Raw genomic sequence first — 144179 nt, 5'->3', positions numbered from 1 at the left:
TTGGGGGCTAAGAATATGCATGCATCATACGTACTAGGGGGAGTACAAATGGGGCAATCTATAGTGGAGAAGGATCTGGGGGTTTTGATAGATCATGAGCTGCTGCCAAGCTCTGGTTTCCAAAGTGAGCAAAGTCCTTTCTTGTAGTGTGTGCACAACAAAAAATGTTGTTTTTTTTGTTTTGTTTCGTCTCGTTCCGTAGATTCGTAAAGATTCTTAATTTTGTAAGACGCAAGTTTTCCTATTCGGACCCATTCGTATTTCGTAAGACGCAAGTTTTCCTATTCGGACCCGTTCGTATTTTCGTAACAGTTTTATTTTTGTTTATACTGAATGATTCGTAATTCTTTCTAATTTATTTTGGTTGATTCAAAATTCGTAATTTTGTTAGATAATCATTTTCTTTTAATGGATTCGTAATTTTGTACTTTCGTAAATACATCGCAGTGCGGTCATTCACAATCTCGTATTTTAGTTTCATTTTCAACACCTAATCTATATTACTTTCACTGTCCAATGTGACTCAGCACAAAAGAGATGAGCTGATTGGCTAAAATATTAAGTAAGATCAAAAATGGGGGAGGTTGGGACTTTATATGAGATGCGATTTTAGCAATATGCAATTAAATATAAACATGGAAAAAAAAGTTACCATGTGGTCAGGCTCAAAGTTGTCAACCAAAAAGCACTAAACCAAATAAATCTGTCTAACTGATGTAAGTAAAAACAGAGGTTTAGTTGCAAGCATTTGCAAATACCTGGGAAGCTGCAGCGCCTGCGACACGGCACTCTGTATAGCTGCAGTCCTAACTGTGAATTTAAGGTCTCCTGAAAGGGAGCCCAGGTGTGCTAATCAATAGGCAGAGGACAGGTGATAACCTAAAGCCCGCCCCTACCTATAGTTGTTGTGGCAAAAGAGAGCACTGGAAAACAAAAGAAAAATAGGAGTGGAGCAAAAACCTTGCCCAACAAACCAATATACCACCAAACCAGAAGCAGACCAACTCAAACTGGGTCTGCCAGTAAAAAAATGACAATGCATAAATAAACTGATCGGTGGTAAATCTGTGCAGGCACTCCATTCCACTCCTAAATAGCATCTCCATCCCTGAATAATGTTCAAAAAGAGGGGGGATAGGGGTGGGACTTTAAATGAGGCATATAGAGATACTACCATAGGCCTCCATCCCTGTAAATAGATCAAAAATGGGGGAGGTTGGGACTTTATATGAGATGTGATTTTAGCAATATGCAATTAAATATAAACATGGAAAAAAATGTTGCCATGTGGTCAGGCTCAAAGTTGTCAACCAAAAAGCACTAAACCAAATAAATCTGTCTAACTGATGTAAGTAAAAACAGAGGTTTAGTTGCAAGCATTTGCAAATACCTGGGAAGCTGCAGCGCCTGCGACACGGCACTCTGTATAGCTGCAGTCCTAACTGTGAATTTAAGGTCTCCTGAAAGGGAGCCCAGGTGTGCTAATCAATAGGCAGAGGACAGGTGATAACCTAAAGCCCGCCCCTACCTATAGTTGTTGTGGCAAAAGAGAGCACTGGAAAACAAAAGAAAAATAGGAGTGGAGCAAAAACCTTGCCCAACAAACCAATATACCACCAAACCAGAAGCAGACCAACTCAAACTGGGTCTGCCAGTAAAAAAATGACAATGCATAAATAAACTGATCGGTGGTAAATCTGTGCAGGCACTCCATTCCACTCCTAAATCGCATCTCCATCCCTGAATAATGTTCAAAAAGATATTAAGATAAGATACATCACTAACTACACTGCCCAGTGCCCATTCGAAAGAACAATATGAGTACACAAATTTACGAACAGACAAAGAAACGGATTTACAAAACACACAAATGAAAATACGAACATACGAATGAAAACACGAACAGACAAAGGATTTAAAATACGGAATGCAAATCGTTCGTTATAGATGTCATTTTCGTTCTTTTGCTGTTTCAGTGTTTCATATTTTAGTAAGATTGTCCAATTGATCCGAATGTACGAATACTAACAAATTTGTACGAAAATCCAATTGTTACGAACAGGAACGCACATGTCTACTTTCTTGTATTAAAAGAAGTATGGACTCCAGAGAGAGAGATATCATTATGCCCCTGTACAAATCATTAGTAAGACCTCATCTGGAATATGCAGTTCAGTTTTGGGCACAAGTTCTCAAAAAGGATATCAGGAAACTGGAGAAAGTGTAGAGAAGGGCAACCAAACTGAAAAAGAGGCATGAAGGAGCTCAGCTATGAGGAAAGATTAGAGGAACTGAATTTATTCACTATTGAGAAGAGGAGATTAAGGGGGGATATGATCAACATGTACAAATACATAAGGGGTCCATATAGTGAACTTGGTGTTAATTTATTCACTTCAAGGTCATCGCTGAGGACAAGGGGACACTCTTCACATCTAGAGGAAAAATGTATCTCCAAATACGGAAAGGTTTCTTCATAGTAAGAGCTGTGAAAATTTGGAATAGACTCCCTCCAGAGGTGGTTCTGGCAAGCTCAGTAGATGTTTTAAAAAAAAAGCCTGGATTCTTTCCTAAATGTATATAATATAACTGGGTACTAACATTTATAGGTAACATTGATCCAGGGAAAATTTGATTACCTCTCGTGGGATCAGGCAGGAATTTTTTCCCCTGCTGTAACAAATTGGAGCATGCTTTGCTGAGGGTTTTTGCCTTCGCCTTGTTTATTTATTTTTTTGGTTGAACTAGATGGTCTTTTTTCAACCTGTCTAGCTATGCAACTATGTAACAATGATACTGCTTCCAATATAAAAACAGGATAGAAAAAAAAAATACCCAAAAAACACGGAAATGTGTATCCTTACTATCATAACTGCCAACCATGCACATTCAAGGGTCATTTATTAAGTATGTTCAAACGTGCAAATATGATGTAACCCATAACAATCAATCATGCTTCTGTTTTGATTGTCAGACTTGCACCAGATCAATCAAAGGTGATTAGTTGCTGCATATTTGCACTTTCCTAAATTATTCCCTTCAACAGCTTAACCTCTCAATGACCGCATTTCTTTGCAATCACAAATGGTTTAACAATGCTATAATGTGCCTTCAAGATTGATCAGGTCAGGTTTTCAATTTAGATGCTTATTAAGACATACAGTTTGTTTGTAGGATATATATATATTTGATATGGTGGAACGTTTTGCTTAAAGCAAAGGTCCCACAATTTTTTTTTAAAGCCATCAGCTACAAATACAGCAGCTGCTGACTTTTAATATATGGACACTTACCTGTCCAGGGTGCCCGCGATGTCGGCAGCAGAAGCCGACCAATCGCTCGGCTCTCAGCTGCCCCCCCCGCCATCCTTGGTGAGGGAATCAGGAAATTAAGTGTTGTGGCTTCACTTCCCAGTTCCCTACTGCGCACGCGCGGGTCGCGATGTGCGTATTCACTAGTCCCAGCTGCGTGTCTCCCAGAAGACAGCGGGGGTACAGGGTAGGTGCCGGAAGTGGCGTAGATCACTGAGGTGATCTATGCCAGGAAGTGGGAGCAGGTATTGCACAGGTATCCGCTCCCCTTAAAGGTGCCAAATGTGACACTGGAGGGGGGGGGGGGGATTTTCCAAAAAGTTGAAATGTCCATCTTTGGGTGGAACTCCACTTTAAAGAAGATATTCCAAAGTATTATTAATGAAACGGAGACAAAGGGCTTATGAGCCTCCTCCTCACAACTTGTTACTTGCACAGAAAAAAATTGATCTTGTTATTAGATCCTTTTTTGTTTCCATCTTCTCTATGTCTAGCTCCTTTGTTAGGGAAGCAGAAATTTCCTATTGGTGGATCCTCTCCAGTGACGAAAACCTGTTTGTTGCAAATTTCTAGACACATGCATTCGTTTTCGTCCGAATGCATTTTCGTCCGAATTTTGGGTATTTTCGTTATCGTTTTAACAAACAAAAATGAACGCGCAGAATCCGAAATCCGAAAGATCCGACATAAAAAAATGCTTTATAGATATAGATAGAGATTTGACATGACGCTAACAATAGCGATCTCTGTCTATCGAACCTGTGGTCGAATGTGCCTAACCTTAACTCTATCAGTCCAAGATTATTCTACATAGAGAGGAAAGATTCAACATTATAGAGACAGTGTTGGAGTAGACCATTCGACATGAACGACAAAGATTCAATTACAGATTCAACATACAAAAGTTGAGTCTGTCATTAAAGGCTTATGTTATGGTGTCCGTCAAAAGTTCTAAGAATATTCGATAAGCAGCTAAACTGTATGACGCTGCAATCGTACATTTCTGGTCAAATGCTCGACCCATAGGCTATTGAAGAATTCTAATGTTGGTTCACTAGTAATAATAATTAATAAATATAATTATTACTAGTCATACAACATTAGAATTCTTCTGTAGTTTGTTGGCGGAACATGTTGATGTTTGATTGCGCATCGTACAGTTTAGCTGCTCTGTCGAATCTTAGAAAATTCGACAGACACCATGAGCCTTCAATGACAGATTCAACCTTAATTAATTTGGATTTTCAGACGAATGCATTTTTAAATGAAACAAAATAAATAAAAACAAATTTCGGGAGCAACTGAAAACATTTATTTTTCGGACAAAAACTAAATTCCGAAACAAAATATTTCAGTGTGCACATGTCTAGTAATCAACTGAATTGCATTTCTCACTGCTCTTCATCCCAGCGCTCTATGCCTCCAAGATGTGTTCAATCTGCCAAACTGCCTTTCCTCCAGTCTCAGCAATGTCCTCTGTATAGTTTGAATACAAGCTGAAGCCACTGTCACTGGGATGGCCACAACACAAAATCCCGACTGGGGAAAAAAGCCAGCGCTACAAATTCAGGTCTGACAAGCTAAATGTCCAGTATAGATAAACTGCAGAAGAAATGTTCAAGGAGGATGTTTGAGTGTGTTGTTTATATTGTCACTGGGATGGTGGGATGCGTAGCCCTAGTGACAGCTCAGCGTGCTGATGCAACACATTTTGCTTGACAGCATTACCAAGCTTTGTCAGGACCAAAATACAGTGTCAATAAACATTTTTTTTTTTACACTTCCTCCACCCTGCTCCACTACTATTTTTCCACAATCCCTTGCTTATTAGCCCAAAAAATGACCATCACTGAGTTCGGTATCTAAACTCAGGTAATGTTTGCCAAACCTGCATTGAACTGAACATTCTGCACTGTTTTGACCTTTAACAATAAAGCTAGTCAGATTACCCTTGTGGGTATTGTTACAATATACATATTGGTTATACTGTTAAACCAGTTGCTGACTACCGAATGATGACATACATCGACACAATGGCACAGGCAGGCAGATAGGCATATATATTCTTTTTTTTCTTGTGAATCTCACTAGTTGTACCTGTAAATTTAGAGCCCAAAATGGCAAATCAAAGGTGCACTAGTAAAGAGGCCTACACATTTCTGAGCATGACAGATAGTGAAGAGGAAGTCACTCATCTGTCATATTCAGGCTCAGAATACGATCCTGTAGACGACAGCGGCTCAATGACAGATAACACTGACAACGAAGTTGAGGCCCCTACCAAAGTCAGGCGTACCCGACCCCATTCTTTTTCCACAATATTTTATTAGTAGAAAAAAGTGTGTAGGGGCCGGATTCAGATACATCGGCGCATATTTCTGCCGGTGTAGCGCATCTCATATGCGCTACGCCGACGTAACACAGAGAGGCAAGCACAGTATTCACAAAGCACTTGCTCCCAACGTTGCACCAGCGTAACGTAAATTCTTCGGCGTAAGCCGGCCCAATTCAAAGTAGGTGGAAGTGGGCGTGATCCATTTAAATGAAGCATGACCCCATGCAAATGATGGGCCGAAAGAACGGCACATGCGCCGTCCCCTGGACGTATCCCAGTGCGCATGCTCAGAATCACATTGAATATACTCCCTAAGATACGACAGCTCAATGCCTACGACGTGAACGTAACCTACGCCCAGCCCTATTCACATACTACTACCTTACCATGACTTAGACCTGCTTTATGAGGCTTAACTATACGCCGGATGTAAGCCTTACGCAAACCGTGTATATGAATGCGCCGGGCGCAAGTACGTTCGTGAATTGGCGTATCTCACTCATTTGCATATTTGCAATGAGGCGGCCAGCGTAAATATGCGCCCAAGATACGTGGTCAGAACAAACGTGAGTATCTAACTATGGCACAGATCAAGTAAAAAAATCAATAAAATAAGTAACAATTACATAGGGTCTGGTTGTTTTGGGTCTGTTAACATTTCGTGCTAGCTATAAAAACAAGCCTTCTGTCTATCTATACAGTGGCTTTGAAATGACAGAGCTCAATTGGTTTAAGATCCGTGGGTGGATGCCATCAGGGCCAGGTGCTTTATCCACCTTTATTCTGTCTAAATATTTCTGGACCATTTGGGGGCCATCTTTAATATGGTTTGGACCCTGGGCAAACATTTTTTTTGCCCCACCCCCAATGCAATTTTGCTCTTCACCCCAGTGTCTCAAAAAAACAGATACACACAATTATCTAAAAAAAAGGGTGAGCAGTGAGGGGTACAGTGTTCTACGGGGTGGGGGCAGAGTGAACAGTGAGCGATACAGTGTTCTATAAGGTGGAGGAAGGGTGTATAGTGAGTGGTGCAGTGATCTGTAGAGTAGATCAGTATAGGGTGAAGGGTTATGTGGGGGGGTAGGGTGTATAGTGAGGGGTACAGTGTTGTACAGGGTGATCAGTATGGGTGGGGGGTTCTATAGATTAGATCAGTATAGGGTGAGGAGTGCAGGGTAGATGGGAGATGCAGGAAGAGGGGAGGGCTCCCACACAGGTTCAGGAGAGGAGTAGAGAGCAGAGGAAAATGTCAGAGGGGACCTCAGATAGCCTGGCAGGGTCAGAGGGACCCATTCATCTGTACTAATCAGCATGGAGGGGCAGCTGGTAGTCACGATTTGGGTAGCCAGCAGCGGAGCCCTGTCTCTTCCAGCAGCACATCAGCTTGGCGGGTGGGTGAGTCGGCACCGTGAGGGAGGGACACGTGGGAGGAATCGACACAGCCATCCATGCTCTGCACTCGCTGCTCCAGGTCAGTCACTGAGAGCTGGGCACCCACACTGAACTGAGCTGGAAAGTCTCAGCGTCTCAGTGAGCCGCTAAGACAGCCTCTCCCCGCCCCTCCACGGCACAGCGCTCCAATGAGCGCTGAGAAGTAGAGCAGAAGCGATGCTGACTGACATTCAGCATTACTCTGCTCAGAGACGAATGAGAACCGAGCCCAGAGCCCTTCCCACTGATCCCACCACCCTTAATGGTCTCACAGTGGATCCCTTTCACATATTGTGCAGTCCTGCAGTCTTGGGCCCGACATGGTGGCAGAAGGCCAGGGCCCAGTCACAAGTGCAACCTTTGCTGGTAGTTCCGCCAGTGGTGACAGTGTGGACTGTGAATGGTATCAGTCAGTAGGGCAGTGGACATGGTCAGTAAAGCAGTGGAAGTGGTCAATAGGGCAGTGGACGTGGTCAATAGGGCAGTGGACGTGGTCAGTAGGGTAGTGGATATTTGGGTGGTAGTTGATGGCAGTATGATGGGAGGGGGGTTAATGGAGGGCAGTAGTTGCGGAGGAGCGATTTGCTCCTAACTTTTGCGGGAGGATGCCCCCATGCTTTGGCATACATATATTTTAGGCACAGGTTGCGCTAAAAAATGTTTTATTTTTTACTATGTTTTTTTTTGTATTTGCTTTGCAGGTATGGTAAGGTCTTACTGTTATACTGTAACGTTAATTTGTTTTTTGTTAACCATCATTTGCTTAGCAGGTATGCCATTCAGTTGCAGCACTGATTTATTTATCTTGACTGCAACAGCGTTTGCTCCCACGATACATAAAGCCTTGACTCCAACGCTGTAGGCGGTGATTTCACCACCACAGTGGTTAGAAGAGTGGGCGATGTGTGACATAAGCTTCTAAATGTTGTACAGTTCAACCTCTCCCCCCAAATGACCCCATTTTGGAAAGTAGATACCCCAAGCTATTTGCTGAGAGGCATGTCGAGTCCATGGAATATTTTATATTTTGACAAGTTGCAGGAAAAATATATATATATTTTTTTGAACAAATTTGACACTAAATGATATATTGTTCAAACATGCCATGGGCATATGTGGAATTCCACCCCAAAATACATTCTGTTGCTTCTCCTGAGTACTGGGATATCACATGTGTGAGACTTTTTGGGAGCCCAGCCGCGTATGGGACCCCAAAAACCAAGCACTGCCTTTAGACTTTCTAAGGGTGTAAATTTTTGATTTCACTCCTCACTGCCTATCACAGCTTCGAAGGCATAGAATTCCCAGATGGCACAACCCCCCCCCCCCAATGACCCCATTTTGGAAAGTAGACATCATAAACTTTTTGCTGAGAGGTATGATGAGTATTTTGCAGATCTCAATTTTTTGTCACAAAGTTTTGAAAATTTAAAAAAGAAAAAAAAATGTTTTTTCTTTTCTTTCTTCTTTTTCAAAAACAAATGAGAGCTGCAAAATACTCACCTTGCCTCTCAGCAAATAGCGTGGGGTGTCTACTTTCCAAAATAGGGTAATTTGGGGGGGGGGGGTGGTGTTGCTATCTTGCCATTTTATGGCCTTCGAAACTGTGATAGGTAGTGAGGAGTGAAATCAAAAATTTGCGCCCTTAGAAATCCTGAAGACGTAATTGTTTTTTGGGGCCCTGTACGCGGCTGTCATATTTAATATTATGTATTTTGCAGTATTATCATTATAAGTTTAACAGTAGTAGTCAATTGTTTTGGTCAGCTACATCTTCTCATAAATACAAATTAAAACCTGTGTATATATATATATATATAGAGATATATATATATATATATATATATATCTCTCTCTATATATATATATATATATATATATATATATATATATATATATATATATATATATATATATATATATATATCTCTGTGATATTCCGCATTAGAAGTTCTATACCTTTATAAGTTGTTGCCCTCTACTGGACATACAAAAGCTTCTGATATTAAACAGCCTGAACTGAAAGAGTTGAAAAGGACAATTCTGTGAAAATATGAATATTAGTTAAAGAATGTGTGAATAATTGCATTAAAGTGCAACTGTTACAGAATATTCAATAGAGTTCAAGTATATGCAATATACTGAATTTGTGTGTGTGTGTTTTAAACACAAAAATATCACTGTGCTCCTCTTAAATACAAAAACTGCATCTAAAAGTACAACTAAAGAGGACTCGCCTGGGCCGAGCTCCGTCGGACCCGGGCATTCTAGGCGGATTACCCAGGGCTATTTGGCACCGTTAGCGGCGATTTTAATGAGCACCCCCGCGGGAATACCTAGTGCATGCCATCCGCTAGGAAGAAGCGGATTTGGCGCACCAGCCACAGCCTCACCAACTTTCTCCTCGACATGGAGCAAAGACACAGCAAGATGTCTCAAAATGACGCCGACCAACACTCAGAGACAGAGGACTGCACAGACTTCCTCTCACCTCTCCCCCATCCATGCCAGCACAACAGTGAGTACGGGCTCCCACTCTCTAAAGCTGATTTAGACGCAAGTTTAACAGCGATATTCAACAAACTGGTGGATAAAATTGAAAAAGAAGTCCATAACTCCACAGCGGCCCTCTCCCATGAGATTGCCAGTATTGGCAGCCGCACAGATCTCCTTGAAACTAAACATGACAAGCTCTCCCTGGCTCACAACAACCTTAGAAAATATTATGAAAACCTGGCTGACAACTTTGCCTTTATGCAAGCACAGGTAGAGGACTTTGACAACAGAAACCGCCGCAATAACATCAGGCTTCGCGGGGTCCCTGAAACAATCACAGATTTAATGCCTGCAGTCTCAAAATTCTTTCATAACCTCTTGCCAGATAAACCCCCATCTTTATCTGTGACAGGATTCACAGATCGCTTCGTCCCAAACCCCCCCTTGACAATCCTCCCAGGGACATTATGTGTATGAGGGACTTCCTGGTTAAGGAGGACATCATGTGCGCCTCCAGAAATACCCCTAACCTCACTATGGAAGGCAAGAGAATCCAGATCTACCCAGATATCTCTCGCGCCACCCTGGACAGAAGACGCAGGATGAAGGAAGTCACTAATGTATTACAAGCTGCCAGAATTAAATACTGCTGGGGATTCCCCTTTAAGCTTACGATCCCACATAATGGATCGACCTATACGGTATATAATGTTATTGAGGGCAAAGAACTGCTGGTGAAAGACCCTCATGTCCGCCCTCCTACCACACCTAGGCCCTCACCGATCTGGTCTACTCCTCCCACCAGACGCAGCCAGAGAGATCAAAGAAGATTGATCCAATCCTTTCAGAATCAACCCTTCTAAAGGCCCTTGTTGACTTCCTGTGAACATGTTCTCCTTTTGTTTTCTTTCTCCCTTTTTCTTTTTTTATTCCCTTCCCCAGATGTTTTTTTTGGCAAGGGACTCCTCAAGATACCCTCCCTCAGATGACCATCCAAGAACTCACTCCAAGAGACTATCCTCAGCTGCCTAGCCCTTCCTGTTGGGGTGCGGTAGGTTCACACACCTATTGAGATTGCATGGGCACACAATCTTGTTATAACACCCGCTAACAATTTCTCGCTCTGCCCCAGCTATATTTGCAGTCACACTTATGTTTTCCGTTCTGGAGGCCTGAATGGTTATTACGAGCTTACCTGACATCATTATCATATGGTTCACAATTAATGCTCCCTATATGTTGATCTTTTGCACCCTTTGCGGTTTTGGTGTTATGAATCCGCTTCATTGCACCACTTACACAGGTTGGGGCTCCTGCCCCTTGCACTTATTACCTTTATAATCAGTTCTGTTTTTCAAAATGCCTGAAACATCCATTGTCGCTAGATTGACCCCACTCCTGTGATCGTGTTCGGCTGCTGCTCCGTTTCTAGATGGAGCATCACTCGCTCGGTTCGTGGGATAAGGACAGATTTGTCCTTTGTTTTGTTCTTTTTTTGTATGAGTGACAGGTTATCCCCTGTCCCCAAAGTTTATTCACTATTTTATATGTTTGTGTTACTCACGCTGGTGGCCTTTAAGGCCCTTTATCTAATATGCATAGATCTTGATAGTCACTGTGTTTTTACTTCCACACTGTTTTGCTGCTTTCACATTGCGTTATCTTTTTGTTTATTGCTTCTCACTAGCTTTGAATATCATGTATATGTACACTTGTGTGGTGGGTCTTGGGCTGGTGTGTCGGGGATACGGCCTGAGCCCAAGGTTTTACGCACCCACTAAATATATTCTGTTGATCCTGCCCACAATATCCACTCATGGGTCTTAGGATTGTTTATCATAACACACAAGGTTTCAACTCACCTCATAAACGCAAAAAAGCATTTCAACATTACAAAAGACTGGGGGCAGATATCATCCTGCTCCAGGAAACTAATTTTGCCACCTCCAAACACCCCACTTTTTTTAACAGATCATATAATCAATATCACTACACAACCTTCACTAACAAGACCCATGGAGTGGCGATATTTATCCGCAACTCTGTTATTTTTGATATTCAAAACATCTATAAGGACCCTGATAGTCGTTTTATTATTCTTAAAGGCACTATTAATAATCACGCGATCACGATCGCATCTGTTTATGCCCCAAATGACTCCCAAACTACATTTTTTACTAAATTCTTCAACATTCTTGATCGCTTTCACTCCCCCCATATAATCCTGGGTGGGGACTTTAACCTGTCTGTTCACCCAGCCTTGGACAGAAGCAGGATCTCCCCCTCTTCCAAGGCATTTTCCAAATCTATTAACAGATACATTAACAAGTTTCAACTTATTGACTCCTGGAGCCCATAACACAGGTGTTAAGTCATATACCCATTACTCCCACCCTCATGACTGCTATGCCAGGCTGGACTACATTTTCTGTACCCCGATTTTATTAGCTAATTCCTCTCAAGCACACATCCATCCATGCCCATGGTCCGACCATGACATCACTTCATTTGACACATCCTACATAGGCCTTTCCCCATTTAATTGGCGCCTCAATGATTCCCTTCTGGCAGACCCTGCTAATAAGAATTCTATCTCAACCCACATTGATAATTACTTTTTGGAGAACATTAATGATGACACACCCCCTACTTCCCTCTTGGTTGCCCACAAAGCAGTCCTGCGAGGACATATTATTAAACTCGCAGCAATTAAAAACAGAGAGAGATTGGCAGAAATTAAATGTCTGACAAATGATTGAAATAATTTATATAACAAACTACAACACTTGGCTTCCCAGGATATCACACAACAGATCCAATCTAAATGTCAGGCCCTTGACCGGATTTTGTCCGCCAAAACACTGAAAGATCGCTTAGGTTTTCAAAGGCCAGACCAAGTCTAAATCATAGGATAAATAGAACTACTAAGGGGAAATAGAAAATCATGTGTCGCCATCAACACCCTGGAACCATGAGTCACAACTACTCGATATTCAATCCACAGGTCATAGAAAGTGTCAAAAAAGAAGATGGAGACTCCAATTAGTTGCCATATTGGCATTTTTTATCATTTTGATAGTTTCAAAATGCATTTTTCTGCAATGAAGCACATTCCTCCGGGAGACAGAGGTGGTGACCATGATAAATTACTCCTCCAAAAAGAGGCAAAATGGATACACCAACTATCCACCTTAAAGTACCCAGGATTGAATGATGCATTTAGTTTTAAGTCTTTCTTATAGGTATAGAACCAGTACATGGGCCTCTCTTTATATATTTTTTATATTTTTCTTTCTTTCTCTTTCTTTGGTGAACAACTGTATATATATATTGTATATTCTCTTTTGTTTGTATTGTATTTATCTATTTTGTATCCTACTTAAACTGATCATCCATTCATAATGTTGTGTTCATAGATAGACAGCCCCAGAACGTTGTTCCATGCTTCACCGGTTGAACCAAAATAATAATAAAAAAAAAATGTCTAATTGGCAACAATAGGGTTTTATCTGAAACAAACCCTTTCTTTTGATCAAAGTGTATTTCTATTTCTAGTTTTGAAATCAAATCGCAAATCAAGACCTATTATGGTCCCTTATTTGTCTGTCATCTCCCTGGGGGCCAGTTTCTCTCCTCTCGTTTCTTATCCGAGTCATAAGAACACCCTGGGAGTGTCACCACCTAAGTGTCCAATCAATCATTCAAGTGGTGACAAGCCCTTCGATATTTGTGTTTTTTCCCTCCTAGGCCATTTAATTTGTCTGCCTTTTATTGCACGCTTATACTTTCTAGTGCGTGGCTTCTATCATCAGGTTCTATTTTCCAGGGTGTTATCCCTCATCCAAGATGGTGGTTGACGCTACGGCGCAAAGGAAGCTGGTTCCATAGGCATGACTGCGCTTGCACTTGATCTCGCTGCCTCCATTGGATGTTATGCAGCCGTTGGGCGGGGTTTCACGCCGCTGTCATGTGTCCGCATCCCGGCAGTGACATCAGACGCCGTCGGGATGGTATTTAAGAGCGCGGCGATGGTCACGATCTCTGGTTTACTGATTGGGGAAGTGGAGAGGTAGATGTGAGCTTTTCCCTCTCACTCTCGATGCCTGGCTTCAGCTTGGAACTCTTTTATACCGGTGCTCAGTCTCTCTGAACGGATTGGAGAACTTTGATTGACCATGGAGTGGGACATTCCGTTTTGGATATTTCCCTTCCTATGGCAGTTCTTTCTCCTCTTTTTTTTATTTTCTTTATAATTATTTACATATATATTTTCTTTTTCTCTACGTTTTTTACAGTGCAGCACTTATTGTGCTTAATGTGGTATTCATCATTTCTGGATTCTTACTGTTCTTTTGAATCTGGGTTGCAGTCTATCATAAATCCACAATTTCATTATTGTGTGTATTGACAATTTATTGATTCAACGGCAGAACATACAAATAAGGTATGTTTCTATATACCAAAGTAGTTGTGACTCATGGTTCCAGGGTGTTGATGGCGACACATGATTTGCTATTTCTCCTCAGTAGTTCTATTTATCCTATGATTTAGACTTGGTCTGGCATGGTAAGTCTGTGCCGGGGTTGTGTACCTTAATCTATATGAACAATGATTTACATACTTATTCCTAAATTGCTATTTTTGTTATTTGTTTGATTTTTTGGATTTCAATACATTGTGTATTTTTTCACTTATTTATGTAGATTTACTAATCTCTGTTCAATCCTATGTATATTCTTCTCTTTATGACATGTAGCATAACCTGTTCAAGCTCCTTGAGAAGCTCAATTCGAGCGAAACATGTTTAGCAACTGAGCAACTCCTGCAACAGGGCCTCAGCTCATGGTTTGAGCTAGATTCATTCTCATTGGCTGGTTTTTATATGCTTAAATTATTATGTCATATTTTGTAAAATGAAAAAATAATATTTTTTACTATATTTGCTTGACTAAATCATTGGCACCATTTAAAGTCCCCAGGGTTTGTTACCCTTTTTCCCTATTCTTTATTTTGTACTCTCATAGGGGATGTAGTGTCTACTTTTGAGTATCTGTAGTCCACAAATTGTTCTATAGTATGAACTTGTAAACAATAGTTTGTACCTTTGACAGAAGTCCATTGCCGCTTTTTAGCAATGAAAAGCTCACCAGCATTCTCCTAGACATGCATGAGAAACTTTTAAAAATGTGGACCCCCTAGATTCAGTATGCCTACCCATGGATGCCTACAGCAGGCTACACGCTGCTATAGACACTGAGGCCCCAGGATTCTGGCTAAGGTGTCCCTGTCCATTCACACATAAAGCCGTGGCTTGGCCCCACTTCCTCTATTCTCATTGGTTCACTGGCTGTGATTAACAGCAGCGGAAGTCAATGCTTCAACTGATGCCTCAGCCAATGAGGTGGTAGAGTGCCAAGAGAACTGAGGCGCTTGTGCACATTGCTGGATGAGATGGGGCTAAGGTAAGTACTAAGGGGGGCTGGAGGGGATGCTGTACAGAGAAGAATGCATGAATGTAAAAACCTTGAGCCTTTAGAACCACTTTCATGTGTACTGTCTTCAATATGCTTATTGTTCTGCTTTCATCCTCCTTTTTATTCGATGTTTCGATGGATACTGTTTTGTATTTCATCTGATTCAATGACTTTGCATAAATATCTGCTTGAGGTTACATTCTGTATCCTTTAAAATCTTTAATAAAAAAATATTGAAAGATAAGAAAACAAATAATAAGTAAACTTTCAACCACAGTTTCAGTATATCCTTTTTTTTGTTTACTAGAATCCTAACACTCAATGATGTCTAACAAACTCTTTGAAGTGCTTTATTGAATGTTAAAATAGTGTCACAACTTGGTATTAAACTTTGGTTAAATCAACATATTCTTTTAGCCGCAAGGCTCAATTTAACCAAACCTTGGAAGTCCCCCCACCCCACTACAATCTCACTATAGACATGATCCAAACTCATTGCTCCTACAAATTGATTATGGCATGAAGTGCAGGTCTACATGCCCAGGCAGTCCTCCTTTGGCAACCTTGGTCACAAGGTTAAACCTTGGTCACAGAGTAAAGGGTTCTGTGTAGACAGAACCCTTTACTCTGGCCTTTTGTGTTCTGTACCAAGCTCCCCTCCCAACAATGGCACCTTCTACTTGTCTTTGATGATCTATGAACACCTTAGCACTTGCATATTTAACCAATCTCACCTTATTACTTGTATTTGTTATTTGCATGTAACATGGTAATGCTGTGTATATAGCATATTTCTTGGTGTAATGAAAATTGAAGCTTATTTCTATTGTTTTATTTGTTATATGATATTTTAATAATTATTAAACGTATTGAAGAAAAAACAAATTCCGTTAAATCTATAAACAAAAATCTGCAAGCGCATAACAGAACTATTAGGCCTTGTACACACGATAGGTTAACCAGAGGACAACGGTCTGATGGACGTGTGTGGGCCCCATCGGTTATTTAACCATCGGTTAAAAAAAAGCCAACTTGCTTTAAATTTTAACCGATGGATTCCTAACCGATAGGTCAAAACCGATTGTTAGTAGGTACGAACCATCGGTTAAAAATCCATGCATACTCAGACTAAATTAGGGGACGGGAGCGCTCGTTCTTGTAAAACTAGCGTTCGTTTTGGAGATGTCACATTCTACATTTTTAAAATTAGTGCCTTGTTTATTGCAGCGCATTTTTTTCTTCGTTCTATTGCTAGAATAAACACGTTGTTTTGCTGATGCTATTTAGACAGAGTTCTCCCATACTGACTTATTTTATTTTTTGCTTGTGATCTCATGTTTTTTTTTATTTTTTTATTTTTAGAAAGCCAGATCTCCAAAATTATTTTTTGTACTCCACATAATTTTTGAGAAATGTCATTTTTGTTTCTCAGGTTATCACAACACTGTTTTTTTTTTGGAGAAATTACATTTTTTTTTCTCAAATTATCACAACAATGTTTCCCCCCCCCCCAATGAGGTTGTGTCCTTTGTTAATTACACATTGTATTTCGGAAATGTTTGATGGCTATTCACCAGAAAAACACAATAGACAAGTATTTAACTTAAATTAAATCTCCATTTATTCTGGTTAAAATAACATGAAAGGCAACAATTGCACAATCAGCCAAATATATGTAGACTTTGGACACCAAAGGCACATTTCACCATGATCAACAACAAAATCAATAACATCAGGAGTCCCTCTAATTTGGGGAACAATGTGCTCCCCAAATCCCAGAAATCAGAAGCAGCAGCAGATGTCATACATGACACCAAGCTGTGGTACTACAACAACCTCAGTTTTATTCCAAATCAGCTTGAAGCCAGGGAATCACTTTCTGGTCTTCCTTACAGCCTTCCTTCCACAGCTCCCTCCACGGCCCCTTGCAGGTGGTGAAAATGTGGCAGCAGGAGGAGACGACTGGGCCGGGCCCCGTTGTTGCTGCTCCATTTCTTGCAGTTCGTGTGAAATGTATGAGCCAAAGCTCTCAACAGGGTTAAGGGGGGCCCTCATGATTTCTGCTGCCTCCTTAAATACCCGCAGTGACTCCATCTCCAGCTGGGTCATGCGCCTGTTTTTTTTTGGTGGGCGCATCTGGAGGGGAGGCACCTGTGATACAGTGCTGCCACTGGGCCTGGGCACCTGCTGACTGCCACTCGGCCCAGCCTCCTCCTGGCTGCCACTCACCCCTTCCTCCTCCTGGCTGACACATTCCAGAGCCTCCTCCTCCTCTTGGCTGATCTCTTCCTGTGTCTAAAAAAGGGACATGTTTTTTTTTGGCTTCATCAAGCACACACATTTCAAAGCTCATGACTGTTGCATTTTTTGTTTGTTTTTTTAGTAAATTGAACAGACTCTCATTCTGACCCCTGCAGTTGGCATCCCTGTCACTATTTTTTCTGCCCACAACTTTTGTTTGGGTTTTCAAGCTTTCATTTTGGTTCAAAAAACACCTCGTTAACCGAAAAAAATTTAAGGCCAATAAATATGTTGTAAACTACTATACCTGACTGTAGATGTTCAGATCTGGCTACTCAATCTCAGCCAGCTCCGTGGCACCCTCTGCAGGGGTGGGGGGAACAGTGGAAGGAACGCTGGAGGGAACCGTGGAGGAAAGGGTGGAAGGAAGACTGGAAGGTGATTATCTGGCCTCGATCTAATCGTCCAGAAAACAGAGGTGTTTATAGTACCACAGCTTGGGCTCCTGTACTTCATCTGCTGCTGCTCCTGACCTCTGAGAAGCACGGACCTGTATCACACGCTTCTTGTAAGCATTCCTCATGTTATTGATGTTATTGCTTATCATGGTGGAAGTTAGCTCTGGTATCCAGGTCTGCATATAAGTGACCAATTGGTCAATTGTTGCCCTTCGTACATTCTTGTTAGAATAGGATGGATTTCCCACAGATTTTTAAAAGTTAAATATTTGTCGATGAATCGCATCATATTCTCGGGGTAAAAAATCCTCTGCCAGGGCCCGTTGTCACTCATCCATTTTTTGCAGCTGGTCAGCAAGGCAGGTGCTGTAGCCCTCAACAGGGTTAAGGAGGCCCTCATGATGGAAGCTGCCTCCCTATTGACCTGCAGACACTCTTCCTCCAGCTGGGACATGCGCCTCAGTCTTTTTTTTTTGGTTTGTTTACAAAGAAATATGGTCTGGCATAGCAATGGCCCCCCTACCAGTGAAGTTTTCTACGTATAGATCAAGGGCATCTCGAGCAGTTCAGGGGGCCAATCCAGTACGACCAGTGTCCAGGCCAGTCAGGTTCTCAGATGATTGTCTGGCCTCAGGCCAAATGTTTGAAAGGTAGGTCTCTGAATGCCTGCGCAAATAATTATGAAAAATGCAACAGGAAAATTGACAGTGTTCAGTTTATAGTCCGCCATGTGGATGGCTGTCTGGAACAGGCAGAATAGTCTGGCCATTATCCCAAAGGCATTCTCGACAACCCTCCGGGCTCTGGCCAGCCGGTAATTCCAATCCCTCCTCTCCGGGGTGAGAGTCCTCTGGGGAAACAGCATCATGAGGTGTGGTCCAAGCGAAAGCGACATCTGCGACAAAAAACACAAAAGAGAGTGCCTCCACATTGTCTTCATCCCGTGGCAGGGCCAGACCACCAGTCTGGAGACGATGGGCAAACTCCATCTGCGCAAAGACTCCACCATCGGCCATTCGGCCGTTCTTCCCCACGTCCACATACAAAAACTCGTACTGTGCCGACACCATCAACACAATACTATGAAAACCTTTGTAGTTGAAATGGTATGACCCCGAACGGGGTGGCGGCACTATGCGGACGTGTTTCCCATCTATTGCCTCTCCACAGTTAGAGAAGTCCTACCGCTGGGCCAATTGGGAAGCCACAGTCTGCCATTCCTGTGGTGTAGAAGAAAACTGTGGAGTCAAACAAAAATAAAAATTGTTACTTTGGCACAAAAACAATGCAATCACAATACAAAAGACATCCTTGTCCAACATCAGTATAACATTTATTAGTGGAGTGCTAATTTCATGCCAGAACTAAAATAGACCCAATTATCAGACTCTTCACCTCTCTGATGGGCCATTAAGCATTTTAAGGGGAGGTGTTTCTAGCTGAGTTTGGGCCCAGAAAAATAAACCTTCTAGCACTTTGCCAAAATGGAATGAGAAAAAAAAAACATTGGGACACATTTTAAGGGGGGGGGCAGAACTACAATGGAACAGACAAAAAAAAAGTAGGAAACAGACTAGGCTAGGTGTGTTTGGGCCTAGGATAGCATGCTGGACAGGTTAGTGAAGGTAAATATGCATGTAGGCCAAAAAAGGAGCATTCAAAACGTATAACATGCATGGGGACAAAGGGGACATTCACAGCATATTACAATCATGGTAATTAGGGAATGATGCAAGAAATACAAGACATTAGCATACATTTAAGACATATATAGATTGTGATGTGAAAGGAGACAACTTACCTTAATATAGACCTTCTGTATCACTTGTATGATGGAAGAACACTTAAAGCACAAAGCAACCAAGTACAGCAAGGCCTGAAAGGAACAAACTGAAAAACAGAAATTGAGCGGACAGGAACGCACTGCAAAACAGATACGACCTGACTGCAAGCACTGAAAAACAGATACAAACCCACAAGCACAAACTGAACCAGAGAAAACGATCTGCAAAGCACAGAGACTGAAAAGTGCGAATGGGCTTGAACCAAACTTTTACTAACACGCTGTAACACGGAATCAGCAAGAGCAGCCCCAAGGGTGGCGCCATTGCATATGACCTTCCCCTTTATAGTGCCGTTGTACATGGTTTACGTGACCGCGTTCTGACACAATCGGTTATTTAACCGATGGTGTGTGGGTGCGACAGACCATCAGTCAGCTTCATCGGTTAACCGATGACAACGGTCCATCAGACTGTTCTCATTGGATGGACTGATCGTGTGTACGAGGCTTTAGTAACTCAACACTTTACAATATAAAGGGAGACAGTACAGTGATAATACAATTCAAGACGAGGTTTAGGGGGGGTCCTACCCATGAAAGATTATAATCCAATAGGGAGGGGAATGGTTACAAGAGGTAATAACTGTTTGGGGATGAGTTAATGAAGAAAGAAAAGTTAGAGGTGCAATGAGTATTCAGGGATCATCTAAAGGTCCACAAATTAGGTACTGTAATTAGATACTGTACCCGGACAGATTTAGACAGAGCATTCCAAAGGATGGGAGAGCCTCTGAAGAAGTCTTAAATGTGAGCATAGGAGGAGGAGACAAGAAACCCAAGAACACTATTCCTTTTAATAGAAATTACATCTTACATATTATTTAGAATAAGAGCAGCCTAATACAACATCTTTATTATTTTCTAAAAAAACAGATGCAGCTGCATCTTTGAGCAACTGCTATTTAGATGATTAGAAATTAACCACCTTGTTTCACATCATAGTTTGTGAAGACCAGGAGTTGAATATAGTTTGAATATAGTTAGGATAAAATGCATTAACAGAACTTATACATGTTTGCAACCCCAGATAAAACGATATGATCAAATAGTGTGTCTGAGCATACCGAATGTCAGTCCCTTGAAGTACAGAAATATTTCTAAATATGCTAAAGCTAACAGCTAAATACTGTGAGATTAAACATATTGGAGAATGCATGCTTATAGATCAATTTTTGTTCAGTATCCACATGCTTTGAAAGTAAATCTGCTAGCTAATTTTGGTCTATTATTAGAAAAACTGTCTGCATAAACAAACAGACAATAATACAAGTTGAAGCTTTGTTAACATTAGAAGTGCATCTTAGAAGGCAGTGCTGGTTATGTAAAGGAAGACTAAATCTACAAATGTCAAAATAAATTACATGTAAAATTGCAAACAACGTGAACCAAATGTACAGATTAAAACAGTATAAAGTTAATGAGGTAATGACTTAGAAGTATGAAGTGGTGTAAAGGAGTGGAAAATAGTAACAACCAAAGTAATTGAGTTGGACATTAGAAAAGCCGACCACGTTTTCAAGCGTTACAGGTTTAGAAGTACTATGGTGTTAAAAACTGAATCAGAGGGAATAAACCCTGTGTTACTTTGGACTTTGAAAACTGCCCTAAATACAGTAGCTTAATAATAAACATTTACAATAATCCTTGTATTCAGAATAAACTAATTGTTAAGCTTAAATCATTGTATCTACAAAAGTTAATTTGCTGTGCACTGATAAAACTGTGTTCACTAAACAATATTTATGTCATGTGGTCATATTCCCTTGGTGGCCAATGTGTTCATAATATCAAAAGAAGTTGACATACAAAGCATGATCTGACATTTTGTGTTAAAAAAAAGTGATTTACTCCTGTAAGTTTACAGCCCTGTACTTTTTCAAACATTTTAGGTTTTTAGAAAATGCACATTTTTGTAAATTGTGAAATTGTGTATTCAATGAAAAACATGTAGTGTAAGGAGAAGATAAGAAAGTGGTGTAAAGGAGTGGAGAATAGTGACAACCAAAGTAATTCAGTTGGACATTAGGAAAGCCGACTCAGGCTTAAAAAGGAAATACTCAGGCGCTCAGCTCCAGCCATGTACAATGGTGCCCACAGCTCATAGCACGGCAAATGGTTTGCACCCAAAATTGCCAGGCAGGCACATAGAGAGACCGGGAATACCCCCTCCATGTCCAAACCCTGACTTAGGAGGGAATTAAAGCTGCAATTTGAGTCTGTGGTCAAGGCTGGAAAATCCAACATGGCCACCGCAGCACAGCTTCCAGCCTCCAGCGCGCTCTGCCTTACAGAACACAGGCAGGTAATCTCCTCAGTGGCTCTAAACTTTACCTCAGGACCCCGGGCAGAGCTCTCACAGGCACTTTCCCCCTCACCAGCCTCCACTGAGCCCCTTATTTGCCACACAGCACCTGACTGTACCCACTCCTCCTTAGGGCATAATTTTACAGCTCAGACCATCTCGATTCTCTCAGAAACTCATCCCAGAGACTAGGCCTTTCAGATGGCGGACCTATTTTAGAAATTTTCAGAACTGTTGGACAGGGGTCTAACTCAAACAGCTACCAAAATTACTGGGGACCTGAAAACTGACTTCCAGAATCTTGGACTAAGAATAGATACAATAGAACATAAACTGGAAGAAACAGTGGCTGCTTCAAATCAAACTGCAAAGCATTTATCCACGGTTCAAAAGCAACTTGATTATGCCATCTCCAGAATTCATGACCTGGAGAACAGGTCTCACAGGTACAACATCAGGATCAGGATCATTGGCAGTCCAGGAACTGATTAAAACAATGCTACCTAATGTCCCCCAGCACTGTCTTGAGCTAGACAGAGTTCACAGAGCCCTAGGTCCCCCCATAAAAGATGGGAAACCGAGAGATATTATTGCCAAGCCTCATTTGTATTCTGAGAAGGAAGAGGTCATGAAACAAGCCAGATCTGCTCCCCAGGTGATTTGCCAAGGACACCCGACCCAGGTTTTCACTGATCTCTCCCTCTCCAAAATTCAACATCGGAGGACACTAAAACCATTATTACTGGTCCTGACTCAGAAAGAAATCAAATATAGATGGGCCTTTCCTTTTGCGGTGAAGTTCTCTGATAAAGAAAAATCATACTCCTTCTACAGCCTCCAGCAAGGAGAACGCATACTGCTACAACTCAAGCTCATTTCCAACGAGGCTGATATGGATACCTCCACAACCAGTACTGGCTCAACCAAAAGACCCACTCCGACAAGTCCACAATATCCCCTTTGGAACAAAGATGAAGAAAATTAAAGACAATTTGACTGAGATCCTTCTATCACTTCATAACCATTTTTCTATTTCGGACCTAGAGTCTGACCACAGACCTGTCTGTGACCATTGTTTTAGGATAATTTCCTCTTAACTGCAGTTTGTTCTCTGTGTCTGCTCTACAGTTATTTGCAGTTCTATGGACTTATTTTCTTTAGTTTTGTTTATCCATACTATGTTCATCTGAACTATTAAAATGGCCAGACCCCCGGATACTATATTAGGGGTCATGCCATCACAAAGAAGTCCAAAAAAGATATGCTTTGCTAATAAAAATGTTTATTTTTGTTATGGGCGTCCTGTACAGGGGTGGTCTACATGTGCATCCACCTACCTCTTGAAAACCCATGGGTCTCTGAGGGTTGGGTTGTCTGATCTACACAGATCAGACTCCTTTTTTTCGTATTGAAAGGCTTTAGGGGGCGTCTCCCCCCCTGAATTTTAGTTCTACATGTTGGGAGACTTTTCTCTTACCTTTCTTCTTCTTCCTTACTCTTCTCTCCGTTATGTTGTTTTACTTTTCCCTTCGTGCCTAACCTCCTTGTATATTGCAGAACTTCGAACCCTCAGATCAACGTTGAACATCACACGCCCCACCTACTTGTTGGGGGAAATTTCAAATGGAATTTCACGCAGGATTCACATCCTCACAACTCATACGCAAGAATAGACCATATTCTTTCCCCTACACCTCTACTCCCATTTATAGTTAGCACTCATATTAAAGATACAACCCTTTCAGACCACTCAATAGTAATTATATCTTTATGCTTCAGTATATTAGGTAGAAAACAGGGTTATTGGAAACTTAATGAGTCTATTCTCTCAAATCTAGCTTCAATTGAGATAATCAATTAGGCACTCCAGGAATATTTTTCTCTCAATGACACGGGGGACACCTCTACTGAGACGCTTTGGGTGGCTCATAAGGCTTTCATTTGGTGCAAAATCATTCAAATGTCTACCCAAACCAAATGGGATCGCAGAGCTGATATAGAACGTCTAGAAAAAGAATACACAGCTCTAAGAGCGTGTCATAAACAAGATCCCTCTAAGGTCTCCATAGCCCTAATAAATAGAGCCAAATTGGATATTAATCTGGCTCTTACTACGCAGGCAGAAAAAGCGATCTGATGGAGTGATAATACATTTTATACACACGCAAACAAAATGGGGTCATTACTTGCTGCAAAAATCCCTCCCAGAGTCAGGATTCATGCTATGCCTAACATCAGGATATCAGGCCAACCCCCCATGGCCAACCCAGTCAAAATTCTGTAAGCATTTCAAGATTTTTATTCTGACCTCTATAACTCTCATTCTCAGCCTGACAAGGACTCAATCTATAGGTACTTAGATGATCTTCTCATCCCAACCTGTAATGGCTCTGGTGAACGGAGTGAACCATAACTGCGGTTAGCAAGGATTTCAATGCATGTGCCTATGTTATGTGAGAATTCAGTATTGGACCCCAGGCGTCACTCCACACAAATAGGAGTTTGGGGGTTCTCTACATCATCTCTCTCTCACATAAAGAAAGGCGTTGATCGGGGGCGTGGCTACCGGGCTTCTGCATGGACGTCTAGGCAGAGAGCTCCGTGCCAATCGTAGGGAAATCAATGCACCGAGGCACCGACAACGACCCTAACCCACCAGGAAAGCTACACCGGATCGCCCAGTCTCCCGGGATGGCCCGCAAACGAAAAACCTCGCGGCAGGTACAGAAACTTTCCCATTTCTTTCCTCCGACCCCACGCGGCCCGGCCGAAGATGGCGCCGACGGCGCCTCGCCGTCCTCCTCCTCCAGCGGCTCCAGCTCTGCCCCGACAAGCCCTAACCTACAGCCGGGAGAGGCGCACAGGTCCCCGGAGGCTTCCACACCGCTGGTGCGCAGCCCAGCCAAGTCTAAGCCGTGGCTTTCCCCAGAGTGCTCCGGCGGGAAGCTAGTAATTACACAGGACTCCCTGAACGACACCAGGGAGCTTGCGGAGGCCATTAACTCTTTCCCCACCACTGATAAGCCTCTATCAGACACCCTGCTGAAAGACATGTTGGTGTCCCTCCGCAGCTCCCTCCACACCGACATGATGGAGTGTATGAGAGGCTTCAAAGCTGATGTTCAGGAGCTGGGGGGCAGGGTGGATCATGTGGAAAATAAGATGGGGGAATTTGCCTCCTCTTACAACTCCCTGGTGGATGCCCACAATGACCAAGCTGATGAACTGACATGGCTCAAGGCAAAGGTCTCTGACCTGGAGGACAGATCCAGGAGGAATAACGTCAAGATCCGTGGTGTCCCTGAATCTGTCCTCCCTCAACAATTGCAGCAATATGCCCAGGACCTCATGAGGTCGCTTGTCCCTGAAATGTCGGACGCAGATCTAGCAATTGACAGAATACACCGCCTGCCCAAGCCATCACATCTCCCTGATACCATCCCCAGGGATGTTCTGATGCGGGTTCATTTTTTTCAAATAAAGGAACGCTTTATGATGTCTTTCAGGAAAAACAAAAATCCGCCCGCTCAGTATGCTTCTATCCAATTATTTGCTGACCTCTCCCAATTTACAATGCAGAGACGCAGGTCCCTTCTGCCAGTTACTAAGGCCCTGCGCAACCACGACATCGTGTACAGATGGGGCTACCCTGCCAAACTTACTGTCACAAGAGAGAACCACTCCTCCGTGATCAACAACCTCTCCGAGGGCCTTGCCCTCCTTCGTTCCTGGAACATTGTCCCGGAGCAGGTGGAGGGTGATCCGTCCTCGACCTCCAAAGTCACCACGCAGTATTCATGGCACCTGGTGTCCCATAAGAAAAAGGGCAAAAAAAGGTCCCCCTAAGTGCCTCGGTTACGATTTCAACAATGTGCTACCAAGTACCTACTGACTTTGATGTTTCCCCCTCTGTGTTAAATGAGCAGCACTCCTGCTCTCGGATTCAACGTTGAATCTCCCTTTTTACTACTTATGATTGTTTCAATCGAACTGTTTTGTTGCTTGAACGCCACAGGTTCCAGTGGCTATGTTTATTTTCACTTTTTATTTATCTTTTTGTTTTTCTCCACCCCTTACCGAGAGATGGACTTCACCCCACTGTCCGGGATGTGGCAAGACCTCTGCCCCCAGAAACGACACCTTGGATTTCATCTATCCTACGCCAGCCTCTCCACCCTGAGGTACTGTTTCTTCATTACCCCCCCCTACCATGGTGCTTAACGTAATTTCCTTTAATGTCCACGGGTTGAATCACCCTGCTAAGAGATCGACATTGTGGAAGGAGGCCCAGAAGCTTCAGGCGGACATCTTGTGTGTACAAGAATCCCATTTTCTCGCATCCAAACCCCCTTGCTTCAAACATAGGAACTTCCCCCATATGTTTTTCGCTTCTGCCCCAAATAGGAAGCATAGGGGGGTCATCACGATCATCAGAGACTCAGTGACTTTCAAGCTTGGAGAAGTGATATCTGACCCAGCTGGTAGATTTGTGATCCTTGTGGGGGAATTTAATAACCGCACTTACACATTCGTAAATCTCTATGCCCCAAATGTCAACCAGGTCAGGTTTGTTAACAAGGTCTTTAAAAAGCTGATGACTGTTAAAAAGGGTAATGTCATTATATGTGGTGATTATAATATGACGGTTGATTATAATGTTGACACTACTTCTAAGTCCAAACGCCCTCTTCCCTCACTGCATCCTGCCCTCATAAGGGAGGACTATTATGATGTTTGGAGGTGTCAGCACTCTAGTGAACGAGATTATTTCTTCCACTCTACCAGGCACAACTCTTACTCCCGCATTGACATGATACTGGTTGACGGGGCACTGCTCCGGGCGGTCACCTCCTCCACTATTCACGACATCTCGTGGTCAGACCATGCACCTGTCTCTATCTCGATGGTGGAGGAGTTGACCCCCAGCCCTGCTTACATATGGAGGGCCAATGCTGGAGTATTTCAGACGCAGGCCCAGGTGAAAAACATCACAAAGCATCTGAAAGAATTCTTTGAGTTGAACACTGGATCGGTATTCGATCCGTCGGTCCTGTGGTGTGCCCACAAGGCCTGTATCAGGGGCATTCTACTACAAATTAGCTCAAATTTAAAACGCCAGAGAACCTTAAAGATTGACCTTCTCCTGAAAGAGATTAGATCTCTGGAAGTGCAGAACAAGGCCTCACCTGCTCTGGATCTGTCCAACAAATTGGTTAGTCTCAGATGTGAACTAAGGCGCCTACTCTTAGAATCCCATAGCAAATTTGTCAATGCCCTGAAGCTGACGTACTACTCCTCTGGAAATAAGGCGGGCAAATTTCTGGCACGTCGACTAAAGGACCAGAGGACACGTACAAAAATACCCTTTATCCGTAGCCCAACTAATAATAATAAGATGTACGACCCGAGAGACATTGCCAATTCCTTTGCTGACTACTACTCGGCCCTATACAACATAAAAGATGATAGCAACACCCCGCAGCCCTCAGATCATGACATTCAGAAATTTCTGGCGGATCTAAACCTCCCTACCCTGTCACCTACTCAACTACAAGCCCTAAACGCCCCCATTACAGATGCAGAAATTCAAAAAATGATCTCCAAGATGCCCTTGGGGAATTCGCCCGGTCCCGATGGCCTACCAAACGACTATTATAGAACGTTTAGTGGGATCCTTGCCCCTACATTGAACTCAGTGTTCTCACAGGCCATGTCCTCTGCAAACTTCCCACCTGAGATGTTAACCGCCTATATTGTAACTATCCCCAAACCTGGCAAACCTCCTGATGTGCCCTCCAACTTCCGCCCTATATCCCTTTTAAACACGGACGTTAAACTTTATGCCAAACTCTTAGCCCATAGACTCCTAACTGTCATACCATCATTAATCAATCCGGACCAATCCGGCTTCACTGCGGGTAGGCAGGCGTCAGACGCCACTCGCAGGATAATTGGGGTGGTGCAGCATGCTTGGGCCTCTCGGACGCCTTCTCTGCTCCTCTCTTTGGACGCGGAGAAGGCGTTCGACAGGGTCCACTGGACCTATATGTCCCACACTCTAACTAAATTTGGGTTCCAGGGTCCTATTATGTCAGCCATTCTGGCCCTCTACTCCAACCCCTCGGCCCAGGTCTTTACTTCTAACTGCCTCTCCCGACCTTTTAGTATCTCCAATGGGACACGCCAGGGGTGCCCCCTCTCCCCCTCCATCTTCAATCTTCTGATTGAACCACTGGCCGAAAAGATTAGAGCCCATCCCCTTAAAACAGGTTTCCCTATCCACGATGCACATCACAAGATTAATTTGTTTGCTGATGACATCATTCTATCCATTACATCCCCGTCTAACTCGCTCCCCCACGTCCAGGAAGTTCTACAGTCTTTTAGTAATATCTCCTACTATAAAGTCAACTCCTCCAAGTCAACCATTCTGCCTATGCACCTCCCAACCTCCGCCCAGGTCTATCTGGAAGGCGCATTCCCCTATACATGGACTAAGAAAAGCATTTCTTATCTAGGTCTCCAGATCACAGCAGACCCCTATGGATTAGCGGACGCCAATTACTCAATACTTATAGAGAAACTTACTAAGGAGGCATCTCGCCTGTCCAAAGCAGAACTCTCCTGGTCTGGCCGTCTTGCTGCCTTTAAGATGCTGTTGCTGCCTCAGATTCTATATGTTTTTCGCACACTCCCTATCCCTATAAAACCTCCCTATCTTAGATCTTTAAATTCTATACTCAGGACCTATGTGTGGAGCTCCCGTAAACCCAGGTGTTCCAAGACATTGCTAACCAGACACAGATCGGTGGGTGGGATGGGTCTCACGGACATACGTGACTACTACCGAGCATCCCTCTTAAACCAAATTAGGTCATGGTTTACAGACCCTCCAGTGGTCCCCTGGTGCAGTATTGAAAAGTCACTGAGCCCCACTAGGGACCTGGTCTCCCTGCTGTACTTGGACAGGATGAGACTCCTTCCTTTGCACCAGCTTCCTTTATCCATTCGGGCCTCCTTGGAGGTCTGGAGGGATCTTGGCAGCATTTCCGACCCCCGGGATGTGATGGTTGAGGTGCCAGTCCCCATTGAAACCCTAGCGAGTGCGATTCCCAATATTAGTCTTAGAGACTGGAAGAACAAGGGTATTACTCATGTATCTCACCTATTTGGTGAAGGCCGGCTGTCTTCTTTCCAGTCCCTCCAATTTACATATAACCTCTCCTCGGCAGATGTGTATAAATTCCGCCAAGTATCACATTTCCTAAAATCTGTCAATAATCACAAGATTTATCTCCCAGACCCTGTTTGGAGGTTTTTCACCTCCTCTAGACCCCCCACCAAAGGGATTCCCCTTTTCTACAACCCACTCCAGCACAGACGCACCTTTGTCAAGTCCCCCCCGTTCCTAAAATGGGAAGAGGACCTGGGCAGTACCTTTACGGATTCACAGTGGCAAGTCGCTCTTAATTCTGTCTATAGAGCCTCCAAATGCACCAACCACTGGGAACTTGCCCAGAAGATTTCCTTACGGTGGTACCTTACGCCATACAGGATGTCCAAATTCTCACAAGATAATTCTCCTCTTTGCTGGAGGGGTTGTGGAGAAGTGGGTAACATCATGCACGTGTTTTGGAGGTGTAAACACTTAACAAGCTTCTGGAACAGTGTATTCAGGTGTATCTCCTCAATTACAGGCTTCCTTACTCGGCCGGGGCCTGCATTGGCCCTTCTGGGTTTGAATATTGATTCTTTTCCTCCACAGTTCCGTACTGTAGTGACACATTTGTTGCTAGCAGCGAGATCACTTATCACCCGGAACTGGAGGTCCAATGCAGTCCCTAACCTGTCGGACGTAATCATTTTTACCCGCAATAATTATGTCTACGAATCTCTAATAGCTTCCAGAACGGGCCAAAGGAGAAGTTTTGATAAAAAATGGCAGATTTGGAGTGAGTGGAACAAGGAGTGAGCTTATATTTTTGATTGACTAATGTATTAATGATAACTTTGTGCTAGCAGGGGTCCCCGCCACGCCCTGACTCTGTTAATACTTCATATCTTGCTCAGAACTAGAGGTCCATCTCGTCCCTGTTCTTATCCCCATTCCCCTTTTACTTTAGCCCCCCCTACTTACTTACTACTTATTATTTGATACCTAATTTTTCTCTGTTGCAAGTCGTCATCTGTTTATTTTATCCCTCTCCACGAATATATGTGAAGAAAATGGCAGAGTCAGTTGCTAGAAATGATCGCGATACGCCAGACAGTACTTTATGTCTTACTATGCAACTTAAATTTTTTTTTTTTTTTTCTACGCTGTGGTGTAAATGTAGTCTTATGCCTGTATTATCATACATTCATGCAATGTCCCTATTTTCTCTGTTGATGAACGACTCTTTTTTTATGTATATGTTTATGAAAAACTTTTCAATAAAAACTTAATTGGAAAAAAAGAAAGGCGTTGATCTACTAAGGTTGGACGCATTTCAACATGCGACCAGAGCGGGAAAGCAATTTGTCTGCCACTGGTGACGATTTTCAGGAAAGTTGGTTTGCCAGAATCTTTCTGTTGTCATTGAGAAGGCTAATGGAGCACCAATTCTCAATCAGGAAGGATCCTTGCCCTTTGATAACAAAATAACAACAGACTGCCTCATGGAGCAAGGGAGCAAACCGTCTTGCAGACATAAGATACCTCTACTACCACAGTCTGTCCCTTCCTAACAGGCACTGTTAGTTTGCCTAAAACCTACTCTCTACATTCTGCTGAAATTCATTAGTGTTCCCGGTTGGTCTTCCCCCAGAGTTTATTGGAAACTGTCTTTGCCTTACTTCAATACAAGTTCTTTATATTACACCTGGATTGTGTGTGTTATTGCTGCAGCACCATGCTGCACTCACCTTTGCTATCTTCCAGCTTTAGTAATAACAATGGGGCAGTTTCACAGAGCAAGGTAGCCTGTCCAATTGTATGTGAATCTGCCCCAATGAGCTTACTTAACCACTTAAGACCGGGACCATTATGCAGGTAAAGGTCCTGGCCACTTTTTGAGATTGGGCACTGCGTCGCTTTAACTGACATTTGCGCGGTTGTGCAATGTGGCTCCCAAACAAAATTGGCGTAATTTTTTCCCACAAAAAGAGCTTTCTTTGGTGGTATTTGATCACCTCTGCGGTTTTTATTTTTTGTGCTGTAAACAAAAATAGAGCGACAATTTTGAAAAAAAAAACAATGGGCCGGATTCAGAAAAGAGATACGCCGGCGTATGTCCTGATACGCCGTCGTATCTCTGAGTCTGGCCGTCGTATCTATGCGCCTGATTCATAGAATCAGGTTACGCATAGATATGCCTAAGATCCGACAGGTGTAAGTGTCTTACACCGTCGGATCTTAGGCTGCAATTTCACGCTGGCCGCTAGGTGGCGCTTCCGTTTGTTTACGCGAGGAATATGCAAATTAGTATTTACGTAGATTCAGAAACGAACGACCGCCCGGCGCTTTTTTTTTACGTCGTTTGCGTTTGGCTTTTTCCGGCATATAGTTACCCCTGCTATATGAGGGGTATGTGCAGCGTATCCTATGTTAAGTATGGCCATCGTTCCCGCGCCGAGTTTTAAAATGTTTACGTCGTTTGCGTAAGTCGTTTGCGAATACGGCTGGAGGTAATTTACGTTCACAACGAAAGCATGACGAGTTGCCAACGTCATAGCTTGCTGCGGCGTAACATAAATGAGTTACGTTACGCCAGCAGAAAGATCCGCTGATCTTTCTGAATCTGGCCCAATATTTTTTACTTTTTGCTATAAAAAATACCCCCCAAAAAGAACTAAAAAAACATTTATTTTTCTCAGTTTAGGCCGATACGTATTCTTCTACCTATTTTTGGTAAAAAAAAATCGCAATAAGCGTTTATCGATTGGTTTGCGCAAAATTTATAGTGTTTACAAAATGTTTTATTGCATTTTTATTAATATTTTTTTTTTACTACTAATGGCGGCGATTAGCGATTTTTTTCGTGACCGCGACATTATGGCGGACACATCGGACAATGTTGACACATTTTTGGGACCATTGTCATTTTCACAGAAAAAAGTGCTATAAAAATGCATTGTTTACTGTGAAAATTACAATTTCAGTTTTGGAGTTAACCACTAGGGGGGGCTGAAGGGGTTAATTGTGACCTCATATGTGTTTATAACTGTAGGGGGGCGGGGCTGGACTTGTGACATCATTGATCGTGTTTCCCTATATCAGGGAACAGACGATCAATGACAGTGCCACTGTGAAGAACGGGGAAGGTGTGTTTACACACACCTCTCCCCGTTCTTCAGCTCCGGAGGACCGATCGTGGGACACCGGCGGCGATCGCGTCCGCGGATCCCGCGGGCGCGGTCACGGAGCTTCGGACCGGGTCGCGACCCCACGGCTAGGCTCAAAGGGCCACGAACAGGTACGTGGATGTGCCCAGCCGTGCCATTCTGCCGAGGTATATCGGCGTGAAGGGGTCCTTAAGTGGTTAAAGTGATTGTAAAGGCTAATTTTTTCCCTTTAAAAATAACAAACTTGTTATACTTACCTGCTCTGTTGGAGTGGATTTGCACAGAGCAGCCTGGATCCTCCTCTTCTCGGGTCCCTCTTCTGTGATTCTGGCCCCTCACTCCTGTTCAGTGTCCCCATAGCAAGCAGCTTGCTATGGGGCACCCGAGCTGAGTCACAGCTCCCTGTGTCCATTCGGACACGGAACCCTGACCCGGCCCCGCCCCCTCTCTTTAATGACTAACTAGCTGACTTTGACAGCAGCAGGAGCCAATGATGCCGCTGCTGTGTCTCAACCAATCAGGAAGGAGAATCTCAGATGGCTGAGACAGTCGTGGACATCGCTGGACAGAGAGGGATCTCAGGCAAGTGTTAAGAAGGCTGAGGGGTGCTGCTGCACACAGAATGCATTAGGATAAAAAAAATCTTCTGCCTTTACAACCACTTTAACCGCCTGTTTATCATGCCATTTATAAATGTACCTTAGTAGACAAGTTGTTAAAATATGTTTATATTAAGGATGTCCCGATACCGATACTAGTATCGGTATTGGTACCGATACCGAGCATTTCCCAGAGTACAAGTACTCCGATGCTTCACCCGATACCTGGGCAGTCAAGGTGATCGGTGCGGCAGGGGAGTTGCAAGCACCGATCTGCCCCCTTTTTAGCTGTTTTGGTTAGTCATACAGCAGTAATCAGTGCTTGTAACTCCCCCCAAAGCCACACCTATCACCGCTAACTGTCCCCCTCCATGCTGTCCCCCTCCGTGCTGTCTTCCCCCCTCCGTTCTCCATGCTGTCTTCCCCCTCCTTGCTGTCTTTCCCCCTCCGTGCATCGTGTTGTCTTCCCCCTCCGTGCTGTCTTCCCACCTCCGTGCTCCATGCTGTCTTCCCCGCTCAGTGCTATCTTCCCCCCTCCGTCCTGTCTTCTCCCCTCCGTGCTGTCTTCCTCACTCTGTGCTGCTTTCTCCTTTCCCCCCTCCATGCTGCTCTACCCCCTCAATTTGTCAGGATGGAGAGAGGAGGTAGGAGCCGCTAAACCCGACTCCTACCTTTTCCGAATGAACAGAGTCAGTGACCACTGACTCTGTCCATTCACATAACTGAGTATCGTAACCTGTGTTTACGATGCTTCAGTTTATGAATGGAGAGGAGCTTCTCTCCATTCATTTTAGCTGAGGCTGCAGAGAAAGGGACTGGGGAATCTGTGTCCCATGTCCCTTTCTCTGTCTTAAAGGGGAGATGTCTGGTCTAGACAGTGCTGCTAAGTAACAGTTCACTCTGCATTATCTTACTCGTAGACATGAGATTACGGCTCACCCATTCCTAATTTTAGGTATGACAATCTAATTTATATGGTGCCTAGATGCCTGCGTCTCCTCTATGCATTGTGATTTCTTTCCTTTGACCCCCTACACTACTGATGAGTCATATGCTGACCTATGAATCACAAGATGCAACCACAGTATGCAGCGGGTGAATATAGGCATCCTACCAAGCATGTTTTGAATGCCAAAGAGTCTGAGGCCCCGTACACACGTCCGAGGAACTCGACGGGCAAAACTCATTGTTTTGCTCGTCGAGTTCTGTGTGAAGCCGCCGAGGATCTCGGCGAGCCAACTTTCCTCATTGAACAACCAGGAAATAGAGAACATGTTCTCTATTTGGCTCAACGAGGAACTCGTCGGCTTCCTCGCCCGAAAGTGTACACACGCCGGGTTTCTCGGCAGAATTCAGCTCCGATCGAGTTTCTGGCTGAATTCTGCCGAGAAACTCGGTCGTGTGTACGGGGCCTTATGGTTGCTGCTAAACTGGAAATCTAAGAGACATGGAGCACTAATGCACTGAGTAAAGTGGCTCTTCTTTTGAATGGATCCCCAGGTTTTATTAAATAAAAAAAGCTAACTTGACTTTCAGTATTCTATACGCTTGTGTAACATCACCCAGCTACACATCCAGCACACAGTGTTGAAAATGCCCTGCCTAGTTTTCAATTTAATGGAATTGAAAGATTGCATGCATTCCTTGTGCCTGAGCTATCTGACTTTAGAATCCAAACAGCAATACAGGTGGATAAACCAGCAGATGGAGCTGTGAGGCCTCTTGTACACTGCTGCTGGTAAATGAACGTTTAGGGCATTTTTTCAGCTGCCCCTGAACTCTCCTTTATGTTATCTTATTAGTACATGTACACAGGATCGTTTATAGTTATTTCTTGGCAGTTGAGTTTAGAAGCATTTTTTGTAAAGCATTTGAAACAGCAAATACCTGTAACAGCTTGTTAATGCTTCTAAATGCGCTAACATGTGTTAAGCAGTGTTTCGTTGATGTATTGTTTTTTTTAAACGCTTCTAGACGCAAACGCAGCTAAACGCGGCTAAACATGGCATGTAAACGAGGCTAAGTTGATGTTTTTAGACGTCGGATTATAGTTGTCAAGTTAAATTGTTCAGGAGAGGTTAAACAACGTCCTGTGTACATGAAGCCTTAGGCCCCTTTCACACATTCGGATCCGTTTTCATGGACTCCACTTGCTCAGCAGGTATTGTTCTGCTGATCCCCGCTGAGCTGGCAGATGACAGGTCCGTCTCTGCTCACTGTGCACATACAGTCACTTTGTCTTGATAAATGTTGCATCTGTTCATGGCTATGTAATTATGCACAAATAAAGGAACCCAGTTTTTAAAGGAGGAGGTGCGCCATCCATTGGTCACTACAGAACGCTACACACAAGGTTTAGTACTACTTTGGTCTGCAATGATATTTTAATGATGTAAGGGGTGCTTCATTAGCACAGACCCATTAAACAGGGATAGATTTTGTAGTTTTATATTGTCAGCTCAAAGCAGCTGAAGTGAAGAAACAGTAGAGTACACATCAGCAGCTTAGACTGAAGCAGGTGGCAGACAGACAAATAACAGGAATCAAAAGAACAGCTGGGGTCGTAACCAGAGCAATATTTAGAATTCACAAGATCAATGCCAAAGCCTGCAAGGACCAGCAAGAACCTTTTGCTCAGATTCTGACACTGAACTGAATTTGTTCTTGCTGCTTGATATCATCACAGGCATGCTGGAATGTGCCTAAGCAACAGTTCCTTATTTAAACCAGTGATGGTGTGGTTGTATGGCTAATAAGAGCACACTCAGCCTAACGGGAAAGACACCAGCATGAGGCATGGGTGCAAGACTGATGGCTACCAACTGGACATAAGTAGGAGCTGCTGTTTTATTTACATAGATTTTTTTCATTGTGCCAAAGAAATGTCCTATTAGCCTTTTAAAGGCAGTGTTAAAAATAAACTGCTTTTTATTCAACATAAGGAAAAAAATACGGTAATGGGCTGTGGACTGAATAAAGAAGCCATCAGATAATTAAGGCTGGATGAAAGCCAAAAAGCATTCATGTATTTGTAGGAAAGTGGTTCACCTTGGACCTGCGTATTTTAAAAAGATTATTCATTCTCATCACTCCTCATTAAAACTGCATTTCGTGTATATTCATTGGAACTAGAAGAGAAGTCAGAGATGGCAAACTGAGTTTTCAGCACTCATCAGTTGTGGATTTTTTTAAAGTATATCTACTTGCACTTTTTATATTACTGGTTGTTTTTTGTAGATATTTTATTGTGTATTGTTTTAAAAAAAAAAAAATGGTTTTCTAAATAACTGTTAAATCAGTTCTCTAAGTAACAACCAAGTAACTTCACCCATAATTATTAGCTGTATTTTATTTATTTTTTTAATAGATGGTAATGAAATGAGATTGAGTGTAAAATGAAACATCTCTTCAGATGCTTTGTTTAAGATGTATTTAAAATACTTTATCTTGGGGGGCGGAGCTAGCCGGAGACCGGAATGGCCGCGCTGTAACAGAGCTCCGGATCCAGCGGACCTAAAGCGGCCTAAAGCAGCTTATCCAGCGGGGTTTTCAACACCCTATAGCGGCGTTCTACCTCCCAGAGAGCCGAGGAAGCCACCTTAGCCATGGTGAGACGGAAGACGGAGGGGAATCGTCCCCTTAAGCTCACTGAATTCTTCTCAGTGGGGCCTAAACAAGATGGCGCCGACGCGTCCTCCACACCGCTGCCCAGGGATTCACAGGCCTCGTCCAGATCGGGGAAACCTGCTAAACGAAGCAGCCCTCCAAGACATCTGAACTCCCCACCTGCCACCCCGTCCTCGGGAAGCCCGGAAAAGGCAAGATTCAGACTGGATGCAGCGGATGCCAGCCATGAGGTGAGCTCACACATGGAATCGGGAGATGACACTAGGGAGCTGCCTGACTCCATAGACTTATTCCCCACTAACAACAAGCCAGTATTAGATACTGTGCTGAAGGAAATGCTAGTGTCCCTCAGAAGCTCCCTCCACTCTGATATGGTCTCATGTGTACATAAATTCAGCTCTGACCTGCGACATGTGGCTGACAGGGTCACTCATGTGGAGACCAAGATGGGAGAATATGCCTCCACCATTAATGCCCTGGTAGATGCTAATGAAAATAATGAGGACAATATAGAGTCACTCAAGGCCAAAATAGCAGAAATGGAGGACAGATCAAGGAGGAACAATTTAAAAATAAGGGGGATCCCTGAGTCTGTGAGACAACAAGATCTGCGCCACTATGTAGCTCAACTGTTCACAGATGCATTGCCTGACATGTCTGAACTAGACTTCACAGTAGACAGGATTCACAGACTTCCTAAACCTTCCTATCTGTCGGATAACATCCCGAGGGATGTGATCCTCAGGCTTCACTTCTACCACACCAAGGAGAAGCTTATGGCAGCCTCGCGCCAAGCAGAAGGGATACCAACACAGTATGCTAACCTCCAATTCTATGCAGACCTATCACAGCACACACTGCAAAAGCGCAGAAACCTTGCTACGGTCACAAAGGCCCTCAGAAATCATAAACTGACATACAAGTGGGGCTTCCCGACGAAACTGATTGTAACCAAAGATGACAGGGAATACGTGATGGACTCCCTCGAGAAAGGATTGACCATGCTCCAGGCCTGGGGCATAGTTCCGGATTTGCAACAGCCTCCACGTCAGCGTATCAGCAAAGGAGACCAAGATCAAGAATGGCGTACAGTAGACCGCAGGAATGCTCGCTCTCATAATTAGCCTGGATTAAGCCAGACCATTAGACAGTTCCGCTGGAGAGATGGTTCTTTTTTGTTGCTGTTTATTTTTCCGTCTCTCCCAGCTCCAATAACTTTATACCCCCTACTTACCTTCTGAGTGACCGTGAGTCACACCCTCTGCATTTTTCACTTTGGCCTTTGGCCTTTACTGTTTTGTTATGTTTTCCTTGTTTAGATTTTTTTTTATGCCTTGCTGACCAGGCCCACCAAGATGCTCATCGCACTCCAGAGATCAAGCACCGATCTGCCTTCGCCTCCACCACAACCAGATCCTTCATCCAGGCACACCGCCCTGGGGACTCGGACTACTTGCTACGTAAGTGCTCTATTACATATCTACACTTTTAAGCATTCCTTGTACCTACCCCCATGGCGGTGAACTTTCTTACCCTGAACACTAAGGGTCTTAACCACCCAGCCAAGAGAAGATCTCTCTGGAAAGACGCTCTGCAGAACAGGTGTGATATATTGTGTATCCAGGAGACGCATTTTGCTCTCCACTCGCACCCTAAATGCGCACACCCTAACTTCCCTCACTTGTACATGGCGAATGCTACAGTTAAAAAGAGAGGGGTGATGGTAGCGGTGAGGGACTCTGTAGCTTTTCACCTCCATGACATGATTTCTGATCCACAGGGCCGCTACCTTATATTGGTATGTGAAATCAACTCCACCATGTATACAGTGGCAAATGTGTATGCCCCAAATATTCGACAAACTAGATTTTTTCATAGAGTTATGAAAAAAGTGAGAGCGATACAGAAGGGTTTGTTGGTGGTGTGCGGAGACTTCAATATAACGTCCGACCCCTCGGTGGACATGACCTCCTCTCCTAAGAGGATCCCGCCTTCTCTGAGGGCTTCTATACAAACTCATGAGATGTATGATGTATGGCGTTGCCTGAATGCAAACGAGAGAGATTTTACCTTTTATTCTACTGCACATAGATCTTATAGCAGAATTGATATGTTTCTCGTAGACAGATCACTACTTTTCAAATGTAAAAAAGCCAAGATAGGTAGCATCACGTGGTCGGACCATGCCTCGGTAGGATTGACTGTAGAGGATTCTTCTTCTCATAGCCCCACCTATTTGTGGAGAGCCAACCCTGGCCTGCTGAGGGAAGGTCCGTCCAGGTCGTGCATTGAAAAAAAGCTAGAGGAATTTTTTGATCTGAATCAGGGGACGGTAGAGGATCCGTTCGTATTATGGAATGCCCACAAGGCGTTTATAAGAGGTATTATGATACAACAGGGGGCGAGACTGAAGAGGGAAAGGCGGCAGCAGACCGAGCAACTTATCTCCCAAATAGACGCGTTAGACAGACAAAATATGGAACACCCATCTCATTCCCTAGCGAACCAAATTTCCCACCTACGCACTGAGCTCAGAATTAAGTTCCTTGAGGACTTTGAGAGGGCCTCAAGGAGACTAAAACTCTCCTACTACACCAGTGGTAACAAAGCTGGGAAACTTTTGGCTTATAAACTGAAAGGACATAGAATTAAATCCCAGATATCCCACATACTTCAACCCCATACCTCAATTAAACAAACCCACCCACAAGCGATAGCTGATTCTTTCAGCCAATACTACAGTTCGCTGTACAATCTTAAAGAAGATCAAACAGTCCCACAACCCACGGAGGGCGCAATAAAGGCCTTCCTAGAAAAAATTGACCTTCCGCAATTAACGCAAGTCCAACTCGAACATCTTAACACACCCATCACTGAACTAGAGGTAAAAGGAATCATTAACTCTCTTCCACTCAATAAATCGCCAGGCCCGGATGGGTACACTGGGGAATATTACAGGGCATTTAGGGACATTCTGTGTCCGCATCTGGTAGGAGTGTTCGGTTCTGCTGCTGCGTCTTCCTCATTCCCCCAAGAGATGCTCAAGGCAACAATTATAGCTCTCCCGAAGCCAGGGAAGTCCCCGGACGTCCCACAGAACTTTAGGCCGATTTCACTGTTAAATAATGATGTTAAGATATATGCCAAGCTCTTAGCTACTAGATTGATGACTATACTGCCGGGAATCGTGGATATTGACCAGACAGGGTTCACTAGGGGCAGACAGACAGCGGATGCTACCAGACGCCTAGTCAACCTGATGCATATCGCTAAACGTAGGGGAACGCCTTCTCTGCTCCTATCTTTGGACGCAGAGAAGGCGTTCGATAGGATCCACTGGGGATTTCTGGCGGAGGTCCTACGAAAGTTTGGCTTTAGGGGATGGATGTTCTCGGCCATTATGGCGCTATACACAAGCCCATCGGCTCAGGTTTATGTAGCTGGTACACTCTCAACACCATTTCAGATATCAAATGGCACACGCCAGGGGTGTCCCCTATCCCCACTTATTTTCAATTTAATGATGGAACCCCTGGCCGCCCAAATAAGGTCGCACCCTCGAATTTCTGGTATAATAGTGGGCCCAAAAAAGCATGTCATAAGCCTATTTGCTGACGACATCATCTTAATTTTATCTAAAGTAGAGGAATCCTTGACAGCAGTCCAAGACACACTTCAGTCCTTCTCTTCCATATCATACTACAAAGTGAATGAGGCGAAATCCCACGTGCTGAATATGGGTGTTGGCGAAGAGCTGAAAGAGGCCTTACAAAGTAAATTCCCTTATGTGTGGCAAGAGGAGGGTATAATATACCTGGGGATAAAACTTACCTCCAATCCTGAGGATTTAGTACCTGCTAATTATACTCCCCTTTTGAACTCCCTCAAATCAAAGCTTCAAAAACTAGCCATATCTGAGTTGTCGTGGTTGGGAAGGTTGGCAGCCTTCAAGATGGTTGTCTTACCTCAAATTTTGTATATATTTAGAACCCTCCCTATCTCCCTGCCCAATATCTATTTTAAATCTATACAAGCCATCTTAAACAACTATTTGTGGCAGGGCAAGAGAGCTAGGTGCGCTTTTGGTAGGATAATTAAGAGTAGATCAGCGGGGGGAGTAGGTCATGTCCACCTACAGGACTACTACTTTGCGTCTATTCTAGCTCAACTAGCTCACTGGTTCAACCCCGATTCTGAAGTACAGTGGAAAGACCTAGAACAGAGACAGATTCCAAGGGGAAGCCTCAGTGAGTTTTTACTCTCAGCTCATCTTACTAAATCCTTAGACAAAAGATACGCCCCTCCGATTTTAGCATCACTGAGAGCTTGGGCCCATCTACGTACAGCTTACAGATGGACTGGTCCCACAGAGTCGTTTAAATTCCCCATAACAGCCATTCATAACCTAATCACGGACATCAATCTCACTTCTTGGAGGGACAAAGGTATAACTCACCTAGAAGATACAATAGAGGGCCCTAACATGATGTCCTTTGAAGCTCTGCAACAGAGGTTCAGCCTTCCAGCTAGTGAAAGATACAGGTACATCCAGATTTCCCAAATGCTCAAAAAATCTCCTCAGATTTTTACCCACATTCCAGTCCAGATGACAAAGTTCTTTCTCCATCCGTCCACTAAACCCAAGGGCATATCTATCTTATACAAGGGCCTACAGGAGAAAGACACATTAGTCAAAGAACATAATATTATAGCTTGGGAGCGAGACTTTGGGGTAAGTTACTCAGTTCAATCCTGGGCAAAATCCATAAGGATTCTGACGGCCTCCACCAGGAGCACCAATCTCCTTGAGATGCACCAGAAACTGTTACTTCGTTGGTACCTCAGCCCCCATCGCTTGGCCAAGATGTTCCCAAACGCCAATGCAACTTGTTGGAGGCAGTGTGGAGAGAGGGGTACACTTTTCCACATAATGTGGGAATGCCCGAACATCAGGGCACTATGGTCACAGGTAGAGGGCGTTCTGGCTGGGGTCTCGGACTCCTTCCCACCACTTCATCCTGCCATGGCTATACTATCCATGGGCATTGATGCAATCCCTAAATCCCAGACAATGGTAGTTTCACACATTCTATTAGCCACCCGCCTAGTAATTCTTAGACATTGGAAGAATATAAATCCCCCCACAATGGCAGAAATTATAAACACAGTGCACACTCACAGCACCTACGAAATCCTCCATGCTTCGGCTTTGGGAAAGTATGAAAAGATCAACAACTTATGGGCTCCATGGCACATTAGACACAGCAGCAATTAGGTAGTTGGAATGCACTATAACAATAATATGAAACACAGGTGGGTCATGGTCAGCTAGGGCGTACAACAATGTTGGTAGTGTCAATGTTAATGGACAACAGCCTTTCTGTCCTGTTTTTGATACACTACTCTGATATTTCATTCTTTACTTTTCTCTTCTCTTTATCTTTTTGTTCTATGCTTACTCTTCCTTTGTTCTCCTCGAATTTATGAATACAAGCATATCTTTTGTCACAGTCATATCACTCAAAAATCTGCCACAGCGGGAGAGACTTGGGGGGTGAGAGTGGGGGTACGAACCATACTTCCTATATAAGGAGCTGGCCTCCGCGACCATGGAGAGGGATCGCAAGGGGCTAGCTATGGCTACCTACCCTAGGAAAGCCTCCCGGGGTCTCCACACAATTTTGGGACACATGACACTGCAAAAGAATATGAACATGATACGCCGCAGAATGTGTTAATGTGTATTGATACCTATCGTTCCAATGATTTGTGATACTGTACTTATCTAAATCTTATGTATATGTCTACTTCTTCGTTCTGTAATGCATATACTACTTTCTAATGAAAAATTTAATAAAAATTATTGAAACTAAAATACTTTATCTTTTTTCTATCATCCATGCTAATCCAGTTGCAATCACTTATTCCTTCACTCTGGGTTCATCTGGGGGTAAAGGGCAAATGCAAGGGTGTGGCATCGGATGAGGATTTGTATGTACCTTTAAAAGTTCTAAATAATGTGGTTGTAAAAAAAATGAAATTTGTTTTCTATTATGTTATAGTCTGCACTGTCTTTCCTGTGTTATGCCTTGTACACACATACAGGTTTTCCGGCTGACTTTTTTTTGCCAGGAAACCCGAGGGGAAAGCCGAGAACCTGCTCGGCAGCTTTTTCCCCCTTCACATTGCTGGTTTTCCTGGCAGGAAAACTGCCATGAGAGCTTTGGCTGGGAAACCTGGCCATGTATATGCTCCACCGCAGTGTTTCCCATAGGGAAACTTCCGAAAAAAACACAGCCGGGAATCGCGGCAGGAAAAAAAAGAACATGTTCTCATTTCTTCCTGTCGGAGAAACTGCCATGGAGCATACACACGACAAAGCTGTCGATGGGAAAAGGCATGACATATGTATACTGTTTTCCAGGTAGAACAGAGGAGGAGGAGGACGTTTTTGGGTCATGTGGATGGGACCAAGCACTTGCACCTACACCTTCGCATCACAGGTGGTAACAGCATGCACAGAGATGTGTGTTTTTTAGGTACAGTATAATCCACATCTTCTAATTCAGAGAAAAGAGATTTCTGACACAAACCTAAAACCAAACGAACATCTGGACTAAGGAAATGCATACCTCCCAACTTTAGAACTTGAGAATGAGGGACACTTGAGGGAAAAAAGTACCTGCAGCATGCATAGCGCACTGTGTCAATAAATGGATGTGGCCCAGTTACACTCAAATATGGGGCGTTGCTTAACAGAATCTGAACCTAAAGTAGTACAGTATACACCAAACATTCATGTTAGATACCCTGTACTTACAAAATACTCCATAACTTTGGCACAAAGAGAGTTGTACAGACAGAAATATCCCTCAAAGCAAAGGATCACCCTTTTTTTTACTGAAATTCTTTGATTACACATGCCTTTTTTCTGAACATTTTAAAGGCAGACGGCTAATACTTTTAGGATGATGTACTAAGACTGGAGTACTAAATTTGGTGCAGCTGTGCACGGTAGTCAATCATCTTCCAACTCCAACTTGTTCAATTAAATTTGAAAAGAAAAACCTGATTGGTTTCTTTTTTTTTTTCAATCAAGTTTAATTTTATATTGAAAATGTAGATGGTACATCAGATATTATACAACAAAAATATCATTACATTGTATTACAGAAAGACATATTTTAGTAGTATATTTTTTTCTAACAATACTTAGGTTCAAATTAAGGAACCACTCTATAGTCAGAGATAAAGAAAACAAAAAAAAAAAACATGTTTCTGTAAATCACTCCAACGGAGATCGAGTAATTGCCCGTATTTGCCTATCTCCAATCTTCCCCTAAGTATTATTCAAATTCATTGTAACCATTAGTATGTGTTAAATCATAAGTAATATTATTCGATCCTATGAATATAATTAATTTTAAACAACCTACCCACAACCTTTATAACATATCAGGGTCGAGTTGTTTCAATGAATGCATAGCTTCTCCTCCATCTATTTCACCCCCCATTACCAAAGCATTCTCATGTGGTGAATTAGAAGGGATAAAATTAAAAAATAAAGATTGAGAAAACAACCATAAACTTTGGTATACTGTTATTTCCGGATTAGTGAAAGAATATTTTGATATCATAAAATATCATCAAACAATTAAATCAAGAATTTATCCGAGGAAATGACTCCACCTCCAATATACTCTCCACAGATTCTATGAGTCAAAAGATACCATTTGCAGAAAGTATACCCAAATTGACTAAGGAATGTATCCAAATGGATAAATTAAAATGATATATGAGAAAGAAAAGAACCTAGTCATAAATAACACATTCATGTATAGAAATTCCCCCGTGTTATCTATAAAAAAAAATAAAAAAAAAATAAAGAAATTGGACCAAAAGAAAAATAGGAAGAAAGAAAAAGGAAGAATAGGTGAGGACTAAAGATCAGAGAGAAAGAAGAGTAGATAGCCTACCTGCCAAATGTATACAACAGTATGCGGTGAATTGCCATATTAAATTCATATGGTATTTAACCAGTTAAGCCCCGGACCAATATGCAGCCTAAAGACCCAAGGTGTTTTTACAGTTCGGGACTGCGTCGCTTTAACAGACAATTGCGCGGTCGTGCGACGTGGCTCCCAAACAAAATTGGCGTCCTTTTTCCCCCCACAAATAGAGCTTTCTTTTGGTGGTATTTGATCACATCTGCGGTTTTTAGTTTTTGCGCTATAAACAAAAATAGAGCGACAATTTTGAAAAAAATGCAATATTTTTTACTTTTTGCTGTAATAAATATCCCCCAAAACCATATATAAAAACATTTGTTTTCCTCAGTTTAGGCCGATACGTATTCTTCTACCTATTTTTAGTAAAAAAAAATCGCAATAAGCGTTTATCGATTGGTTTGCACAAAATTTATAGCGTTTACAAAATAGGGGATAGTTTTATTGCATTTTTATAAAAAAAAATTTTTTTACTACTAATGGCGGCGATCAGCAATTTTTTTCGTGACTGCGACATTATGGCGGACACTTCGGACAATTTTGACACATTTTTGGGACCATTGTAATTTTCACAGCAAAAAATGCATTTAAATTGCATTCTTTATTGTGAAAATGACAGTTGCAGTTTGGGAGTTAACCACAGGTGGCGCTGTAGGAGTTAGGGTGCACCTAGTATGTGTTTACAACTGTAGGGGGGTGTGGCTGTAGGAATGACGTCATCGATCGTGTCTTCCCTATAAAGGGAATGACGCGATCGATGCGCCGCCATAGTGAAGCACGGGGAAGCCGTGTTTACACACGGCTCTCCCCGTTCTTCAGCTCCGGGGAGCGATCGCGACGGAGCGGCTATAAACAAATAGCCGCGCCGTTGTCCCGGATCGCTCCCCGAGCGGACCCGACCTCCGCATGTAGCGGGGGGGGGGTCCCGATCGGACCCCCCACCCGCTAATAGGCAAGGACGTACATGTACGCCCATGTGCCTGTACGTGCCATTCTGTGGACGTATATGTACATGCGGGGGTCGGGAACTGGTTAAGATACCCAAGTATTTCAACCATGGTTCCCAAATCTCATTAAACTGGTTATCTGAATCTAACAGTAAGCCCATCCTTTTCTCTTGCTCCATTATCCAAGTCACTTTCCTTTTCATATATAATATCGAAACCATCGTTTTTTTCCAAGCAGCTGCTATAGAAATCCTAGCTCCTACGAGGATAAATAATATCAGTCTCCTGGTAGACTTATGAGCATGCGGTACAAGTCCGTTCAACAAAGCAATCGCTGGAGACAGATGTATATTACAGCCAGTTATACGTCTTATAATATGAAATACCGTATTCCAGAATCTGCATATTTTTGGGCATTCTACCTGATTGGTTTCTATGCAGGGCTTCACCAGTTTTTGCACTCTCCAGTTTTAGTAAATAAGTTATTTTGTCTGATCCTACCATAAAAAAAAAAGCTTTATTAAAAAAAGAGTTGGGACTACATACATACATGGTTAGTCTGGTTGAAAAAAGACACAAATCTAGCTCAACCCATAGAGAAAAAAAACCAACATAAACATACAAAAAGAAAACTTCCATATACACAAGCATATACTGTACCTAAAGTTACATAGTAGGTGAGTTTGAAAAAAGACACAAGTCCATCAAGTCCAACCTATGTGTGTGATTATATGTCAGTATTACCTTGTATATCCCTGTATGTTGTGGTTGTTCAGGTGCTTATCTAATAGTTTCTTGAAACAATAGATGCCCCCACTGAGACCACCGCCTGTGGAAGGGAATTCCACAACCTTGCAGTACAGTAAAGTAACCCTATACGTAGTTTAAGGTAAACCTCTTTTCTTCTCATTTTAATGAGTGGCCCTGTGTCTTGTTAAACTCCCTTCCGCGAAAAAGTTTTATCCATATTGTGGGGTCACCAGTATGGTATTTGTAAATTTAAATCATATCTCCTCTCAAGCATCTCTTCTCCAGAGAGAATAAGTTCAGTGCTCGTAACCTTTCCTCATAACTAATATCCTCCAGACCCTTTATCAGCTTTGTTGCCCTTCTTTGTATTCACTTCATTTCCAGTATATCCTTCCTGAGGACTGATGCCCAGAACTGGACAGCATACTCCAGGTGCGGCCGGACCAGAGTCTTGTAGAGCGGAAGAATTATTGTTTTATCTCTGGAGTTAATCCCCTTTTTAATGCATGCCACTATGCTGTTTGCTTTGTTAGCAGCAGCTTGGCATTGCATACCATTGCTGAGCCTAACATTTACTGGGACCCCCAGGTCATTTCCCATCCTAGATTCCCCTAGAGGTTCTCCCCCCAGTTTATAGATTGCATTCATATTTTTGCCACACAAATGCATTTTTTTAAATTTCTCTACATTGAACCTCATTTGCCATGTTTAGGAAGACAGACATACCAGACATTAACCTGCAGGACAGCCTAGGTGCACAATCTGAAGTCTGGATAATCATCACTCAGCAGGAGTAAAAGTGCATCTACAAATCCCGGATACTAAGCGAGTCCTAGGAGCCTGCAGACCCTGCGATCAGAAGGATCAATCGCTCAAATTCACCAGTGTATATATATATATGGAATACACCTGTAGGGGTGATAGTAGCTGGTGAGTGGAGACCTATGAGGGGGAGCACAAAAGTCACCTGCTAAATACTTGTCACTGCGAGCCCCATTCACTTTGGAACTTTCTGGTTGATCATTTTATATAATGCAAATTGCCTGCCTGTGGATTTTTCTGTAGTAAGACTGCATGAACAGCTTATTGGACTTTTTTCGATCACCTCTCTTTAATCACTTTGTGTGGTTTTGATTATTATTTTTACTTATTTCTACATATTGTTCACTGATTCATTATACTTTTGCTTATTAGTAAGCTGTTAATAGCTTTTTTTAGGAGAATTGATCTCCCCACTGTTTCACATTGCGCTTTCTGGAGGAGTGGATCCCCTAATTATTATTTATTGTTTATATTGGTGTAGCGTGCTGCTCTTGTTGAACATGCGCTGCTTTAAATTTAATGGGGGTCTGAGCTGTTATTTGGCTCAGACCAGAGTGATTAAGGGCAATTTAGCCTTTGTTCCAGCCATGGCTGTGCTGAGAGTATCCACCATTGATCGCCTGGGGGTGTTACTACCACCCCAGGCCAAGGGTGGCAGCAGCAAGGTCAAGGTGTATTGAGGGTCCCCCTCGGCAGCAAATCAGTGGGAGTGGTTGCCCTCTGTGCATGCTGGGGAGGGGTACTTAAGGGACAGATGCCATTGGTGCAGGGTCTGTCCATCCGCGCCTCGTGGCCCGCCTGGTCAGGGGTGCACGATGTGAATCCTAGCTCTGGGACCATGTTGGCCCGGGGCTGCGGCTTTGTCTGGTGGGCCCAGTTGTCTGGCTGGGGCCTGTACTGCAAAGGTGATCCTGTGCTGTCCGTCATGCGGGAGGAGGCCACTTGATGAAGGAAGCCAGGGGAGCACCTATCCTGGAGAGGGCAATGCAAGAGGCTGGTACCTTGGGAGAAGGCCTGGAAACTTCATCGAAGGATGCACCATACACCGAGAGACTTGACAGTGTCTCCTGTCGGATCTAAAAGTTCTAAAGAAACAAAGCTAAAGAGATCCGGGTGCTGAATCCTATGGCAGAGGATTCCGGACCAAAGTGTCTCATCAAGAAAGGAAGGTCTGTGGCAGAGACTGTACTTTACTTTGTGCACCATTCCAGCTGCTAGGCCAGTGAGAGGAACCTATCCGGGTGAGCAATACCCACTCTGGCTAGAGTGGCGAAAAGAACTGTTTGCTGGAAACAGGAGTGTTTCCTTATTTGTGACTGTGCACCTGAACCTACCTACCCTTCCACCCCTCATCCTTCTTTTCTACTAAAGTTCTGCAAAATAAATCCAAGAAAAAGAAGTGCATTGTGTGGACATTGAAATTCTTCAGACTCTCCTTTCACCCTGGACAGCGAGAAAATATAACCAGCAGCTCCTGCGGGGGTAGTGCTACATTGTTTTTTCATCATATTTCATATTTCACTTGTGCTTGTATCACGGAACTACATAGATTTATCACTGCACAGGGGATTTTGTTTTTATTCTTACATAGGTGGACCACATTCACTGGATTTAAATGATTAGCTAGGGGGATATACTGTTACTGCTTGGAATTTTTATTTGTTCTAAGTATATGACCCCGCATAGCTTGTTTCACACAGCCATATAAATAGAGACCTGATAGATCAATCTTCAGGCCAGAGGTAGCACCACCAACCTCAAACATTTCTTTTTTCATTTGCCATGTAGTGTCCCACCCCATTAATTTGTTCAGATCTTTTTGCAAGGTTTCCACGCCCTGCGGAGAATTTTTTAGCTTAGCTTAGTATGTCCGCAAATACAGAGGTTGCACTGCTTACCCCATCCTCCAGGTCGTTTATGAACAAATTAAACAGGATTGGTCCAGCACAGAACCATGGGGTACCTCACTAACCCCCCCCCCCCAAACATTTTGAATACTTCCCATTTATCACCACCCTCCAATCTTGCTCTTGTAGTCAGTTTTCAATACATGTACTCACCCTATGGTCTATGCCAACGGACCTAATTTTGTACAGTAAACGTTTATGGGGAAGTGTCAAATGCTTTTACAAAATCCAGATACACCATGTCTATGGGGCTTCCTTTATCTAGATGGCAACTCACTTTGTCATAGAAGGTTAATAGATTGGTTTGGCAAGACTATTCTTCATGAATCCATGCTGATTATTGCTAATGATACAGTTGTCATTACTAAAATCTTGTATATAGTCCCTTATCATCCCCTCAAATGATATCATCAGTTGATCCAGAGGAAGAAAAAAAAAAAAGCATGGATCCAATTTGATTCAAAGGGGGAAAAAATCCTCCTTGAACCCCAAAAGAGACAATCTGATATTCCCTGAATCAGCTTTACCTATAAAAATTACCTACAGTATAAATATTAGTTTGCAGTTATATCTGGTGCATTTAGGAAAGAATCCAGGCCTTTTTTTTAAAAAACAATCTACTGAACCATGTTACTGTGAAGAAGCCTTTCTGTATTTTAAGAATACATCTCTTTTCCTCCAAGAGTGCCCCATTGTCCTCTGTGATGACCTAAAGCAGTTGTGTACCCTTATTTACCTGTAGGTACTGTAAAATGAATATCTCCTAACAGGCCCGTTGCTACAGAACAGGCAAAACAAACAATTGCTTGGGGCCCGAGCTGGCCTGGGGCCCCCAACTTCCCCTTCCCAGGCTGTAGCGTGGCCGAGCTCCTCTTCCTTCCTTCTGGAGTCCTGTCAGTCCGGCAGGGTACCGCGCTTGGTACAGGAGATTCAGTTTGCTGTTCCCAGCCGGACTGACAGGAAGTGCATACTGAGTGCTCACTTTCTTTCTGTCCGGCCGGGAACACAGGAAACTGAGTCTCCTGTACCGTGCGGTACCCGGCCCCGCCTGGCCCGGGCACTATCTGTTAGGGGACTGGGGACCCATAATGATAGAACACCGGACTGACAGGAGGAAGAGGAGCTTGGCCACACTACAGCGGCAGCCTACAGGGAAGAAGGGGAGGTGAGAATAGAAAAATCTAGGGACTAGGGAGGAGGGGAGGAGTAAGAACATGGGTGTAAAAAATTTGTGTATCGCTAACGTAGGCTTTGGGTTGGGGGGAGGGGGGTGCTTGGGGGCCCCCATTTTGCTTGCGGCCCCCAAATTCCTTCAAACGGCCCTGTCTCCTAAACCTGTATGGTTTAGGAGATATTCACTTTGCATGCAGCCACTGAGGTCAGCAGCGCATGCGCTGTGAATGCTCAGCATTGGCGGGAGTGACATTGCGGCTCCGGCCACTCACATCACTGGAGCCGCGAACCTGAAAGAAACGCAGAGGGCAAAATGTCAGATCTTTCAGCATGGACCAGGCTGCGATATGGGGACCTTGTTCTAAGGTAAGTATTTCATATGCGGTGCATACTAGCTCATTATGCCTTTGCCTTACAGGGTTTTTTTTTTTTTTTTAAATGTGCGGGTATACAACTGCTTTAAAGTGAATAATTCATCACAAAGTTCACTATATGGACCACTGTATTTGTACATATTGATCATATCCCCCCTTGAGCTCCTCTTTTCTAGAGAGAATCAATTCAGATCCACTAATCTTTCCTCATAGCTGAGCTCCTCCATGCCACTTATCAGTTTGGTTGGCCTTCTCTGCACCTTCTCCAGTTTCCGATATCCTTTTTGAGAACTGGTGCCCAAAACCGAACTGCATATTCCAGATGAGGTCTTACTAATGATTTGTACAGGGGCAAAATGATATTGGTCTTTCCCTGGAGTCTATACCTCTTTTAATACAAGAAAGGATTTTGCTTGCTTTGGAAATCTCAGATTGGCATTGCATGCTATTATTAAGCTTATGCTCTACCAGAACACACAGATCCTTCTACACCATTGATTCCCCCAGTTGTACTGCCCCTAGTATGTATGATGCATGCATATTGTTACCCCCTAAGTGCATAACGACATAGCAAATGGGTCAGGTTATTCAGTATACATCACAGCTTAAAGAGTGCAGCCATCAGAACTACCGTATACAGGGGTGTCAAACTCAATTTCATTGCGGGCCCCATCAGTCAAGGTACCCATTAAAGTAGTAGTAAACCAAGCATACTAGCACATTATGAAATACTTACCTTAGAACCTAAGCCCGGCAGCAGCACCTGGTTACTGTTGCTGAGGGAGCTGACATGTTCGTGCTGCGTTTCTTCCAGGATCGCTGGATCCTGCGTTGTGAGTGGCCAGAGCCACAATGGCGTTATCCCAGCGCATGCTCTGGCAGGATATGCAAGACCTGCAGAGCGCATGCGCGGCTTTTGTCTTTTTACCTACAGGTAAGCCTTATTTTTAACCACTTAAAAAATTATGGACAGTCTTGAAGCACCCTTAAAAATTATAGAAAGTCTTGAGACACCCCATTATAAAATGTAAAAGCTATTATAATAGTTTTACATAATGAAGTAACATCCACAAGTAGGACACCCAACATTAGAGGTGATTTATTCTTCCAAAGAAAATACACTTTTGCAAACTAGTACTGACTAGTAATCCAATGTTTCTCTTTTCCCTCAGTTTTTATCCATAATTCAGCTAATGCGGCCCCACTGCTGATGGAGAGGTGCGGGGTGGGGGGGGGGGGGGTCAAACAAGGATGCTATTTATCTTCCTCATTAACTGATTATTTCATTGGTCATTAAGACTTCAGCAGCTAGAAGGTTGTAATTGTGCACAATGAAAACCTGTAACTAAAAGGCAGCCTTCATCCACATGCTGGCTTGTATACAATTCTTGGGCAATTTTTAGGCATTTTGCCAAGGCACCCCTGCATAAACCTCAAGGCACCCCAGGGTAAAAAAAATCTGTTCTAGACAGCATCCATTTGTTTTAATATAAAAAAGCAACTGATAGAAGGCAGTAGAAAATCCACTTTTCTATCAGACTCATTTTCTGGAGTTATGCCTTGTACACACGACCGGTTTTCACAGACGATTAAACTGCCATTTTTTATATTGGTTGAGAAAACTGGTCGTGTGTATGCTCCCTAGCAGTTTTCTCAACGAAAAAACTGCCCGCAAAAAATTGAAACCAGCTCTATTTTTTCTCGTCATGTTTCCCGTCAGTCTTTTTCTCGTCGTGAAAAACTGTCGTGTGTATGCTTTTCCGAGGGGAAAAAAATGCAAAATGCTCAGAATCAAGTATGCAGCCCAAAAGCAGCCCAAAAGGTGGCGCCATTTGAAAGGAACTTCCCCTTTATAGTCCCATCGTACGTGTTGTACGTCACCGCGCATTGGTCAGACGTTTTTTTTCATGAACGTGTGTATGCAAGTCAGGCTGGAGAGGAATCACGTTGTGAAAAACAACAGCTTTTTGAACATCAGGAAAAACGATGGTGTGTACGCGGCATTACTCATTAGGTCTAGTTTACACAGGCAGCCAAGATGTGGTAAAAACAGGCCCTGGAGCTCTTTTTTTAAGTGCATACTACAGTCCTCATGAACAAGTTTCCTCTCACAAAATGGTTCAAAGGCTGTATCATGCTATCTTAGTTTACAAGTATGATCACTGTGATTGGTCACCACAAGCATATGACACAGGGCAAATTTCACTAGCCCTGTACCCCTGTCTCGAATTTGCTGTGTCCAAGGGACACAATGATCACCGAACGTGCCCCTGCATGCACATGGGAGGTCATATAAATATAGATATATATACACCCTCTTGCATCGACAAATCTCCAATGTAGCTGTTTATGTATAGTAGCCGTTAGAGAAGCGGTTAAATGCAAAAAAAAATTATACTACTATGTGCAAACCAAATAAACATAATTCTTCTTGCGGCATTGGAAATACTGAAAATATTTACAGAGGTTTATCTGTGATACTGATAATTCTGATTTTAATACCTTTTTTATTTTACAGGTCTTCCTGTTCATTTATTATACTAAAGGAAAGAGAAAACAATTATAATGCAAAGTGATGTCTGCACAACATAGTGTCACAGTCACTTATCTTCCAGCACTCCGGTGCTGACACCTCTACTACCACCCGCAGCCATGGACACTTTCAGGTATTACATAGAGTGCCACAGTACACATCACATGACCAGGAAGTCTTTTTAAACTTGATGTGATAAATGACGTGATAAATGCTGTCCTTGCTCAAATTTGTTTCTTAATACCTTCTATTATAAGGTGACCAGATTTTTAAAATGAAATCCGGGAACATATTTTTTCTTTACTAGTAATGGCAACAATCAGCGATTCTCTGCCCGTCACCACCCACCTCACAGCCTCTCAAGTCTTACTCTTCGGGCCCTGGCTACTATTGGATGGGGAGCGGAGGAAGATCACTCCGCCAGGGAAGGCAAGGAGTTAGGCTGGTGGCTGGCCAGGATTTAAGCCAAGGCAGAAGAACATGCGAGCGAAGCTGAATGGGAAAAATACAACCCCCCTATGCTAATAGGCACGGCGGAGCGAGGGTGTATAATTTTAATTTTTTTATTTAAATTCTGCACTGATTGTCTTTGAAATTGCCCCTGCTCCCTATTAAATCCAATCTGGGGACAAAACCAGGGACAGTCTTGGTCCGGGGACAGTGTCCTCAATCAGGGGACTGTCCCCTGAAACTGGGGATGTCATTATATTCTATTAGTGCACCTGATTTCTCCCTGGAGTAATGGTCAATATCTTTCCATCTACTACCAGTCTGGCTGCTACAGACACCACCAGTCAGTCTGCCAGTTTCAGTCACTACCAGTCCACTTGCTTTTGTCTGCCTTTTATGGTAACTAGCAGTCCACCCGATACAGTCTGCTACCAGTCTGCATTCTACAGTCCCTATCAGTCAGTCCAATATAGCTTGCTTCCAGTCTGCCTGTTACAGCCACTACCAGTCAGTCTGCTACCAGTCTGCCTACTACAGTCACTTCCAGTCAGCCCTGCTATAGTCTGCAACTAGTCAATTATTTACAGTATTCTACTCTACCTGTCAGTCTAGCTACAGGCTGCTACAAGTTTGTCTCCTTCCGGAACAACCTAGCTACCTGTGCAACCAACTATCTGCCCTACACAGCCACCTCTCAGATTCTACAGGCACTTATTAATCTCTGAATCTATGAGTACAGGTTGGATGACCTAGGCTAGGAGGTCAAGGAAGACAGTCCTAGCCCTGTTTCCGTGCTTCATGTCAACTTGAAGTAGAGGGCAACACCTGCACATGTAAAACTAGTACAATTGTTCGAATGGTCTAAAGCATGTTCATGTAAATGAAGAGTTATATAATAAAGGGTTTTTCTAATTTGCTTAATTTTTTTATCCCAGCTTTTTGCTTTGTAGTAGAAGCAATTTGACTTGCACCCCATCACTTTCACCTGCTCCCCCCCCCCCCCCCCGAGATTCCGGTGAGCCTGAAGCATCCAAAACCATGTTCAGGATGAAGAGTGCCTGGAAACTAAGGAATGTATTTTCCATGATCTCCCCCATGAGGTATGAACCTTGAAGTTTTCAACACTGAGCTCTTTCAGGTTCAGCTATGTGGCCAGCTATGGTTGGGAAAGGAGCAGGTTAGGACACTCTGTCCTCGGTGTGCTTTGGCTGAGTGCAGAGGAGATATCAGGGGTCCATAAAGAGGACCAAAGCAAGAAATAACTATTGCATGGGGGGGATAACCCTCTTGTGACAGTATTAAACCCAAAAGCAAACATTTATTATAATACAGCTTAACAATTCTTAGATGTGAGGGCTGTGTTAGTTACCTTTTAATGCTTTCTTTCTTCTATTTTCTTCTGGTGATCCAGCCAGCAAGTCAGTTTTTTTCTCAAGCGCAAGCTATCCCGCAGAATGTATCAGTTTACATAAATGAGACAAACCACTTAAAGCGGTTGTAAACCGCATATATACTGTATATATATATATATATATTTTTACCTGCAAGGCAAAATGCATAATCAGCTAGTATGCACCGCATAATAGCTGATTATGAAATACTTACCTCAAAACGAGGTGAACAACACTTACCTGGTTCACGCCGAGCGAGATGTCATCTTGCTCCGGCGTGTCTTCCGGGTATCGCCACTCCAGCGCTGTGATTGGCTGGAGCGGCGATGACGTCACTCCCGCGAGGGAGATTTAAAATCGGCAAGGTCCGGCGGCTGCCGGATCTTTCGCCTTGGATTCCCCCCTGCGCATGCGCCACCCGCATTGCGAGGGGAATATCTCCTAAACCGTACAGGTTTAGGAGATATTCTTTATACCTACAGTTAAGCCTTGTTATAGGCTTACCTGTAGGTAAAAGTCAAAAATAAAGGTTTACAACCGCTTTAACACTGCCAGGGGTGATTAAAATGATTAGCTTTTATTTATTCATGCTATTTTTTTTATTCCAAAGGGAAAAAAACTGTGTGCTTTAACTGATTGTAAAGTGTGAGATGGAGTTTGATGTCCATTTAATTGTGTAATTAAGTCTGCTATTACATTTTAACACTATCCAAAGCCCTCAGTACACACAATGTCCCCAGTTACTCACAGTCCTCAGTACTCACAATCTTCTAGTCCAATCTTCCCTAAAACTTGCCTTACCCCCTCTCGATCTAGCGATGTTGCACAACTGCTCCTTCCTCCTGGTTGGCTGAGACACAGCAGCAGCGCCATTGGCTCCCGCTGCTGTCAATCAAAGTCAGTCAGCCAATAATGATAGAGAGGGAGCAGGGCCGAACTGCAGTTCCATGTCTGAATGGATGCACGGAGCTGCGGCTCAGTTTGGGTGCCCCCATAGCAAGCTGTGGGGGCACTCAACAGGAGGGAGGGTCTAGAGCACCAAAAAGGGACCCGAGAAGAAGAGGATCTGGGCTGCTCTGTGCAAAACTATTTCACAGAGCAGGTAAGTATACAAAATAAGTATAAAACATAGACGTTATAATCACTTTAAGATTTTGCTTGATTATATCAATTCTGGCTAACTATCTATGTCAAGAGAATTCTGGTCTTCTGGTTAGAGGAACAGGATTGACTATTTTGCTTCCCCCTCTAGAGAATCAATTGCCAGCTTTGTCTGTTGAGTGGGTGGGATCCCATATGATTGGATCAGGTGATGTCAAATAAAAGAGAACCTGTCTTTAAAATATTTGTAGCTGTGTACACACAATCGGTTTGTCTGATGAAAACGAATCGATGGACCGTTTTCATTGGACAAACCGATCGTGTGTGGGCCCCATCGGTTTGTTTTTCATCAGTGAAAAAAATAGAACATGTTTTAAAATCTTCCTATGGATAAAAAAACGATGGAAAAAACGATAGTCTGTGTAGAAGTCCGTTGGTTAAAAATCCACGCATGCTTAGAATCAAGTCGACGCATGCTCGGAAGTATTGAACTTAATTTTTCTCAGCACGTCGTAGTGTTTTACGTCACCGCGTTTGGACACGGCCGGATTTTTGACCAATGGTGTGTAGGCAAGACCGATGAAAGTTAGCTTCATCGGATATCTGACGAAAAAATCCATCAGATTAGATTCCATCAGATATCTGATCGTGTGTGGCTTATGTGTTATAAGTAAAGTTTTAGTGAAAGTAAAAAAAATAAAGGTATACCAAAGCATGTAAAGCCCCCCCCCCCCCCCCCCCAAAAAAAAACAGTTCCTAGTGATTAGGAACAGCGATCTCTCTGTACTCCGTCAGTCCACTTCCCCTCAACAGTTAGAAACACCTCCCAGAGAACACATTTAACCCCTTGATCACTCCCTAGTTTTAACACCTTCCCTGCCAGTGTAATTTATACAGTAATCAGTGCATTTTTATCACACTGATTGCTGTATAAATTTCACTGATCCCAAAAAAGTGTCCAATCTGTCTTCCGCAATGTCGCAGTCTTGCTAAAAATCACTTATCACCATCATTACTTGTAACATAAAAAAAATTATAAAAATGCCATAAATCTATCCCATATTTTGTAGATACTATAACTTTTGCGCAAACCAATCAATATACGCTTATTGCGATTTTTTTTTTTACCAAACATATGTAGAAGAATTAAAAAAATGGGTGAGTACGCTAATAGCTATTAAATAAAAATAATAACTATAATCAAAAATAAATTAATAAATGAATGAACACAAGTGAAACACCAGCCTACCTAATATAACCTAAATATCTAAAAAAAACATGTTAACATCTAGTCCCCATCGTGACAGGTGCCTAATAGATAAAATTGATAATTGGTGATCATTAAGTGAAAAATAAATGGATATAATAGCAATATTCCATAAATAATCACAATAACATAAATTCAATAGATTCATGTGCTGCTATGAGTCCATAGAACTGTAGTGTACTGCAAGATCCACAACAATTGCCACGAACATCCAGTGAAATAATATCCAGTGATAAAAGCTGTTAATGGTCCACCTTCACCGACTCTAATAAGGACACCCACAAAAGTGCTCAAAAGGTGGCAGCTTACCACAAGTAGTTGACCCTTTTACTAAAAAAAGTGGTTAAATGTGCTTCATAGAAAGTTGGCATTTGCTATTAACAGATGAAATAAGCAGATGATGGAACAGACTCTTAACCCATGGATACTCAGGATGGTATATGCAAATAAGAAAATAAGGTCCGAAATAGTGTAATCCCGTTTATTAAACTTAAACATTTTCAAATAAAAAGCCAAATGGCTGCTTACTTTAGAAGTGCCCAAGGCCCGGCACTGAGGCTGGATGGCATAGAAACAAATTGTTGGAGATGGTCCCGACTCGTGTGCGCTGGCGTGCGTTCCACCCTGCATCACGGTAACAGTAAACATGTTTGCCACAAACCAACAAACACGGTATTTCAGAAAAGAACCTCATAACAACTGTGAAACATAGTGGTTGAAATGTTATGATAATAGCGAACTATGGAGGACTGTCTTTCGATCAGCAGGGGATCCACTCACAGATCCCCTGCTTATCAGAGCAGAAGGGGTGGATGACAGTTTATGCTGAGCGGACACAGACAAATTCTGCTCTGCTCTATAGGCGGCCGGGTGTAAACGGACTCCACTGTCCGTATACACCTGACTACCTCCGATCTGATCCACCTACATGGAGAACAGATTCCCTTCCGTTTGTTTTTAGTGCACCAGATCGGATCAGAGGTAGGCAGGTGTAAATGAACACAAGGATTAATAAACCATCCAATCAGGTCCACCTGAAAAACTGACAGATGGACCTGATCTGAACAGTTGTGTGAAAGGGGCCTAAGGGTTGCTTTGCTGCTTCAAGGCCTGAGCAGTTCACAGTGATTAAGTCCACTATACATTCTGCATCATATCAAAGATGAATAAGAATTTGAAGCCATCTAATTAAAAGCTGAAGTTGGAAGAGATAATGGTTTGAAGTACAGTAGAAAATATACCAAGGAATGGCTAAAAAGAAGAAATAGAGGATAATAGACTGTGCTAATCAAAGCATTGGTCTGATTTCCATTGACATTTTGTAGGGGAATTTAAATGGGTAGTTTATGCAACAAATCTCACAAGCATCTTGCAATTCAAGACATTTTGCATTGAGAGGACATAATCTAATAAACTAAACACAATGCATACAATAAATCATTTTTGTTTTAGGGGCATTAAAAGCTTTTGATGTTTCAGATTTGTGTTGAATAAATGATTAAAAAGGCATTTCCTTTCTCAGCTACAGTATGCCACTTTATTTGTAGGCACCACAGGAAGGGATGTCAGGTGCAGACAGGAAGTTACGGGTGAGAGGTGAGTCGGGAGGAAGTAGAGAGAAGACATTACTGGAATAAAGAAGCAGCAGAGGAGGAAACTTATCAGTGAGAACTGCTTGGGTTGGCGATACCATCCAAAGGATTCCATTTGTCTAATGCTGTCTTTGATCTCCTATAATTTAGAGATCAATTTTTTCTGGTAAGAGTCAGTGTGTGATCGTGGTGGAGGTGCTTATGTCATCACTGTTTCTGGACCGTCTGTGGATTAATTTCTCACTGGGGATATTACTGAATGTCAACACCTGTGTATATTGGACTCTTTTCTTATTGATTGTGGTTCTTCCACAACTGTGTTATTTATTCATTATTTAACTTGGTCACAGCAAATTTATTCATATCAGTGGTTTGATTGATTTGTTTTCAATGGTTCTAGCAGATCATTTTGGCATTTTGTTTACTATAATTAGAGCAACTTCCCTTTTTCTGTATGTTGCTGTTTATGTTGTATAACATTTTTGAGTCACAGCTTCCACTTTATTTAATTTCTTAGAGTATGCGCAGTATTTTTTCTATTTCTATTTGAATAAATGTTTGCCTGTTCTAAATTATGAAAAGGTAAACTGCTGTGGCTCATCTGGCTTCGCTTCTCCTCCTCTGACACTCTGGCGAACATGTTGTCATCCCAGACATGATCGCTTTTGTATATTTCATTGCCCTGGGACAAGTTGGGTCTCCCTCTCTCCGAACACCCTATATTATCTCCTCCGACTGATCTATCAGCAACTCAAACTCTTTAATCTGATCCCTCCCTAGCTTTCTTCTCTTTTTTCTTTCCTCTTCCCCCCTCTTCTTCTTTCTCTCTACCCCCTTCTTTTCCTACCTTCTAACACCCTAGATTCTTGATCTCCCATTTTCATTTCGGTTTTTGTCCTGTTTGTCATTTTTTTTTTTTTGGTCTTATTGTTCCCCTACTAGAAATTCCGGTTGTAATCCTGCCAACTACGATGGGGCCCTTGTGGTCGCATCTAATTGTTGTTTCATGTTGAAGTCATTACTGTTCTTATTGTGTTACACGGTGGTAAGAACCCCGCTGTGGGCGATAGCCATTTGGCTGACTCTTTACCCCAGCACACTTGTGACTGTTCTTGGATTGTGACACCTCATGTTGTTTGTTTCATTTGTTAAAATACCAATAAACATATTTTCAACTCTAAATTATGAAAAGGTCAACCATTTCAATAGGATATATTTCAATTTAACATGACTGTAAACATCTATAGAGAGAGAGAGTTGGAGAGGAGAGGACTGGCTCAAGTTTAGTTAGTCCTCGTTTTGGACCTGGAGGTTGGAGACTCAGAAAGACTTTGGGTAGGAAGAGGCTCCAAAACCTGATTACAGGGACTTTGGTCCCAAAAGGATTAATCCAGCTGCAAGGGCTGCCTTGATTTGTGTGCTGCCTCTGACCATGTACACTGACTCTTTAAGTGTGCATTCACACCTGAGCATTTTGTAGCCTGAAGCATGAAGCTCCAAAATGCTAGAGGGGAAAAAATCCATTATTCTCAATGGAGATGGTTCACATTTCCACTCCAAAATGTCTGAAGCCGAACGCCTGAAGCTTAAACAAGTTCTGGACCCTTTTTTTGTCGCTCGAATCGGGCTGATTTGGGTGATTTTGAACGTTTGTATTCCCATAGAAACTAATGGAAACGCTCGATTCAGACGTTTAGCGCGACAACGAGAGTTTCTACGGACGTTTTGTCGCTTTAATCTGATTTGTGAAATAGAATATTCACCCAGGAAGAAGATAAAAAAAATCTAAAAACATAGCAACAAATGATGAAAGAGATGATCATTTTTCCTATTGGCTAAAATAAAAAACAACAAAGTTCAAAAACGTCGGACAACGCTGTATGCAAACGTGTGAATACAAAATATATATATATATATATATATATATATATATATATATATATATATATATATATATATATATATATATATATATATATATATATATACTAAATCCCATGCTGTGAAAAAAATCAGTGTGCTATTGATCTAAATAATTGTGTTTCTAAAAAAATTGATACATTTGTGTGTGAAATATATAAATGCTGTGAATGCCACCTTATTATGAGCTGCTGCTGAGACAAGGCAGTCAATTGCCCTATAATGAAATTTATATATACACAGTTCTTGGTTATATATGGACTTTAATTTTTTAAATCAGAAAAGTTTTTATTGCTCACATAACATACATAAAAAGAAAGTCAGTATGACATAGCAGCCACAGCATATGTAGTACACTTCACATAAGTCTCTCCATCCAGCGTCTAGCACATTCTAACAATATCCATCATTATGCCCTCTAATCCCACCGCCCCTTGACTAGCGAATCTAAGTACCACCCAGCAGCCTCCCCTGAACCAGTTCCATAGGGCTCAAGCCAGGTGTGGCCAGCCATGCATCCCAAAGCCTGTCAAATTTGCCTGCATTTCCCCTATGTTGGTATATGTATTTCTCCATGACTAGCATCCTACCCATATGCATCACCCAAGATTTGAGCGTGGGAGGGTTCTCCAGCTTCCAGTTCAGGAGAATGGCCCTCCTGGCCTGGAACAGTGCCCTGTTCAGTGCCATCTGAGTCAATTCCTCTGTTACCACTCCCTCCAATACTCCAAGCAGGCAATAAATCGGTTCCAAGGGTATAGCTACCTGGAACACCGAGTTAAGTGTATCCACAACTCCCCTCCAGAACCTGTGGAGTTTGGGGCAGCGCCAGAGCAAGTGTATCAGATCTCCAGACATTACTTTGCACCTGTTGCACATCGGGTCTGCAACCCCGCCCATTTTAAAGAGTTTTACTGGGGTATAGTGAACCCTCAGCAAAATGTATAGCTATGATATTTTCTGCGCTACATTGAGCTAACAGCTGTTAACTGCCTGCAATGCTTCCTCCCACATATCACCTGTCATCGGCCTACGTCCGCCTCCCACTGGTCCGCTACTTTCATGGGATGTGCCTCTAAGAACATGTCTAGCAACATGTTGTAACATTGTGAGATAATACCTTTGGTCTCAGTTGTGGCCCTTAAGACGCGGAATACTGGAGTGGGGGACTAGTTGTAAATAGTAAAAAAACGGGAGTGCAAATCTGGACTGAAGGGTGTCAAATGGGAGTAGTGTACCACTCCGAAATATCTGTTTAAGGAGCGTTATGCCCTGAAGGCGCCATCTAGGACCCTGATCTAGTTTGGCCAGTTCAGTGTATGTATTGTTCTCCCAGATTGGGCTGAATTCAGTGAACCCTGTGACCCCCTGAAGCTGCATCGCCTTATTCCAAACCTTCTGGATAAGCGCAAAGGTGGGCATTTTTTTGTTAGGTTTCTGAAACTGCTGGGCCTCAAGTCCTTCCGGTATTGACACAGCCCCCGAGCCAAGCAGTAAAAGCCTGGCCGAGGAGCCAGCCGGGACCGGAGACATGGCACCGATCAGGTGCTGCAGCTGCGTGGCTAGGTAGTAGATCCACGGGTTAGGTAGAGCCAGCCCCCCTCCCTCCTTGGGGCGCTGCAATTGTTCCAGCTTTATCCTAGGGGCTTTAGTGTGCCAGAGCAGTTGCCTAAATAGCGAGTTGACCACTCTAAACGTCTTGAGGGTGATGACTACCGGGGAATTGTGGAGTAGGTAAAGTAGCTGCGGCATCAGAATCATCTTAATGAGATTAGTTTTGCCCGCTAGGGACATTTTTAGCCTGTTCCATATGTGGATCTTGTCTCTGAACCTGGTCAGTAAGGGGAAGATGTTCAGGCTACTGTAGTCGGTCACCTTGGGGGAGACATGGACCCCCAGGTATTTGAAGGAGGTTACTACGGGGACAGGGCATGTGGGACTCCCACCAGACGGGGGAGGCCCATCTAGAAACATTAGGGCTGACTTAGTCCAGTTGATGGTGAGGCCGGAGAAATGGCCGAACCCCGCCACCAAGGACATTACTCTGTTCAAGGAGTCTTCCGCATCCTCCAAAAACAGGAGCATGTCGTCGGCGTACAGCATGATTTTTTCGTGCATGTCACCATAACGGAAGCCCCTGACCTCGGGAGAGTCCCGCACCAGGGCCGCCAGTGGCTCAATTGCCAGAGCAAAGAGCAGAGGGGACAGGGGACAACCCTGCCTGGTCCCCCTGCCCAGAGCAAAGGTCTGGGACATCCTATCTGATAAGCGTATGGCAGCCTGTGGCGCATCATACAGCAGTCTCACCCACCCAAGGAACCTGGGGCCGAAGCCAAACTTGGCCAACACAGCCCACAGGTACTGCCAGCCGACACTGTCGAAAGCCTTATTAGCATCAAGTGACAACAGTGCCCTGTGACCAGAGGGCATCCTAGGGAGTTTGAAAATTAAGGTATAGGCGCCTAAGGTTGGTCGCGGTGGAGCTACGAGGCATGAACCCTGCCTGGTCAGGATGTATTAAGGATAGAATGACCTTGTTCACTCTGATGGCTAGCGCTTTTGCAAGGATTTTAACATCACTTTGGAGCAAGGAAATGGGCCTGTATGAGCCTGGATCGAGGGGGTCTTTGCCCGGTTTCAATAGGAGGATGATGTTTGCCCTTGCCATAGATGGAGGGAGCCTCCCCAGGTCAAACGAGGCATTAAAAACCCTCAGCAGCCTGGGAAGGATCTCCCCCCGTACTGGGTGTAAACTTCCATGGGAATCCCATCATCTCCCGGGGCTTTGCAGGTAGGGAAGGAGGCAGCCGCCTCCATCAACTCAGTAAGGGTCAGGGGAGCGTCCATCTCAGCCCGAGCCCGCCCGCTCAAAGTCGGGAGGGCCACAGTATCCATGTACGCCTGCAACTCCCCATCGGAATAGCCATCCCGGGATCCATACAGATCTGAGTAGAAGGCTGCCAGCACAGCAACAATCTGCTCGGGGTCATTCCCTGGGGGTCACGGATTGCTCCGATAGCTGGGGACGCCTGTTGGGACCTAGCAATCCTGGCCAAAAGCCTGCCTGTCTTCTCCCCCTCCTCATAGTAGGCCTGTTTTGTGAAGAAGCGTTTCTTTTCCGCGGTGGAGGCCCTCAACCGGTCCAGAGAGTCCTGGCCCGATATCCACGCCTCCCTCGCGGAGTCTGAGGGGTCTGTTACAAATTGCAGCTCCAACCTCTGTACCTGATCCTCCACTTGCTCTAAAAGGGCTGCGGAGTTGCGCTTAATAGAGGTAATTTCAGCTATAAATGTGCCCCTAAGGCACGCCTTAAACGCGTCCCATCCCTCCACAGTGACACCTCTCAGCCCATTTTCCACAAAATATTGTTCTATCTGTCGTCCTATTCGCTCATGAGAAGTAAAACGTTTTAGCCAGAAGGCATTTAATTTCCAGGGGGCCCTGGGCAAGGTGGAAGCCAGGCGGGTGGTCAAGTGCGCCACTAGGGGGGAATGGTCAGACACCCCTCTGGGGTGATAGTCTAGCTTGGGCACCATATGAAATATTTGAGAGGACCCTACGCACAAGTCAATGCGGGATAATGACTCGTGGGTCTTTAAGCATGAAAATTGTTTGGTGGCAGGGTTCCTGGCCCTCCATACATCTATCCAGCCCACCTCCGCTAGGAGGCGGCTCAAAATGGTGCCTCTTCCCCCCAGGGGCGGTAAAACTGGTGGGTGCCTATCTAGTCTAGGATCAAGACAACCGTTAAAGTCCCCCATAATCATAACAGGCACATCTGGCTTATTGGCTAGGTAAGATAAAAGATATTGTACAACCTCTCTAGAGAATGGGGGAGGTATATAGACAAATGCAAGTATCAATGTCACAGTAAAAATTTTGCAGTAAAGAAAAACATATCTCCCATGCGAATCTACAACCGAGTCAATTTCCTGGTAAGCCAAGGATTTGTGTACCAACACACTCACCCCCCAAGAATAGGAGGTGTGAGTGGAGTGGTAGGCCTTGCCCACCCAGGAAAAACCCAGGCAGCCCAGTGTGTCTCTTGTGAGGTGCGTCTCCTGAAGGCCCACAATGGCCGGGTGGAACTTTTTTAGGCAGGAGCCGATCATGGTGCGCTTCAGGGGATCATGCACTCCGCGGACATTCCATGTCACTATTAGTGTTGAGCAGAATATGCCATATTCGATTTCGCGATATATCTCGAATATATATTCGAATATTCGAGATATATTCGCTAAATTCGAATATTCGTGATATTTTATCGAAATTAAATGATTGCGATTTTTCGCTATTGCGAATGCGAAAATAATTGCGATTTTTTGATAACTGCGGTAGGAGCACTCTGATTGGCTCAGAATATTCGTGATATTTTATCGAAATATCGCAACATGCGAATGCGATATTTATTGCGCAATTTCGACAAATGCTGTAGGAGCACTCTGATTGGCTCAGAATATTCGTGATATTTTACAATACAAAATAATTGCGAATATTCGGCAAATGCGGAAGGAGCACTCTGATTGGCTCAGAATATTCTTGATATTCTACAATACAAAATAATTGCGAATATTCGGCAAATGCAGAAGGAGCACTCTGATTGGCTCAGAATATTCTTGATATTCTACAATACAAAATAATTGCGAATATTCGGCAAATGCAGAAGGAGCACTCTGATTGGCTCAGAATATTCTTGATATTTTACAATACAAAATAATTGCGAATATTCGGCAAATGCGGAAGGAGCACTCTGATTGGCTCAGAATATTCGTGATATTTTACAATAGAAAATAAAAAGTGTTTTGCATTGGTGGTGATTCTTTACTCTATCCATCTGTCACAGCCATTTGTCAATCAAACACCTTGAAGATTGAACACGTTCATGCTGCATGCTTTGGACTTTTTTTCACTTCACATATCAAAGACATTTTTATGAAAGATTATTTTTCTATTATTGGGACTATATTTCTTTATATATTTGTTTCACTGTGTATTTCACAAGTTATTTGCGCTTGCTTATTTTATAATTTGCCCACATGTCTTGTCACTAGACATATTTTTTATTCTTGTAGAGCGACTCCATTTTCTGTCTTGTATTAATTTATGTTGTATAACATTTTTGAGTTGCTGCTGTATTCTCCCCTTTTTAAGGTATGCGCAATTTTTTCCTTCTTACAAAAAATAATAATATCAAACATACAAATATTCATAACATACACATACACAAAGCCCCCCCCCTTTTGCATCAGAGACAATCAGAATTCTCCTACCACAGTTATCGAAAATTCGCAATCATTTTCGCATTCGCAATAGCGAAAAATCGCAATTTTTTTTTTTTCAATTTGGCAACATAAAAGGATCGCCTCAGCTTAGCTACTCGGCCCAGGGTCTCTAATCATACCAGCAATGCTTTTAGACGTCGATAGGATGTGATCTGTTTTAAAAATAAAATTGAAAAAATTCGAATATTCGGAATTGCGAATATTCACCGCGAAATTCGAAATATAGCGCGATTTCTCGAATATGCTATATTCGAGTCGAATATTCGCAATGCGAATATTCGTGAGCAACACTAGTCACTATTGGCGTAGTTGCCATGGCAAGTGGAGAAAAGCGGTGAAGCCGCAGGCAGTATGCCCCTGTGACACGGTCCTGGGCCAAGTTGGTGGTATGGGTCGCCTCTTTTGAGCACAGAGGTCAGATGAGGTTTTCACATTTCTGTATGGGTCTGTCCACGTGTGGGGTGGGTGGGGAAGCAAAAACACATGGGGGGGGGAGAGAGAGGTAGCAAAGTGTGTACTGAGGTGAGCAAAAAACGAAAAAATAAAAACAAAAAAACACAGTCTCTGTAACTCCGTGCCAACTGGGCACCAAACAGTCCACTCCTTCAAGCGGAATCGGTCTCGAATTTGCGCGGCGCAGTGGGGGAGCCTCCTCCACGGCCGCTCAGAATCCATCACAGGGAAATAGCAACTTTCGAAGCACTGAGCCAGTGCTAACCCGATAAAAAAACAAGAAAACAAATAGAACAAATACAACCCGCTTTACAGGTGGTGGATAGAGACACCATCTTCAGCAAATGTCATACCTTTACCCCACCGTTTGTGGTTCTGGACTTCAGTCTCCCTCGTCCGCATCGCGTCTCCTTCTCAGGTCTTGTTCATTGCGATCCAGCCAGTCAGCAGCTTCCGCAGCGGTTTTAAAAAATGTTGCTTGGCCCCTTGCGGTGACCCGTAGCTTGGCCGGGTACAGCATGGCGTAGGTTACTTGTAGCCTCTGTAGGCGCTTCTTCATATTGGCAAATTTGGCTCTCCTGCGCTGTACCTCTGCCGAGAAGTCCGGGTAAAACGAGACCCTTGCGTCGTTGTAATGCACTGTTCCCTTTTCCCGTGCCAGGCGAAGTATGATCTCCCTGTCCCTGTAGTTCAGGAGCCTGGCAAGCATAGGTCTAGGCGGGTTACCTGGCGGGAGGGGTCTAGGCGGTGTGCGGTGGGCCCTCTCAACCGCGAACAGCGTGGTGAACGCATCCGCGCCAAAGATCTCCTGGAGCCACGACTCCACGAAGGTCGTGGGGTCCCTGCCCTCCACCTTCTCTGGGAGCCCCACTATGCGCACATTATTCCTCCGTAAACTATTTTCGATGTCGTCCGTTTTTGCGTTCGCCTGGGCCGCCTGTTGTAGCGCAGATCTTGTGTCTCTGGCGAGGGGGGGTATCTGGTCTTCCACCTCACTGATGCGCCCCTCAACCGCCGTGGTTCGCTCCCTGATTTTTTTGAATATCATGTCTAATGAAGGAAACAGTTTCTGTCAGTGCTCCAAACTGCATTTTTAGGCCATCCACGGACGCCGTGACTGAAGTTGTGCAGCGCTGCACTGCCTGCAGGATCTCACTCAGAGTAGGCTGTGGGGCATCCGCTGGCCTTTCAAGCAGGTCAGTGATCCGATCCTGGTCCTGGGACACCTCCAGAGGCAGCGTGTCATCTAGGGAGGCGGCGCCATCTTGTCCCCCAGCCTCGTGTAGTGGAGCTGGCAGCCGTGGGGGAGGGGAGCTGCTAGGGCCCTGCAGATTCTGGGCATAGTATAGCACAGGGATATGCAATTAGCGGACCTCCAGCTGTTGCAAAACTACAAGTCCCATAATGCCTCTGCCTCTGGGTATCATGCTTGTGGCTGTAAGAGTCTTGCTATGCCTCATGGGACTTGTAGTTCTGCAACAGCTGGAGGTCCGCTATTTGCATATCCCTGGTATAGCATGTCCTTGGGCTGCTCCCTTCCCTGCTGTTTCTGGGCCTTATTGGACTTACTTGAGTCGTGGGGCTTCTCCCAGCCGCGCGGAGCTCTCTGTGTGAGGATGGGGCCGGCGCCATCTTGGATGTGCAGGGCCGCCGCCGCTGTCGGATCTTTATCGCCTTTACGGGACATACCGGGAGCCAGGAATGGTTCACGAGCGTTACCTCTGCTCCGGGGAAGGTAGGGAGAGTCTTCCGGTGGGTTGTTATGAGACAGGATCACTGCGGGAAGGATCGTTGGAGGATCGATAGCGGGAGCTCCGTGCTATGCGACCGCTCACATGCCTGTCCAGGCCACGCCCATATATGGACTTTTATTGATATACTGTATGCTTTTGTGTATGAGAAGGATTTGGGTATTGAGCAGTAGGGATGGCCTATCTGTTCGGCTCGAACATTGCCTGTTCGCCAGTTCGCCAAACAGTGAACAATTTGTGGTGTTTGCGGCAAATTCGAAAAGCCGCGGAACACCCTACAAAAGTCTATGGGAGAAATCAAAAGTGCTCATTTTAAAGGTTAATATGCAAGTTATTGTCATAGAAAGTGTTTGGGGACCTGGGTCCTGCCCCAAGGCACATGTTTCAATGCAACAAAAAGTTTTAAAAACAACCGTTAATGCTTAAAGTGAAACAATAAAAGTGAAATATTCCTTTAAAATCTGTACCTGGGGATATCTATAGTATGCCTGTAAAGTAGTGCATTTCTCCCGTGCTTAGAAAAGTCCCTGCACAAAATGACTTTTCTAAAGGAAAAAAAGGAATTTAAACCTACTCGCGCCTATAATGAATTGTCAGGTCCCGGCAATACAGATAAAAGTCATTGAAAAGAAAAGCATGGCTTCCCCCTTAATCCATTACCAGGCCCTTTGGTTCTGGTATGAATATTAAGGGGAACCCCGAACCAAAATTGTATTAAAAAAGTGTGGGGTCCCCCCCAAATTCCATTTCAGGCCCTTCAGGTCTGGTATTGATATTAAGGGGAACCCTGCGTCATTTAAAAAAATGGCGTGGAGTTCCCCCAAAAATCCATACCAGATCCTTCAGGTCTGGTATGGATTTTAAGGAAAACCCAGCGCCAAAATAAAAAAAAATGGCGTGGGGTTCCCCCAAAAATCCATACCAGACCCTTATCCGAGCACGCAACCTGGCAGGCCGCAGGAAAAGAGAGCGCCCCCCTCCTGAACCATACCAAGCCCTCTACATGGGGAGGATGTCCCCTTGTTGATGGAGACAAGGACCTCATCTCCACAACCCTTGCCCGATGGTTGTGCGGGTCTGCGGCCGGGAGGGGCTTATCAGAATCTGAAAGCCCCCTTTAACAAAGGGGAACTCCAGATGCAGATTCATATATACACACATATATATATATATATATATATATATATATATATATATATATATATATAATACAAATTCATCCAAAGTTACTAATTATTAAAAATAAAGAATGCCACATCTAAATGAATGGAACGTAACAATCTAATAATAATAATAAAAAATGTTTTATTACTATTAATGTCTTCTATTCCATTTGTTTAGATTTGACATTCATTTATTTTGGATAATTCGTAACTTCAGATACATTTTTGTATTCGTTACTTTTACTAACAGCCAAATTTGAAAGGAAATTCCAATACCTATAATTTAACAGTTAATATTAGTCCTTATTTTTAATTTTCCTATTTTTCAGATTTTTGAATTTTCGGATTTTCGAAAAATTCAAAAGATTCAAAAAGTCGAAAATCTGAAATTCGAAAAATTCCAAATTCAAAAATCCGAAATTTGAAAATAAAAAAATTCAGTATTCCAAAATTTAGAAATTCGAAAATCTGAAAATTTTGATTTCCAAATTTTCCGAACTTTCGAACTTCCGCATTTCCGAATTCCGAATTTTAGAATTTCCGAATTCAGAATTTTTGGAGGAAATTGGAAATATTAAAGTAGGTGATGGGAGGTGGGATGAGAGGAAGCTATAGCTAGCAGTGAGCGAACATCAGAGGATGCTATTGGGGGAAATATTGTCAGTGTAACTAGAATCCAATTGCTGCCTCAGAATAAACAATTAGGATATAATGTGCCCAAGAGCAAAACTAAAAAGGCATGTGCACAAATGCTAGAAGTCTAGCCAATAAAAAAAAGAACTAGAACTGCTTATACATGAGGAGGATTTTGACTTTGTGGGAATATAAGAAACTTGGTTTGACAGCTTGCATGACTGATTTGCAACTGTTCAGGGGTACTCCTTGTATCAGAGGGATAGAAAGGGTAGAAGAGGGGGAGGGGTGTGCCTGAATGTCAACAATGATTTTCTAGTGAACACAAAGAATGGCATTGCTAATGGGGCAAGAGGGAGGTGGAATCCTTGTGCTTGGAGCTTAAAAAGGGAAGAAACAAATGAGAAATTAATAGTGGTGTATGCTAAAGCTCCCCTAACCTGAAGGATGAGTAGAAGACTGACATTCTGTCACAGAAAGGAATGGCGGTGAGGCAGGTCAATGTCATTAAAAAGGGGGACTTCAATTATCCAGATATCGACTGAACAAGTGGAACTGTTCAATCATTTCAGGCTTGTCATTAATGAAATGTTTCAAAGGACAACTGCATGTGCCAATTGGTGGATGTCCTAACTAGAAATAATTCTCTGTAAGATCTATTAATTACAAATAACACAGACCTGATTGCAGATGTGGATTTCATGGATAACGTAGAAAACCGTAATCACAGAGTGATTGCATTCAATGTAAATCATAGAAAAAGGAGGCACGAGGATAGTGCAAGAAAAGTACATTTCTAAACTGTGTTCCATACTACAAGATATTAAATGGGATCAAATTCTAGAAACAATGAACACTGAGAAAAAATGGGAGTTCTTTAAGAAAAAAAAAAAAAGCATTAACCAGTGTATTCCAATGAGAAAGAAATATAAAAGATCTAAGGTTAAACATGGGTGGCTAAACTTTATTGTAAAAAGGCAAATAAAAGAGAAAAAAAATGGCATTTAACCGCTTCAGCCCTGAAAGATTTTACCCCTTCCTGACCAGAGCACTTTTTACAATTTGGCACTGCGTTACTTTAACTGACAATTGTACAGTCGTGCGACACTGGACCCAAACATAATTTGTGTCCTTTTTTCCCCACAAATAGAGCTTTCTTTTGGTGGTATTTGATCACCTTTGTGGTTTTTATTTTTTGCGCTATAAACAAAAGAACAGCGACAATTTTGAAAAAAACACAATGGGCTAGATTCAGATAGCCCTGCGTAATGTTGTTACCGATACGTTACGCCGCCGTAGATTTGGGCGCAAGTTCCGTATTCAGAAAATTGTGCCCTAAGTTAAGCCTGCCTAATTCAAATTTGGATGATGCGGGCGTGTTTTATATAAATTTACTGTGACCCCACGTATTTGACGTATGTGCCGTTCGTGAAAGAATCCCAGTGCGCATGCTCGAAATTACATCGCAAATCGTCAATGCTTTAGACGTGAACGTAAGTTACGTACAGCCCTATTCGCGAACGACTTACGCAAACGACGTAAAAATTTAAAAATTTGACACGGGAACGACGTCCATACTTAACATTGCGTACGCCTCATATAGCAGGAGTAACCTTATGCCGGAAAAAGCCTAACGTAAACAACGTAAAAAAATGCGCCGGGCGTAGTACATTTGTGAATTGGCGTATCTACCTAATTAGCATATTCCTTGCATAAATCGACGGAAGCGCCACCTAGCGGCCAGCGTAAATATGCAACTAAGATACGACGGCGTAAGAGACTTACGCCAGTCGGATCTTGGCCAAATTTCGGCGTATCTTGCTTTCTAAATACAGAAAGAATATACGCCGGCGCAGATTTGAATTTACGCAGTGTATCAATAGATACGCCGGCGTAAATTCTTTCTGAATCTAGCCCAATATCTTTTACTTTTTGGTATAATAAATAACCATTTTTTTTCCCCCCCCAATTTTTTTTTCCCTAGTTTAGGCGGATATGTATTCTGTTAGATATTTTTGGTAAAAAAAACCCGCAATAAACGTATTTTGATTGTTTTGCACAAAAGTTATAGCATCTTCAAAATAGGACATAGAATTATTGACTCATTAGGTGTATACCTGTTTGAGTTCAATCTCTCTTGTAAGCTTTCGGATTTTCTTGTGGTGGATCATCTATGAGCAAGTTTTTTGGCACATTTCTTTGTCTTCAATTTACACTGATGTTCAGTCTACTTTTGATAATTTTGAATCATGTTTTGGACACTTTCATTAATATATTGTTCATTTGATGGAACGCCTTCATTGACTGTTTTGTATATCATTGTATTGACCTCTTGGACATTATTTTTGGACACCATTATCATTGTTCACAATTTTCAAATTCACATACACTTTCCAGTCTCTGTTTACTCTGAGACCTCTCATTAGCGCTGCATTTATTTACTTATTTTCACATTCCCCAGCTATACACACACAAGGAACTTTATGATATTTTGAGGACATTACCTCTACTTTATCTATCACTAAGTGCTATAAAAAGGCACTGATTACTGTAAAAATTACACTGGCAGCGAAGGGGTTAACCACTAGGTGGTGATGCAGGGGTTGAGTGTTCCCTAGGAAGTGATTATTTCTGTTAGGGGGGCGTGGATACATGTTACACATCACTGATGACCATTCCCGATCACGGGGAATGGTCATCAGTGACATCAGTGACAGTGTCACCAGGCAGAAAAGGGGAATGCCTTGTTTACAAAGGCATTCCCCTGTTCTGCCCTTGCCGACCGCAATCGCAGGCCTCCCAAGAACATCGAGCTCCCGGGATTTAAAGGGACATACCTGTACGCCAATCTGCCTGCCCATGCCATGTTGTCGACGTACATAGTCGTGCGGCGGTCGGCAAGTGGTTAAAGGCCTTGTGTCATTGGTACACTTGTGCAGATGATAGCACAGATTTTTAAATCATAATGGCAACATAAAATACCCAAATTACCCTGATCAAAATTTTACATAATCCAGTTCTTAATACTGTGTATTGCCCCCTTTTACACACATGATAGCTTAAAGTCTTTTGTGGTATTTGTGGATAAGGCTCTTTATCGTCTCATATGGTAAAGCTGCCCATTTCTCTTGGTAAAAAGCCTCCAGTTCCTGTAAATTCTTGGGCTGTCTTGCATGAACTGCACATTTGAGATCTCCCCAGAGTGGGTCAATGATATTGATGTCAGGAGACTGAGATGGCCACTCCAGAACCTTCACTTTATTCTGCTGTAGCCAATGACAGGTCAACTTGGCCTTGTGTTTTGGATCATTGTCATATTGGAATGTCCAAGTACGTCCCATGCGCAGCTTCCTGGCTGATGAATTACAAATGTTCCTCCAGTATTTTTTGATAACATACTGCATTCAATTTGCCAACAACTTTGACCAGATTTCCTGTGCCTTTGTAGCTCCGTGTTTCACAGTAGGAATGGTTTACCTTTCATCATAGGCCTTGTAGTGTTTATGGTTGTGGCCAAAATGCTAAATTTTGGTCTCTTTACTCCAAATGACTTTGTGCCAGAAGGTTTGTGGCTTGTCTCTGTGCTGTTTGGCGTATGGTAAGTGGATACTTTGTAGCATTTGCGTAGTAATGACTTTCTTCTGGCAACTTGACCATGCAGCCCATCTTTCTTCAAGTGCCTACTTATTGTGCATCTTGAAACAGCCACACCACATGTTTTCAGTGAGTCCTGTATTTCACCCAACAGTCCTATTTGCATACCAAACAATTTTCCTGGCAGTTGTGGCTGAAATTTTAGTTGGTCTACCTGACCGTGGTTTGGTTTCAACGGAACCCCTAATTTTCCACTTCTTGATTAGAGTTTGAACACTGCTGATTGGCATTCTTAATTCCTTGGATATCTTTTTAGATCCCTTTCCTGTTTTATATAGTTCAACTACCTTTTCCCGTGGATCCTTTGGCGATTATTTTCTTTCCCAATGACTCCAAAAACGTCAGTGCAGCACTGGATGAAAGATGCAAAGGTTTGTCAGGAGTCCAGGAACTCATTGACCTTTTATACACGCACACTAATTACAAACAAACAGATCACAGATGAGGATGGTTACCAGTAATAGCCATTCAAGCCCCTTTGTGTCAACTTGTGTGCATGTTAACAGGCCAAAATCACCAGGGTATGTAAACTTTTTTTATCAGAGTCATTTGGGTAGTTTCTGTTGACATTATGATCTCTGAAAAATGGCAAAGAAATCATAAATTCTGCTAGGGTATGTAAACGTATGAGCACAACTGCATGTATATATACCTTCTCATTCAAAGAGTTTTCTTTGTTTTCATGACTATGAAAATTGTAGATTCACACTGAAGGCATCAAAACTATGAATGTGTGAAACAACTGAAAATATATTTCATATTCTAGGTTCTTCAAAGTAGCCACCTTTTGCTTTGATTACTGCTTGGCACACTCTTGGCATTCTCTTGATGAGCTTCAAGAGGTAGTCACCTGGCGCGGCACCCTATCACTCTGCTTCTTGGTCAAATAGCCCTTACACAGCCTGGAGGTGTGTTTGGGGTCATTGTCCTGTTGAAAAATAAATGATGGTCCAACTAAACGCAAACCGGATGGAATAGCATGTCGCTGCAAGATGCTGTGGTAGCCATGCAGGTTCAGTATGCCTTCAATTTTGATTAAATCCCCAACAGTGTCACCAGCAAAGCACCCCCACACCATCACACCTCCTCCTCCATGCATCACGGTGGGAACCAGGCATGTAGAGTCCATCCGTTCACCTTTTCTGCGTCGCACAAAGACACGGGGGTTGGAACCAAAGATCTCAAGTTTGGACTCATCAGACCAAAGCACAGATTTTCACTGGTTTAATGTCCATTCCTTGTGTTCTTTAGCCCAAACAAGTCTCTTCTGCTTGTTGCCTTTCATTAGCAGTGGTTTCCTAGCAGATATTCTACCATGAAGGCATGATTCACACAGTCTCCTCTTAACAGTTCTAGAGATGTGTCTGCTGCAAAAGGTGGCTACTTTGAAGAACCTAGAATATGAAATATATTTTCAGTTGTTTCGCACTTTTTTGTTATGTATAATTCCACATGTGTTAATTCATAGTTTTGATGCCTTCAGTGTGAATCTACAATTTTCATAGTCATGAAAATAAAGATTTTGGAGAGAAAGACACATTAATTGCACAGATGTGTCTTGGGCTTTTTAGTTTTGACCTGACATGGCTCAGTGCCCCACCCAACAGACAGAAAGTCTGTTCCTGGGAATCAGGTGGATTCCCAATCCCTCTGAGAGGAGTCAGAGACGCTGCATGGTTGCAGCTAGAACATGCATGTCTGCAGGAGGCATATGTCATTTGGTGATTGAACAGCAAGACGCTTATCAGGAGAAAGCTAGGTTTGAGCTTATCCCTAGGAAACTGTTTGTTCTGAGGAACAGAAATTAGGCCTAGGCTAAAGGCCTGAAACAGCCGGATGGCAAGTATGAAAGCCAGGAGGCTAAACTGTTGGTTATGCAAGATGCAGAAATACTGTTGCATTTGTGAACTTTTGTGCTTTTAAATAAAAGTGTGCTACCAGGCCCTTAAAAACTCAGTTCTGGACTGACGTACTCACTGGAAAACGCACCTACCGCTGGAGTCTGATTCCCCCAATCTTACAATATATATATATATATATATATATATATATATATATATATATATATATATATACACACAGACACTTTATTTTTTTAATAATATTTATTATAGTTTTAAGAAGTACAAAAAAAAGAAACAATACAAACACAAAAATCAAAAACATCAATCAGATAGTGCCAATGAAAGAGAAAAAAAAACAAGAAACACTGGGCCAGATTCACGTAGAATCGTGGCGGTGTAACGTATCGTATATACGTTACACCGCCGCTAGTTTTCATCACAAGTGCCTGATTCACCAAGCACTTGCGTGAAAATTCAAAGGGGCGTGTGCCATTTAAATTAGGCGCACTCCCGCGCCAGACCTACTGCGCATGCTCCGTTTTGAAATTCCCGCCGTGCTTTGCGCAAAGTGACGTCGTTTTTTTCGAACGGCGACGTGCGTAGCGTACTTTCGTATTCCCGGACGTCTTCCACAAGAAAAAAAAATTGAAATTCGATGCGGGAACGACGGCCATACTTTAACATGGGCTGTGTAAAGTTAGGGCAGGTAAAACGACGACTAACTTTGCGACGGGAAACTATACTAGCGACGACGTACCGAACGCGAAAAACCGGCGTGGATCGGCGTAAAACCTCATTTGCATACCCAACGCTGGAATACGATGCGAACTCCACCCAACGGCGGCCGCGGTATTGCATCCTAAGATCCGACGGTGTAAGACAATTACACCTGTCGGATCTAAGGGCTATCTATGCGTAACTGATTCTATGAATCAGTCGCATAGATACTCTGAGGCCCCGTACACACGGCCGAGGAACTCGACGTGCAAAGCACGTCGAGTTCCTCGTCGAGTTTTGGGATGAAGCCGCCGAGGAGCTCGGCGGGCCGCCTTCTCCCATAGAACAACGAGAAAATAGAGAACATGTTCTCTATTTTCTCGTCGAGCTCCTCGGCGGCTCCATCGAGCCAAAACTGTACAGACGACAGAGTTTCTCGGCAGAATCCGGGTTTTGACCGAGTTTCTCGGTGAATTCTGCCGAGAAACTCTGTCGTGTGTACGGGGCCTCAGAGATACAACGGAGTATCAGAGATACTCCATCGTATCTCTAATGTGAATCTGGCCCACTGTCACCAAAAATATCGGACAATGGGATCACGTGTGACACAAAAAGTTAAAGACAGTAAATGACTCGAAAACAACATATTAGGAAGTCATACCAGATACTGTAAAACCATAGAAATTGTTAGAGGATTGAATATCTATTAAGGCTAATGTTACAAGAACAAAAAAGAGATACAGATAGTTCCAAAAGTGAAATATATACAGTATTTCACTTAGTGGATTTTAAGCTTGCCTATGGAGTTAGACAAGTCTGCTTTTAACTATCGGTTTTTATAGCGAAAGGAAGACATCAAGGTTGTTATTTCTGGAGGTGGGAGGGTCCATTCAATGAAAGATTTCTAACTACAAAAGAAGGCCCTGGTGGGAGAGTAATTTTGCAGTTTGAAATCCAGTTCCTCCTTGAATAATAAGTTGGTGAGATCTCTTTTAACCATAACAATTGTCGGAGAAGGAACTGTACAGACTTTCAAAATAGCCCTGCGGGTGGCTAGTGGGCAGAGATGGATCCACAGAGTTAAAGCTAGTGATTGTACGATTTCTCAAACCATGAGAAACATTTTTGTCATAGCTGAACAAAAGTAAGAGGGGAGTTTTATGTATTTGTATCCCAAGATAAAAATGACAATATTTGATCCCAGAAGATCGAGGTTGTATCACAAAGCATAGGGCTTTGTGATAATAAGGCCACAGTGAAGGCGCACTGCAGCCTGAGAAGTGGATTTGGAGAAAAACTGAACAAAAGTCCTGTGCATTCATTTAAGTTGTGACTTCTGCCAGGTTTTTGTGATCATATACCGTATTTTCCGGCGTATAAGACGACTTTCTGGATGCAAAAAAATGCATCCAAAGTCGGGGGTCGTCTTATACGCCGGGTACAGTCTAAGTACTCACTTTTTTCCCCAGCGCTGACAGTGTCCCATGCTGCGATCGCGATCGAGAATGATTTCAAAGCCGCGCCTTCACTGCAGAGTGTTCTGTGATAGGATGAACAAAAATCTTCCCAGCAGCGCCTCTGTTCTTTGATCCTCCTATCACAGATGCCTTCTCATCCTCGGACGAGATGAGAAGACGTCCGTGATAGGCGGGAAACATAACAGAGGCGCTGCTGGGAAGATTTTTGTTCATCCTATCACAGAACACTCTGCAGTGAAGGCGCGGCTTTGAAATCATTCACGATCGCGATCGCAGCATGGGACACTGTCAGCGCTGGGGAAAAAAAGTGAGTGTTATTGCACTGGGGGGGGCAACAAGTTCAGGCACAGTGGGGGCAAGTGATGGCAATGTGGGGGCATGTAATGGCACAATGGCAATGTGGGGGCATGTAATTGCACAGTGGCACAGTCTGGGCATGTAATGTAATGGCACAGTCTGGGCATGTAATGTAATGGCACAGTGAGTAATGTAATGGCACAGTCTGGGCATGTAATGTAATGGCACAGTGAGTAATGTAATGGCACAGTCTGGGCATGTAATGTAATGGCACAGTGAGGAATGTAATGTAATGGCACAGTGAGATTTGAAAAAGCCTGTTTCTGTCAGCGGTTCTGGCTCCCCCTCAGCTTCCAGAAAGACAGTAAGAAGGGGGTAGTCTTATACAGTGAGTATATCCCAAAATCAAAATTTTTCCTGGAAAATTAGGGGGTCGTCTTATACGCCAGGTCGTCTTATACGCCGGAAAATACGGTATTTGCAAATTCTCTTGTAACCCTCCAGTATCTCACATCTATTTCATCAAGGTCTTGTTCCAAGTTTTCAGAAAGGTGGTACACTACACAAATTTTTATTAAAACAAGTCAGCTGGTTATAGACTTCTGAAATGGAGTAAGACATAGTTTGTAGGAGACGGTCGATCAAGGAGAATTTGAACAGGCTAGACCTATATGAACAAGCTTTAGTGTAGGCGATTACTTGGTGGCAGTATAGAAGATGTGAGGCTGGAAGATGAAATTCCTCCACAAGAGCTCTGAAAGGGTTAGTGGTAGGTGGATCCAGTTGGAAAAATGAAGTCACCAGTTGCAAACCTTTGGTGCGCCAGTCTGTATATGTTGCATGTTCCAGGCTCTAAAGGAACATAGGATTGTCAGGAATGGGTAGGTATTTAGAAACACAAGGGAACAATTAAAGGAACACTTTTTAATCAGAGTATAGCATCAAGTCAGTTAAACTCCTGGGATATTGATCTGGTCAGTTAAGTAGCAGAGGGGATTGTTAATCAGTTTCAGCTACTTTGGTGTTAATGAAATTAACAACAGGTGCACTCGATGGGCAACAATGAGATGACCTCCAAAACAGGAATGGTGGAGGCCACTGATAGTTTTTTTCCCTACTCACCCTACTTATCTTTTTCACTAGTTTTTCATTTGGCTATGGTCAGTGTCACTACTGGTAGCATGAAGTGATACCTGCACCCTATAGAGGTTGCACAGGCAGTCCAACTCCTCCAGAAGGGCACCTTAATAGGTGCCATTGCCAGAAGGTTTGCTGTGTCTCCCAGCACAGTCTCAAGAGCATGGAGGAGATTCCAGGAGACAGTCTGTTACTGGACAGAGCTGGACAGGGCCGTAGAAGGTCCTTAACTCATAAACAGGACTGGTATCTGCACCTTTGTGCAAGGAGGAACAGGATGAGCACTGTTAGATCCCTACAAAATTACCTCCAGCGAACACTGGTGTGAATGTCTCTGACCAAACAATCAGAAACAGACTTCATGAGAGTAACCTGAGGGCCCAACGTCCTTTAGTGGACCCTGTTCTCACTGCCCGGCACTGAGGAGCTCGACTGGCATTTGCCATTGAACACTATAATGGGCAGGTACGCCACTGGCGAGCGTATGCAGCCAATTCTTGTAGGATGAAGGAATTGATACCAATGTGCCTGACCTAAATCCAATACAACACCTCTGGGACATTATGCTCTGGTCCATCCAATGCTGCAAGGTTGCACCTCAGTCTTTTCAGGGGCTCAGTGATGCCCTGGTCCAGATCAGGGAGGAAATATCCCAGGACACCATCCATCATCTCATTGGGAGAATGCCCCACTATTGTCAGGCATGCATTTAAGCACGTGGGGGCCATACAAACTACTGAGTACAACTTTGAGTTGCTGCAATGAAATTTCAGCAAAATAGACAAGCTTGCTGCATTATTTTTTGTATATTTGAATTCAGCCCTCTGTTGGTAGATAATTGTAATTTGCATCGAATGATTTGGCATTCTTTCATACCTGACACATTACCCAGTCCATATCAGTATAGATATCCAGCATATTTTTCCCCCTTTGAAATCTGATGTATTTTCAAAGTGTTCCTTTTTTTGAGCAGTGTATATGGATATACCAGTGCATATTCCAACATATAGTTAGAGTAAACAGAGGATTGGGATAGCCAATCCAAACCATATCGCAGTAAAAAGGCTAATTTATAGACTCTGATGTCACGAAAGCCAACACCACCATCATTCTTTGGGCGATACAGTTTGGATAAGGCAATACAGATTTTTTTTATGCACCATAAAAATGATATGAAGGCTTTATTAAAGGGTCACTAAAGGAAAAAAATGTTTTGCTGAAATGACTGTTTACAGGGTATAGAGACATAAAAGTTAACTGATTCCTTTTAAAAATGATTACAAATGGATAAAAATCAATCATATAATGTGCCTGCAGGTTAGTTTCACTTTTAAACTGGTTTCATGTTCCTGTGAACTAGAGAGACACACAGAACAAAAACAAACAAATCCAGGGCAGTGTTTTGTTTTTAAAATGAATCTGATTGGTTCTGTTAAGTTTCAGACACACAGTAATGACAGCTTAGACCACCGTGAAAAGCTCCCAGTACTGTGGTTATAAGGAGCCAGACAAGCAGGAAGTGTGGAGATCACAGCAGAATTACAGCAACTTCAAAGCAAAAACGAACAATATGGACATGAAACCAGTACTGCAGTAAGGTAAAGGAAGCTATTTAGCTAAAAAAAAAATCCTTTAGTGATCCTTTAAGCATTTGAACATCTTTATGTTTTACAAGAAGGGGTATGGTCTGCAATGGATACAATAAATGGTAAAAGCTGACCATTTTTATCAAATGACAACTCCCAAAAAAACTAGAGTGGAAAGGACATCCAAGCCTCTCAATCCTTTAACATTTTAGTAAAAAAAGGAGAGTAGGTGAGAGAGTGCAGGGAGGTAGGCTCTTTCCCTATCTTAATGACATATCTTAATCCAAAAAAAAAATCCTAGTGTTAATCAAATACCACCAAAAGAAAGCTCTATTTGTGGGGGGAAAAAGGACATACATTTTGTTTGGGTACAGTGTTACATGACTGCACAATTACCAGTTTAAAAAGCAATAGCGCAGTGCCAAACTGCAAAAAATGCTCTGGTCAGTAAGGAGGTAAAACCTTCCGGAGGTTAAGTGGTTAATGCACAAAAAATTACACATTTGATGTTCAATAAAGATTTAATTGGCATTGTAAAACAGTTGTTTGATACTTATAATGCAATTTAAATGTGTTTGCAACTCCAAACACATTACTCTATCTGCTACTTGGTCATAATGCAATTAACCACATATGAGAACAAAGATGCGTGGGCACATGTAGCACCAAAAAATAGGTATCAGAGGGAAAGGAGATTCATGAAAGAGAAAAGGTGTGAAAACAGAGAAAAACAGTTGAATAACATTTGAATGAATGTGACCACGAAAGTGGTGTATAGATACTATGAAGGGGATGCTAGCTCCGCTTTGTATCTGCTATGACAATCCGTTTAAGGTTTCCAGGTCTTCCTACTAACTGTAGAATAGTTATAATAGGCTGCAAACATTCTTTCGTACGAGATATGAAGATTAGTAGTTCTAATCTTATCTGCCAGTATAGGGAGATCTACACTTTTCCAACGTCTCACCAGTTCCAACCTTGTACTCAATAGGATATGGGTAACTATGCGCCTATAGGGAAGAGGGAATGAATCTACTCCTAGTGACAAGATAGCCAAGCCAGCATTAAAGAAGACCTGGGAATTAGTTATTCGGCTTATAAAACAAAAATTGCAGATCAGTAGGTATGCAGTAATGGACAGTTCTCGAGGATATGTATTAGAGAACCTCTGTGACCGCATTGTCTCCAACAGAGTGGCAAAACCTGTGTATTAACACCGGCTAGCCTAGTGGGAGTGAGATACCACCTCAGGAGAATTTTTTGGTGTAGTTCCCACAAATTCACACTTCTAGTGGCTTTGTAAACTGACTCAACAGCAGCTTTCCATTTGGTAAGCTCAAATTGAGACTTAAGATCCAAGTCTCAAGTTCTCATAGAGGGGGTTTTGGTAAATAAAACAAACAAATCCAGGGCAGTGTTTTGTTTTTAAATCTGATTGGCAGTAAATTGTAAAACAGAGATATGCCTCTGATAGATGTACTTGGATTGGTAAAATACAAGTATACCCTCCAAAGTAGACTAGTGGACATCACTGTGGTAGTAGCTAAGAAATGAGCCAACTGGTTATAAGTATATTGGTCTTTAGGGTCTAGATTAAATTCGATCTGGAGAGACCGAAAAGATTTAGTGGCCGGGCCTACAAAAATATCTGCAGTAGTTAGGATGCCTTTAGATAACCAATGTTTGATGCTCAGGTTGGGAATTAATATTTGTAAACTAGAGATTGGGAAATGAAGGGTTTGAGTGGTGGCCTCTGCCAAAGGCTGTGACACACCCAATTCTACACCTTCAGTCCTATCAGTGGAGGCTTCATAGAGGACTGAGGGTATAGTGGGGTTGGAGCAGGCCCGGACTGGGACAAAAAATAGGCCCGGGCATTTTAGACTGAGCAGCCCGGGGGGGGGGGGAGGCACGCGGCGGGGGTTAATGATGGGATGCCCGCACAGAGCGAGAAATCACTCCACATTGTTGGAACAGGGAGAAATCGTTGGACATTTCCCATTGTTGTACTGAAGTCAGTTGATAGATCTGAGTCTGTATAACCAGTCTGCACATTGATAGATTGAAATTTCTGCTGAACTGGCAGAATTTCAATCTATTTATGATGGCCTAAGTCCACCAGTCTCTGAGTTTAATAATATCCTCAAATCTTCTGAAAGGGGTTCTCAACTTAGGTTTAGAAATTCACTTTGAACTCCACCTTATTTCCAGAACTCTCATTATGTATTAGATGTGCAAAGAATAAGGTGAGAGAACATCTAATACCTATAAAGAGTAGTGAAAATAAGGTGGAGTACAAAGTGAAATATCTGGAGGGACTGGCTGAGGTTAAAACAGGCAGGGAGGAAATTAGGTATCACCTCCTTACTGTCTGTCAAATGCCTCTGAAAAGTGACATGAGAATTGATAACTTTTCAGTGGAGTATCTGTGAGTGCAAGCCTTTTGGCTCACACTGGTGCTCAACATTTTTTTGGGGGGAAGCAATCAAACTGAACAAAAACATCAAATGCAGCCACTGTGCCCCATTATATGCAGCCACTGTGCCCCATCAAATGCAGCCACTGTGCCCCATCAAATGCAGCCACTGTGCCCCATCAAATGCAGCCACTGTGCCCCATTATATGCAGCCACTGTGCCCCATTAAATGCAGCCACTGTGCCCATCAAATGCAGCCACTTTGTCCCATCAAATGCAGCCATTGTGCCCCATCAAATGCAGCCACTGTGCCCCATCAAATGCAGCCACTGTGCCCCATCAAATGCAGCCACTGTGCCCCATCAAATGCAGCCACTTTGTCCCATCAAAGGCAGCCACTGTGCCCCATCAAATGCAGCCACTGTGCCCCATCAAATGCAGCCACTGTGCCCCATCAAATGCAGCCACTGTGCCCCATCAAATGCAGCCACTGTGCCCCATCAAATGCAGCCACTGTGCCCCATCAAATGCAGCCACTTTGTCCCATCAAATGCAGGCCAGCAGGCCATTTGGGCATTTTTTTCAACTGCCCCTGAACACATTTAATGTTATCCTATGTGTCCATGCACACATTCGTTTTTTTTTGCGTTTTAAAGCAGTTGGGTTTAGGCTTGTTTTTTCAGAAGCAAAATTTTGGGTTCAGACGCAAAAGTTTTCGCGTTTCAGACGCAAATCGCGGCAAAACGCTGCTAAACGCGGCAAAAAGCGGTACCGGCGTTTTTCCGCGATTTCGTTTATAGACGTTTTTAAAGGTGACCTATTTTTTTACATTAGAAATCTCAAAAATGATGGCAAATTATGAAAAACCATAAAAAAAACATTAAAAAATGTAATTGCTTGCATTGCATTGTGGACAATCCACAACTTGTGGCAGGTGACGTAGCCAGGTGATTTGGCAAGTGGATAATCCACTTGTGGCAGGTGACGTGACAAGTGGACAATCCACAACTTGTGACTGGTGTCGTGGTCCGGTGACGTGGCAAGTGGACAATCCACAACTTGTGGCAGGTGACATGGCCAGTTGACGTGGCCAGGTGACATGGCAAGTGGACAATCCACAACTTGTGGCAGGTGACGTGGCCAGGTGACGTGGCCAGTGGACAATCCACAACTTGTGGCAGGTGACGTGGCCAGGTGATTTGGCAAGTGGATAATCCACTTGTGGCAGGTGACGTGACAAGTGGACAATCCACAACTTGTGACTGGTGTCGTGGTCAGGTGACGTGGCAAGTGGACAATCCACAACTTGTGGCAGGTGACATGGCCAGTTGACGTGGCAGGTGACGTGGCCAGGTGATGTGGCAGGTGACGTGGCAGGTGACGTGGCCAGGTGACATGGCAAGTGGACAATCCACAACTTGTGGCAGGTGACATGGCCAGGTGACGTGGCCAGTGGACAATCCACAACTTGTGGCAGGTGGCGTGGCCAGGTGACATGGCAGATGACGTGGCAAGTGGACAATACACAACTTGAGGCAGGTGACGTGGCAAGTGGACAATCCACAACTTGTGGCAGGTGACGTGGCCAGTTGACATGGCAGGTGACGTGGCCAGTGGACATTCCACAACTTGTGGCAGGTGACGTGGCCAGGTGATGTGGCAGGTGACGTGGCCAGGTGACGTGGCAGGTGACGTGGCCAGGTGACATGGCAAGTGGACAATCCACAACTTGTGGCAGGTGACGTGGCCAGGTGACGTGGCCAGTGGACAATCCACAACTTGTGACAGGTGGCGTGGCCAGGTGACATGGCAGATGATGTGGCAAGTGGACAATACACAACTTGAGGCAGGTGGCGTGGCAAGTGGACAATCCACAACTTGTGGCAGGTGACGTGGCCAGTTGACGTGGCAGGTGACGTGGCCAGTGGACATTCCACAACTTGTGGCAGGTGACGTGGCCAGGTGATGTGGCAGGTGACGTGGCCAGGTGACGTGGCAGGTGACGTGGCCAGGTGACGTGGCCAGTGGACAATCCACAACTTGTGGCTGGTGACGTGGCCAGGTGACGTGGCCAGTGGACAATCCACAACTTGAAGCAGGTGACGTGGCAAGTGGACAATCCACAACTTGTGGTATGTGACGTGGCCAGGTGATGTGGCAGGTGACGTGGCCAGTGGACATTCCACAACTTGTGGCAGGTGACGTGGCCAGGTGATGTGGCAGGTGATGTGGCAGGTGACATGGCCAGTGGACAATTCGCAACTTGTGGCTGGTGACGTGGCCAGGTGACGTGGCCAGTGGACAATCCACAACTTGAAGCAGGTGACGTGGCAAGTGGACAATCCACAACTTGTGGTATGTGACGTGGCCAGGTGATGTGGCAGGTGACGTGGCCAGGTCACGTGGCCAGTGGACAATCCACAACTTGTGGCAATTGAGGTGGCCAGTTGACGTGGCAGGTGACGTGGCCAGTGGACAATCCACAACTTGTGGCAGGTGACGTGGCCAGGTGACGTGGCAGGTGATGTGGCCAGGTGACGTGGCAGGTGACGTGGCCAGGTGACATGGCAAGTGGACAATCCACAACTTGTGGCAGGTAACGTGGCCAGGTGACATGGCAGGTGACGTGGCCAGGTGACGTGGCCAGTGGACAATCCACAACTTGTGGCAGGTGATGTGGCCAGGTGATTTGGCAAGTGCATAATCCACGTGTGGCAGGTGACGTGGCAAGTGGACAATCCACAACTTGTGGCAGGTGTCGTGGTCAGGTGACGTGGCAAGTGGACAATCCATAACTTGTGGCAGGTGACGTGGCCAGTTGACGTGGCAGGTGACGTGGCCAGTGGACAATCCACAACTTGTGGCAGGTGATGTGGCAGGTGATGTGGCAGGTGATGTGGCCAGGTGACGTGGCAGGTGACGTGGCCAGGTGACATGGCAGGTGACGTGGCCAGTGGACAATCCACAACTTGTGGCAGTTGGCGCACTCGGCCAGCTCAGTGGTCTTTTTGCAGGACATTAGAGCAGCCCAGGGGGCAAATGCATTCTTGCAACCCAGCCCAGTCCGCCCCAAGGGCCTTGGCACACCTCTGGGTAGAAGTGACATGCGGGCCGCCGAGGGCCATTCGCGGGCCGCGATCGGCCCGCGGGCCGCCAAGGGCCATTCGCGGGCCGCTACCGACCCGCAGGCCGCCGCGGCCCACCGGGCATATGCCCGGTATGCCCTATGGCCAGTCCGGGCCTGGGTTGGAGATCCCAGCTGATGAGGAGCAAGGGGAGGTCCGCTTTGTTCTTTGGTGTGGGTCTTTGAGATACGCTTGCCAACGAACTGCATGGCAGGTCGACATATGTCTGGTCAAACATGTGGTGCCCAATCGGGTGATGTTTTGGCCACGCGAGATACGCTTGAGATATATTTTGCAAACAGCAGCGGTGCGATCTGATGCACTCGTCTCAAAAAAGGCCCACACCAAAGAATTTTTGGAATAACGCTGAGAGACAGCAGCGCCCTACATATGCGTAGCTCTGCGTTGTGATGCAGTCGGTGTGCTGCCCTTAAGCTGACCCCTGGAGGGCATCCTGCCTCGTTGGAGATGTGCCTGTGCCTCCTCCTCCTCCTCTCTCCTATCAGGCACCCACGTAGAGTCGGTGACCTCATCATCCCCTCCCTTCTCATCACTGTAGAAAACCTGGCAGTATGCTGCAGCTGGGGGAACATGACTGCCAGTTTGCTGTCCTTCTTGGGCACCTCCTCTCTCTGGGCTCACGTTACTGCCTTTCTCTAGCTGTGTACCATAATCGGAGCCTTCAAAACGCTGCGCATCCTCATGCAGCATGTACCCAACACTTCAAACAGTTCAGGGGACTCCTCAGGAGGACATGGTGGGGCTAGAGAAGGATTGACTGATGCCATTGAGCAGAGGGAAGAGGACGCCTTGGCAGCTGCTTTGCCAGACCAAATACCCTGAGCCTGGGTGAGAGAGGATGAGGACGGCTTGGTCATCCACTCTACCAAGTCTTCGGCATGTTACGGCTCAATGCGGCCAGCTGCCGAAAACAAGGATGAGCGTGTCCAATGGCCATGTGCTGATGAGGATGCACCACGACCACGACCAGCACTATTGCCTCTAGACGCAGAGCCTGCTTGCCCTTGTGACTCTCTGCCTCTCTGTGTTGTCCTTCCAGACATACTAATGGCCTGCAGAGGACAAAGGCAGTACACACACCTCATAGCTTTAGGTGCAAACTGCAGAGGACACGGGCAGTACACGCCAAGTAGCTTTAGGTGCAAACTGCAGAGGACAAAGGCAGTACACACTACGTAGCTTTAGGTGCAATCTGCAGAGGACACGGGCAGTACACACCAAGTAGCTTTAGGTGCAAACTGCAGAGGACAAAGGCAGTGCACACTACGTAGCTTTAGGAGCAATCTGCAGAGGACACGGGCAGAACACACCATGTAGCTTTAGGTGCAAACTGCAGAGGACACAGGCAGGACACACCACGTAGCTTTAGGTGCAAACTGCAGAGGACACGGGCAGCACACACCACGTAGCTTTAGGTGCAAACTGCAAAGGACACATGCAGTACACACCACGTAGCTTTAGGTGCAAACTGCAGAGGACACGGGCAGTACACACCACGTAGCTTTAGGTGCACACTGCAGCAGACACAGGCAGTACACACCACGTAGCTTTAGGTGCAAACTGCAGAGAACAGAGGCAGCACACACACCACGTAGCTTTAGGTGCAAACTGCAGAGGACACGGGCAGTACACACCACATAGCTTTAGGTGCAAACTGCAGAGGACACGGGCAGTACACACCACGTGTTGTCCTTCCAGACATACTAATGGCCTGCAGAGGACAAAGGCAGTACACACACCTCGTAGCTTTAGGTGCAAACTGCAGAGGACACGGGCAGTACACGCCAAGTAGCTTTAGGTGCAAACTGCAGAGGACAAAGGCAGTATACACTACGTAGCTTTAGGAGCAATCTGCAGAGGACACGGGCAGTACACACCATGTAGCTTTAGGTGCAAACTGCAGAGGACACAGGCAGGACACACCACGTAGCTTTAGGTGCAAACTGCAGAGGACATGGGCAGTACACACCACGTAGCTTTAGGTGCAAACTGTAGAGGACACGGGCAGTACACACCACGTAGCTTTAGGTGCAAACTGAAGAGGACACGGGCAGTACACACCACGTAGCTTTAGGTGCAAACTGCAGAGAACAGAGGCAGTACACACCACTTAGCTTTAGGTGCAAAATGCAGAGGACATGGGCAGTACACACCAAGTAGCTTTAGGTGCACACTGCAGAGGACACAGACAGTACACTATGTGAGAATCCTGCAACTAGCACAATCACCTGCCTGACAGTAAATTAGGAAGAGCAGATCTAGCTATACTATACAGTGTATAAATATATACAGTATACAACACCTGGGATGCATATATATCCTCTACACACTGTAACTTTAACTGACTAGCCTGCCTGCTCTATCTACCTAAAAAAATATGACACTCTCTCTCTCGGTCTTCTCTCTCTTAACCTCCACAACACAGTACACAAGGCCGACCTGCAGGCGGCCTTTTATAGTGTGGGGCTTTGGCCAATTATGGCTCTCCGTTTTTTGCAAGCTGTGATTGGCCAATCATGCGGGTCATAGTGCATGCTTGGCCAATCATCAGCCAGCAATGCCCTGCGATGCCGCAGTGAATTATGGGCCGTGACACGCCACTCGAATTTGGCGCGATTGGCCCATAACGTTCGTTATTCGACGAATGATCGAACATACGATGTTCGAGTCGAACATGGGTTTGACTCGAACACAAAGTTCATCCCTAGTAATAATGTTATTATTCATTATATGGTTAGTTGAACCACTAATAGAACATATTAATTCCTGTGAAAAAGTTGTTGACCACAAACTCTCAAAAATTCCAAAAAATTCTTAAACATTTTTCACAAATTTTTTCCCATTTTATTCTTAGTATTTCCTAGTATTACTATTATTTTTAACATATCAAATTTTTATTGAGATGTAAAAGTAAAAATACAGGGCCAGATCCACGTACATCGGCGCATATATAGACCGGCGTAGCGCATCTCATGTACGTTATGCCGGCTCAACTTAGAGAGGCAAGTGCCGTATCCTCATAGTATTTGCGCCCAAATTTGCGGTGGCGCAACGTAAATTCCGAGGCGTAAGCCTGCGCAATTCAAAGTGGGAAGGACGTGGGCGTGTTCCATTGAAATGAGCCGTGACCCCATGAAAATGAAGGTCCGGCCGGACTTTGCATGCGCATGGCGCCGACTATGGTCAGAGCCTCTCTGCGCATGCTCAGAACTCGGCCCGGTGCAATCAGTGAGATAGGAACTAGGCCCGGCGTACTTAGTGAGATACGCCCAGTGCATAAATAGGCCCAGACATACGCCCTTCCATTTCAAAAGTACATCCATTTGTTTCCCTTCCAGAAGCAAGGTGCTTTTGTTCCGTTGTCTGTGGCTGTTTGTTGGTTTGTGTCGTTTCGTGTCGGTGTGGTTTTTGGGGAGTGTTTTGGAGAGTGTTTTGGAAAGATGACTGAGAGGAAGAGGAAGTTAAACTACTCCTTGCGGGAGAAGGATATCATTGTGAGGGCCATTACCCGATTTGATCGTTTGCTGCATGGCCCTGAGAGTGCCAACACCACCCTGGCCAGGAGGAGGCAGATACTGCAGGACATCACAGACGATGTCAATGCTTTGGGTGGTGAGACCCGGACCCGCAATGAGATACAAAAAAAGATCAATGATCTCAGGTGTGTGGTCCGTGGGAAGCTGGCAAAGATGGTGGCTCATGCCAGGGGCACTGGAGGGGGACCAACATGCACTATTAGGCTGACTGCTGAGGTGTTTCCACAGTGCTTCCACAGGCAGCAAGTGGAGGGGCTGCCTGGCTTTGACTCCATTGAGGAGGCCGTGAGGACAGGTAAGTGTTTTTTTTTCTATCTGGTGAGTAGCATGTGTGGGGGGAAGGGAATATGTGACAAGTGTGTGGATCCTCCAACCTGTGTATGTTTTGTGTCATCCACAGATGTGCAGGAGGGTGCTGGGCCATCTGGCCAGTCCGCAGCCTCCCCCGGACATGAGTCTGGGGAAGACCCCCAGGCAAGCCCGGAGTCCTCTGAGGAGGTTGAGGAGGTGGAGGTTGAGGAGGAGGAGGTTGAGGGGGAGGAGGTTGAGGTTGAGGAGGAGGAGGTGCTAAGTGCCAATGAGGTACTTCTCCATTTGGAGGAGGCTCCCCCTAGGGCTGGCAGCAGTCAGACCTCCATCAGGGGTAGCCCCTCCCACTCCTCCCCCAACAGTGCTTCCCCCCAGGGGTCTCCCCTACTCCCAGGCCACAAGCCTCATCTGGAGGCAGGAAGGCGACCCGCAAGACCAGGGGGGTGGCAGAGGTTCTGCCGGAAAATCTGAGGAGGGACCAGGCCCGTCAGACCCGCCATCTGGGTCAGGTCACCCAGACTTTGGGCCGGATGGAGGAGAGCCTGGCCTCCATCAAGGAGTCAGTTGTGGACATGTCTTGCAACTCACTGGCTCTCATAACATGTCTCAACAACCTGCAGACTGCCACAGCAGGCGTGGGTCAGGAGGTGCGTGCCCTGACCCAGGCTGTCCAGGCCAACACGGCAACCCTCAATGTGGGCCTCACCAGAATAGCCGTGGCCTTGGAGGGCAGGCCGCCAGGTGGGCAGAGACCAGGGGATGCTCCTCCTTCCCCTGATCCCCCCCCCCATGATTCTCCCCTGCGGAGCCGGGCCGTGGCTGTGGCCGGCCCAGGTGTGGGTCACGCCAGCGGCGTTAAGTTTTTGTCTTTTGTTTTTTTTACTGTGATTATGATTTGTTTTATGTTTGTGAATGATGTTTGATTGTGGGGGTGACATTCCTGCTGGAAAAGGGGTGTCACCCTCGGTTGTGGTGGAGAAGTGATCCCCAGGTCCGTGTGAATGGTGTATGAATGTACAGTGACATAATTGGAGCCTTGGCGTGGCGTTGCTGCTCCCAAGTCCTGCATGGTGGGCTTGTGCTAATCCAATTTGATGAGGATGTGATGTGTCTGTGCTAGGGACCACAGTGGAGTGCATGCATGCATTCTCATTGTGCCATGATTAATGTGTGGGTTTAACGTGCAAAGATGCCTAATGCGAGGCGTCTCCTGGCTGCTCTTCCCTCAGAAGACGGGGGACCCTCGGTTAGGGGGGGATTGTCTGATTTGGGGGTCAGGTCATCACGTATGTCAATCTCCAGGCCCCTTCTCACTGCGAAGTTGTGCAGCATGCAACATGCCCCGATGATCTGGCACACAAAGTTTGGGGAATACAACGGGGTACCCCCAGAATTATCCAGGCATCGGAAATGGGACTTCAGGAGGCCAAAGGTGCGTTCCACCACTGCACGGGTATGTATGTGTGCAGCATTGTATCTTTGCTCTCCTGGGGTTTGGGGATTCTGGAATGGAGTCATGAGATGGGGTCCAAGTGCATATGCAGAGTCACCTAGAAGGGAAAAGACAGGAGGATGTTAGTCATGCATGTGCCCCTCGTGATGTCTGCATCAGGGGGGGGACAGTCATGCCTGACACCCATGTCACTCACCAACCAGCCAGCTGTCCCCATACATGTTCTGTTTGAATTCCATTGGGATGGGGCTTTGACGGTATATGTAGCTGTCATGGCTGGATCCTGGGTGTTTGGCACGGATGTGCCATATGAGGCATTGGGCATCGACTATCACCTGTACATTGATGGAATGCCAATGCTTTCGATTGCGGTATAGGTGCTCTGTCTCACAGGGGGGCTGTAGTGCCACATGTGTGCAATCAATGGCCCCGATGGTGTGTGGGAATTCTGCAATTCTGTAGAAATCATGCATTGCCTTCACCCGCAGGTCCTCCTGGGTGGGTCTGATGATTTGGTTGGACATGCATCTGAGGATTGCGGGGATAACCTGGCGCACACATCTGCTAATGGAGGATTGTGCCATCCCAGCCACCACTCCACTTGTACGCTGAAACGAGCCACTGGCAAGGAAATGGAGTGTTGCCAGTACCTTGACCAGTGGCTGCACTGCATGTGAGCGGTGTGTTGGGCTGGTGATGTCATCTTTCAGGGTTGTGGTTAATTCCATGATGGCAGTAGGGGTGAATCTGAGGATGCGATACACCTCAGAATCACACATGCCAAAGACGTCTATGCGTGTGCGGTATATCCTCTCCCGTGCCCTCCTCCATTCCCTCCTCCTTCTGCGCGCATCTAAAGCCAGTAGTATAGCTATGACCATGGATGCCCCTGGCATGTTGGCATACAGATTGTTGTCCTGCAAGTGTGGCTGCTCAGCTCATCCCTAACGGTGTTGCTTTAGCTGACACGCACACGTCTGGTGCAAAGTTAAAGCTGCTTTTATGAGGGGTAACTTTAGATCGGACGTACTTTTGTGGATCGCCGTATCTCCCTAATTTGCATATTTGCATAGCAAAACAATGGTGCGTCTAGCGTATTTTTGCGCCCACGATGCGCTGGTGTAAAAAGATTACGTTGGTCGGAAAAATCTGGTTTTCAGGCGTATCTCGTTTTGGGGATACGGCGCATAGATACGCCGGCGCAAATTTACACTTACGCCGCGCATCTCGAGATACACCGGCGTAAGTGCTTTGTGGATCTCGCCCACAGGGCTTATTCTTTAGTATGTATTTTATAGTATGTATGCAAGTATATGGACTTGCATACATACATACCGTATTTATCGGCGTATACCGCGCACTTTTTTGCCCTGAAAATCAGGGCAAAATCGTGGGTGCGCGATATACGCCGATACCCTCTTTCCCGCGCCGAGTTTGAATACTGCGTATACCGAGCGCAGTGCACTCGTCTATAGTCGGGCAGTCTCGGCTCCTCTCGCGCTGACGTCCTGGACGTACAGGACGTGAGCGCGAGAGTAGCCGAGCCTGCCCGACTATACACGAGTGTACTGCGCTCGGTATATGCCGGCGCAGTATTCAAGCTCAGCGCGGGAAACAAGCGGGGAGGACGCCGCAGAAGGACGCTGGACCCGATGAGGCCGCCGATGGACGCCGCGCAAGACACCAAAACTGTAAGTACAAAAATCTTTTTTCCACAGAAATTTCGGGGCAACTTTAGGGGTGCGCGCTATACCCCAATAAATACGGTACATACATACATACATAACATGGTAGTGATGATGGTTGTCCATTTCTCTCTTTTTATCTCCTTTTTTTTCAATCCTTTTATAATTTTCCCTTTTCTTTCCCCCATTTTTATCATTTGAGTCATATATATATATTTTACATATATCAGTTTTTTTTTATATATAGTTGATATTTGCATTAATAGTTATTTATTTGTACTTTAGTATTTTTGTATTTTTGTCCGTTATGGCCATTTCTTGGTATTTTGAGTTGTTGCTCTTTAAGTGTTTGTAATGCAAGGCTCAGTATGTTTCCTTTCTTTCTTTTTGTTTTAATTACTGCCCATTATCATTGCTTTCCAGCCCCATCTCGTTCTACAGAGCATATATAAATATGCCAGTCTCCTCCTCCCATTAGATCTGATGAAAATGCGGAAGCATTGAAATGTGTCATCACTATGAGCCCCTGTCTGATGTCACTTCCTGTCGCCGAGAGCCGTGTGCGCTCCAGGCTGAAACGCATGCCGCCAAACAGGTACTTCCGGGATTTGCTGTTCCTGCAGTGCTATGCGTCAAATTCGAGTTACGTTTCACAGACCATAATTCACTGCGGCATCGCTGGTTGATGATTGGCCAAGCATGCTTGGCCAATCACAGCTTGCAAAAAACAGAGAGCCATAATTGGCCAAAGCCAGGGTGGCCTTGGCCAATTACGGCTCAGGGGGTTTAGTACACGCCCCACACTATAAAAGGCCGCCTGCAGGTCGGCCTTGTGTAGTGTGTTGTGGTGGTTAAGAGAGGACAGAGAGAGTGTCATTTTTGCAGGTAGATAGAGCAGGCAGGCAGGCTAGTCAGTTAATGTTACAGTGTGTAGAGGATATATATACATCCCAGGTGTTGTACATATATTTATACACTGTATAGTTTAGCTAGATCAGTTCTTCCTAATTTACTGGCAGGCAGGTGATTGTGCTAGCTGCAGTATTCTTACGTGGTTTATTGCCTGTGTCCTCTGTAGTTTGCACCTAAAGCTACTTGGTGTGTACTGGCCGTGTGCTCTGTAGTTTGCACCTAAAGCTACTTGGTGTGTACTGGCTGTGCTCTGTAGTTTGCACCTAAAGATTCAGGAGCAGTGATTTTAATGATGCTTAAAAAAAAAAAAAAATTAAAAATTTAAAATTCCTTTAAATATTGTACTTGCTGGGTGGCTATAGTATGCCTGTGAAAACGTATTTGAGAACCCGGGTCTTGCCCGAGGGAACATGTATCAATGGAAAAAAAGGTTTAAAAACGGTTGTTTTTTCAGGAGTCCTGAAAAAAAACGAAGATTTTTAAAACTTTTTTTCCATTGATACATGTTCCCTGGGGCAAGACCCGGGTTCTCAAAGATGTTTTCACAGGCATACTATAGACACCCAGCAGGTACAATATTTAAAAGAATTTTTAATTGTTTTTATTTTTTTTATTTAAGCTTTATTAAAATCACTGCTCCTGAAAAAACGACCGTTTCTAAAACTTTTTTCCATTGATACATGTTCCCTGGGGCAAGACCCGGGTTCTCAAAGATGTTTTACAACAATAACTTGCATATCAGGCCCCATACACACGAGAGGATTTATCCACAGATACGGTCCAGCGGACCGTATCCGCGGATAAATCCTCTCGAGGATTTCAGAGGATTTCTATGCGATGGCGTGTACACACCATCGCATTGAAATCCGCGCTGAAATCCTCTGCCGATGACGTGTCGCGCCGTCGCCTCTATTATGACGCGGCGACGGGCGCGACGCTGTCATATAAGGAATTCCACGCATGCGTCAAATCATTACGACGCGTGCGGGGAATCCCTTTAGACGGATGGATCCGGTAAGTCTTTACAGACGAGCGGATCCATCCGTTGGAATGGATTCCAGCAGATGGATTTGTTGAGCATGTCAGCAAATATCCATCTGCTGGAAATCCATCCCAGGGGAGATTTATCCGCGGATAAATATCCGTTGGCGTGTACACACCATAGGATCTATCCGCAGAAACCCATTTGATGGGATTTATCTGCGGATAGATTCTATGGTGTGTATGGGGCCTCAGGCTTTAAAATTAGCACTTTTGAATTTGAACGTTCGAGTCCCATAGACGTCAATGGGGTTCTAAATGTTCGCACGAACGTTCGGTCCATTCGAAAGTTCTGGTACGAACCGAACGGGGGGGGTATTCGGCTCATCCCTAGTTACTGGCATAGAGGCCAGTGCAGATGTTGGAAAGGGGCCTTCATTTGAGGGATCAGTGACAGACAATGATGTTTTTTGGCCAGAGGAGTTTTACTGTGTGAGTTTATTGGTGATGAGGCCTTCCTCTTACCTCTATCTGTTGTGCTGCTGCATGTATCTGTGTCTGGTTGAGGAGAGGCTGTCCATCTCCTCTAGATCGCTCATCCCAGGAAGGTCTGATTGTGGTAGCTGCGATCGTTGCTGACCTTGTGGTATGGCTGAGGAGGACGAGCAGTCGGTGCCATCTTTGGAGGAGGTGTTGGTGGATTCTGCCTCCTTAAAACGCTGGGGGATGTCCCACTGCTCTCCCCTCACAGATCGAAGGGTTAGGGTGGAGATGGTCGCTGGTGGTTGTGGTAAATTACTGCCTTAAAGCGGAGCACAGGTCTCAAGCAGCCATCCCGGTCTGTGTCTAGCTATGCCCCCTAGATCTGGTCTTTTTCTTGCATTATAGTACTATTCCACCCACTATCACCAATGATTCCATTGAAATAAAAGATAGGGCATAATTGCTCCCACAAACACCAACTTGTGGGCACCATCCTTAAACTGATACAAATTATGGTGCTTGATTCCTCTGATTGAACCCAACAATGGGGCAAAAATCCTCCCACTGACACCAATGATGGGTTAATATTCCTTCCACTGACACCAATGATGGGTTAATATTCCTTCCACTGACACCAATGGTGGAATATTGTTTCCCCTCTTGTTGACCACGGAAAGTCTTTTTTTCTCCCTCGCTGACCCCCCTAAAATCTGAAGCACAATGAACTGGATCTTTGATAAGTATGAGGACTACTGTCTTAGATGATCTTACAATAGCATTAGAAGGCACAAGACACTGGAGTGCCTACAGCAAGAAAACAGAAAATAGTGTCAGCAGAGGTGCCTGATTGTGAAAGAGAAGCTGAGAAGTGGATTTTTCATACATTTTGATATTTATTGCACATTTGTTTCACTCAATTTTTAATAGAAGCATAAGCTAGAAGGGAAATGTCATTTGCTGGCAGTTTAAAACCATTTTCCTCTATAAATATCGGTGCTTTCACAAATCATGGTATACACAGGATTGGCAGGTGAAAATAAAGGAAAAAAAATGCTGTCACCACATCTAATGCCGCGTACACACGACCGTTTTTCGGGTTCTAAAAAACAAAGTTTTTAAGGGTCTAGAAAAAACAATGTTTTTTTCAACCCAATCATTAAAACGGCCTTGCCTACACACGATCGTGAAAAAAAAATGCTCTAGCAAAGCGTGGTGACGGCAACACGTACGACGGCACTATAAAGGGGAAGTTCCATTCTATTGGCGCCACCCTTTGGGCTGCTTTAGCTGATTTCGTGTTAGTAAAAGACGATTCGCGCTTTTCTGTCTGTTACAGCGTGATGAATGTGCTTACTCCATTACGAACGGTAGTTTTACCAGAAGGAGCGCTCCCATCTCATAATTTGCTTCTGAGCATGCGCGTTGAAGCCCACACATGACCATTTTTTACAACCTTAAAAAAGTTGAGAAAAAATAGAGCATCTTCGAAAAAACGTAATTTTTTAGAACCCGAAAAATGGTCGTGTGTACGCGGCATAAGGACTGGAAAGCTACAAAATATCACAATTGTGGTTTAGATATGCTTGAGTGTTTGATGTCCAGAGCAAAAAATGTAATTGTTAAAGGTGAGCTGAAGTTAAATACAGTTGGCCAATTTTCAATTCAGCTTTTGTTCTATGTTCATTAGAAATCTTTTTAATTACAATGTAAAACATTGTATGTTCTGGTTAAAGCTCTAATAAAATCCATCATGGGTGTAAGAATAACATTTCAAGATTACAACTGGTTAATAAACCTGATAAGATTACTGACTGGTGCAATGCATCAGCTTCTTTGCTGAATTATGCATTCTATCTTTATTTTAATACCAAATGATAATGAAAACAGAGAGAGGAATAATAGACTTCACTTCCGCCACATTCTTGTAATGAAGATTATAACAAGAATACACAAGGGCATTACGGGAATTAATTCTTTATCGAAACAGGATTCCCTTGAAGAACTTAATCCATCTAGTTACCATTTTAAGGCAGTAATCTCTAGTTCCTTTTTATATGATTGAGTTAAATGGCAAGAACTGTAGTTGGGAGACAAAACTGGAAAGTAATCTTTTTTCTATAAAATGGCATCCCTAAGATGATTTATACAGTATTTCAAGCACACATCTAGCTCGACTGTGAAAATCTGCATGCAGTAGGATACTGCAGATACCTCTAACACAATTTCTGGTAATAATAAAGCAGAATAATTATTAGAAAATAGAAAAATATTCCATATCCTCATTTAATTATGCAACAGACGTTAAATCACCTTAATAGACTAACAATATATCTGTTCAAAAATGAAAGGAATGTACATGTATTTCCTGGGCAATCATGCAAAACATGCAGCAGCAAAGACAATGGAACAATGAATATAAAACATTAAATATGAGTAATAATATGTCAAGATATGTGCCTGCTTTACAGTGATTCATTTTAAAGTTGAACTTGTTGCAGATATAAAATACACATAATATTGCAACCCTATATCCATTAATACATCTTTACATGTAAACAGTATAAAGTAAATGCCTAAATTTGACTTGGTATCAGCCTCCTGCAGTTCGCTGTACAGCGGAGTGCAGACAGACAAAAGCAGCTCAAGGAGCCAATCAGTTGCATTGTAATAGAGAGAGTCAACTGACCAAGAGTTTGGCTGATCAGTTTGCTCCTTTCACTGAATAGGCAAAAATACAAATCCTTTGGCTGGTAAAACAATGTCATAAATGTATTTTTTTTTGTTTATTGACCACTTACTGCCCAGCCTATAGTCATATGATGGCTGGGGGCGGGATCTCATTGGTTACGGTAGGACGTCATATGATGTCCCCCTAGTTGTTCGATCTGTCACCTGCTGTGTCCACTGGATACAGCAAAAAGACAGATCAGTGTACTGGACTGGCCCCTGAAACCATGTGATTTCTATAACCAATCACAGCACTCACATAACAGATGTACACAAAGAATGGCTTTTATTCATAGCCCCTCATTGTGTTGTATTGTGATTAGTCACAGTGATTAGTTTACAGGGTACAGACAGGGCCAATTACAGTGCAGTGTACCATGTGATAGCTCTGGCCTGTCACAGCTATTCCAATAGTACACAATGGCTATGAGTTGATGCTATTCTTAAAAAATATTGCTTATAACAGTTATCATCACTTTTATGCCCTGTACACACAATAGGTTAGTCTGATGAAAACAGTCTGATGGATTTTTCCATCAGTTATCCGATGAAGCTGACTGATCAGTCGTGCCTACACACCATCAGTTAAAAAAACGATCGTGTCAGAATGCGGTGACGTAAAACACAATGACGTGCTGAAGAAAACAAAGTTCAATGCTTCCAAGCATGCGTCGACTTGATTCTGAGCATGCATGGATTTTTAACCGATGGACGTGCCCACAGACGATGTTTTTTTTCTATAGATTTTTTTATCCATCAGATAATTTTAAAACAAGTTCCTATTTTTTTAACCTATGGATAAATAACCGATGGGGCCCACACACAATTGGTTCGGTCTGATGAAAACGGTCCTTCAGACCGTTTTCATCTGACTAACCTATTTGTGTGTACGCAGCATTTGAAGCAAACATAGTGTTAAAAAAAAATCATGAACAACCTCCTGAGACTAGCACAGTGTCAATATTAGAAAACTGAACTGCTCTGGTTACAGTACATACAAACAAACAAAAATTGAAAAATAAAGGAAAAAATTTTAAAAAAATGTTAGTTATTTTATTTTTATTTTTTGTTGTTTATATAGAAAAAACAACAACCACCCAGTGATGATTAAATATCACAGAAAGAAAGCTCTATACATCTCAAACAAATTATATTTTTCTTTTCATTTGGGAACAGGGTTACATGACTGAGTAATTGGCATTCAAAATGTGACAGTGCTGATATTGAAGTGGTTAAAGTGGTTGTAAAGTCTCCACAACAAAAGCCTATGATAGGTTCTCTTATGGGGAAATCAGTAATATAATCTCTAAATACCTTGTCCCAACAGTGCTTCTGTGCAGGCATGTGGTTTTCTTAGGTCTTACTCCCTAGTAGAGGCACTCCAGTGGGAGGGACTCACATCCCTCTGCTGGTTTAGTTTCAGCTTCATGAGAGGAGGGCAGGGCTAGGGAGAGGAGGGGCTTCAAACAGACCATGTAAATGACAGGAAGGGAAGGGAGATACAGTTGCTGCAAAATCTATTTACTGCCAACAACACAGGAATCGGCAGGATCAACCAGGTATAATGCTATATGGAAAAGGATAAATAACATTGCAAAAAATTATCCGCACAAAAATAATGAAGGAAGGATCAAAGATAGAAAGGGACAAGGAAAAACGCATATATTGAGAGTCCAAGGGCCGCACACCCCAAAATGTTGTAGAGACAAAAATGGAGAAATTCCCCCCGGGGGCTTTTAAGCGACATATTGTGTAAGGTATATTAAATTCAAAGACATGGAAATATATAAAAAAATTCTTTACTAGGTTTCTGTATCACGAGTAATGAAGATGCAGATAGTTGTAATATAAAATACATTCAGGTTACAGACAGTTGGAGACCTATCTCAACAACAATTAAATGTTAAATGATACAATGGAATAATATATAGTGCCATTGATGAAGTAGCTTCCATAAGAATACTCCGACGCGTTTCGACCACAATTTGGTCTTCTTCAGGGGGATTTGTATTCTGGAAAGATGTCAAAAAAAGTATGTTAGGATACTAACATTCAAGTAAAATGCTGGCACCCATAGTACAGATAGTGAGGATATATTTACCGCTCGAAGCATATAGAAGGTGACATGTAACCAGAGATGATGGCCGTGGTGCAGACAAAGGATCCCAATATCCCCATGATGAACGTCCCCCATCACTCCAGGCGGGAGTCAACCAAACACAGGCTTGCAGGGAGTCTCGGGTGTGAACCTGCGAGAAGGGGGGAGGGGGGCTAGGAAAAACAGACAACACCCATAATGATTCAATATGTATTTGTAATAAGAGTATAAAGTCATTGTGTACTAACAAGTGTACTAAAAGATAAAAAATTAAAATAAAAAAAGCGGCAATATGTGTAGTGAAAATTGAAAAAACAAGAAAAATCCAGCGAATCAGGTGACATGAGCAGAAAGTAAAAAATGTAGGAAGTAAAAGAAAGTATGTGTGAATGGTGAAGGTCAGTGTGATAGTATGTCCCAGTGCTGGTAGTTGTAAATACGTGTAGATGTATGCATTTTAAGGCAGTAATGATATTGCTAAATGACTAAAAAGTGTAGTATAGTGTGCAAAAATAATATAAATATATGTAGTATGCTGGATCAAGTACTCACATGGGCTCACATCCTATCAGTGTGTGGAGGGAGCTCTTCTGGGATCATTACCAAACCCAGGAAAATAAGGCACATTAAATAGGGTCTAAAGATAGAAAGGAAGGATCCATCGAAACGAGAAAGGATCAATTGATCCAAGGAAGGATTGGTTGAAGCAAGGATCAATCGGTCAATCGCAGGAAGGAGCAAAGTAAGAAAGGCTCGGATGATCAATTGCAGGAAGGATCAGGTGGTCAATCGCAGGAAGGATCAAAATAAGGAAGGATTGTTTGAACTTGCTTCAGAGGGGGCGGGGTCACCCGTACATGTCATTGGGTAACCCTGCCGTTTCCCCATTGCATTAGAGGGGGCTGTTTTTTTTCCAATGGCTTTTATCTGTATTGCCGGGACCTGACAATTCATTATAGCCACGAGTAGTTTTAAACATGGTAAACATGTGCTACTTTACAGACATACTATAGACACCCCCCCAGGTACGAAATTTAAAGGAATATTTTACTTTTACAGTCATATGCACAAGTTTAAGAACCCCTGAAAATTTCCAAGATTATCATTAATAAATATTTGGGTGTTTGGATCAGCAATTTCATTTTGATCTATCAAATAACTGAAGGTCACAGTAATATTTCAGTAGTGAAATTAGGTTTATTGGATTAACAGAAAATGCTCAATATGCATCAAAATGAAATTAGACAGGTGCATAAATTTGGGCAACCTTGTCATTTTGTTGATTTGAATACCTGTAACTACTTAGCACTGATTAATTGGAACACACAATTGGTTTGGTGAGCTAATTTAGCCCTGAACTTCATAGACAGGTGCATCCAATCATGAGAAAAGGTATTTAAGGTGGCCAATTGCAAGTTGATGTTCTCTTTGACTCTCCTTTGAAGAGTGGCAACATGGAGGCCTTAAAGCAACTCTCAAATGACCTAAAAAAAAGATTGTTCTACATTATGGTTTAGGGGAAGGCTACAAAAAGTTATCGCAGAGATATAAGCTGTCAGTGTCCACTGTAAGGAACATAGTGAGGAAATGGAAGACCACAGGCACAGTTCTTGTTAAGGCCAGAAGTGGCAGACCACATAAAATATTGGATAGGCAAAGGTGAAGGATGGTGAGCATGGTCAAAAACAGCCCATGGACCACCTCCAAAGACCTACATCAACTTGCTGCAGATGGTGTCACTGTGTATCTTTCAATGATTCCACGCACTTTGCACAGGGAGAAGCAGTATGGGAGAATGATGAGAAAGAAGCCTTTTCTGCACACACGCCACAAACAGAGCTTGAGGTATGCAAATGCATATTTGGACAAGCCAGCTTCATTTTGGAATAAGGTGCTGTGCACTGATGAAACCAAGATTAAGCTATTTGGTCATAACAAGGGGAGTTATGTATGGCGGCAAAAGAACACAGCATTCCAAGAAAAACACTTGCTACCCAAAGTAAAATTTGGTGGAGATTCCATCATGCTGTGGGGCTGTGTGGCCAGTGCCAATTAGGGATGAGTTTGACTCGAACATTGCCTGTTCGCCTGTTAGGCGAACAACAAACAATTTGGGGTGTTCGCGGCAAATTCGAAAAGCCGCGGAACACCCTTTTAAAGTCTATGGGAGAAATTTAAAGTGCTAATTTTAAAGGCTAATATGCAAGTTATTGTCCTAAAAAGTGTTTGGGGACCTGGGTCTTGCCCCAGGGGACATGTATCAATGCAAAAAAAAAGTTTTAAAATTGGCAGTTTTTCGGGAGCAGTGAATTTAATAATGCTTAGAGTGAAACAATAAAAGTGAAATATTCCTTTAAATTTTGTACCTAGGGGGGGTGTAAAGTAAGCATGTGAAATAGCGCATTTTTCCTGTACTTAGAACTGTCTCTGCACAAAGTGTAATTTCGGAACGAAAAAAAAGTCATTTAAAACCGGACTCGCGGCGATAATGAATTGTCGCCTCCCCAGGCAATTCAGAGAATTCATTCATAAAAAATAAAATTAAAGCGTGGGGGTCCCCCCAAATTCAATTACCAGGCCCTTCAGGTCTGGTATGGATATTAAGGGGAACTCCACCTCAAATTTTTTTTTAAATGGCGTGGAGTTCTCCCAAAAATCCACACCAGACCCCTTATCCGAACACGTTAACCTGGCAGGCTGCAGAAAAGAGGGGGGGACAGAGTGCAGCCCCCCCTCTCCTGAACCGTACCAGGTCACATGCCCTCAACATGGGGAGGATGTCCCCATGTTGATGGGTCAAGGGCCTTATCCCCACAACCCTGGCCAGTGGTTGTGGGGGTCTGCGGGCGGGGGGCTTATCAGAATCTGGAAGACCCCTTTAACAAAGGGGACCCCCAGATCATGCCCCCCCTATGTGAATTGGTAATGGGGTACATTGTAGTTGTAAAACACACACACACACCGTAGAAAAAAACCTTTATTAATAAAAAATAAAATAAAAATACAGTGGTGGTATTCCACTCGGTCCCGGCTCCCTGCTCCTATGTTGTCAGTATCCAGCGACAGGTGATCTCATCTCCGGTCCAGCAATGAGAAGATCATCCGGGATCCAGAGCGCAGCATCGCCGGCCGCCTCTCTCCACCGGAAACAGCCCGGCGAATGACGCAGCTGAAGCTGTGACATTTATTTTATTGGTGAGGCGGGCCACCCGTCACATGACCCCGCCCCCTCTGACACAAGGGGGATGCCATGCTTCCCCAGTGACGTAGCAGAGGGTGCATCAGAGGGGGACGGGGTCACGTGACGGGTGGCCCCGCCTCACCAATAAAAGAAATGTCACAGCTTCAGCCGCGTCATTCGCCGGGCTGTTTTCGGGGGAGGGAGGTGGCAGGCGATGCTGCGCTCTGGATCACGGACGATCTTCTCATCGCTGGACCGGAGATGAGATCACCTGTCGCTGGATACTGACAACATAAAAGCAGGGAGCCGGGACCGAGTGGATTACCACCGCTGTATTTTTATTTTATTTTTTATTAATAAAGGACTTTTTTCTACGGTGTGTGTGTGTTTTTTACAACTATTTACACTTCCTTCGTGAAATGGTAGGGGTAAAATGTACCCCATTACCAATTCACATAGGGGGGGCCAGGATCTGGGGGTCCCCTTTGTTAAAGTGGTCTTCCAGATTCTGATAAGCCCCCTGCCCGCAGACCCCCACAACCACCGGCCAGGGTTGTGGGGATGAGGGCATGTGGCCTGGTACGGGTCAGGAGAGGGGGGGCCGCACTCTGTCCCCCCTCTTTTCTGCGGCCGGCCAGGTTAACGTGCTCGGATAAGGGGTCTGGTGTGGATTTTTGGGGGAACTCCACGCCATTTTTTTAAAAACTTTGGGGTGGAGTTCCCCTTAAAATCCACACCAGACCTGAAGGGTCTAGAATGGATATTTGGGGGGAACCCCACGTAATTTAATTTTTTAAAGTGACGGCGGGGTTCCCCTTAATATCCATACCAGACCTGAAGGGCCTGGTAATTGAATTTGGGGGGACCGCCATGCTTTTTTTTATTTTTTATGAATGAATTCTCTCTGAATTGCCGGGAGCCGACAATTTATTATAGCCGCGAGTCCGGTTTTAAATTACTTTTTGTCTTTCAGAAATGACACTTTGTGCAGTGACAGTTCTAAGAACAGGAAAAATGTGCTATTTCACATGCTTACTTTACACCCCCCCCCCCCAGGTATGAAATTTAAAGGAATATTTCACTTTTATTGTTTCACTTTTAGCATTATTAAATTCACTGCTCCCGAAAAAAACTTTTTTTTGCATTGATACATGTCCCCTGGGGAAGGACCCAGGTCCCCAAACACTTTTTAGGACAATAACTTGCATATTAGCCTTTAAAATTAGCACTTTAGATTTCAAATGTTCGAGTCCCATAGACTTTAACAGGGTTCTAAAGTTCACACAAACATTTGGTGTGTTCGCAGGTTCTGGTGCGAACCGAACAGGGGGGTGTTCGGCTCATCCCTAGTGCCGATATTGGGAAACTGGTTAAAGTTGAGGGTCACATAGATTCCACTCAATATCAGCAGATTCTTGAGAATAATGTTGAGGAATCAGTCACAAAGTTTAAGTTACACTGGAGCTGGATATTTCAACAAGACAACAACCCAAAACACTGGTCAAAATCTACTCTGGCATTTATGCAGAGGAACAAGTACAATGTTCTGGAATTCCAATCCCCAGACCTGAATATCATTGAACATCTGTGGGGTGATTTGAAGCGGGCTGACCATGCTCGGCAACCATCAAACCTAACTGAACTGGAGATTTTTTGTAAGGAGGAATGGTCCAAAATACATTCATCCAGAATCCAGACACTCATTGCAGGCTATATGAAGCATCTAGAGGCTGTTATTTTGGCTCTACTAAATATTGATGTGATTTTTCTGTTGGGGTGCCCAAATTTATGAACCTGTCTAATTTCGTTATGATGCATATTGCACATTTTCTGTTAATCCAATAAACCTAATTTCACTACTATTTTTTTGATAGATCAAAATGAAATTGCTGATCCAAATATTTATAAATGATAATCTTGGAAATTGTCAGGGGTTCTTAAACTTTTGCATACGACTGTATTGTTTCACTTTAAGCATTATTAGCATTATTAAAATCCCTGCTCCCGAAAAAAACGGGCAAATAGCCAATGTTTGAGTGGAACTCATGTTCGACCCGAACATAAAACTCATCTCTACTAGTAACCTGTAAAGGCTTTTAAAGCGTTGCTAATATACATTTTTGGGTACCGTAGTTTGCCGCCATTCCACGAGCGAACACAATTTTAAAGCATGCCATGTTTGGGTATCTATTTATCCAACATAATATAATATTTATATTTTATACAAAAATTGGCTATTATATAGTGTTTGTGTTCAAAATAAATCATTAACCACCTGAATACTAGGCACTTTTTCCCCCTTCATGCCCAGGCGTACTCAGTCATGCTAATTTGTACCCAAATGAAATGTTTATAATTTTTTTCACACAAATTGAGCTTTTCTTTGGTGGTATCTATTTACCACTGGGTTTTTTATGTTTTGCCATATAAGTGAAAATAAGTGAACATTTGAAAAATATATATTTCTACTTTCTGTTTTTTTTTAAATCCAATAATAACAAATGTAATAAATTTAGGCCAGAATGTATTCTGCTACATGTCTTTGGTAAAAAAATTAAATACAATTTAAGTGTATAATAATTGGTTTGTGTGAAATCTATAGAAGACAGTCCAAGGTATTTAGTTAGTGACAATTTATTCCCCCAACTATTGTTGGGAAAAAAAAAAATCCAATAAGTTGTCATATTAACAAGTTATTTCTTATGCTGCTCAGCTTCATCGAATAACTGATGGAAAAATCCATCAGACCGTTTTCATCAGACTAACCTATCGTGTGTACAGGGCATTACACATAACATACATACCAAGAATTACACCCCAAAATACATTCTGCTACTTCTCCTGAGCATGGCGTTACCACATGTGGGAGACTTTTCCACAGCTTGGCCACATACATAGGCCCAAGCCCAACATCCAAGTAGCACCTTCAGGCGTTCTAGAGGCATAAATTACACATCTAGGTTCCTGGCTACACTGTACATATGACATTTTTGAAGGCCCTGGAGCACCAGGTAAATGGAATTGCCCACAAAATAACCCCATTTTGGAAAGCAAACACCCTATTGTATATTCTATGAGGCATAATGAGTCTTTTTTTTAACACGAAAACATTATTTTTTTTACACAAAGTTGCAAATATTTAAAAAATGTCTAAAACATAGCATGTACATGCAAATAATTATACCTTTAAACACATTCTGCTACTCCTCCTGAGTAGTGTTGAGCAGAATATGCCATATTCGATATATCTCGAATATATATTCGAGATATATTCGCTAAATTCGAATATTCGTGATATTTTATCGAAATTAAATGATTGCGATTTTTCGGTATTGCGAATGCGAAAATAATTGCGATTTTTTTTGATAACTGCGGTAGGAGCACTCTGATTGGCTCAGAATATTCTTGATATTTTTCGAAATTTCGCAAAATGCGAATGCGATATTGATGGCGAAATTTCGACAACAGCGCTAGGAGCACTCTGATTGGCTCAGAATATTCGTGATATTTTACAATACAAAATAATTGCGAATATTCGGCAAATGCGGAAGGAGCACTCTGATTGGCTCAGAATATTCTTGATATTTTATCGAAATTTCGCAAAATGCGAATGCGATATTTATTGCGCAATTTCGACAAATGCTGGAGGAGCGCTCTGATTGGCTCAGAATATTCGTGATATTTTAATCGAAATTTCGCAAAATGCGAATGCGATATTTATTGCACAATTTCGACAAATGCTGTAGGAGCACTCTGGCTCAGAATATTCGTTATATTTTATCGAAATTTCGCAATGTTGCGAATGCGATGATTATTGCGGAATTTCCCCAAATGCTGTAGGAGCGCTCTGATTGGCTCATTCAGAAATCGAATATTCGAGATATTTTAGCGCAATTTCACAAAATGCGAATGCGAAATTGTTTGCAGATATTTCGAAAACTGCTGTAGGAGCACTCTGAAATCGAATATTTGTGATATTTTAGCAAAAAATATTGCGATTGCGATTTTTCGATCGCGCATGCACAATCGCGCGAACAACACGCGCCCAACACGCGACCATTTCCTGGACCCTTGCCAGTTTCCAACTTTATGATCGCATCGCAATCGCAGAGCAGAATGGTTGGAAGTAATTTCACTCGATCTGAGGAAAAGATGCTGATTTGTGTAAGTATTTTGACCACTGTTATTTCATTATCTTCAACTGCATTTTAGTCTAGTTTAAAAGTTAGTATATATGATCAGATATTAGTATTTCACAAACAATGTGTCTCCTGCTTTTACAAAACTACAACTCCCAGCATGCCTGGACAGCTGCAGACACCCTGGTTGCTAAATGTGTATTTAGGCACTTTTCCTTGTTATTTAGCATAATGAATTTAACATTTTTTTGGACATAGGACGTATGCGAACGTCCTGACTTCAGGGTCCTCAAGGCCCAAGGACGTTCGAATACATATTGCCCTTTAGATGTTGCAGAACTACAACTTCCAGCATGCCTGGGAATGCTGGCACTTCTAGTATTGTAAGTTCTGCAGGCCCACATTTTTCAGGCCTTTATGCACGGGTCTCTAAACTGTGGCACCCTAGATGCAGCAAAAGTAAAATTCTTAGCATGCACTGACAGACCGCGGCTGATGCGAGTAGTAGTTTTGCAACAGCTGGAGGTGGACTGGTCTTGAAACCCTGAGTTAGGTAACAAACCCGTAGTGTTTTGCAACCATTCTGCCTCCAGCTGTTTTTTTTCTGTTGAAAAGCCTGTGGCGTGCAAAACACAACCCAAAAACTCCACCCGGTGCAGGGAAAAATGTGCACACACCTAAAGAGTGACATCACAAAAAACTGCGACGGGTGCATACGTCAGTGGTCCTCCGAAAAGGTCCCGTCTCTGATCCCCCGGGGCGTTAGGCTCCTGACAGGGAAAAGAGTTACTGTGGTCTATACAGCCGAAGCCATATGGACCCATCTTGGTCCAAGCAGCCGAAGCCACAAGGACCCAACATCCTCGGAGGGACTGCCGAAACAGAACCCTCCTCGGTGAGGCTCCCCCGAAGGGAGACCCCATGAGAGCCGGTGAACCTAACCAGAAGGCCGAGTCTACCAACTCCCAAGACTTTCAGAGACCGGCCCGAGGACCAGCACCCTACTCGCCACACATAAAGTGCAAGCACCAAAACAAAAAGAGTGACAAACAAAACAGAACACGGGGAAAAATAATAAAAGAAAGTGGGAAAAAGGAAGATGGGAGAGTGAGGAAAGTGACCAATGTGAAATAATTCTGCCTCCAGCTGTTGCAAAACTAAAACTCCCTGCATGCAACTGGCTGCAATTACCCCCCCCCTCTCACCCAATGTGAATGTACAGGGTACATTCACATGGGCTGTGGCTTACAGTGTGCTTCTAGCTGAAGCAAATTCGGCGCTGCAGCTCAAACCCTCAGCGGGAAACTACTGTGAACCCCATGCCTCCCCGTTATTACCGGACAGCCATTAACTGTCCAGGCATGCTGAGAGTTAAAGTATAATTGTTGTACAGCTGGTGACGGATGAGCTACATGGTGTATCAGAGCATGCTGGTAGTTGTTAAATAACATCAACTCCATTATTTATTCAAAATGAATTAATCAAAAAGTCAAAAGAAACAAACATATTATTGTTCCTATATAAAGATAGGGATGAAAAAAAAAATCTATTGTACAGGCCCATTATCAGTGTCCAAAAAAGATTATAGCGGTCAGATGAATAGCAACGCATATCTCCCCTATACATGTATCCTGTGTTGTTAATCATATATACATAATTATGCAAATCATAATGGCTGCTATATTTATGCAAAAAAGGTGGCGACCGAAATGGCAGGATATAAAATCTGTCATGTTACCCCTGTCATTGATTAATAAGGCGAGAATGCTTCCAATTGTTGAATACCATACATTTACGTCATATATCCATAAGGCTGTAAACAAAAGTATTACAATATACTTTGTTCTTCATCTTGCAGAAGTTCCTGGAAACAGGGTATGATGAGCTGAAGAGGCAGCAAGAAAAACAGGCTGGGGGCGTGGCTTAGCTGGGGATGTAGACGGTCGCACGTCCTGTGAGCTCCGCCGATCATCCGCTCGATTATCCTGCTGACAAGCCGTTCTTGGCTTTACTTTGGTCCCGCTACTTACCTGGACTCCCCTGGCTGCTACAGCGACCCTCGACGGTACCGGATCGGGCGTAGAAAGGATGTCCCGGCGCAATGCACAAGGCCGCACGGCCCCGGACCACGCGATCCAAGATGGCGGCGCCGCACAGTCGGCGAAAGAGAAATATAAAGCCGCGGCTCAGAAGTTGTTCTCCCCGATCAGCACACGCGAGCTCCTGGAGGTCCCTGGGGATGGCGGAGACAACCGGAGCGGGTCCCAATCCGACGCTGACGACACTGTGCCCCTGGAGGACCCATCCGCACCAGTGCTGCCGTGGAACACAGTGAGTACATCACCGGGGTCCCATGTGCTGGATGCGGTGGAGGCCTCAGGCCCGGACGGGCCTGAGCCCACACTAAGGGACATCTTTGCAGCAATTACGGCCTGTAATGCCTCAGTGACACATCTGGCATCAGAACTTAAGGGGGTAAAGGCAGAAATGACATACATGCGCCAGGACATGCAGAAGCTGCGGGACCGCACTACTGATGTTGAGGGCCGTGTTAGTGTATTGGAGGATGATATAGCCCCTATGCAGAGGGAGGCACATGCACAACAACTGATGGTCGCTAAACATGCGGCAAAAATTGACGAACTCGAAAATAGAATGCGCCGCAATAATGTTAGAGCCATTGGAATACCAGAAAGAATGGAGGGAAAGAATCCGGTAGCATTCATAGAGCAATGGCTGACAGAGAAATTCGGAAAAGACTCTTTTTCACAAATGTTTGCGGTGGAACGCGCACACCGTGTCCCCCTGAGGCCTTTACCCCCGGGGAACCCGCCCAGGGCCTTTCTATTTAAACTGTTACACTATAGGGACAGGGATGTCATCCTGTCTAAGGCACGCACCCTGGGGGAGGCTCTAGTTATAGATAACTCCAAGATATCCTTATTTCCGGACTTTTCAGCAGAGGTGCAAAAGCAGCGCGCCCAATTCAATGATGTCAAGAAGCGGTTGCGATTCCTGGAATTACAGTATGCCATGCTTTATCCTGCTAAGCTCCGTGTGGTAGCTAGAAATGAAGTGCACTTCTTTGAGAGACCTGCCCAAGCCATGCAATGGATGGATAGAGAGGAGCGCTCTCTGCGTGAAGATTTGGGGAGAAGACGCAGGAATGAGTGACCGCCACATGCTTTACTCACAAGCACCAACATTATTACCTAACAGCGGGACAGGAATGATGTCCTATTTCAACCTCCTTCCAAGGCGGAGAACTGTTTCCACAGGAGGTGTTCGCACAGTTTAAACATGTTTTGTTCTACACTGAAAAAAGATCCGCTGGAGGCGGATACCCTTAAGCTGGCTAGTGAACTTTGCCCACTAGAACTGAGTCCCTCGTGGACAAGAAGTCTCATCGACGGTTTTTCATTATTTCTGGTTCCTTTGCTAAACTTTTTGAGCTTGATAATGGTTCTCTTGAATGATATGTCTACAGTCTGCTTGACATCTGTTTCCACAGGTTGTGCCCAATGCGCCTGGACTGAGACATTGGGGAGACCTCACCCTGTGTTTTATGCTCCCCATAACATTAGAAATGTGATTCTCTCCTCCCCACCTGGTCACTCTCGCTACTATCATTTTTTTGTGTTCTGTCCCGACCGAGATGGAATAGTGTTTATTCTATTATTTGTAAGATGGTCCTGGTCTATTGACTTGAAATGCATTTATGTGGTGTTCGCTGCAGATGATTCTATACTTAAGACATGGCAGTACAGATTGTGTTAACTAGCTGGAATGTTAGAGGGCTGGGTGACAAAGTGAAACGCATGGCAGTAGGTCATGTGCTTAAACGTTTGGGCTCCTCAGTGGTGTGCCTGCAGGAGACACATATTCTACCAGGTCAGGAATCTCCATTTTCCTCTAGGCTGTATAGCAACCAGTACCACTCTGCTTTTTCATCGTATGCCAGAGGGGTCAGTACACTTATTGGCATAACTGTACCGTATACGTTTATCTCCTCACTAATAGACCCTGGAGGTCGTTTTATTTTTTTGCACTGTTCCCTAAATGGCATACCATGTATTATAGCCAACATATATATACCGCCACCTTTTTCGGCGGAGGTTCTTAAAACCCTGGCCACCTTCTTGTCACGTCACCCCGGTGTCCCCGCTCTTGTAGTGGGGGACTTTAATAATTTTTTGTGTGCCGACCTTGACAAGTTTTCTCCTGGGGCGCGGGCGGTCACACCAAGAAGGAGCCAGACGCCTTTTGCTCGGCTTCTACAGGAGCTGGGGTTAAGAGATGTCTGGAGGCTTGCTCACCCACAGGAGAGATGTTACTCATGCCACTCCGCCTCGCATAGGGGCCTTTCTAGAATTGATCTGGGCCTGGGCAACAGTGAGATGCTTCCCCTGGTTTCGTCCATAAAGTACGAGGCCAGGACTGTCTCTGACCACTCGCCTCTATGTATTGAGATACTGGCGTCTGGAATCCCTAAGCGCACTTGCTGGAGGCTTAATCCCTTCTGGATGTCGCTGTTCCCAGCCCCTGATCCTATTCATACTGAACTAGTAAACTTTGTTAGGATTAACAGGAATTCCACGGGCCTGAGTGTCCTCTGGGATGCTCTTAAAGCCTTTCTGAGGGGCCAGTTTATTAGGTCTATCAACTCCATTAAAACAGGGACGAAGTCTTGGGAACAATTCGTGCTTCGGGAGGCTGGGAGGGCTGAGTCGGCTTATGTGGACTCCCCCTCTGAGCATACCGAAAGGGCATGGAATGAGGCTCAGAATATGGTTAAGCATGTGACTATGACCAGGGCGGAGAATAAAAGATTTTTCCTTCAGCAGAAGTACTTTGAGGACGGGGAGGGCACAGGTCATATGCTGGCTATGATGGTGAGAGCACAAAGGGGCTCGCCACACATAGAGTCAATAACTAATGTCTCGGGGTCACTGGTCTCATCTCATGCGGATGTGCTATCCACATTTAAAGATTTCTATGCTGATGTGTATTCCTCTAAAGTCTCACCTACTACTGAGGAGATTGCCTCCTTTTTGGATCAGTGCCACCTCCCGCGTCTATCGGCCGCAGACGTGGCGCAATTGAGTGCGCCGCTCACGACTGATGAACTACTGGAGGCATTGGCGCTTTCCTCTCCTGGCAAGTCTCCGGGCTCGGATGGCTTGCCGGCGGAGGTATATGGGCGCTACTCTGAAGGCCTGATACCTCTTTTGAAAGAAGTGTTTGTAGATGCGTATGATCAGGGGTCCCTGCCCCACTCCATGAATGAGGCCATTATAGTTCTCCTATTGAAACCTGGTAAGGATGCCCAAAGTGCTGACTCCTATAGACCTATATCATTACTGACAACAGACGTTAAACTACTGGCTAGGGTACTGGCCACCAGGCTAGCTAAAGTTATAACTAAACTAATCCATACGGACCAATCAGGTTTTATTCCTTCCCGGTCAACTGCCCTCAACATTAGGCGCCTCTTCCTTAATCTACAGATACCTGTTGATAACGAGAAACAGAGGGCGATCCTGTCATTAGACGCTGCCAAAGCCTTTGACAGCGTCGAATGGCCCTATTTGTGGGAGGTCCTGGGACGCTTTGGACTGGGTGACAGTTTTATTAGATGGGTTCGGTTACTCTATGCTGCCCCCACGGCCAGGCTTCGAGTGAATGGGGACCTTACGGACCCCTTTCCGCTTTACAGAGGCACAAGGCAGGGGTGCCCTTTATCGCCCCTGCTTTTTGCACTAGCCCTCGAGCCGTTAGCGGCGCGGATAAGGTCCTCCCCTGAGATAATCGGTTTTGAGAGAGGTGAACAGATAGAGAAGATTTCTCTCTACGCAGACGATACCTTGTTGTATCTGGGAGATGTGGATACATCTCTTACGGCAGCTATGGAATTGATCCAACGGTTTGGCTCCTTGTCGGGGTTCTCGATAAATTGGGGTAAATCCGTCATTTTGCCTGTGGATGGTCCGGTTGCCTCTCTACCGGAGGCGGCGGGGTCACTGAAGGTGGTGGAATCTTTTAAATACTTAGGAGTTCAGGTGTCAGCTAACCCACAGAAATACTTGGAGGAGAATTTGTTGCCCCTTTTCCAACGACTGCAAATGACCTGTAATACCTGGTGCAAACTTCCGCTCTCAGTAATAGGTAGAATAAATTTAATAAAAATGGTGTGGGGCCCCCAACTTCTATACATTATGCACAATTCCCCTCAGTGGATACCTCGTCGTTGGTTCACCCGGATAGATTCCTTGTTTAGATCACTGATTTGGAAAAAAAAAGTGGCCCGTATCAGATTGTCCACGTTACAATATGATAAAGACCAGGGAGGAGCGGCTGTCCCTAATCCTAAATTCTACTTTTTAGCCTCTCAAATGCAGCATCTGTGTGGCATGGGGCGGGCCAATGATAATGACTCAATTGATACTCTACTGCGAACGGGTTCGGGGAGTGCGTCGGTCCTAGCAAATTTGGAGGCGGGCTTTCCGCATCTGCCTCAGGCGGCACCCACCGTGGTCCTCCTTAGGAAGCTGTTGTCTATGGTTAGATCCACCTTGGGTGTCTCGGGATTTCTTGCGGACACTCCTTTGTGGGACAACCTAAACCTAATGGAGGTCTTCAGGCTTGAAGGCTTTCAGGTTTGGAAACTGGCAGGAATTAAGAACATCGCCCAGATTTACAGTAACAATGTGCTTAAATCATTCCAGGATTTACAAAATGAATTTGGTTTACCCAGACAACAATTTTATAGGTATCTACAACTCAGGCATGCCCTTCGGGCACAGGGGCAGGTGTCGGTTCTCCAGCTATCTAGCAATAGGCTGTTAACTGAGGTATTTTCTGGCACGGAAAGGAAGGGTATGATATCCCGTGTATACTCCTCGCTATTGTCGTCTGTGCAAAACTCAGCAACTCTGCCATGCAGAAGAGGGTGGACAGAGGATTTGGGGGACATTGATGGCGAGACCTGGGAAATTTGTTTACAGGCTGGCCCTCTCACTTCTGTCTCGCAGTCTCACAGGTTGTCTCACCTGTTCCTGTTACACAGGGTTTATCGTACGCCTATTCAACTGTTTCGATGGGGAAGAAGGGACTCTTCACTGTGTCCCAAGCTATGCGGGGGGGGAGGGGTCGCTTATTCACCTGATGTGGAGGTGCCCCAAGTTACACCGGTTCTGGAGGAGTGTCACAGAGGTTATCTCCTCGGTGTACCAAGTTAGGGTCCCACTGGACCCCATAGTATGTATACTGGGTGCCGTGGACGAAGAGGTATACCCCCCACCTATTAATATAGCAGTGATTAGGCTCCTATATCTAGCAAGGAAACAGATAGCTAGATTCTGGCTGTCCCCGCATGTCCCGACTAAGAAACAATGGATTGATCAGGTAAATCTTATTATGGTGAGGGAACATTATACATATCAGCATAGAAATGCCCCTAAGAAATTTAATTCCATCTGGCAACCCTGGCTGGAAACGCCTGGACTGGCACCTCCGAGATTGGTTATGACCCGGCTGTTACAGATGTAGTCGATTCTATCTTCCTGACGCACAAAACATAAAATTATAAAATATGTCTGACTCAGTCAAAAAATGTATAAAACTTAGACCATGGTTGAGGTACGCGCCTGTGGTGATTACATAATGTGGTCGGGAGAACCTACTTAAGGATGGATAAGGACTCTGAATGCTTAAGCAGACGGTGGAATGCAGACTTTCAGTTTTGGCCCGTTGGCCGAGTGTGTGTTAGTGTTGGGGGGAGAGGCGGTTTCTCACCTGCCCGGCATAGTTCAAACTCCTTTAATGACGGAATTTGGTTTAGGTCACCTCCTGGTGCCTCTGTTCTAGCATGCGTACAAAGCAAGTCTTTTGTAATAATTTTATTTTGCAACGTTTTTTGTATGCTGATATATATCTCTGTACTGTACTTATATTTTTGGCACAATAAACCATTTTACTGATTTAAAAAAAAAAAAAAAAAAAAAGAAAAACAGGCTGTTGTCAGCTCCCTAATTGAGGAACTACGCGCCCAAAACGGCGAAGCACCAAGTCGCATGGCGATCCTCAAGAAGTGGTCCGACCTGAAGAGGCGCCAGATGAACCGGGTCAGGCGTATCCGGAATAAATATCATCCAGGTAAGTTATTGGTCACAGTTATGTTTTTTTTTCTAAAGTGTATTTTGTGCGTGTACTCGAGAGAGGAGCCGGACTGCAGGAGTTGGGAGTAGGCAGGCCTCCCCCAGAGGTAATCTGCCACCTTTCTCCATGCCCCGGGTGGCAATGGCGGGTGTGAGGGGGTCCTCCCACACAGACCGTCCTACCTGCTCCGATTCGAAGCCCAACGGGGCAGAGGGACTCCCTATAAGGGAGTGAGAGGATTTGCCCGCTCAACCAGCCCCGTTAGTCCTTCGCCTCTCTTTTTAGAGACCGCGTGGTCAGAGTGCGTGCATGTTAACCCAATTGCGAGTGCATGTGTAAGTGTGGTGGTTTTTGTGGGAGGGAGGTGGGCATACTAAGCGCAGGCTTACCTCGCATAGCACACCCACCGGGGGCCGGGCTGAGACCACCAAACTCAATTCACATGTAGCCGAGAGCGGGATCCGAACCCCTAGCTGCAGAGGTGAATGGCTTGTCAGCGCAGTGGCAATCGCGTTGAGCCACCGCAGCTCCTTTGGTGACAGTTATGTAAGGTCATATGTAATTAATGTAAGGTCAGATGTTGTTAACCAAGACGCCATGTTGTTGTAACATATATCACCACCAGCCAAGGTATTCATAGTACTGTTGGAAAAAGACATGGGACAGCAGACAGGAACACAGAAGTTATGTGGGAACATACTTTTCCCATTGCTTTGCATGGGACTTTAAACAAAAACCCTGACCCTCACCAATGGGGGTAGTTAAGGGATAAATTAACAATCCTATACTTTAAGTGGACGTATAGGTAACATGTGACCAAGTGTTATCGAAATATCTACAGCTGTTATGAAGTAACATGTATTTCCCATAGAGTTGAATGAGACTTTAAAGAAAAACCCTGACCAAGGCAAATGGGGGTGGGTAAGGGTTAAACCACCTATCCTATGTTTGTGGCTGACATATAAGTAACCTGTGTGCCAAGTTTCATGTAAATATCTTTAGCCGTTTGGACTTGATGGTGGAACATACATACATACATGCACACACACGTTGAGTTTTATATATATAGATTCCCACTAAATTCCTGTGTTAGGCGTGGGGTTGTTATAGTAATCCCGTGTACTCCATCAAGCCCTTTTTTTAACATGAGATTGTCTGAACAAAACAAAGGAGACAAAAACAGCTCATTTTACCATGGTGGCAGCCCAGCTCACGCTCAGTCCCCTGTAGTGCCCACAAGACCCTTTAATATAACATTGTCCCATTGGTTAACTGTCTATATAAATTAATTTGTATTCATATACAATACAGCAGAGTACACAGAATTTGCATACGTCATTAGAAAACATTTTTATAATATATGAACATTGTGTTATTATAGGAGCTCCGCTACCAACTGTGCGCCCCAAGCGCACAAGGCGACAGGCCGCAGAGGAGGAGCAGGAGGAGGATGTGGAAGAGGAGGAGAGGGATGAGGAGCAGCAGCCAGGGCCATCCACATCATCACCCCCAGCTCCTGTGGAGGAGCAAGAGGAGGAGCTGCACCCCCCCCCCTGAAACTTCTGGTGGAGTAGTGGGTGACGAGGAAGAGGAGCAGGATGAGACGGTTAATTTTACCATCAATCAGGAGGGTAAATATGTGCACAGAGATTAATAAAATTTCAACAATAAAATGTAGCTCTAAAAATGGACAGCATTTAAAGCAGGGCTGTGGAGTCGGTAGATAAATTTTCCGACTCCGACTCCGACTCCTCAGTTTTATGTACTTCAGACTCCGACTCCCGACTCCGACTCCTCTGTATTAATATGCGAATGTATTTTATAGATTCCTTGAGGGAAAGAAACACAACCTACCACAGGACTACTGGCTGGGAAGCCAACAGTCTACTGTATTGCACAGTTTAAGCAAAAGACAAACACAATGAAAACAATCAAGTGACTGGATAGTAGCAGCAGGCATAAACATCAGGAACATGATCTTTACCAGTTCAAAAATACAGACCACATTATTTGGCTGTTTTAGAACAAAAACAAAGCTTATCTATAATGAACCAAAAACAAAATCTGAAAAACCTAGAAATGGTTTATATTAATCTTGAAATGTAGTTCTAGGCTTAGCAAATGCAAATAAATGCAATGTAGAGTTCTAAGGAAGAGAATTGCCTCTGCCAGATCCCCTTTCATAGAGTCTCTTAAGTCCGACTTTATTATTTTTAGGGCTGAAAATAATCTTTCGTAATGGTCTTTGAAATCCAAATGTTTTTTTCTTATATCCTAACAGTTATAAAAAAGCTCAAGGGGAAACAAGCTGCCCTGAAAAATCTGACACAGAGAATACTGGCAAATGAGCAGCAGATTCTTTTTTATACGCGCCAAAATCAGCAGCTGGTGCAACAAATGGCGAAAACCATAGATGAGGTGGCAGAGCTTCAGAAGTTAATGTCTTAATTTTTTTTTTTTGTTGTTTTAATAAAAAATGTTATATTTTGCAAAGGTTTCATTTCTTATTGAGATTGTTAGTTTTTTAAACACATCTAACTTCACATCTAACACATCAACATCAACATCAACATCAACACATCTAGCTTAATAATAACCGAAAACATTTTATACTATTACTAGCTGAATACCCGGCGTTGCCCGGTCTTCCTATCTTAACCTTTTGGGGAGGAAAATCATAGTAATATAAATATACCCATCTTTTATATAAGGGTGTTGGTAAGGGTTAATTTAACTGTTATATATTTTTATTTGGCATATAAGTAATATGTATAGCAGGTATTATTGAAATATCTCTAGGCGTACAGCAGTTATGTGGGAACATACATTTCCCATTGATTTGCATGGGACTTTAAAGAAAAACCCCGACCCTCACAAATGGGGGTAGTTAAGGGATAAATTAACTATCAGTGGTATCAGTGAACAGCAGTGGTAATAGGAGTATATAGAGTGGGAAATAACTTTTTACATAGGTGTCTTGACTGAGCAGCAGCAGCAGTAGTAGTAGTAGTAGATACAGAGTCATATCACTTGGGCAGGAGGTGCCATGATGAACAGCAGTGGTAATAGGAGTATATAGAGTGGGAAATAACTTCTGACATAGTTGTCTTGACTGAGCAGCAGCAGCAGCAGTAGTAGTAGTAGATACAGAGTCATATCACTTGGGCAGGAGGTGCCATGATGAACAGCAGTGGTAATAGGAGTATATAGAGTGGGAAATTACTTCTGACATAGTTGTCTTGACTGAGCAGCAGCAGCAGCAGTAGTAGTAGTAGATACAGAGTCATATCACTTGGGCAGGAGGTGCCATGATGAACAGCAGTGGTAATAGGAGTATATAGAGTGGGAAATTACTTTTGACATAGTTGTCTTGACTGATCCAGAGGAGTCATGGGAGAAAGTCATGTGGTCAGATGAGACCATAATATAACTTTTTGGTCATAATTTCACTAACCGTGTTCGGAGGAAGAATAATGATGAGTACCATGCCAAGAACGCCATCCCTACTGTGAAGCATGGGGGTGGTAGCATCATGCTTTGGGGGTGTTTTTCTGCACATGGGACAGGGTGACTGCACTGTATTAAGGAGAGGATGACCGGGGCCATGTATTGCGAGATTTTGGGCAACAACCTCCTTCCCTGAGTTAGAGCTTTGAAGATGGGTCGAGGCTGGTTCTTCCAACATGACAATGACCCAAAGCACACAGCCAGGATAACCAAGGGGTGGCTCTGTAAGGAGCATATCAAGGTTCTGGCGTGGCCTAGCCAGTCTCCAGACCTAAACCCAACAGAGAATCTTCGGAGGGAGCTCAAACTCCGTGTTTCTCAGCGAGAGCCCAGAAACCTGACTGATGTAGAGAAGATCTGTGTGGAGGAGTGGGCCAAAATCCCTCCTCCAGTGTGTGCAAAGCTGGTGTAAAACTACAAGAAAGGTTTGACCGCTGTAATTGCAAAGAAAGCCTACTGTACCAAATATTAACATTGATTTTCTCAAGTGTTAAAATAGTTATATTCAGCACTGTAAATACATCAGGTCCGGGGCTCCATCAGGGAATGCATGACAAGGGACCCTTCAGCGCCCTGAACCGACGACGGGTGCCAGAAAGTCACCGCCGATCCAGGACTCATTCATCTTTATGAATGTGAGTCTGTCCACGGAGTCTGTGGACAGACGGGTCCTCTTGTCCGTGACCACCCCACCTGCCGCGCTGAATGTCCGCTCAGATAGTACGCTGGAGGGGGGGCAAGACAATAACTCCAGCGCATACTGAGCGAGCTCACGGCAGGTGTCCAATCTGGCAACCCAGTACTCCATGGGGTCGTCGGTGCTCATACTGTCAGAAGCACCGACGGACGCCATGTAGTCTGCCACCATGTGGGTCAGCCGCTGGTGGTGACTGCTGCTGGTGCTGGTACTGGGTCGCTCGGTTTGGAAGAACATCCTCATCTCATCCATTAGGTCCCCTGCTCGGCTGCTGCTGGGTGCAGCCACCTGCTGGGTGAGATGAGGGGGGACAACTGGAGGCCGGGGAGTTGCCTGCTCCAACCGGCTGACAATGCCTGCCTGCAGTTCCTCCATCCGGCGCTGCCTCCGGCTGGCTGGGATGAACTGCTCCAGTTTCCCCTTGCACCTGGGATCCAAAAGTGTGGCCATCCAGAAATCATCCCTCGCCTTGATGGTCTTAACCCGGGGGTCCCTCCTGAGGTATCTCAGCATGTGGGCAGCCATGGGGAAGAGCACAGCCCGCTGTGACTCCTCACTGCTGCCCAGGTCAATGAGGTCCGACTCTTCATCCCTGAGGCGCTGCTGGTCACGCTCAGAGATGCCCAACCCCCGGACTATCGGTGCCCCCAACACCGGCTCTCCCTCCTGACCAGGCCCTGACTCCGGGATGACACCAGCAACCACCTCCTCCTCATCATCATCCTCCTCCTCCTCGTCCTGGCCCTGGTCTCGGTGGAGCATTGCTGCCTCCTCCTGCTCCACCAAGGCACTCTCCCCAGCTTCGAGCAGGCGATCTAGTGTCCTCTCCAGCATGAACACTATTGGCAGCACGTTATTGAGGCCGACATGCTCACTGCTGACCATCTTGGTCGCCTGCTCGAAGGAGGACAACACTTGGCAGACCTGCTGTATCTGCCCCCACTCCGCACAGGCGATGAAAGGGAGTTGTGGTGAAGCCCTCTCAGTGCGTAGGTCCATCAGGTACTCCCTCACCGCCCTTCGCTGCTCCCACAACCTCTTCAGCATGTGGAGGGTGGAGTTCCACCGCGTCACACTGTCCACAATCAGCCTGTGAAGGGGCAGCCTGTAGTTCCGCTGCAACTCGGACAGGGACGCGGTAGCGGTTGGGGAGCGCCTGAAGTGGCTGGCAATCCTACGCGCCTTTGGCACAATGTCACTCAACCCGGGATAAGTGCGCAGGAACTTCTGCACCACCAGGTTGAGGACATGTGCCAGACAGGGCACGTGGGTCAGACTGCCAGCACTGAGGGCGGCGAGTAGGTTGCCGCCGTTATCGCAGACAACCATACCTGCCTGGAGCCTTCGGGGTGTCAGCCACTTCTGGACCTGAGCCTGAAGTGCTTTCAGCACTTCTTCTCCAGTGTGTCTCTGGTCCCCTAAACTAACAAGCTGGAGCACGGCCTGACAGCGCACGTGCCCCACACTTGAGTAGCTACGGGGCACTTGCTGGGAGGCTCAGCAGCTGCGGAGACAGTGGCTTGAGGGAGACCAGCAGTTCTCCCCTGGACACCCCGGGGCGGCACCACAAGATTGGTTGCCGCCGATCCCTCACCGACGCCTCGGAGGGAAACCCAATGGGCCGTGAAGCTGATGTAGCGCCCCTGCCCATGCCTGCTAGTCCAGCCATCCATTGTCAGATGAACCCTGTCGCTGACAGCGTGATCCAGCGACAGGGTTACATTCTGCACAATGTGCTGGTGTAGGGCAGGGACACCAGTCCTGGCAAAGAAATGGCGGCTGGGGACACGCCATTGGGGTTGGGCCTGCTCCAACATCTGCCTGAAGGGGTTGCTGTCAACTATGTTGAAGGGCAGCAGATGTTGGGCAATAACCCTTGCCAGGAGCCCATTGAGGGAACGCACACGTCGGTCTCCAGGGGGGAAGGGAGTGGTGCGGTCAAAGGCGTCTGAAATCGACGCCTGGCGCCGGACGGCAGTGCGGGACACAGACGTGGAGGGTGCTGTGGAAGTAGAGGTCTGGCTGCCGGTACCAGTACCTCTACTAGAGGGAGCGGGGGGGCATGACCTGCTGGAAAGAGATGAAGCTGTGGCAGGGGCTGCTGTACCCTGCTCACTTGTGGTGGTGGCGCTGCTACCACCACCATGCTTAATCTCGTCAAACACCCCCCAGTGGTTTATCCTCAGGTGCTGGTTCAGGGCTGTGGTACCCACCCGAGCCAAACACTTCCCTCTTTTCACCCTCACTTTACAGATCCGGCAGACGGCCACGGTAGGGTTGTCTGCCACCAGGGTGAAGTCGTTCCAGACAGGTGACTTCAGCGCCGCCCTCCTGTCAGATGGGGTGACGCTGACTTGCACCTGCTGGGACTCGGTGCGCACAGGTGGAGCTGCCTGCTGCTGCTGCTGCTGCTGCTGCTGCTCCTGACACCTCCTGCTGCCATCACCAGTGGAGACCCTGACGATGGTCTCCCTGGTGGTGACCTGGAGCACAATTTCACCAGGGTGCCTACCTTCCCCGTCGTCACTGACGCAGTGAGCCGACGCGTCAGATGGCAACCATGATGGGTCACCCTCTTCGCCCCCAGAGATGTCAGACCAAGGGCTGAGATGTGTTGGTCTGAGGGAACCAACTGACATGGAGCCTCTAGCCTGGCTCCACTGTCCCCTCACCCACGCCTGGGTCTGACTAGGTGCTGCTGTTTCCTGCACCAAAACAGCAGCACCAGTTTGAAGGGATGTCTCTGGGATACTGCCAGCAGGTATCCCATCCTCCTCATCCATCCCTTCAAAAAGGTCCTGACCATCAGGACAGAGCTGGAGGTCTGCCTGATGCATGGCCTCCCCCAAGAGATCCCTCTCACTGTCGCTGTCGAACAGTAAGATGCTGGACTCTTGGGGGCTAGGGGGGGTACTACAGGCACCGGTGTAATGGTGGTACTACTGGGAGTCAGGACCGACGACTCAGTGGCACTGCTGTGCCCCATGTAGTCCACCACTACTTCAGCCTGAGATGGCAATATCGGGCGGCTGCCCGATGGAAAGAACTCCCGGATCAGGCGGACTCCCCTTGCACCCGATCCTCTACCACTAGTAGGGGCACGAGAGGTACCCCGTGCTGGCAGCGACCCAGCACTGGGAGTAACTCCCCTACCCCTGCTGCCACGGCCACGGATGCCGCTCATGATTGCTGATGTGTGTGGGGGGGGTAAACTTTATTGGGGGGGGGAATGTGAGGAAAATGTGTTTTTATGTGTTTTTTTACAAGACAGGCACGCAGACAAAGACGTACACAGACAGCTACTAAACTATAATAAAACTAGTACACCAAAGACAAGGACTACAAAATTAAAAAAAAAATGCACTAAACAAACACTAACTAAAGTTTTTTTTTTTTTTTTAACACAAAACACAGACACTAAACACACACTAAGCTAAGCTAGATGAAATAAATTTACACTAACAGTGTGTACACTTACTACACAGAAATCTAACTAACCTGAACAACACAAAACTTAGCTTTTAGAAAAGCTCTTTTAGAAAAACTAAGCAAAATGTGCACTGAAATCACTAGGAAATATCACTGAAAAGCGAAGCTGCAAGATCAAACAGTAACACAAGATGAACAACACAGCACAAAACTTAGCTTTGAAAAAAGCTCTTTTAGAAAGCTCAGCAAAATGTGCACTGAAATCACTAGCAAATATCACTGAAAAGCGAAGCTGCAAGATCAAACAGTAACACAAGATGAACAACACAGCACAAAACTTAGCTTTGAAAAAAGCTCTTGGGTCTATTGCTTTGAAAAAAGCAGTTGATAAACTGGAATATATGCACTGGAATCACTAAATAGCAATGCAGCACTATGCTGATGATGATAGATCAATCAATCAGGAACACAGACACAGGAACACAGAAACAGCCTCCACACTCTCTAGCCAGCTTCTGAATCTGCAATGAAATGGTGCTGGGAGTGACCTTATATAATGTCCGTGCAGGCAGGTTCCTATTGGTTGCAAACCTATGACAACTGTGGTAGGAGAACTCTGATTGGCTCTGATGCAAAAGAAGGGCGGAGAAAATAATCGCGCAATATTCCTATTGCCGAATATTCGCATTGCGAATATTCGGCAATATAAAATGATCGCTTCAGCTACTCGGCCCAAGGTCTCTAATCATACCAGCAATGCTTTTAGACGTCTATGGAGATCACTAGGATGTAATCTGTTTTAAAAATGAAACTGTAAAAATCGCTCTGATGCGGAAGATAGGGGCGAAGAAAATAATCGCGCGATATTGCGATTGCCGAATAATCGCATTGCGATTTTTCGGCAAAATTTAATGAACGCTTCAGCTACTCGGCCCAGGGTCTCTAATCATACCAGCAATGCTTTTAGACGTCGATGGAGATATCTAGGATGTGATCTGTTCTAAAAATAAAATTGTAAAAAATCGAATATTCTGAATTGCGAATATTCACAGCGAAATTCGAAATATAGCGCGATTACTCGAATATGCTATATTCGAGTCCAATATTCGCAATGGGAATATTCGTGAGCAACACTACTCCTGAGTATGGTGTACCACGTGTAAGACGTTTCCACAGCCTGACTACATCCAGAGGCCCAACATCCAGGTAGCACCTTTAGGCTTCTAATGCATAGCATGAACATACCAAAAATGACACCACAAAAAAAATCTGCTGAAGGGTAAAAAAAAATACCTGTGGTTTTAGTAGTGCAGAGACAGTGGTCAGAGACAGCAAAAGGAGTCATCCAGGCAGCAGGCAGAGTCTTACGTACCTGGGATGTGAGCATGACATGCAGATTTTTGATACTGTTAATAAATTTGTAAAAAGCCATTTTCCAAGTTTGTTCCCTTTTCCCCTTCCTCTATTTTTCTTATGGGGTGGCCTTTTTTTGCTCCTGGGTGCAGGAGAGATTTTCGTACATTTTCTCCAGATCATGGGGATACAGCTGCTGGGAGGGGGCAGTTAGCACCTACTAGTGTGTGCTAGAAGGTTTTGTTAATGTAGGTAAATTTAGTTAGCTCAGGACTAAGCCTGACCTGTTGAATCTTGGTCAGGGTTCATTGAGTCAGGGCTGGATGACTCATCCTTACAGCTCCTCCGGAGCCTCCCCCTGATTCTGGATCCTACCACAACACATGGGAGGAAGCCCTTTCTTGAGGCACGGGAGAAAAAGAGAGGATGAAGTGAGTAGATCAGCATGACTGGAGACTAATAAGGGGGGGGGGGGACTGCCACATGTAGGCAGTCTACCTGAAAACAGTGGTGTGCTTAAGTCTTACAGTGGTTGTTAAAGTGGAGATTCACCCAAAAACTCAATTTTTAACATTAGATTTAGGCTCATTTTGGGAAGCAGAATCGGGTGTTTTTTTTTAAATCGAAGCAGTACTTACCGTTTTTCAGAGCGATGTTCTTCGCCGCTTCCGGGTATGGGCTGCGGGACTGGGCGTTCCTATTTGATTGACAGGCTTCCGACAGGCTTCCGATGGTCGCATACAGCGCGTCACGATTTTCCAAAAGTAGCCGAACGTCGGTGCGCAGGCGCCGTATAGAGCCGCACCGACGTTTGGCTTCTTTTGGCTACTCGTGACGCAATGTATGCGACCGTCGGAAGCCTGTCAATCAAATAGGAACGCCCAGTCCCGAAGACCATACCCAGAAGCGGTGGAGAAGATCTATCTCTAAAACGGTAAGTACTGCTTCGATTTTTAAAAAAACACCCGATTCTGCTTACCAAATTGAGCCTCAATCTAATGTTACATTTTTTTTTTCGGGTGAACTCCCGCTTTAAGCCACTATATAAACAAAAATTTATCACAGCGCCTACAGGATAAATGTATAAATCAAGCGACAAAACCAAATTAATGTAACTTTACAATATTATTATTATTATTATTTGACACGGTTTATATAGCGCCAACAGCCCTTTACACTGCATAGGGGGGACAGCACAATTACAGTACAGTTTAATACAGAAGGTACAGGAGGGCCCTGCTCGTAGAGCTTACCTTTTAAAGGGAGGGGGTGGCGGTACAAAAGGTAATAGCTGCAGAGAATGATTTGATGGGGGTGGCTCGGGGACAGTTGTAAGGTGGGAGTTAGCCTGGAGGGCTAGTGAAAGGGGAAGCTACAGCCAGGTGGGTTGACAGTGCCTGAAGAGGTGATTTTGGGATCAATAGCCACAGAAGAAAAGTAAAGGCTGTTTACTGTAATTTTTGCTACACCACAAGGGATGAGTTCCTGCCTGTAAAGGGCCATTGCTAAAAATCTGACTAAGAGCCTGTCAGATCAATGAAAAGGGATTCAGCTGGAGTCTGCAAGGAAGAGTGTGTGCAGGAGTGGGGAATCCAGTTCATCTGTGGCTCCTTAGGAGGTGCACTACATGTGCAACATGTAGGCAAGGGTTATAAGGAAAGGGACAGGAACATTTTAGATTTCCCCTGGTCCCTGAAAGCCCTACAACCAATTTACTGGGGCTTGGTTTGGGATGTTTAAATAAACTTCCACATCAGAATACCTATCCTATACTAACAGTACAAGTAATAGTCTATAAAAAGCATATGTTACTAATGTTTTGAACAAATAGTCCAGGACCATTACCATCTTTCTTTTAACATTAAGGACATTATAATATAATAGTCTATAAATAAGGTAATTTTCTCACACTCATGATCACTTCACATAAGGAAATGGAAGAAATGTCAGAGGCCTTTCTGTTATACTAGTTATGTACTGCCATAACATATAATGGGACAGCATCAGACGTAGGCAGTAGTGACCATTCTGCAATAAAGTTGTTTCCTTGTTTTAGTAATCTGGTAGACACGACATACTGGTTATGAAAGGATAGTACACGCACATTGCACATTAACAATATATTATCACAAGGTGACAGCAAGCTATTCTGCTCCACAACAATAGCTGGTACACGGTCATGACGAATGAAGATCAATCTCTTTTGTGCAAGTGCTTTGTTCTTGCCAAGCTCTTGAAGAATCCCATTTATAAACTTCAACCACAGTAAATACATTTGTTCAGGATTTTATTTTGCATTTGACGTACTAAGATGTGCTCTGAATAAATACAACATATGTAAATGCTCTCGAAGAAAAAAGACTTTTACTTTGTTTTCATGTTATAGCATTGTGAGCCTTACATGCAGATTTGCATGCTTGACTGCTAATTTTTCATTTATAAGTTTCAGTAGTTCATTGCTATTAAAAACATTAGATGAATTCAGGTATGGCAGGATGCAGGAGTGAACCTAATGCTGCATACACACGCTCAACAGCAAATGTTTGTTGGGAGCTTGTTGTCGGAAATTCTGACCGTGTGTAGGCTCCATTGGACACTTGCTGGTCGGAATTTCCGACAACAAAAATTTGAGAGCTGGTTCTTAAATTTTCCGACAACAAAATCCGTTCTCGTAAATTGCGAGCGTGTGTAGACAATTCCAATGCACAAACTTTCACGCATGCTCTGAATCAAGTATGAGATGGTGTGTACCAGGCTTAAGCTACTGTATTCTGATAAATTTAAAATGAGAGGAATCTCAGTCTGTCACAATTGATGCAGAGGGCCATCTTCTAGATTTTTAGCACTGGTGTGCAAATCTAGTTTACAACTGAGAATGAGTTAATTATGGTAAAAAACTCCAGAGCCTTTCTGCATAGTAGAATAAAACTACAGTTATACACACTGTAAGAGAGAACATGTAACTATAAAACATAAAGTAGATGATATCTCAAGTTGTAAAAGTGAAAACACAGTTTAAATTGACTTTGGTGGGCATTATGTACAATTCAAAGGTAGCTCCTTTAATTTGCACAGTGGTTAATTTTGTTAGAAATGAAAGTGATTTTAAAGGCTTGTTAATTTTTGTTAAATAACAAACATGCCTACACATGCCTACACTTACCTGCTCTGTTCAAGAGCGGCCCTGATCCTCCTTTTCTGGGGTCCCTCTGAGGCACTCCTAGCTCCTCCTCCTTATCCAGTGCTGGCACAGAGAGCCGCATTCCATGGGGGCACTCGTGCCACAGAAAGCAGGACTCAGCCCCGGCCCCCGGCTCCCGTCTCACTGGATTTGATTGACAGCAGCGGGAGCCAATGGCTACTGCTGCTATCTATCCAATGAAGACCCGAGGAGGTGCTCTGCTCGTCCCTGACACTAAAAATTATTGGGCTCAGGTAAGAAAAAGGGGGGCTCTGGGGGGAGCAGCTGCACCACAGAAGGTTTTTCATCTTAATGCATTAGGGTAAAAAAACTCTGAGGCCTAGTACACACGAGAGGATTTATCCGCGGATACGCGATGACGTGTCGCGCCGTCGCCGCAATGATGATGCGGCGACGCGCGCGACGCTGTCATAAAAGGAATTCCACGCATGCGTCGAATCATTACGACGCATGCGGGGGATCCCTTCGGACGGATTTTTCGCGGATAAATATCCGCAGGAATGTACACACCATAGAATCTATCCGCTGAAACCGATCCGCTGAGATTTTTCAGCGGATGGATTCTATCGTGTGTACGGGGCCTGAGGGTTTACAACTTCTTAAAGCACTGTTTGCAGGATGCATTCCTACTAGAGCCACACAGGTCTGAACTTAACTGTTAAAGTAACAGCTGGGTGCTGATCATACTCTCACATCTATGCAGTTTGCATTCTCCAGGTGCATTATTCATTTTTCAATACACATTTTTGATTAATTGAAGTCTATGGAACCAAAAACTATAAAAAAAAGTCCCTGGTCCCTGGCCCTTTCCATAAAATGCACATATGTGAACGTGACCCATAGTGAACCATCTTAAAAGGACTATATGGTGTTTATGCAAAACTGAAAACACACAAAAAAATGCACAGGTGTGTACCAGGCCTCACAGAATGAGAAATTATTTGCTTATAACAAGTATTTTATTGACCATCAAAGTATGAGAATACACAATACCGGGAGTTTATTTATGAGGAAAGATTAGAGAAACTGAATGTATTCTCTCTTGAGAAGAGGAGATGAAGGACATATGATCAACATATACAAATACATAAGTGGTCCATATACTGAACTTGGTGTAGAGTTTTTTCAGGTCATTACATAGGACAAGGGGACACATTTTATAGTGATTTAAAAAATAAAATAAATGACAAACTCCCCTTCTTTGTGCAGTGGTTTTGCACAGAGTAGCCTGGATTCTCCTCTTCTCGGGTCGATCCCCGCGCTCTTGGCCCCTGCCGAGTGGCTCTGAAACGAACAGCTTGCAATAGCTGAACCCAAGCAGGCTTGTTCCCTTGTCGCAGCTCTGCATGTCCATTGACACACAGACCTGTGGCTAGTCCCCATCCCCTCTCTCTCCTCATTGGCTCACTGGCTGTGATTGAGCCCTCAGCTCCCTTTACTGTCTCTGCCAATGAGGAGAGAGAGTCTCAGAGAGCTGAGGCTCTTGTGCGAATTGCTGGATTGAGATGGGGCTCAGGTAGGTGCTTTTGGAAGCTGCTGCACAGGGGAGATTTTTTTGCCTTCATCCATAGAATTTTCTCATGTCATGCTTGGCCATTGTAGTAGTATAAAATGATTGTAAAGGTATGATGCTACATAAAGTGACTACCTACAGATAACCAATGAATACTTCATTGGGCCACATAGTGATGACTTGGGAACCTGAGATTAGCTTTTTTCTCTAGACATCATTCTTGTTTATTGGATGCTTTCAGTTATCTATTCATGATATCTGTATTAACCATGTTGCTATGGAAATAATGTTCCATCCACCATTGTGCAGATGAGGGCAATGCAATGTACCTGCAGTTGTTGGCTTAATTGTGTAAGCTTCAGAAAGCTGTGCATAACAGATCAGCAAAGGGAAAAAAAACAACAGGAAAAACATTCCCCATCAAAAGAAAAAGAGAAAAAAGAAAAGGAGAACATGTATTTCAAGCAGTTATAATGATCACCTCCTACTATTTTTTTTGTTTGTTTGTTTCATGCAGGCAGTCCTTGATTTATTAAGCAATATGGCTGTTTTACTCTGGAGATAGACTTTAAATTAACAAGCCTTCAAATATTTCTCTAGTGAGACCCCAATTACTTTAGTGATGCTCAACTCTACCTCCTTAAACCTTTCTGAACTCTGCCTAACCTTTTGTGTTTTTCGGAATACTGTCCAGACCCAAAACATGTGAAGGTAATTGACATCAAACTGCAAGATAGAACTGCTTATGTGCAGTCCTTCTATCTGCCATGTGTACTTTGCTTTTTTATCAGCTGTTAGAATAAGCATTTGGCAGAAACTTAAAGTAGAAGTCCACCTTAATACTAAAATCTCTGCATCTACAGACATCTGCGATCTAACACTAACCTATCTAGCCCTGTAAAGAAGAAATCAGTATACCGTATATACTCAAGTATAAGCCGACCTGAATATAAGCCGAGGCACCTAATTTTACCACAAACAACTGAGAAAACGTATTTACTTGAGTATAAGCCTAGGGTGTCCATCTGCATGCATCACTGTGCCTCACTTTGCCTCACTGTGTCCATGTGCATGCCTCACTTTGCCTCACTGTGTCCATGCCTCACTGTGCCTTACTGTCCATATACCTCACTGTGTCCATGCCTCACTGTGCATTACTGTGCCCATGCCTCACTGTGCCCATGCCTCGCTGTGCTCATGCCTCACTGTCACTGTGTCCATGCCTCACTGTGCCCAATCTCCCTACCTGATCTCCGGCGCTGTGTGACTAGACTGATGTTTAACATGGGAGTCTAACGAAGGGATGCCCGGCTTTGAAAAATTGGTGCTCATCAGCCGTAGGTTCCCTGGACAACAAACTTAGCACACTTGTAGATGAAGAGTGGGGCTACAAGTGTGCCAAGTTTGGGGTCCAGAGGACCTAGGGCCGGCTAGTACCGGGTCCCCAAAGTCCGGGAGATCAGGTGCAAAAAGGTGACTCGAGAATAAGCCGAGTGGGGCATTTTCAGCACAAAAAAATGTGCCGAAAAACTCGACTTATACTCGAGTATATACAGCACTTATATATTTTCACCATATATGCACTTTAGTGTGTTTAGTTTTAAGCGCTGCACAATTGATTGTTTAAGGACACAAAAAAGATACACTTGGCATCTTTTCAAATCACTGTTCTGTTTTTTTGGTGCAATTAAACGTTTTCTATATACATGCTTAAATAGGTATCACATTAATACTACAATTATACTTTTATGGTAAAAGGGGTGTAATATAGGTTAATTCCTAATCAGGACTCGAAGGAATGCAAACATAATTAAAACATTATTAGTGCCATGTGCACAATGACGGCCGGGGAGCACCGATTTTTAGACTCCCATATTTAACAGTAATTTCTCCGGTTACTTTGGGGACTTAGTACTTGGCACACATGTAGCCCCACTCTTCCTCTACAAGTGTGCAAAATTTGTTGTCTGGAGGACCTACGGCCGGGGGGGAACACCGACTCCCATGGTAAACGTCAGTCTAGTCATGGACACAGTGAGGCATGGACTCAGTGAGGCATGGGCACAGTGAGGCATGCACATGGAGACAGTGAGGCAAAGTGAGGCATAAAGATGGACACTCTAGGCTTATACTCGAGTCAATACGTTTTCCCAGTTTTTTGTGGTAAAATTAGGTGCCTCCGCTTATATTCGGGTTGGCTTATACTCGAGTATATACGGTATTCTAAAGATACCTCAAATATCACTTCATATGTGAAACCAATACTAATTATGCAGTGTATAAACACTTAAAATTGTTAAAACAATAAAAAACTGAATTTATATAAACACATAATAAAAAAATTGAATATAGAAGAAATTAGTCCATAAAGACCCCATAAGTGCTTCATAATAAGTGCTCAAAATGAACCCACTCCTCTGTGCTCAAAAAAAGATTGAGGATGTGTATCACCACCAGTGCCCCCCCCCGCAGGAATATTCTCACCTGGATCAGCTTCCTGGCCTTGCCATGGACTATAACAAGACAACTCTATAGCTCCTCTCCACTCCTTGCTCCAAGGTGGGCAGTGATTGCCAATTGTAAATGGTAGAGAAAAAAATATTAGTGCAAATAGCGTTTAAAAAGCATTTTTTGCATACAAAGCAATGACAAGGTACTCCAAATTTTCTGGTGCTACAAGCGTACCAGTCTGTAAACAGCAAAGATAATATCTGTGTTTGGGAATCAACTCTCCAATTCACACAAGCTTCACCGGCACTTCTCATGGAAATAACTACCGTATTTTCCGGCGTATAAGGCCCCGTACACACGACCGGATCGATCCGCTGAAACAGGTCCGCCGGACCAGTTCCAGCGGACAGATCCGGTCGTGTGTAGGCCCGAGCGGACAATTGTCCCGCAGATCGGACAGTTTCCAGCGGATAAAAATTTCTTAGCATGCTAAGAAATCTGTCCGCTGGAAAGCTGTCCGTCGGACGTATTCGGTCGTCTGTACAGACTCACCGGACACGTCCGACCGATCGCCATCCCACGCATGCTTCGTACTGATTCGACGCATGCGTGGAAGCTTTGGAACTTCCAGGGCCGCCCACGTCGCCGCGTCATCTTTGCGGCGACGGTGCGGCCATGCCCCGCGTATTGTTTACGCGCAGATTTCTGTCTGATGGTGTGTACAACCATCAGACAGAAATCCGGCAGCGGTCGCAGTGGATCTATCCGCTGAAAACGGTCCAGCGGACCGTTTTCAGCGGATTGACCCGGTCGTGTGTACGGGGCCTAAGAAGACTTTTTAACCCATGAAAATCTTCTCAAAAGTCAGGGGTCGTCTTATACGCCGGGTGTCGTCTCATACGCCGGCAAACAGCGTGTTGAAGCTTCGGGGACAGACGCTGAGCCACCGTGCCTGCATCCCAGCCAGCCGCTCCTGGAGCCGCCCCCTCTCCCTGTTTTCATGTGTACTGTCACAGTACTCCAGCTCAGATACACCCAGTGTCGTGTTATACGCTGGCATACGGCGTGCTAAGGCTTCAGGGACAGGCGCTGAGCCACTGTGCCTGCATCCCAGCCTGCCGCTCCTGAAGCCGCCCCCTCTCCCTGCTCTCATGTGTACCATACTCACAGTTCTCCCACTCAGATACACCCAGTGTTGTGTTATATGCCGGCATACGGTGTGCTGAACCTTCAGGGACAGGCACTGAGCCACCATGCCTGCATCTCAGCCAGCTGCTTCTGGAGGCGCCCCTTCTCCCTGCTCTCATGTGTACTCTCACATTTCTCCCGCTCAGATACACCCGGTGTCGTGTTATACGCTGGCATACGGCATGCTAAGGCTTCAGGGACAGGCGATGAGCCACTGTGCCTGCATCCCAGCCAGCTGCTCCTGGAGCCGCCCCCTCTCCCTGCTCTCATGTGTACCGTACTCACAGTTTTCCCGCTCAGATACATCCGGTGTTGTGTTATACGCCGGCATACGGCATGCTGAAGCTTCATGGACAGGCACTGAGCCACCATGACTGCATCCCAGCCAGCCGCTCCTGGAGCCGCCCCCTCTCCGTTCTCTCATGTGTACTGTCACAGTACTCCCGCTCAGATCGTCTTGGAGCCAGGGAGGGCTGGGCAGGCAGAGAGACCCACCCAATCCAAGCAGGCTTTGTATACAGTGTGCACAGGAAATACATTGCTTGCTTTGATTGGCTGATTGTTGTATGCTGGAATTGGCGATTCTGAAGGAAGGCATCTGGTGAGCAGATACATGTAGTGGTGAATACAATCCAAGCAGGCAGCGTGCACAGTAAATACATTGATTGGCTGGTTGTTGCATACTGGTATTGGAGATCCTGAGGGAAGGCAGTCTGGTGAGCAGATACAGTACAGCACCAATATCTGTACATATAGTACAGCACCAGTACATACAGTACAGCACCAGTATATGTACATACAGTACAGCACCAGTATCTGTACATACAGTACAGCACCAATACAGTATACAAATGGCTCCACCAGCAAGAAGAAAGAAATATGAAGCCAGTTTCAAACTTAAAGTTGTAAACTTTGCTATGGAACATAATAACTGTGCTGCTGCAAGACAATATGGAGTAACAGAAAAGATGGTTAGGGACTGGAAAGCAAATAAAAAAGCATTAAAGAGTATGCCAAGGGGTAAGTGTGCATTAAGAAGAGGCACCCCACATTGTCCAGAACTCGAAAAACATGTAGCAGACATGGTGAATGAGCATCGCCGAAACGGTTATGTAGTGACATGAAATAAAATACGTTTGTTTCCACTTCAGTGGGTCAAATCCAACCCAGATCACAGCGACAGATTTAAGGCCACGGTATCCTGGTGTACTAGATTCTTGGAAAGGCATAATCTGGTACTGAGGCAAAAGACGAAAATTGCACAAAAATTACCTGCAGATCTTGATGCCAAAGTAAATAGTTTCCATTGATACGTAATACAGCAGCGCAATAAACACAGCTATGCGTTAAGTAGTATCGGAAATATGGATGAAACTCCAATGAATTGTGATATGGTTGGAAATAATACTGTCCATCCAAAAGGTGAAAAAACTATTTTAATTAAAACAACAGGACATGAGAAGTCCAGTTTTACAATGGTACTAGCATGTACAGCTGATGGCGCCAAACTGAGACCAATGAATATTTTTAAAAGAAAAACAATGCCGAAACTCAAGTTCCCTGTTGGTTGTTTTGTACATGTGAATGAAAAAGGCTGGATGGATGAAGAAGGGGTAAAGCTATGGCTTGATAATGTATGGAGCAGGCGACCAGGTGGACTTATTCAAAAACGTAGTCTACTGGTGTGGGATATGTTCAGGGCTCATCTAACTCCCATCACCAAGCAGAGGCTGGCAAGAATGAACACAGATGCGGCAGTTATTCCTGCAGGATTGACATCATTGGTACAGCCACTGGATGTGTGCCTAAACAAGCCGTTTAAAGATCGCATTCAAGAACAGTGGAATGAGTGGATGGTTAGCGGCGAAAAGACATTCACAAAAGGAGGAAACATGCGTGCTCCACAGTTGGATGTTTTGTGCAAGTTTGTCATAAAAGCCTGGAATGATATTGATGCAGAAACGGTAATCAAGTCTTTCAAGAAGTGTGGCATATCAAATTCATTAGATGGTATGGAGGACGACTACTTGTGGCAAGATGAAGTGAAAGCCGAAAGCTGAGACCACACCATCTGATACGGAATTAGATCCATACGATGACTGCCTTACAAATGTATCACAAGATGTCATTGATGTACTTATGATATCAGATGATGAACAGGAGGATTTTGAAGGCTTTTAAAGGGAAACTTTCACGCCAGCAAAACCTGTAAAAATAGCTTGGAGTTATGATGGGCGTTGCTGACTCGCCAGGGACTTTCCCGACACTTGCTCTCTCTATTGTTTGTTATCTTCCTCCTCCTATCATCATCAGTTCCAGTTTGGTTGACAGCTTAGAAAACAAACAGCATGGCAGCTTCCATGGGTTTATTGTCTTATCCTTCCTTTCAGCTTTAGAGTGAATTAGGAAAAGTTTAATCCACTTGCACTGTTTTAGGTTTACATGTTTGATGACAAACATCCTTATGTTTATAAGTGACAGTTTTCCTGCTAAGTATCTGCATGTCATAAGCATTTGAATTAAAATTACCATATTGAAATCAAATCTTATGTTTTAACATTTTTATTTGGTGTGCGTTGGAAGAGGGGTAGTCTTATGCCCTGTACAAATGGTCTGATGGATTTTTTCATCAGATATCCGATGAAGCTGACTTTCATCAGTCGTGCCTACACACCATCGGTTAAAAAATCGATCGTTTCAGAACGTGGTGACGTAAAACACAATGACGTGCTGAGAAAAATGAAGTTCAATGCTTCTGAGCATGTGTTGACTTGATTCTGAGCATGCATGGATTTTTAACCGATGGACTTACCCACAGACGATCATTTTTTTCTATCGTTTTTTTAACCATCTGATTTTAAAACAAGTTACTAGTTTTTTCACCTATGGATAAAAAACCGATGGGGCCCACACACGATTGGTTCATCTTATGAAAACAGTCCATCAAACCGTTTCCATCAGACGAACCGATCGTGTGTACGCGGCATAATACGGCGAGTATAGCCCAAACTCTATATTTTAACAGGAAAAGTGGGGGGGGGGTCGTCTTATACGCCCAGTCATCTTATACACCGGAAAATATGGTAGCTCAATGCTAATTTTTGGTACGCAATAATTTGTGCCCCTCCACAACGCGTGTCTATACAGGGTCACATATCTTCCTCAGGGGGATTTCTATAGGACGAACGGCTATAAGTCTATTTATACAGATGGGTGCTATTTTCTTGTAGTCTACGGGTGCCGCCATTTTGTTGTGGACTTTTCTTATTCTCATAAAAAATACTAAAAAGCGTCTATGGTGATCACATTAATAACTCAATCTACAGCGAACGGATGTAGCTATCTAGGCATGTGTGATCCAGAAGTGATTTCCAATGCAGTAACATTACTAGACAATTACAAAAATTGTTTTAAAAAAATAAAAAATACAACTCTCCTATTTACCACCTATGGGTCTCCCCATAAGCCACATTTAAATAGATGTCCTCAATCAAAAAGACTATGCCTGAAACATTGGGGGCCACATTATCCCAAAGGACCCCCACAAGGGGAACAACAATATTATACCCCCACTATACAATTACAAAAATTGTTTTAAGAACCTTAATAAAATGCTCCTATTTACACCTATGGGTGTCTCCGTGAACAACATTTAACCGCTTGCTGACCAGCCACCATCATTATGCAGGTTGACACGGCTGCATAAATCCCCATAGGTGTACGTCGGCTGCTTTTAAGAGTGATGGGGAGAGAGCGCAATGCTGGAGTCAATGCACGTTGATAGCGACCCCGATGTCTGCCGGCCACCCACGATCGTTCCTCAAAGAGCCAGAATGGGCATCTGTGTATGTAAACAAACAGATCCCTGTTCTGACAGGGGAGCAGAGAGAGATCTGCTGTTCATAGTGATCAGGAACAGCGATCTTTCTCCTCCTCCAGTCAGTACACTGCCCCCACAGTTAGAAACATCTCCCTAGGGAACACTTAACCTCTTGAGCGTTCCCTAGTGTTAACCCCTTCCCTGCCACTGACATTTATACAGTGATCGTGGCTATTTTTAGCTCTGATCGCTGTATAAATGTCAATGGTCCCTGAAAAGTGTCTGATCTGTCTGCCGCAATCCCGCTATAAATCGCAGATCAATGCCATTACTAGTAAAAATAATAATAATAAAAATACCATAAAGCTATCCCCTATTTTGTAGATGCTATAACTTTTCACAAACCAATCAATATACACTTATTGTAATTGTTACCAAAAATATGCAGAAGAATACATATTGGCCTAAACTGATGAAGACATTTGTTGCTTTAAAAAAATATATAGGATATTTATTATTGGAAAAAGTAAAAAATATAGTTTTTTTTCAAAACTGTCGCTCTTTTTTTGTTTATAGCACAAAAAATAAAAACTGCAGGGGTGACCAAATACCACCAAAAGAAAACTATATTTGTGGGAAAAAAAAGGACATAATTTTGTTTGGGTACAATGTCGCACAACTGCGCAATTGTCAGTTAAAGCGATGCAGTACCGTATCGCAAAAAATGGCCTGGTCATTAAAGTGGTTAGAAACAGATGTACCCAATAAAAAAATGTAAGACACAAAATAATGAATGTTTAAGTCTAATAGAAATTTTAATAAAATTAAATTAAAAATGGAAATAAATGTAGAACTAATGGAGTGAACATAAAAATAGAAATAAAATAAACATAACATAAACATAAAAATAATACTAAATAAAAACAAATAAATACAATTAAAATTAAAATTAAATAAATGTAAATATAAATAAAAATAATTAAATGTGAAAAACATGTGAAAGTGGAGATTTGATATATATGAATATATATATGGATATATCTTAATATAAAAACCAATAAATAAAACAACCCAAATCAAACCCCCCGCATTAAATATCCCAATTGGTAAATCCACCAAGATTCTCTCTTACTTAGCTCACAGACAATGTTTCAGCCTCTCCATTGTTTCTTGGGGACTTTCAAACCCCAGAATTGGAGTCCCCTAATCTCTTTGTTAGTGTACATCCCTAAAGTGTACATACAGGTGGTGTTTATCACATCCCTTGCTAATGTTTCTAACACATGTTCCTCTATTCTCTTTTTAAATGGTCTCTTTGTTCTACCTATATATACTAAGTTGCAGGGACATTTGAGAGCATAAATCACCTTTTTTGTCTCATACAATACAAGGTCCCTGATGGTATATGATTTAGATGTACAGGGATTAATAAAGGTTTTCCTTTTCCTAATATTATTGGGAACCCTAACACAGCTTTAACAGCGACCACAGCCACAGAAGCTCATGAAGTCCCAAAAAGTCAGATTAGTAATTCCTGGTGGTTTAATCACATTCCTGACAACCTTTTCTCTAAGATTAGGGGCTTTCTTGTATTGAAATCTAGGTCTATCAGGTAACCTTTGCCCAATAATCCTATCCTGTTTCAGAACCTACCAATATGTCTTGATAATCTGTTCCACAGCCTTAAACTAGATATTATAATCCAAATTAATGTACTGCCCATATCCCCTATATCCTCCCTTGGTCCCTTATCAACAATTAATGATTCCCTATCAATCAGTCTTATTTTTTCTAGGTCCTTATCCAGGAATATCCCTTATCTTTAAACATTCATGTGAGTCTATTAGATTGTACTTCAAAATCCTCCATAGGTGTGCAATTCCTTCTAAGTCTCATATACTGCCCTCTGGGTATATTTAACACCCATGGTTTATGATGACAGCTGTTGAATGGGATGTCTGTCCCTTTAAAGTAAGTTTTGGTATTTAGTTCCTGGTTGGTGATACTTATTTCCAAATCCCAGAAATAAATTCTTTCTTTACTTATTTCCCATGTGAGGTTAATACTCTGATCATTAGTATTCAAGACTGATAAAAATTGTTCTTAGATCTTCAATGTCACCAATTCTAAACATAATTAGGTCATAAATAAATTGTCTATATAGTTTTTATTTTATTAATTAATTTAGCGCCCATTGCTACCCCCTGGTTTGTAAATAATAAGAGTCATCATACCAAAAGTAATTATGACATAAGGGGGGCGTAGCCGGCTACCGAGGAGTAATAGAGCTCCGTCTTCCACGGGCACATTGGAGCAGATAACTACCTACCTGAGCCTCGGATTGCGGTGTTATACAGCTCTGTATAGAGCACTAGATGTTGTGTAATGCTGTGCTAAACACTGTACTATACTATACACTATACTGACACACTATACTAACACTCTACATTCAGAGTCGCAATAAGTGAACACACTAACTCGTTAGTAACAAATCTGGGGGGGGGGGGGTTGCTGCATGTTTTTTTCCCTGCCTGTCCCTTTTTCTAAATTGTCAGCTGCAGTTTTTCTGACTGCAACGGTTTTCTCCCTTTTTAAATTAGATTTTCTATAGTTTTTACATTTCTGTCTGCGTCCATCCTCAATTTAAAGTGCACCAAACACTTTAAAAAAATGCATCCAATCACACATGTCATAGTTTCTATTAAATTTGGGTAATACCCCCCCCTCCCCCCCATCATGTCGTGTAGGCAAACAAGGGAAAATGCAGATGTTCCCTTACCATTATGAGGGGGCCAGCAGTGTCTGTGTCCACAGTCAAAGGTGGATGTGGTCCGTCCTCAGGCAAGGCACATTTGTATCTGTTTAGTAATGCTATCCAGCCACAGCATGTAGAGGAGGTGCTGGACTGGCTTACTAAACCATCCTCATCCCCCTCATCTTCTGTGACTCAAGCTGACACTAGTGTGCAGTCCACTGCAGCTGCCAGAGCGGCTTATTCTGCCTCTTTGTCCACAGATACTCCTGCCATAGCCCCAGCATCATGCATGGGGGAGTCAGCTGAATTATTTGAACACCACATCAGCCATTTGCTTCTTGAGGATGCACAGACATTACTTCTGATGTTGGTTCTGAGGTAAAGGAAGGGACTAACATGAGCCTACAGAGGGGAGAGAACACTGATAAACAACAAATTGTCAGTCATGTTCCCCCAGCCGCAGCGTATTGCCAAGTTGGCTCCACGGATTATGGGGATGATGATGATGAGGTCACTGAAGCGACTTGGGTGCACGCCACACTTTTCACATATTTATTTGTAAGAAATGTTGAAAAACATTTATCATTTTCCTTTCACTTCACAATTATGTGCTACTTTGTGTTGGTCTATCTCATATAATCCCAATAAATTACATTTACGTTTTTGGTTGAAACATGACAAAATGTGAAACATTTCAAGGGGTGTGAATACTTTTTTAAGGCATTGTAATTAATATATGTAGTGTTTTTTAACTTATTGTATTTTATTGCAGGAAGAAACATAATAGTGAATAGTCCTTCTGGGCTGACTTGAAAAAACAGATTCTCTATAAGGTGAGCTAATTCCTTGATATACTGGTAACTACTATAGAAACCTATACTGACCAATATGTAAATTATGTACATTAAAATATGGAATAATAAGAAAAAAAATACTAATTACGCAAACCTGCATTTCTAGACATTTAACCAAAAATATCTTCAGCATCCTAAACTGATATGCTAGTAAACGATATCCCGTTAAAATAAATTGCTAGATTGTGAAGGTTTCGAGGAACATCATTATCATATAAATGGGCAAGACCACAAAATTAAGTTTAGTAATGCAGGTCTTCAACTCCCAGATTTCATTATTCTGTATATAACAAACAAGTTTAATTTTGAAACAAAATCATTGGTGGAAGGTAACTATTTTCAGATCTGTTTTGCTATCACCTACAGCTATAAATTACATTGCAGAATGAGTTCAAAATGCATTATGTGAAACAAGTTGTGCCATTTTTTTCTTAAAAAAAACAAGGCAATGGCATTCCTCTCTACTGTCACAATAAACCTTTTTACTGATCTACAGAAAAAACTGTTGAGGTTTTTATTTTCACACACCATCCTGAAAAGCTGAAAATAATAATTTGATTGGTTGCTATGAGCAACAAAATTACATCTTCCCTAAACAATTTTTGAAAAATGAGTGCAAATACGAAATTCCATAAAAATCTCTTTTGGTATGCTTCATGTGTGTGTGTGTGTTTTTTTTTTACCACTAATTATATAATAATGGTACCCCTGCTGTCCAAATAGAATATTTTACAAGTTACTTCATGTATGAAACTTTTGTAGAAAATTGTCTAAAGAAAGTCCTGTAATAGATTTAGTAGCCCAGCTAACCCAACTTCCTTTCATTATTTTCAGTAGACAGACAGTAAGGACAGTAATTTTGCATTTATATATCAGTCTTTTCAAGCCATTGGCCTAAATAGTCATTACATCAAAAGAATAATTTTCAGGATCCTCTGTACTTACAATTCTTTGAATCTTATTATACTGTATCAGTAAGATTAATTTGCTCCTATTGATCTTTTAAAAACTGTTGTAATGATGCAAGGCTGACAAGTTAAATACTACTGGGAAGTAGAAAGAGGGATCATTATCTTTCTTGAAGGATGATGATAAAAATTGGAATGTGAGCTTGCTCTACTTGAATCGAGACTTGCAATCAGTGAAGCTAACAAGTTTTTTTTCCTGTGCTTTCATGATAAAGCATTTTAATTATAGATATATAGTTGAAAGAAGAAACTTATAAAGGTAATTAAAGGATTCCGATCAAGTAAAAGATGAAAAATGTCCCCTTTTTGTTAAAAATGGTAACTTAATTTTGGCATATGGGAACTTAACACAAAAAACTCTGTTAAAAGCTTTTTAATTGTACCATAATATATTAAAATAAATAGCTCCTTCAATGGTGAAATATTCATGATTGGACTTGTAAAGTAATAATTTGTAGAGTGATGATGTATTCAGGTTGATAGACAACTTCAAGTAACCAGGAACAAAACACAATAATGCACTTATTGCATCTAATGATGTCATCTGCAATCAATAATAGTGAAGTAGGGAATAATGATTAGCAAATGAAGTACACTTACCACCCTGACTCAAACCAGCAGGATTTAAATTTAACTCTTATAGAATGAGACGTTTAGCTGATAGCTTTATGCAGATCTGTTAGGACTCACTGCACAGGCCCAGCCAGCAATGAAGATTTTGGTGGAAGGATGGAAACATTAGAGCGGGCTGTTTTCCTCAAGTAAAGGCAGCTGAGAAATGGTGGAATGAGGGTGTGATAGTATTAATCAGCAGGACTAGTCATGGTACATACTGTAAATTGTCTGATAGTCATCATCTGTGCTTCACTACTTAGTGAGTCAATGACTTTGGAAAAAAGTAGGCTGGTCAAGCGACCCAATTACTGAGTCAAGGATAAGAATTACTCTCTTGGAGATTATAATTATTATTATTATTATTATTATTAAGGATTTATATAATGCCAACAGTTTGCACAGTGCTTTACAATATAAAAAAGAGAGACAATGCAGTTATAATGCAATAAAATACAAGAGGATTAAGTGGGCCCTGCTCAGAAGAGCTTACAATCTAATAGGATGGGAAAGGTGGTACAAAAGGTTGTAACTGTGGGGAATGAGCTGATGGAAGTGGTAAAAGATTAGCTGGAGGCATGATAGGCTCCCCTGAAGAGAGGAGTTTTCAGGGATCGCGTGAAGGTAGCAAAAGTAGGGGATAGCCGAACAGGTTGAATTAGCGAGTTCCAGAGGATGGGAGAGGCTCTGGAGCAATCTTGGAGATGAGCATGGAAGGAGGGGATGAGGAAGCTTGAGAATAGGAGGTCTTGGATGGAGTGGAGAGGACACTTTGGGTGATATTTGGAGACAAGACTGGTGATGTAGCTTGGGGGAGAGTTGTGAATGGCTTTGTATGTTGTGGTTAGTATTTTGAATTTAATTCGCTGGGCAATTGGGAGCCAGTGTAGGGATTGGAGGAGAGGGTTGGCAGATGCTGAATGTTGGGTAAGGTGGATAAGCCTGGCAGCAGTATTCATGATAGACTAAAGAGGGGATAACCTATGGAGAGGTAGGCCAGGAAGCAAAATGGAGGAGCATGTAAAATAGCTCATATTGACATTTACAACAAATGGTGATGAATGGAAGTACTCAAGGCTGCTCAGATTGTGAAGTGAATAGTTTTCAACCAACACCAGAGCCTTTCCTGTTAAAATACAGTGGCTCATTAGGTATAAAGTCTCTAATGCAGCGTACACACGATCATTTTTCGGCATGACAAAAAAATGACGTTTTCGGTATGTAGAAAAAATGAAGTTTTTCCAACTTCCATCATTAAAACGACGTTGCCCTCACACCATCATTTTTTTTAAATGCTCTAGCAAAGCGAGGTGACGTACAACACGTACAACGGCACTATAAAGCGGATGACGCCACCCTTGGGGCTGCTTTAGCTGATTCCTTGTTAGTAAAAGACGATTTGCGCTTTCTGTCTGTTACATTGTGATGAATGTGCTTGCTCCATTATGAACAGTAGTTTTACTAGAACGAGCGCTCCCGTCTCATAACTTGCTTCTGAGCATGTACGGTTTTTTAACGTCGTTTTAGCCCACACACGATCATTTTTTACAACCCGAAAAATGACATTGTTTAAAACGTTGTTAAAAAATGCAGCATGCTCGAAAAAAATTTTTTATTGTTTTTCAGAAACCGAAAAATGATGTGGAGCCCACACACGATAATTTTAAATGACATTTTTTTAAAACAACATTTTTTTTCATGACGAAAAATGATCGTGTGTATGCAGCATAAGAGTGTGGATGAGCTGGTTTTCATTTTTGAGAAATGTCCTGCCACTATCCCCTGGAAAAAGGAAAACATCAACCTCAGGTAAGACTATGTATTTTTTTTAAAAGGGTAAAACTCCTGGAGCGCGGAGTAAGACCATTTGTGCCTGATATGACCAGTCTTCTAGCACAAATGGAGTTGCTTTCTTGAGAGAGCCATGACGCATTGG

General features: G+C 43.8%; 1 long non-coding RNA gene across 1 annotated transcript; it reads right to left on the bottom strand.

The window, feature by feature from the left end:
- Positions 1-100288: 100288 nt before the first annotated feature.
- LOC120910709 lies at positions 100289-101013 on the bottom strand. Its single transcript, XR_005741545.1, has 3 exons — positions 100970-101013; positions 100421-100590; positions 100289-100331 (listed from the first exon to the last, which is right to left on the bottom strand). It is a non-coding gene; the product is annotated as an uncharacterized LOC120910709 (long non-coding RNA).
- Between the last annotated feature and the right edge of the window lie 43166 nt (positions 101014-144179).

The sequence above is a fragment of the Rana temporaria genome, chromosome 8 (genome assembly GCF_905171775.1).
Source record: "Rana temporaria chromosome 8, aRanTem1.1, whole genome shotgun sequence".
Classification (NCBI taxonomy): domain Eukaryota; kingdom Metazoa; phylum Chordata; class Amphibia; order Anura; family Ranidae; genus Rana; species Rana temporaria.
Note: the sequence above shows the minus strand (reverse complement) of the source record. Positions and strands in the feature narration are given on the sequence as shown.